At 42.2% G+C, this 103,355-nt stretch overlaps 5 protein-coding genes and 1 long non-coding RNA gene across 9 annotated transcripts in view; 1 reads left to right on the forward strand and 5 right to left on the reverse strand.

The window, feature by feature from the left end:
- Window positions 1–1,774, reverse strand: part of neb (nebulin) — a gene marked incomplete at its 5' end in the record, with an annotated part of 95,054 nt that extends 93,280 nt beyond the window's left edge. Inside the window, 3 exons of the mRNA XM_084023114.1 lie at window positions 193–300; window positions 397–504; window positions 1,718–1,774. Coding sequence (XP_083879240.1) covers window positions 193–300; window positions 397–504; window positions 1,718–1,774 — 273 coding nt within the window. The remainder of the gene's footprint in view (window positions 1–192; window positions 301–396; window positions 505–1,717) is intronic.
- A 3,913-nt stretch (window positions 1,775–5,687) lies between these two features.
- On the reverse strand, window positions 5,688–6,918 carry LOC311021786. The gene is made up of 3 exons (XR_014598042.1): window positions 6,865–6,918; window positions 6,103–6,203; window positions 5,688–5,784 (listed from the first exon to the last, which is right to left on the reverse strand). It is a non-coding gene; the product is annotated as an uncharacterized lncRNA (long non-coding RNA).
- Window positions 6,919–14,289: 7,371 nt separating this feature from the next.
- Window positions 14,290–26,003, reverse strand: arl5a (ADP-ribosylation factor-like 5A). The gene is made up of 6 exons (XM_084023500.1): window positions 25,652–26,003; window positions 19,122–19,182; window positions 18,826–18,973; window positions 16,869–16,952; window positions 15,659–15,810; window positions 14,290–14,917 (listed from the first exon to the last, which is right to left on the reverse strand). The coding sequence occupies exons 1-6, from the start codon at window positions 25,695–25,697 to the stop codon at window positions 14,869–14,871; spliced, it is 540 nt and encodes a 179-aa protein (XP_083879626.1). The 5' UTR covers window positions 25,698–26,003; the 3' UTR covers window positions 14,290–14,868.
- A 1,650-nt stretch (window positions 26,004–27,653) lies between these two features.
- On the reverse strand, window positions 27,654–63,134 carry cacnb4a (calcium channel, voltage-dependent, beta 4a subunit). Of its 4 annotated transcripts, none has more exons than XM_084022584.1 (14): window positions 62,847–63,134; window positions 59,784–59,867; window positions 41,292–41,411; window positions 40,864–40,986; window positions 40,172–40,299; window positions 39,015–39,091; window positions 38,840–38,859; window positions 36,445–36,525; window positions 34,249–34,307; window positions 34,060–34,169; window positions 33,784–33,935; window positions 32,893–32,988; window positions 32,620–32,796; window positions 27,654–29,582 (listed from the first exon to the last, which is right to left on the reverse strand). In XM_084022584.1, exons 1-14 carry the CDS (start codon window positions 62,907–62,909, stop codon window positions 29,319–29,321), a joined length of 1,554 nt encoding a protein of 517 aa, XP_083878710.1. In that variant the 5' UTR covers window positions 62,910–63,134; the 3' UTR covers window positions 27,654–29,318. The 4 variants fall into 4 exon arrangements, with proteins under 4 accessions (XP_083878710.1, XP_083878709.1, XP_083878712.1 ...); XM_084022583.1 differs by having other exon boundaries at window positions 39,015–39,094; window positions 62,847–63,133; XM_084022586.1 differs by lacking the exons at window positions 59,784–59,867; window positions 62,847–63,134 and adding an exon at window positions 52,292–52,606.
- A 1,292-nt stretch (window positions 63,135–64,426) lies between these two features.
- On the reverse strand, window positions 64,427–77,827 carry stam2 (signal transducing adaptor molecule (SH3 domain and ITAM motif) 2). The gene is made up of 14 exons (XM_084022587.1): window positions 77,663–77,827; window positions 75,693–75,777; window positions 75,397–75,472; window positions 74,545–74,640; window positions 74,070–74,216; window positions 72,388–72,454; window positions 71,915–72,113; window positions 71,534–71,628; window positions 71,358–71,440; window positions 71,186–71,273; window positions 71,026–71,080; window positions 69,422–69,569; window positions 67,205–67,362; window positions 64,427–66,730 (listed from the first exon to the last, which is right to left on the reverse strand). Exons 1-14 carry the CDS (start codon window positions 77,700–77,702, stop codon window positions 66,529–66,531), a joined length of 1,539 nt encoding a protein of 512 aa, XP_083878713.1. The 5' UTR covers window positions 77,703–77,827; the 3' UTR covers window positions 64,427–66,528.
- A 1,019-nt stretch (window positions 77,828–78,846) lies between these two features.
- On the forward strand, window positions 78,847–91,411 carry hacd2 (3-hydroxyacyl-CoA dehydratase 2). Its single transcript, XM_084023845.1, has 7 exons — window positions 78,847–79,033; window positions 81,618–81,735; window positions 83,260–83,278; window positions 86,030–86,118; window positions 86,559–86,680; window positions 89,321–89,499; window positions 90,764–91,411. Exons 1-7 carry the CDS (start codon window positions 78,909–78,911, stop codon window positions 90,844–90,846), a joined length of 735 nt encoding a protein of 244 aa, XP_083879971.1. The 5' UTR covers window positions 78,847–78,908; the 3' UTR covers window positions 90,847–91,411.
- The last annotated feature ends 11,944 nt before the right edge of the window (window positions 91,412–103,355 follow it).

The following is a 103,355-nucleotide window of genomic DNA, read 5'->3' on the forward strand; positions in this document are numbered from 1 at the left end:
ACATATATTCATAAAAAATACATAAAAATAATTTGTTCAGCATCTCCGCTCCACATTCATGTGTTGCTGGCCACAGAATAGTTGCCTTAAATGATTTTACTAATGGATTTAAATCAGCAATCTTCCATTCCAATCAGCTTCCAACCCTGAGCCCTGAAGCTCAGAGGACGTGAGTGGGGTTAAACGTGGTACCTCGCTGAGCTGCTCCTGAGCCTTCCTGATGCGGATCATTTCAGGGCTATCAGTGATGATGGCCGGAGGTGTCCCTCTGGACAGGTCATACGCTTGCCGGTACTTGATCTGTCAAGAAGACCAAATTGAGTTAAGTAAAGCTGCAACACAGTAAGTCATCTGATATTGAAATAACTATATCCATATCCACTATGTGGTTCTTACATGGCTGTACTGCTCCAGCATCTTCTGGCTGTGAGCCAGGTAAGGAGTCATGAACTTGGACGTATCCACCTTGACCTTCTTCCTGACTTTCCTGGTGGGCAAGCCAGACTGGAGGAGGACAGGAAACACAATTAAGTAGCCACCTAACACAAGGGCCTCGGCTCCTTGGTTACAGGAAGTAAAAGTTCCTCAAAGACAGGGAGAAGGACTCAGAGACATGTTTACTGTTTCAAGGTACATGTGTTAATTAAATGATGATCTGATCTTATCAAGTATGCCTACCTATGACTCTAATAACTCACCTTCAATGATAAGGCAAGATGTACAAACATATCAGCACAATATTCTACATGAAACTCATTAGGATGGTGCTTTTGTGCTGAGATAATGCTGGATGAAGTCTTACACCATGAGTAACGGGTTGCAACATACAGCCACATCTCCAGTATACTAAGAGCATCTTCCCTGCATGCAACGCCAGGATCAGCAACATGGACATGAGGAGGATTACACTTTTCTCATCTGTCAGGAAGCCAAGCCACAGGAAGCCTCAACAAGCCATTTATTCTCAGATATGGCAAGATTGGTGGTACTTTCTATGACGCCCATGTCTCTCATGCTTTATAAACATACCTATCATGCTTTCATTGTTTAATATAATATGTCGTATATACACCTCAAGGGTTCAGTAAGTTGTTAACAAAAGAAAAAGTGCAGGAAATAAATATTGAATGTTTATACATAGACTGGATGATTATCTACATCATTTAAATCATTATATAATTTATATTTAATCACTGTTATAATGCATAATAATGTGGCCGTATTATTACAATTAAGCAAGAACATACATTTTTACTGTGCTTTAAGCAAACAATGACCAGTATGCATTATGCATTATGAAAATATTATTCTTGCAAAAGTCAGTGATTAAAATATATTATTATACGTTTTATACTTGATGTTGTTTATTGTTATTCTAAAGAATTATGAATATTTAAAAGTAATATGATCATGTAGTGCTATAAGCCTATTATAATGTTATATTTATAGACTTGTATTTATATTAATTATGTAATTAAATACATTGATGTATGTTTATGTAATTATGTTTATAGAATTGGGTGTCATAGAAAATGTTACTAAAACATGAATTACTGAAAAAGAGTTCATGCGGACATGTAATGGACTTCTAGTAAGGTTTGGTATAAAAGGTAAGTGAGCAGACAGATTCTCCTCAGAGACATGCAGACAGGGAGCAGCGGGGAGGCGGGGGAGGGGTTCCTGTCTAACTGTTGTCCCTTGGGAGGAGGTGCGTTACCTGGAGGCTCTGAGAACTCTTGTGCTCAGTGACAGTCGTCGTTGTTATCTGCTCAACATATTACAAATAATAGGACTCTGTGGTTTCAAACAGCACAATATTTCTTATTGGATTGAGGGTGATTTTTCCACAGCTCTGGTGCTCCTGCACTTCCTGCCATAAACACTTCCTGTATGAGTCACTCTCCTCTGCATCACATTAGCAGCTTTTCTGTCAAAATGCCCTCAAATAGCCCATCAACTGCATAAAAGAGAAGAGCGTTGCCATCTCTGTCGTAACATCTGATAAACTGACTCCACTAACACAAAAGTAAGCTCCATAGAGGTGTATTCATATCCAGTAATTATTACAGCAGTCTAATGAAGCATTACCAGCCTGTTATTGGAGCCTGACTGCTCTTACTCTTTCATCACACTCACATGGCAATATATTCTTTCTGCTATCAGTTGCTACAGCACGCAGCGGTACACAACCTGTTTCATATAATCTCCATGTCTATCCACACAGACAGCGCTCATGGTTTAAAGGACTGGTTCACCCAAATGACAGAAACATGTTTATTTTCTCACTTACTTCTAGTAATATCTGGATATGCACATAGTTTAATGCACCTGTCCTCAAGTGTTCTACCTCTACTCTGACATAATGAAGTTGAATGAATTTGCTTTTCAAAAAATGTTCAACAGTGCTTGAATTTCTAGAAACAATGTCCTATACTCTGAATGCAAAGAAGTAGTCCCACATAAACCCTGTTGTCAGGTGTTTCTGTGGATTATCCAGAGTAACGACTACAGATGAAACTCCTAGGGCAATAATTAAACCTTTCTGCATGGCTAGACACATCTTGAGAGAAAGAAGTCTTTTCTGTTATTTGGAAGAAAAAAAACTTCCATTTAAGGGGCAAACGTTTCCCAGTCAAGCACCCTAAAGCTCAGACTACAGTAATGGACAGCATTACCTCACACAGCATACTTTACCCATGAATAGCCCGTCTAACTTACAGCCTGATTTACTGAGGAAGTATTTACAGTCACATAAGGCTGAACATTTTGAGACTGGTGGCCTTGGAAGCTAACCAATAATCCTGGAAATCGAATAGAAACCTAGAAATAACCAGAGCTGCAAGAAAGAACATCTCAATCATTTGTATCAATATTTGCAAGAGGCTTCAGTATCTGAATCTATCAGACAGGAGAGAACCATAGTTTTAGACCATAGTTTTAGACCAGATTACACATCCCTGCAAAGCAAAGAGAACCCCGTCTTTTTCCATCATCGCTGCAAAGCAAATGTCTAGCGCTGTGACGTTCACACGTTCCAGGCTATCGCAGTGTGATTTACAGCACAGAGAGAGAGAGAGGGGGAGCCTCCATTTCTCTCTCTGTGCTGCCAATGTGCCGTAGATGTCCACTTCTAAATCTGTCTGAATGCCAGACAGAGAACTCCACGCTCCACCCCTTAATGACCTGAAGAGTTAAAGGGGACCCACGGCCATTTTCAACATCCATACATGTCTAATACTGTCCAGAAACATTAGCGAACATGAACATCTCTCTCCCAAATCCAAATCAAACTGAAGCACAATTACAAGAGAATCCATCTTCTGTATGGTGACGTATTTCTGAGTGAAACGGGATCGGGAGGTGGGACATAACATTCTCTAGCTCTGACTGATTGATGTACGGATGTCATGATATTACTGGTTGGCATTGGTTGGTACTAGCTGATGTAACCATGTATCATATTTTGTTTTACAGGAAGAAAAAGATATAGCTATAAAAATACATAGATTTTTAAATTGCCAAATATTGTTAGGTGAACAATATGACTGGTGACGTGATCTAAAAGGGTTCAAAAGGCATTTTTTATTTCAGCTTCACTTTAAACTCTAAATTAAACTAATTAAAAAATAAACTACCCCAAGCAAAGTGAAGTCTTTTACTTGCACTTCAAATTAAATCTTATGGACATAAAAGTGCAATGTGTCATTGTATCAACGCTGTCTCCACTACCGCATTGCATTGTGGATATTGATGATGTGGGGTCGTCCAGTGTTTGCAGTCTTTCGCCGGAAATAGTATGCAATTCTTGTACTATTGGTTTTGGGGAAAAAATATCTCACGTAGTATTTAAGTGAATCAAAAATGGAGCAGCTCCGGACTCGGGACGGGACAACGTAGGATTTTATTGCACATCGGGATAAAAAACAATAATCAATCGTGGTGAATTTCCATTATTGAGATGATTCTAAATATCATCATAAGAGAACATTGTCTAGCTCACTATCGTGGTAGAGTAGTGTAAAATAGAGCCTGTTTAAAAAAATACACAATGCAAAAATGTATCTATCCTGTATTTTATATACGTATTATTAATGATCATCTAAATTAAGATTATTAGATTGTTCACTAAAAAATGTGGCTCATCTGTGACACAATAAAAATATTTGATTCTTAACAAAGTGAAGTGATTCCAGTGTGTTTTCCTGCCATTTTAAGAGTTCTAAGCAATTTTTGATGGTTAACGGGATAAAATCATCCCATGCCTACTCCAGACCTTCCCTGGTTTCTGGCTTTGAGAGAGAGGAGCTCATGTTCCCACATTGATTGAACTTTCCTAGAAATAACATATTGGAATTCTTAATTTAGGTGGTGTTTTGATTAATAAATTAGCTAATACGAAGAAACCACTCATCATGAAATCATAAATAGATCATAACAAAAAACGTGAAATGATTAGATAATAATAAGTCTAAATTCCAGAGAAGTTAGGTGTGTTTTCTCATATATGAGCTGAACAGCACTATGTTTCTCCCCATTCTGTGGATCAAATAAGAAGCCGTCTTACTATTAACTGAAAACAATGCAACCTTTCTCCAGTGTAGATGAAAGTGCTAGTGAAATCAGAGTGTATTGGTTTTGCAGACGAGTATCCATTTGTTCCGCCTCCCAAACGATTTACATCTTTGCAGTAAAAGATGGTAAATCTATATTGTAACAGTTGATATGTTATATGGGAGTTAAATGACAACTGCTTGCTTGCTTAAATTGTGGCAATCATTCATACTCCCCTATAAGATATCAGCAACATTAATTAAGAAGAAATACAAGGCAGACTTTAATCCTATTTCACCAGGAAATATGAGATTAATCTGTTAGCCTTCTGTTTTCACTCTTCCATTGGACACTGAGAGGGACACCTTCAGAAACACAATCATTCATACACAAAATGCAGCAGAAATACATCCTGGAAAAAAAAGGTTTGGTGACATAAACTGGAGACAAATATGACTGGAGATTGGTGGTGAACACAATTATATTATTGGTGAGAAATATGATAAAGAATGTATAGGTCATTTCAAACAAATGACAAATTGGTAACTTCCAGAAACTGACATGCCCCCAAATTCTATGTAATCTGATCTGGCACTATCTATGTAGCACAGGAAGGATAACATGGTGGTTCCTCAGCAGGTAAACATGCTGGGGGCAGCTGCTGGCCTGCTACGTGCTATGTGGTTGAATCCTGTGGAAATTAATGACATTATCTTCACGTGCATCTATGTAACGATTACGTCACAAGGATCCATTTATTATATACAGGATGGTATATAAACTATGTAAGACTGCCTGCCATCGTTAACAGACTACATCCCAGTAAAACATTCATTGTTCAGGTTTGATTTATAGGTGGCTGTTGAGGGTAATCCTGGACCATCAGAAAGTGTCCATCTGAAACAGGATCCACCAGCAGCCATGGACGACTGGTTCCATGAACTGCTGACTGGAGGGGAGGTCACTACCTTAACTATTCATAGGGTACTGGACATGAAGCCCTGAATGTAACCTCGATCTACTGAATTCATCTGTCTTTTCTTAAATTCTATTCAGAATGGAAACACCACAAACAATCTAGTTAAATTGTAAAGAAAAGCAATATGTGATTAAACAACAAGAAGTCCACTTACCTCGTCCAAGATCTCCTCCTCAAATTCCTCCTCCTCATATTCCTCATATTCCTCATACTCCTCCACAACTTCCGTCATTTTGGGACGGATTTGGGGGGTTCTGCGCAAAACACAGATGGTAGTTATTTATTCGTTAAACTAAAAATCTGAATGAACAAGGTTTGGCCTCCTAGAATATTTAATATGATAACTAATGTGGAAGCATGCATCATGACAGTAAACAGAGTTGACTTAAATATTCTATTCATTTCAGACAGCAGGTCCTGGAGATCAGACATCAAAGGACACCAGCGATATTTTAGGATGCTGCCAGTCATCCACCGTTGAACCCAATCACCGAATCAAAAAATAGAAATAATACACAGCAAACGCATGCGAGAAAATCCACAAAGATATTGAACCAATGAGCATGCCATACCAGCAAAAGAATCCCGCAGTATTTCCTGACAGTTAGGAAGCCTCACTTGCCATCCACTAGGGTCTCAAACTGATAGTCCAACTTTGTGACTTGTCTAAATCCTGAACAAAGTAATACAAATGTGTGAAACACCTCTCAGTCAGTAATTACACAGGGAGAATAGCAGATTAGGACGGTGAGACACTGAGTGCATTACAACCGTGAATGTGTGACGGCCACAACACAGCTCAGAGAAACGGTGCCTCCTGGCTGAAGCTTGGCGACAGCTGCCCAACAGGGCTTCAAGCTATTTGACATGTAAGCTAATGCCACAGCCTGATTGGTTGACTCTGTTTAGCAGACGTGGGGCAATGCCTTCTGAGGCTGCAGGTTAAATATAGGATGGCATACTAAGTACCTTTTTAGCACTTGATTGCCCACTCTTTAAATCAAAATATAATTTTCTGTAAATAACATGAGAAATAGATGAAACGTCGAGGATAAAATAGGCCGGCAGGTGTTGAGATTTCAGAAAATGGCTGCTGACATTTCAGATACATCCACAGTAAAGGTAGGCCTGGTCTGATCTTGCAGATCTGGATTGTTTGGTTATTCCTTCGATGTGCAGCAGAGCCTTCACACTCTTTCCTTCTATCAGCTGTCCCCTGGGATTCCAGCAGAGGATGGAAAGGATGCAAGTCCCAGCAGATGGAAAGCCATGCAAGGTGTAGAAAATATGTAACATTTTAGCTTCTTTTTTTTTCTCTCCTTTTCTTTGCTTACCAGTTAAAATAAAGTTTATGGTCTCCCAAGCCGCCAAAGCCTCCCCAGCTTCCCTCCAGAGAAACGATAGGCAACAGCACACAGCTGCGATTTCTACCCAGGTTATCATGTGGCCAACACAGCCAATCACAGGGCAGCGCTCTCAGGTTTCAACATCTAAATATACCTAAAAGATCCTTTCAGAAAAGAGCACCTGTTGAGACCAATGCATCAGCGCTACAGTTATGAGGAAGGCAGTGGGGCACTGAAAGCACAGGAAAACAAGGGTCAACCCTGTCTACAACAGTAGCACACTGTGTGAGAGGCTGTATTGACAAATGCAACAGTTCTTTGTAAAATGTTTCTGAAGATGGGCAACAATATGATTCACAGGTCTGCTGAAGGATCCAGCAGGGCTGAGAGCCAGATCTGCTGAGGTCATCTGTTAGCCGACCCTGAGCTGCCTCGGTCCCCTCCAGAATCAGGTCAACATTAAACTGTGGAGCTTTGAGACTGAGAAGAAGAAACAATGCATGCCAACATATATGTGCACTAAACATCAATAGCATCTATTCCAAATGAATGTATCTGTAAAAACATTAAGTCTGATAAATCAGCGATGCCCCTTAGATTACAGACAGAGCCTGAAAATGAATGAGTCACCCCGACATGTCTAGGACACGACACATTTAGACAAGCACTGACGTACTGTGCATTAAAGGTCCAGAGTATAGCAGAGGGATGGGACGAGATGGGATTTGATCCTTTCTGATCCTACCTGAAGGCCAGTTCTCCTGTCTCCTGCAAAATGAGGTTCCTGTACAACTATGCACTCTCAATTATGTCTCCAGGGAAACCTATTTCTCCCCAGACTGAACCAACGCAATTTGAAACGTGGTTAATGAACAAAACAAAACATCTATACGACTAGTTGTATGTATATGCAACAACACTATTGGGTTAGGTTTGACTTAAAATGACTATGAAATTGAAACAAACACTTGGTTATTTTGAGGCAACAAAAATATTTGGTTCAGATGGGCTGGAACAGTAGTCGCCAGGGTGGAAGCTCTGTGTTTTTTGACACGTCCACCATCCAAAACTGTGAACCAAAATAGATGCAGAGCTGGGCGATATGGCAAATATCTTCTATCCTGTTATAAATATTGATACCCATTTATATCATGATATAGCATGCTTTCGTTTGTAAGTCAGTAAGTAAATAAAACGTTTACATGAAATAATCATATAGAAAAGTCTATTTTGTATACTCCTGTGCCAATTAAATATTTGACAATTTAAATGAATATTTTTATTATCTTTATTTTATTGTGAACTTAAGGGCAAAATTAACAGGACAGGTTCACGTCTACACTGTTTATATGAATGCAACAAATACTGTGTTATCAGATTTAGACGATTTAACAGAGTTCGATCAGAAGTTTGAATTACTGTGTTTGTTATCAATTAAGACGATGTAATAAAGAAGCCCCGCTTATCTGATGGTTAACCATGGGACCTTATTTAAAAAAATGTGTATGGTAGTCAATGATCCTGAATTGTACCATGAATTACACACAGTTTGTCCTTTAAAACATAAGTGTTCAAGTCCAGAAAGTTTATGTACTTGTATGTAGGTTTATCATAGTATCATTTAGTTTAGAGAGAAAGCACTCAGTGAACGACATCTCTGGTCTCACACAACCTAAGTCACCAACACAGCCGTTAGCTAGTCTTGCTAGCTAACGGCTGTAAATGTACTACCAGTTCAATAGATGATTTGGTTTTATGTTTAAGTATCAGACTGTGAAAATACATAATTATAAAGAGGACATACCCAACAGTGCCATCTCTCTCTCTCTCTCTCTCTGTGTGTTGGGTACCAGGATGTAACGTTACTCGTTAGATTAGTGGCTGAGTTAGCTAGCTAGCAAGACAAGCTAACGTCTGTATGATGCACGTTGTGCAACACAAGAGATGTAGTTCACTGAGCAGTTTCACACTAAACTAAGTTATACTATGACTTGAATTGACAAACCTTGTAATTCAAAATGAATTCAATTCATGGTACAACTCCAGCGGGATCAAATAATTGGGGACACCTGCATCTATTAGGTATAACAATATCTCCACATTTGATTTCATCATGATGCAATTCCAAGGTGTTGAATTACCATATTGCCCAGCCCTACATGCACTCCTATAAACAAGTCATATTATAAACTGGAGAAATTCCATTCAACCGCCCACAGGACTCACAGGCTGATACCAGAATAAAAAAAAAACTATGAAGCTGACTACTACTGAAGTTAGACACAAAGTGCATATAAAAGTATCTGTGGTATAAAAATACATTGAGAACAATTTCTATTTAACATACACTATACTTTTGGGTTCAAATAGCAGCTATGGTTTAATTCAATTTATGAATAACCTGAAGAGGTAAGCATTATCAACAATGAAATATGTACCATGTATTTACATGTTCCTCTCTTCAGATGTACCTCTACCTCTTTGGTATGGCGTATCTGTGTGCCAGCAGCAGGGAGCTAACCAGGGACCAAGATGGACAGCAGCAGCTGGGTGTCTCTCTGGAGACTGGAGAGTAGTCGTGGCTCTCCATTCTGTGATGCCCTGGATGGCTGCTGTTGGGTCCACAGTAGCAACATCACTTCAACTTTCATCTCATCTCATCCAAAACTCAAAAAGCAGTTACGTTTTAAAGGGTGAATAGTTAAGGTTTATATTCAAATACCCAGATTTATAGAACCCTCCCCCTTGGAACAGTGTTAATTGAAAATTCAGGGTAGAAATCATTAACCAATAACTAATTTATACATTCTGGCAATACCCTTTGTTAGATCACCTTTGGATATTGATTTGTACCACGTTGAATTGGTAAGGGATCCTCTGATAGCAATCCTTGTGTGTGTGTGTGTGTGTGTGTGTGTGTGTGTGTGTGTGTGTGTGTGTGTGTGTGTGTGTGTGTGTGTGTGTGTGTGTGTGTGTGTATGTATGTATGTATATATATGTTGTGTTCTGTTCTCAATGGTCATCGGTCATTTTTTCCAATGACTCAGCATCATGTAGCCCCCTCCCTCATGTCCTTGGCATTGGGGTATCATTCCTTTGACTGCTAGAATCATTAGATACCCTATCTGAACTTTCGTATATATATGAAAGTATATATATATATATATATATATATATATATATACACACATACTTAAATATAAATATATTTAGATATAGTATTGTAACCCCTTGCAAAGTAAACTGTCAGTCAAGGTCAAAATACATTTTGTCGTAAAAGGGATACAAGCAAAGAACAAATGTAGAATACCTTTTTAAATAAAGGGTGAAATATTGAAGGATATCTCAAAACCACCTGGACACACAATCCCATTATATTACATTTAAAGTTCAGACAGGGTATCTAATGATTCTAGCAGTCAAAGGAATGACACCCCAATGCCAAGGACATGAGGGAGGGGGCTACATGATGCTGAGTCACTGGAAAAAATGACCGATGACCGATGAGAACAGAACACAACAGCTGCAGGATAGACAACCAAAACATAAACACTGCCTTGACTTGTCGAGCTTAACCCACCAACACTTTGGAAAACAATTCATTCTAGTGATGTAAGATGTCCTAAACGACCAATTAGTCAGTCAGAGTATGACTTTGCAGGAACAGGATATGTTGGGTGTTTTCTCGACGGACACAAACATCTGCACTGACCTTCTCTACCTCTATAAGAAGACAGTGATGTCGTGGGTCAGGAAATGCTGGTAACCAAGAGATGGCAGATCAAATTACCATATTTTTCTCACGCACTGTACTATTACACATCTATGTGGTTCTCTACTAAATTAGACCCACGTGTGCAAATAGTATCAACTCTCCAGTGACAACTTTGGGGTGATTATAGTGTCTGACTAACCTGCACAGCCAGATGGTTTGCTACCAGAAACATCTGAGAATCAGTCATGGGAAACTGATTGGAAAAGGGCAGGCACAAAAAGTATGTGGCAGCTGATTGGACAAACTCTGTCAATCAAATTCCTACTGGAGCAAGTCAGAATCAGTCAAAATATGTTATATTGTGAAAAGCCTCAAGGTGTCATTCTTTGCTCATCTTTCAATGAAAAAAAAAACAACTTTCCAACTTTCAGTTGTGATCAATCAGGTTTTTTGGATATGAACAAATATCCCCAACCTTCAAGGAGGAGGTTGAAGGAATGGGAAGCTGTTTTTACAACAAGTCCACCACCACTGGACAACTTTGAACAAAAACATATTTGGACACAAAGTATCTAAATAAGGCAAGCAGCTCCTGCCGTTCCACTTGTCCATGTTTTTACGTGATAAAAGACGTGTGAGGGAATCAACCCATCAAACAGAGCAGAGAACGGCGTTGACCTGGGATTCACCCGCACCTTGATGAGGATGTTACGGCGAGCTGCTTAAATGGACCAGATGATGCTTGTAAGAATAGAGAAGACAACCAACACTGAACTGGCGTGTGAACGGCAATATTCATTTTCATCAGCCAAGTACACAGCTCAGTAGGAATATTGCCTTTGTGGAATAATGCAAAAACTAGAATGTTCGGTGCATGTGGTCAATGTTAATTTGAACGAACAGTGGCCTCTCCGTCATCACACACACTTACAGCAAATGTTCCGGTGCTTTAAAGCTGCTTCTTGCAGTGAGAGTAATTACACAAACCCTGTTAATGCTCCTTATGACGTGTACTTGCCCAACGTATAAAGAGAACTGGATACAGCGTTGGAGGCTGCGCCCCGTTCATTCCCTTTGCTCATGAAGCAAAAAAAGTATGACATTCAGATAAAAGTACTTGGACTTTCTGGCGATCTTCTGCATCCATGGGGGTTGTAGAGAAAGTACACTAGTGATTCCTTTAGCCCCGCGTCCCAGCCTTCAGTCTGGCATCGGAGGAAGGAACTCTGGATTCAAGTATTTGTGTATTTTTACTTTTTGGACTTTAATGATTTAAATAAGGGCAATTCAACTCAATTGTTTGTACTGGGAAATGGATATAGTTCAAAAAGATCCAGGTCTCGTCCTGATGTAGGTCTATGGGAGAAGTGTTAATCCTAGCTGCTGCTGTGTCACTATGATCTCTCCCTCCTTCCTGCACCCTTTAACTCTCGCTGGTGGACGTAAAGTGCATTACCAGTGTGCGAGTCACCACAAATCCAGTATACTGCAAAATAAAGAGAGCTTGCCCTGAGGGGTATTCCACCAAACTCGCTAATTAAAGCGGCGCTTACCTGGTTAAGCCTGGTTAGAACTAATGCCAACTTCCACTTGCGGCTAAACCCGTTCCATTAACGCATTTCAGCCGCGCCTTGTTGAGGCTAATTCAAGCCAGGTTAACGTTGTCGTGTGTTACGCCGTACACAGGATATGAAGCCAGACCAGAACCGTGAATGTCGAATCATCGAGAAAATGGCAGAAAAGACCAAAGCAAAAATTATTGATGGAACTTTACGAGGAGTACAAACCCATCATAACCAATAAAGGGAATACTGTAGTGATAAATAAAAATCGCGAGGCTGCTTGGGCAAGAATTGCCGAGCGATTAAAAACGGAAGTACCGTTAAGAGTAACATGCTCTAATATAACACTGACTAAGATTTCTCCAACGTGACGATAGTGTAGAGGTAATGCGCCGGCTGTACATGCGGCCGCCCACGGTTCAATTCCCGAATATGGAACTTTGTGAAACTTCTTTCTTTGGCTGGAACTCTCTCTCTCTCTCTCTCTCTCTCTCTCTCTCTCTCTCTCTCTCATAGATAGGCCTAGTAAATGCATCTACATTGACCAACTCATTTATCTCAACAATTCAATGAACACATTCAATGAACCTATTAATGAACTCACCTGAAAGGAATTTATGTGGCTGAAAATTGCATGCAGCAATGCCTTTGTCATTGGGATCTATAACATGCTATTAATAATAACATCTTCATGGCTATCATGTTTTTGCAAGTTATATTTGGGTTCTGGGGAAATTGTATGACATATTTATCATAGTTAAGGTAAAATGTTGGTCTAATTAATTTATTAAAAAGACAATTATACAGGCAAAAAAAACAACAACAAAACACACATGAGATGTCCTCGCCGGGATGTGAGCCTGCGATGCCCACGTTCGAAGGCAGGAGCATCACCACTCACCCAGCTGGGGGCTTTAAGTTATGATATGGCCAGTCGTGTTAAAAAAAATAAACGATTTATTCATATTTTTTAATTGCAAGCATGTATTTTTAGACGCTTGATGAAAATATAGTCTGTTTGTACTTCATATATGTAATTTTGGTAATTTTTGGTCTTTCACGTGACGAAATCACGAGGACTAGGCTTGGCGGAACCTTCTGCTGGTACAGTTGTTTCCGAGAGACGGACTTCTCTGAAACCCCCGCTAAAGTAAGCCTGATGTTTAGCCTGCCCCGGGGCAGGCTAGTTTGGTCGGATAAACTCCCATGGTTACTTAGCGGAGAGTGCCTCAAGTCACGTTGATGGAACGCAACTCTCGCTAAAGGTAGCGAGGCTTATCGAAATTAGCCCGGCTTTGCGCTTAGCGAGTTTGATGGAATACCCCTCTGGTGGCATCATCAGCATTGTGTTGTTGTTGTTCGGCAACGGCTTGAACACATGACACATTCATTTATATGCAAGTCCCACACGTGAAGGAAGTGAGCATATTTGGAGCAGAGCAGACCCCGAGCAGCAACCTTACTGGCTAAGACTTAAAGTCATCTTAGTCGCTAACTGCTTAGGTGACCTGTCAAACACAAGGTAGCCCCGCCCTAAAGCATCTATTGCTTGTTATATGTGAATCTAAATGGACCATGATTTACTAAGTGAACATCATGCTGTATTGAAGATTTGAAACTAGAGATTGAGACATAAACTCATGTTTACAATGTTTACTGAAATAATAAATCAAGTGAGTAATAGGGTCATTTTCTCATAGACTTCCATGTAATCAGAGGAGTCGGCCTCTACTGGCCAGTAAAGAGAATACAAGTTAAAGGCACTCCAGCATTTGACTTCACTTCTCAGAAATAAAGGTTGCGGCCTGGTAAGTTCTCATTAACCTGAGCTTGGTTTTGACCGTCATACTGCTACGCTTTCTTCTTATCTTAACCACTCACTGTGTGCTGCGTGGTCTCCTCCTCTCTCCCTGAATCCCTCTGCTGTCTTAACTCTGGTGCTCTCCTCTACTTCTGTAGCTGCTCATGATGCTCATGCTGAAAAGCATCAGGGACAATGGGCTCATGTGACACACTTGGCCCCCTAAAGAACTAAAAAGAAGAATAAGTGACGTTACAAACAGGAAACTCAATATAGTTCACAATTACAGAAAGTAAATCACACAGAAAAATATGATCCTGAAAGGAATCCACCTGAACGGATAAAAACACTTTATTTCACTGATTATTCATAGAGACTGAAAGGAGAGGGTATATTGTGTTTTTACCCTCCTTTCTGCATGTTTCAGTCACCGTCAACTATCATCACTTGAACGTTCTGCTGCAGGCACCACGTTAAAAGAGAATACTGGACTGTACACACAGGGGAAGGGCAATAAAAACTGCCACAGCCAGTCTGGCAATACTGCAAGGCCACCGTGGGCTAGAGTCACACTCAGCTGGAGAATACGTCCATATACAGTTCCAAGTCACTTTGCTGACTTCTGTGTTTTGCTGAAAGGAAAACCGTGCACACATTTTCAGTTTAAATAATTTGAGTCTCTTTTGTTGTTCCAACATCTTTCTGAAAAGGTTTTTTCTGAATTCAAGACGTCTTTTGTAAAATAAATTATTACTGAAGAAATGTAACGTCCTGGCAGCGGTCTGCCCACGTCAGCATCACAGGAAAGAGGAAAGGGTCATCCATCAACAGACCTCAACCCCCAATCCTCATTTCATGGTCACGTCTGGAGGCAGAGAACCCAAAGAGCGAGGGCGCACTCTTGATCAGCGCCATCATCTCACGCGCAGCCGCGACATCATCCACTCGAGACCCTGACACAACCTGGAGATAGACGAGACATTGGGATGAGACGGACATTACCATGACAGCTCTGGATGGATACTGCATGAGAACAACACTTCTTCTACATTGGTGGGAGTTCACACAAGCTTCTATACAGCTGAAGAGCATGTGTCCACATAGCCAGCATCTTTTTCCAGTTGTTCCCAATGTGTAAAGCGTGTAAGCAGCCACCTAGAACTTCTGTGCTTTAATTGTCGTTAGGCATGGGACGATATGAAAATGTAATGTGACGATTATCCTAGCCAAAATAATTATGATTTGATAACTATCAAAACATGCTTCAAACTCAACAGTCCCTCCCCAGTGGGAGGAGCCTCTCCCTAGCAGTGGGAGGAGCCTCTCCCTAGCAGATCATTTCCCCGTGACGATGCATCGTGACCGGCTTTATCGGGCGGTCTTTGAAAGGTGTCTTGTGGGTCCGGCTGTGAGCTTTACAGCACCCCTCACCTTGCACTCACCGCCCTTAGTACTCACTTCACCCTCTCTCCCTCTCAGATAATTGCCCAAATACATAAACACAAAGGGGCAATGCTACTGTATCATACAATGTGGTTAAAGTGGTGATATTGTTGTCATAGAAACCTTTTTTAAAAAGCACTCAGAGCATATTTTTTTTATATGAAACGCTGGGAAAGGTCCTGCGGAGGCTTTTCTGCCAGAGAAGACGCTACATGGACACAGGCCCTGAGAACAAGAGTGAGTAGTGAATGCAGTTCTCACCCCTCCCCAGTGAGGGCGCAGCAGGCCTGGATGTGCCACTGGTGGTCTTTGACAGAGGTAAGCTGGAGGCTCTGGGAGATCTCAGCCACAGACATGCAACCTTTTACATCCTGCTTGTTGGCAAAGATCAACAGCCCCGCCTTTCTTAAATCCTGGAGGACAGATGACACATCAGAGGAGGAGTGGGTGAAGAAATGACACATTACATGGAAGAGTACAGAAAATCACATTTCAATGACATGAAAATCACTGCTTTGACTACAAACATTGAGGGTCATTCTCTCAGTTTGGGCAACACAATTGTTGCGTTATGCACCAGAATGAAGGTTCATGCTAACTAAAGGGAAAACAAGTACTATGATAAATAATAAATAATATATATAATTATATATTGTCATGGTCAAGTGGAATTCATTCATCCACCGGTGGATCCATAAATAGAGAGAATATTAAAGGTTCAACATCTTTGTTGAAAGGAAATTCATTCAACATAATAAAATGTGAACCTCACACTAGTAAACATTCACGTTAATAGGATAGCTATTAACGTCATTCAAAAAATGACTTATGTGTACTAAGATTCACTATGTATTTATTGAATTCTTGAGGAATTGTGATTGATAATTTTGAAGTTGGCTTAATGTTTGTTTCTCTATCTGTTCAGGTTGTTAATCCAATGAGAGGAGCCGTTTTGTCTGTTGCCTTTATGGTGTTTGACTTGCACTTTGCTTTTGCCAGTGCTAATGGGGATCCTAAGAACGAAAGAAAGGAAATGGATATTCACATAAATAATTAAAGAGTTGGACTTTAAGATGGAAAAAGCAGCACCGTTAGTGAATCAAAAGTCTGTTTTGCATGACATGAATCGACAGCCTTTTCTAACTATTTTGAAAAATAATTTGAGGAAGTCTCCCTAAACATATTGACACAGATGGTTTTTAGAGGTCTGTCAGTGACCTCACAATGCTTTGAAATTGCTTATCAAAATGCTGTTTGTTGTGCCAAGTGTTGGGAAGAGGTATTCAATTTTATTTGACGCATTTTGTGGCAACTTAGTGTAAGAAATTGGTTTTGACATTCCATGATTGTCAAACCCCAGGACCCCCAACATTTATAAAAGATGATTAACGGATTTAAAATGTCTTACAATGATAATAATATTAGTTATTTTATATGAGTTATTGTTATAATTGTTGTTCATTATACTCACTTCATGTGCTAGCATTCTGTAGAGTTCCTCTTTGGTCACTGAGATCCTTTCTCTGTCTGTGCTGTCGACCACCACAATGACAAACTACTCACAAGACATGGAGAGAAATAATGGAACGTTAATAAAATAATACTGGGTGTCATCTTGACCAGAGCACCATACGATGGCACTGCATTCATTCACACTGGGCAGCTTAATAATGGGAAGTCTGCAGATATTCTCTAGTATTTAAAAATGATAGTGGAAAAAAACTGACAGTATCTACAGCAGCCATTTCTTCTGACAGGAGGGATGTCAACAGTAAACCACACCGAGTACATATTTTACCAGTTCCGCATGGAGAACTAGGTTCTCTTTGAACATTTGTTCGGTATCTCACTATGGGACACACCCCTGCGCTTGTCCCCAGAAGCTATTTTTCACTACGCTAGTCTTGACTAGCAGACAGACGTGACATCCGCTTCCTGGAGGAGGGACTTCCTCCTCCTCATAAAAGCCAGGCGATACGTCATCTATTCAGTCTTAAACCTCTTCTCGCTGCCTGAAGCAAGCTCTCAGACAGCAGCTGTGGGGACAAGCACAGGGGGCGTGTCCCATAGTGAGATACCTCACTCATGTTTCAGAGAACGGGGGTTAATTTCTTAACCTAAAGTTCATTTACGTCTATATGTTTACTGTTCAGAGAGGGCACACCGCTGCCAGCCCTGTGAAGCCAAGCAACACAGCTGGACACGCACTCTGCAGTGCAAGCTGCACTCCCTGACACCAAGCCCGGTGTTCCCAAGAACAGCTGGACACGTAATGCACCCGGCCCCACAGAGCATTGTGTGTGTGCCCAACTTTGTTGCTCTCAGGGTGAATTAAAGAGCATGGCTTGAATATCAGCTGATTGGTGGCTGATCAGCTGATATTCATTACCTACACCTGTAACCTGATCAAAATGTGATAAAAGACATTTACAATGCAAAGATCAATGAGGCAATGGAGCATTGGAGTAAAAGGAATGCCTCTCTTGTACCTCACGTGAATTTACTGGGATTTTTGGCATAAAAATGAACTTGAAATGAAATTATTTACCAGTTCCCAAAACAGCGACGTGACCTGCGACATCGGCGATGAATTAACTAGCTGTTATTTTATTAGTTCTGTGTCTAAACTTTTTTGGAAATGTTGGAGAGCTTATTTAGGAGGACATTTGAGTTTTGATCAACTCAAAATCAGCAAAGATTACAATGTAGTGGAGAGCGCAAGGAATGTCTGACCAGAGCGCCTGCTGTCACTGTGGCCGTTGTTAAGGACCGTAGTGCAAATACGACCCAACATAGGAATCTCAAAACACTACCATTATACAGAGTGACAACCATTTAGTACTTCACACCTGAGAGTTTGTAAACATTTTTTAATAAACGTATATTAAAATAAACTAAGCAGGTCATGGTTATAAATGACCTGTTCCTGAATTATGTACATTTCAAAGGTTTCTTTTTCAATAGCTTGCTCATTGTGAATACATGTGTGTGCGTGTGTGTTTGTGGGGTGGGGAAATCTGGTGCTACCTCGCTGAGCTCTGCATTCTATATTTCCAGCTCATTTTCTCTATGTTGTTTGTTTCTGACTTCATAGCTTGAATTCAATTAAAGCAAGCAGCAACGATGTTGCCTTTCCTAGCTAGCTAGCTTACTTGTACATGCTAGCTCTCCTCTCTCTCCCTCTCACTGCAGCTTGTGCAGTTGATGTGGTTGATGTGTGATGTTTACATGCAGACTGACTTGTAGAACTCACACCCTGCAAGAACATGCTTACCCTTTTGCTTTACATAATATATATATATATATTTTTTTTTTCTTACCGTAGGAAAGTAAAAATGCAAATTAATCAATTAAATAGCCAAGCCCTATATCTATATCTATTTTTTAATAAAGTTCTCCATTTTTTATTAGCAGTGAGCCATCATTACCTCTGTGTTCGTGTAGTATGTATTCCATGACGACCTCAGGGACTCCTGGCCCCCAATGTCCCACATCAGGAAATGTGTGTTGTTCACCACAATCTCCTCCACGTTGCTCCCAATTGTAGGAGAGGTGTGCACCACCTCATTCATTGAACTATAACATACATAAGACACAAACTTAAAGTTGCAGGTGACATAAGCAACAATTATAAAATGACCTTTTTATACATACATACTGATGGATAAAATTGCGAGGAAATATATAAAGCAGCTTACTGATAGTGCTATGTTTGGATACTTACAACTGGTAAAGAATTGTGGTCTTGCCAGCATTGTCCAGGCCCACGATAATAACTTTGTGCTCTGAAATGCAATAAAAGACAATCAGAAAAAAAATTGAGCTTAAATCGCCATGGAAACACTCGGTATGAGACATAAGATATAACAGTAGATAGTTATGGTAGATCACATTAAAATACACTCATAAGTTGATTGCGATGAATTTGTATTATTGGGATAATCGTACCAATATTATATATAAATATTATATATATATAGATTTATAGATATTTATAGATTTATTTGTCCTTTACAACCTCCTTTAACTAAATGTAAAGTTATTCCATTATGTTTGAGTGCCATTTTAAGAGTTAAAGCATACATTTGATTTTTGTGTTGTCCGATGCAATAGATACACAGTCTCTCTCGCACATACAAAGAGGCTTTATCTGTGAAAACAGGATGTGACAACTACGATGAATTGCCATCTTGCTGTTGAGACATGAAAGTGAAAAGACAACAGGTGTCTTATAGTACGCTCAAGGGCTGGTTGCATTGCATTATATCCAAGTATCAACAGCACCAAAGGCTCTTTTCAACCCACAACTTAATTATGTTGCCATGTTTCAGATCATGTGGCAACACTGACTGGTTTGTTGTTACAAATGGGCAATCAAGAGAAACTAGAGCATGGCAGAAAGAGATCAAGCACACAGTCTACCTACACGTGTTTTTCAAAGTATGGCTTAAGAGAATCATATTCATGTTGAGTCAAAAAGCCAAGTAATCACATGACTAACACATGAACAAACAAATATTTTTATTGTGTCACACAATACATCTTTTTTTGAAAAACAATCAAATAATCTTAAATAACATGATCAGAAATAAATATGTATTAATGCACATATGCATGTATTGCATGCATGCAGTGTATTTTAGAACCAGGCTCTATTTTACACTCGTCTACCAGGATAGCGCACTAGGTATTCACAATGTGTTCAATGGAGATTCACCACAATCAATTTATTGTTTTCTTTTTTTAAAAAACAGATTCAAGATCGAATCTTACATCCCATCCCTTGGTGAGAATGGTAGTGAATACCAGCAGCGCTAACTCATTTTGGAGGCCATTGCTGTCCAAAACTAAGACATTGGAATTTCTTGCCAACAGACACCGGAAGTTACAAAGCTCCCTCACACATGGAGAAAGTTAAGTTTGCAATAGAATATAGCTATATGAATTATTAGAATAATTCATTATTCCATCACCAAAGCAAAATATCATCATGCATCTTTTCTATGCATGACAGCTGCCCTTCCGTCTGTTTTTTCCAGGTGTTGACCTTCTGCCTGATTCCATGAATGCAGCAGAACCAATATAGAGTAGGTCTGTGCATAATTATTATTACTATTATTATGAGCTGGTTAGAATTGTACAAAGCTATTGTAAAGAGAGCTTCATACGACACCATCGTTGACATGATCGTAGTATGTTTGAATGAGGAGGCGTAACACAAAACCACAGATGTCACCTTGAATCTGAATGATGGGATAGTTCCTAACAAATCACGCCTGTTGATTGAGGGAAAGTGTTTTCTTTTTTATTAAAACGTTCGATACTGCTGCTAAGCCTTCGAGCCAATGCATAAATAATCTATATTCTGTAGATTTCAGGACACTTCTTTTTTTTTTCACTCCAGGTTGAGAAGGTGGGGATGAATGGTGAAATGATTCAGAAAATATGCCCCAACATGTTTCTGCAGCGGATTGAAAATAAAAACGGTACATTTTATTTGTGGTTGTAGACTTTCTGTAATTTCACTGAGTTTTAAAGTATTCCATGACATGTAAGTAAATATATTTGTTGGCCACGAACTTTACAAAGCTCCTTTACCTTTCCTGAAAACACTTGAGGATTCAGAGAAATTGCAGAAAGTCAAGTGTGAACCTGTGAAATAGTATTTTCTTCTTGATGAGACATTACCATTTACAGTAAAAGGGAAGCACTTTTACAGGAGAAACTAAAACCTCACTAAAGCCGAGGAAGCGAAAGCAGCTGCAGAGAGAATAGTTGAAGTTAAAATGTGGGCCTTATCTATGCAACTGTACCATGTTGAACCTAAACAAAACAGCTGTGAGGACAAGTAGCACCGGTATTTCCGTAAAAAAAAAAAAAAAAAAAAAGCTTCAACAAACAGACGAGAGTGCATGTATAATCATAACACAGCTTTCTGCACTATCTGCAGTATTTGGAGGTCACAAGTCAAGTCTTGTGCAGATGGAAGAAGCAAAAAAACATGCAGGTGCAGCAATGCCACCTGCACACATTCTTACTATATGAACAGTAAAACGTTTAAATGCGGGCGCCACAGTTGCTGCTTGTTCTCCTGCAATTGAAAGTAAAAGCGCTTTGGTGATCGTGCATTTAAAGTTGTTGGACCCTGTGTGACCAACAGAGATATTTTAAACTAAATTATAAAAATGCAACATTTTAAAAACAGGATTAAGGACCATTTGAACACTGAATGTATGTGTCCTGATTAGGGCTGAACGATTTATCGTTTTCTGACCGAAATTGCGATTTCAGACAACGCGATCATGTGATCGCCAAAGCTGCGGTTTTTGCAGCGCTCCTGACTCACCCAGGATCTGTTGTCAACTATTTTACACATGCCGTCTCCCGACCATCCTGCCAAGCTCACCAATCAGACTACTCGTGAACAGGTCACGCTAACCAATCAGTATTAACCTGCTCCGTATTTGTTATTAGTCAGAAATTACTTCAACTGGACCAGAAGCGGAGTTAGGGGATTTAATCGCCAAGAAAAACAGCACGTCCGTCATTTGGGAGTATTTCGGGTTTGAGGCTGCAGACATGCACCAGAAACGGGTACTGTGCAAAACCTGTCGCGCTAAAGTTGCAACATCCAGCGGAAACACAACCAATATATACCGGTGATATGATCTCCCGCGAGAGGGTGCATTTCACGGCAGGGGCGCTGATTACGGCACAACACCGGCACTTGAAAAATCACCACAGACATTTGCATGACGCGTGCATGACGAAAAAGTCCGGTAAAAAGTCCGGTGACTATGATGATCAGGCCCACTGTAGCAAACAGACTACAATTACAGCATCTTTTGCCAGTGTAACTCAGCGGAAGACACCGGAAAGACGGATTTAAAAACCTCCTCCGCACGCTGGACAGATATACGATTCCCTCCCGCACCGACTTCTAACAGGTTGCCGTCCCACAGCTATACGCGGAGTGTAAAGAAAAAGTGGTAAGCCATAAATTAATGACCCACCTATTTTAATGTCTGACATATTTTTTAGAAGGGTCATTTTATTTCAATAACAGTTTTTGTATTTGATTTACAATTGAATTATTACAGTTAAGGATTTTTGCACATTTTAAGACAGTCAAAGATGGCTCTTTTAGTTCATTTGTAATAACTGCCTTTGGTCAAGGACTTTAAAGAATGAACATGCATGTTTCTTGTTAATAAATTCATTTGGAAGCAATTTTTAACTTTAGTCCTTGCATTAGAGTAATAGCATTCAATGTTTTAATGTTACTGTACATTGTGAATATTACACTGAAGCTTGATTTGAAGGAAATCGTGAATCAAATCGAAAACGCAATATCTGTCAGAAAAATCGCAATTAGATATTTTCCTAAAATCGTTCAGCCCTAGTCCTGATGCTGATTGGCGACTGATGTAATTTGCTGGTTTGTTGCAAGTCTGTGGTCTCTTTTAAGTAATGTTAAACTACTACTTTGCTACCAGTGCTTTGAAACCTTTTAACTTGTAGCCGTTGGGAATATGGATAACCACGTTTGTAGTCACATGCCCTCCTCCTCCTCACTGTGAATGAACTTCTGTTGTTCCACTGGGTTGAATCAATCAATTGGGGACGGGGAGCCATGGTAGGACTTCCTGGGACTTAGAAGTGCAGCTGGGGCTAGATCCAGGGGTTACAATAAAAGCCTTACAGGCTGCAGTGACATGATGGATGGAGCCGAGTTCAGGACGATGACTTAACAGAGGAAGGTGCTATTTGATGACTAACCAGAAAGACAGCAACGGCAAATAATTACAGCTTTTGCCGTTTATGTCAGAGAGCATTCAAAAGGGTGTCTGCCTGACATTTTTAAAAGGATATTCAATGTTGGGCAGGTCTGCAAATTAATAATTATTTCTAATTTAATTAATAATATATCAATAACTTTTTTGATTCATTGTTGGATTGTAAATGATGAAACATGTTTCCCATAGCCCAAAGCAGCATCTTTGACTGAATCAGGGATTGTATAAGATGTGCTCTCATCAAATTTTCTGTTGACTGACTAATCAAGTAGTTAACAGACCTTTCTGTCTGTACAACAATCTTGTCCACAGCTGACACCCAACATATGCTTGTCTCATGTGATCTACTTTTGAGTCATCACCAACTAAAACGGGATAGTGACATTTTTAGATATCCCTGTTTTAGAGAAGTGTGAATGGGCATCGGGTTGCCCGTATTGCTGACTGACAATGTGATGTGAACACAACAGTTATTTTGATTGAGTTAACTAAATGATTTATATCATTTTGATTTATTGTTGAATGATTATCGACTGTAACTAAAGAACCAGACATCACTGTTTCCGAGAGCCCAATGTGGCACCTTCTGCTCGTTTAGTCCAACCAACTGCCAAAAGACAGTCACTTTAAAATGGTATAAAACCGAGAAGAGCAGCAAGCCAAGGTTGCTTTTCTGTTGACTATTTTGTCTCAGGTATTTTGTTTTACAGTCACAGCACCTGAAGGACCCCAGGTGAAAAATAAATATACTTAAGAGTATTTCAAATATATTTACATTTTCAATAGTATATTGCAAGGAAATAAACTATTTGGAAATATATTGAAAGTTACATCATACTTAATTATTTTTGTCATAATAACACATTAAAGTAATTTGTCTATTGTACACTTTCTATAAATATATATAGTATGTGTTACGTGTTATGACTAAAGTATATTTATAACAACTTTGTTGTTGAATATATTTTGGTATATTTTTAAATATATGCTAAAAATGATTATTGCAACAATGCGCATGTTTTCAAATGTTTTCAAATGAATGAATGAATTGAACAAGTCAGAAGTTTAATTGAGTATAGGCTACTATTAGTACAACGATAAAATATTAATGGTATATCAAAATATATATCAGCAAGATACTCAATATATTTTATACACACGTACTAGGGGTGTATAGTTGGCGTATCGATTCAAGGACAATTTTTTTTGTGTAACGATTCGATTCGATTCAGTAACTTGTAACCAAAATTCTATATCCATGAAATAAACATGCAATAATGCGAGTGAGACGATCTGTATTCTTCTGAAAGGTGAAAAATAAACACCACAGAATTACTTATTTAACATATTTATTCTATAACAAAGTAGTCCTGCATAATAATTTACAATTAAACGCATTTATATCGATTATTGGTGAAGCCAAAACGATTCATTCTATTTATTTATTTTAGCAGATCGATTTAGTTGAATTGATAGGACTGACAATAGATACATCAATGAATCGTTACACCTCTAAAGTGTACATACACGTCCATATACTTAAGTGTACCAAGTATGCCTTTTCCATTTTAGCACATAAAAGTACACTAAATACACTTCAAATTGTGTTTTTCTACAATTTGATTTCAACTCAAATAAAACTAGTTGTTCAAAAATAGCAAAAATTAACACACTTGAAGTATACTGATGAGTTGTATGTCTGCACGTACACACAAGTATATTAAAATCTAATATAGGCCTACTTATATATAGTATATTTATTTTTCAACAGGGACACCAGCAATAGTCTCCACAGTATACATGATCGTATCTGCAGTCACGACCAACTAAACTGGGTAAATAATCAGTTACACCGTTGAGTGAAACGGATTGTGGGTTACCTGTATTGCTGACATCACACCGATGAGGTGACGTGATTACAGTGGCAGTGCAAAGTCAACGTGATTCACTGTGATGGCATTCATCGATCTTTATTGGCCCTGTCCAACCTGCTGATGTGGCTGCTTTGGCTCTGCTCTGTTGTAAAGCCACCGGTCCCGACACCGGGGCTGAACGCCGGTCACCGCGGCAGGACTCACGTTACACAGGTTTTGCAATGAGCGGATCCGTTTACAGGTTCGAGCTCGCTGTCAGTGATCGACACGGTCCCCCAAACCGCCGCTGCATCCCCCGAGAGCACAACAACGTGACGTTAAGTTAACGGAGCAACGGGGCGCAGAGTTCGTACAAAACGACATTGTTTGCCACACAGACGAATTACTCATGTCCATACAATGGTAAACGGTATAAACAAATGCATCGCGATACCCAATAAAGCTGTCATGTGAAGAAAGTGTTCCCCAGGCTGATATGAACGGAGCAGAGCTGTCTCTCAAAGCGGCCTTCTCTGGCCACCGAGCTCTCGTCTTCCACCATTTCATGTAAAAAAAATAAAAATAAAGCACAGCACAATTCTTACCTTGATGATTAAAAAGCCGCCATAGCTTCGTTAACAGTATTCCCATGGCTGACGGTGGGTTTTTTTGATGCCAGCTTGTAAGAATCCGCGGTAACTTAGCCAGCTGGCGTTGATGCTATTCGGTGCTATCAACTTTACCTTGCTAGCTAGCTATCTAGCTATCTACACAGACGAAGAGATGCCAATGCTTTTATATGAAACCGCCATACTTGTATGAAGTAATCGTAAGTGTGTCTCATCCGCAGGTTGTAAAATTGAGTGTTACAGTTAATGTGTTGCCGAAAACGGAAACCGCTGCGGCTAGCTGGATGGCATCAGCTGGTACTTGTGAAGTGCGCTGCGTTATTTAGCTTGCTAGCTGTCTTCTTCTTCTTCTTCTTCTTCTTCTTCTCTTTCCAGTAGCTGGAATCACTTAAATTGCATTACTGCCACCTACTGGATGTAATCGTCTTTGTTATCCTATTCTCTTACAAGCGTGTGAATACCTATATATATATGTGTGTGTGTGTGTGTGTGTGTGTGTGTGTGTGTGTGTATATATATATATATATATATACACACACACACACACACACACACACACACACACACATATATATATATATACACACACACACACACACACACACATATATATATATATATATATATATATATACAGTGGTGTAGTGGAGGGTATACGCAGGTATACGGGGTATACCCACTTCTTTTTCTGGTGGTTTACAGTATACCCACCTATCAGCCAGAAAGCCATTGGAATATATGGGAGAGTATACCCACTTCCTCCTCTGTAACCTACCCATCTACCTAGCAGTACACCCACCTCATCAACTACCACCACACCACTGTATATATACACACACACACACACACACACACACACATATATATATATATATATATATATACTCCATTGTTTGAATGCGTTGGTATATACCAACTATTCATCCATCCATCCACCATCCGTCTATCATTCGTCCATCCATATATTTATATTATATATATATATATATATATATATATATATATATATATATATATATATATATATATATGAATATTGATTAATTCTGCCTGATTTGACAGTTTGATCTGAATTCACAAGCTGATTGACAGCTGAGTTAGAGACTCTGCTCTTGCAAACGTCCATCCATCCATCCATCCATCCATCCATCCATCCATCCTTCCATCCATCCAACTTTTCATCCATCCAACATCCATCTATCCATCCACCCGTCAAACTATTCACCCATCCAACTACATCCATCCAACTATTCATCCATCCATCCATTCATCCACCCATCCAACTATTCATCCATCTATCATCCATCCATCCACCCACCCATATATTTATATTTTATATGTATATATGAATATTGGTTAATTCTGCCTGATTTGACAGTTTGATCTGAATTCACAAGCTGATTGACAGCTGAGTTAGAGACTCTGCTCTTGCAAACGCCTTGGAACGAGACTTTTGGAACCTGATTCTGTCACAGATTATCTGGAGGCTGATTAACCTGTACTCCTGTCATGATAGTGACAGTTGAGTATATCATTTCCTATCATTGCACCACGTTTGTTATTGCACTACGTTTGCACCATGTCTTGTTGTGTGTACCTTATATGCTCCTTGTTTCATTCACACAGCTTCCTGTACTGCACTCTATATAGATGGATGACAATGCATTCTCTCTGATCTTATTTCTCTATCTACTCGATTATTTTTGTATATCATATTATATCATATCATATCATAGTGAATGATTAGATTGAATTGAAAGGATACGTCCATTCATCTAATGAGTTGACCTGCAAAATGTCAGACATCCACTGGTTCCACCCTTTTAAATGGGAATATTTTTTGTTGGTCAGGAAAAAAAGTTAAATTAATAGATCTATCAAAAAAAATGAAATTACATTATATTGTTGGAGTGCTTGCCTCATTAAAAATACCCAGACATATTAAATAACAACAAAAACCTGTGCTATCCATAACAGCTTAAGGGCAGTTTATTTCATTACAATTGTAAAATGACAATGCACACAGATTTCTAATCAATGCATCATTCTCTCACAGGCAGTATTCAATTATGTTAAACTGTTGCTTCAGAGTTTTGAAACAACAACAATAAAAGCTACTGTATATGGCAGATAAGAACAGAAGTCTCGTTGTCGAGGTTCCTTTTCCAGAATCACTGAAGCACAATGACATCTCTGGCCTATGAACTGGAATCCTACTTGAGACGTTCAACACATATTTAATTACAACATACAAAAATTAAGGTAATGGTTTATTCATTCTGTATTAGCTGGCAGCATACAAGTTATTCATCTGATTTAGAGAAAAAAGAAACACAAGTAACTCCTGTACATTTCCATGAATGTAGCATTTCAAATACCATGTGATTTGTGCTGTTCACACTGTCATGAAAAACACAATCGCATATGAGCAAAATAATTGGATTTGATCTGTGCCACTTCAGCCTGTAGTGTGAAGTTCATTTCTCACTCATTAGGGATATTTAATGAAACTCAAACTGAATACGATGATATAGCTGGGGCCTGTTAAATTGCTACACAATGAAAATGTTTCATACTATGATGTAAAATGGAGGAAATACATCTTTTTTCTAACCGGTGCTGGAAGGTGTTTGCATGGCTCTGAAAGAAGCCTTGCAAACATGAAATAAATTAAGGTTTCTGTCGGTTATTTTGATTGTATTTACATATGGAAGCGCTCACTATAGAGGCTAAGTCCCGCCCCTTCCAGTAGACCACCATGGGACCTTATTTAATTCAAAGGGAAAACATTTGTTTCTCATCTGTGACTACTGTACATATTTCTTGACTGAAATAAGGTCCTGTAGGGAACACAGGAAGGGCCGTAACGTCTCTCACTCACTAAAATCCAATTCTATCCCAAATGATGTCTTGCCAAACACAGGTGACAGAAAACAGCAATGGATAAATGCACGGCATATGAAAAACATGCTAATGACTTCTAGTCCTGGAAGTGTTCCTTCCTTAGGTTAGGTTTACTCAAACAACTAAATCATAAAATCTCTTCACAATTCAACATAACACTCAAATCCCCATCACATGGGTGATAAACGCTACATCTGTCAGCACACTTCTAGGTCTAAATGACGTCCCTTTCCTGAGGTTTGGAGCATTAAAATGAATTTGGATCTGCACGATTTCGTTTAAATAATTCTGTCTTGATATGGTTAATGACAAAGAAAGACCAGCTACTGCATGAACCCCTAAGCTACACCGCTACACCACCCATGATACTTCAAAAACAAGTGTGTGAAACTCTTGACAGTGGCAAACAAAGTTTGAGGAGCGTTAAAGATGCATTACACTGTTCTTCTAGCTGCTCCTGGACGCGTGCAAACAGGTTGTGTGCTGATCATCACCGGCTTGAGGCAGGTAGTACTCACAGTCCGACCTGCACTACAGTACACTACAGCTGAGATGGCAGCCAGAAGAGCCTACCTCACACACCTGCTAGTGTATGTCACTCACAAGCCACATCTGGGCACATCGAGTCCAGCTGTGTTTGGCAGGAGCCAAAGGGAAAATGAGGTTCTACACATCGACGCAAGGTTGGTACAGTCCGAATGAGTGTAGCAGATCCGTGTTACAGCCACCTGGACTCAGTTCAGTGCCGCTGCCGTGAGTCCTGGCTGTAGCTTCCTGGGGATCCTCGGTTACGATGAGGCTTGTAAGAATCCTGGTATGGGTCCTGGTAGTCCTCCTCCACCAGAGGCGAGTGGTCCCGGCTGTGCTGTGAACCCGAGGACAGACGGTTGCGGTTTTTCCGCGCCCTCTCGTTATGGTAGTTCTCGTCAGCAGGCATCAGGCTGCGACGCTCGACGGGTGACAGATCCGTCGTTGTGTGGTTGCTGTTGCGGTTTCTTTGGGCCTGTTTGAGAGAGAGAACACTGATTCTGGCTCTGTTACACATTTGACACTTCAGCAGCACATACATTTGTACCAAACATCCTTATACAAACTCAATGCAAACTCAATGCAAAGATTTGCGGCGAAGCGGCACGAATGACACAACACAAATGATGAAAATATGCTTCATTCCAGCTGAGGGAGGATGGTGATCTGGATGGGGTTTGAGGGGATGAAGAACATGAATCCTCGCCGGTGGTTTTTGGTGTGGTGGGTATAGTGTCCTCTTCATGTTTTCTCCGACGACTCTTAAAAAGCTCACTTCAGGAGGGGGCTGAGCTGACTCTCCTTCTTCTTGTGTTATGTCTCCCTTCTGTTTTGATGCCTCTTGTCTCTTGTCCTTGGCAGAGGGAACAGATGGGTGACACAGGGAGAAAGATATGTCTCCCTTCTGTTTTGTTTCCTCTTGTCTCAAAGGCCGAAGACGTGTTGAAAGTGAACAGTTTTACTCCCGACTTATTAAGGCAAATCTCCCTTAAAAAGACGAGTTTCTTGGCGGGATCATATACCGGCTGTTCTCAACTTCAACTCTTCTTTTTCTTTGCCTCCCCTTCCTTTGTGGTTTCTTCACCAGCTTCTCTCTTGCGTGTTGTCGTTTTGTTTCCCCTTTTATGTGCCGCCACAAAGCTCCTCCACTTCAAGTCTCCACAAGGACTTCTTTTAGACGGTCTTGTTTCTATGGTTTCCAGTGTCGTCAGTCACTAGCGTGAAAGCACAAGGCATTAGCTTCAGGAATGGACCAATGAGCAAACACTGTGTGCAAGTAGTGTTCATGGGAGTTGCAGTGTCACATTTGAGAGGACTACAATTAAAAATATATCTGCAAAATTCAAGCTATGGCTAGTGAGGTGGACCACTGCTCGGAGTTTTTCACAGAAGAAGAAAAGAGAAGTAGCAGAAACTTGCAAGCAGGTAAGAGGAGGCAAACAAGAGTAAGTGTAGAGCTTTTTTTTTTAGCATTTTTTATGGGAACATTGCTATTTTCTTGGCTCACCATCAGAAACCACTGCTGCGGATTCAAGACCATCAATCAGGAAACTGCGAATATTTTACAACTACATTTTACATAAAAGGTTTGACTATTGCTTTCACAAAGCCAAGAAAATCTGACTGTGGCAATAATTCATGAATCTCAGTTTAGATTGATTTCAAGTCATTATTTAACTTCAAAAAAGGTCACACCAAGTTTTAAAAGCTGTTTTTTTTACTATGAACCGAGATATCATTTTATTCTGTTGCCCCAAACTTTAAACTCAAATGTAAACTGCGAGCCAGTATTAACTTTTCACGTACATCTTTAAAATGGCTGCTTTTTTTCAGATGGATTAAGCAAAAGAATCAAGGGCCCAGTTCCAATGCCCCCCTCAGGCCTTACACCTTGAAGCCTCCTGGTAAAGGGTGTGAGAGGCTGTGAAGGCTTGGAATGGTGTAAATCAGAATGGGGCCGCACGTTACGGTGACATATCCTGTTACTTGGATGACACAAAAACCTGTTCTATACAATTGTGGTTTCCATGTTGTGCTTTTACTGCCAGACGTGAAAGTCTTCTAGGCTCTCGCCTTACGAGACGAGAGGTTATTGCCAAATTTGACTCTAAATCGACCGCCATCTATCTACTAAGTGAACATCATGCTGGATTGAAGACTTGAAACTAGAGATTGAGACCATAACCTCATGTTTACAGTGTTTACTGAGATAACAAATCAAGCTAATTTTCTCATAGACTTCTATACAATCAGACTTCTTTTTACAAACAGAGGAGTCGCCCCCTGATGGCCAGTAGAGAGAATGCAAGTTTAAGGCATTTCAGCATTGACTTCATTAAGAAGTGGACATTGCTGCCTGGTTTATCATCAGAACAAGATTAATTGTGGGTGAATCCCTCAGGCAAAGTCTGTAGGAATGCAGGCTGTGCATTCCTGCTATTTTATGTTCTTCGTCTATTATTTCTCCATTAATTCAGCCAACAACTTTTTTCTCAGAAGAGGAGAAATTACAGCATCTCTGCCGAGTCATCATAAGTGAAGTTACCTAACTAACTAGCCAGCTAGCAAATAATGGAACATTTATTGAGTTACCAAAGAGACCAAAGTTAACAATTACCCCTCTTTTATCAACAAATCACAAGGTCCCAACACTACGACGGCGTATTAGGGCCACTGTAAGGGGGAAAAAACGGAGCGACTTTAAAACTAGCAAATTTGCTAGTTTATTACGCTGCTAACAACCGGCATTTATGCTAGCTAACTAGCTAACTTGGCTAAGCTAGCGGTAGCTTTCACTTGTTGTCATAGCAACGGCAAACATCCGGGTCAAGCTACGTGTTTACTTCCTCTATGACCTACCGCTAGCTTAGGCAAACCACCTGCTCAATAAACACAAATAAGATGACAATTTGGCCCATATAAAATTAACCAACAATAACGATCAACAGCCATCACCCTAAGGACCTTAGTAAAGCGTTGTCACACGTTGGGATGGATTAATTAGAAAGATAAAAGTAATTAATAAACTAGCAAATTTGCCACTTTAAAACTGGCAAATTTGCGACTTTTAATCTCAGAATATTGCCCACCTCTCTCGGTTCCATTTTTTTTTTTTTTTCAACAGTGGCCCTAATACGCCGTCGTACAACACAACCCAAATGTATTCATTTATTTCATTTTTTTCGGGTAAGCTAAAATCTAAAGCTAAAAAAGTGATTCACATTAATTAAATTTTGGTTTAAAGTTGGATTTACAGTGCAACAGAGCTAAGCATAATTTTAAAACTGGATTTACTAATTTTAAACAATTTGCTAACCTGTGATTAGAACTAATCTTCGATTAAATAAAATTAAATAAATCCTTGTTGGTGCAACCCAGCTTCAACTTAATTATATATTTTCCTCTATGCAGAAGGTTGATTCTTTTTGAGTTAGATTTTAGCCTGGCTGAATTTTTCAGGTAAGCTCAGAAACACACTGATAAACAATCACAGATTTCAGACTTCAGTTGACCTGAATGGCGGCCGGGTACGGGGAGAGAGCGGTGGAGCCCAGATTGCGTCCCAGCAGGGGGTTGAGTGGCGTGCTAAGTGAAGTGTGTGTAGCACGCCAGTATGCCTCCAGGTACTCCGCTAGGTGTTCACACGCATCTTCCAGCTGGTTCTCATCCAGAATAATATCAAACATCTCCTGAGGTGGGAAAGGAAGACAGGAATGTGTAAGTGGTGAAACAGCAGGCAGCTGCTGCTTGTTGTACAAGTGGAGGAATGTTGGAGGTTCACTCACAGAAGGGCACTGTGCTAGTTTCTCTGCTGCCACAAGCTGCACATTCAAATGTTTGCTTTGAGATTTCCCTCTTGATTTGATCAGCCGCTGGAGGACCTGTAGCAAGGAGACATTTCCAATTATGGAATAAACATCTACAAAGGGTTGACAGTCCTGCTCTGTGCTTGCTGCAGTGTTGATCCTCGAAAGATATATGTATCATTAAAGTCGCCATGACATGAAAAATGCCTTCTTAACCCTTTTAGACCCCCAGTTTCATTGTGAATATCTCTATCATATGCAAAGACAATTACAAAAAAATTTATATAGAATTATAGTTGATATGAAAATACAATCATCGTTTCTTCTTGCAAAACAAAATCTGATGTCAATTTAGTACAAACCAATTTCAACCAACAATATAATGACAATCGAACTGCAACTTTTATGTGAGTTTCAGTGCGGAAAGAGACTCCCTCCCCACATTTTAAAGTAGGCTTCAGACTTTCCTCTTTGATAATGCTTTTACTTCGGGCTGGCTCAGGCTTGCCTGGGACCAGCCTTAGTTAAGCTGCTATGACCCTAAATGCAGGGAGTCTTTGTGCTTTCTCACCTTATGGGTTTTCATGGATCGGGGTTTCACCTAGACCGTGGTTGTGCCTGCTGTTGTGGCCCTGTTTGACACCCACAGCTACTATTATTACTACTCCTCATATTTTTAAATTATTTGTGATTTGGGCTGTATAAATAAATTGAATTGAATTCGCCACAGTCCTGTGTAGCTCCAGGGGTCCAATCAAATGGAAAGGATTTGATTTAAATCCCTCTTAAATCCTCAGTGCAGCAGTAAAAGCTGCTTTAACTTCATTAGCAAATTTAGTTTAATGGATAGCTATCTAGTGCCAGTCTTACCTTAGGTGAGGACACTTTAACGTGGACGATAATGGGTGCTAATGAGGTCTTGATGAGCTGTGCTGGATGGTTAATAGTGTCTGCATCCAACACTACCAGCTGCAGAGACCTGGCCAGCTCAAAGATCCTTTCTATTTCACTCTGGACCTCCGCTACAAGAAGACATCAACAACATGTAGCAGAACGACCATGAACCAGAAGGAACAGTAGGGAATGATAAGACATCCTCCACACCTACAGGACATGCACATCATTGAGTGGAACAGTTAGCTTTACCCAGGCTGGAGCGGGTGTTGGATCTCTCAATGATGGCCCTCTTACTGGGGTTGTTTAGTACTGACCTCTTGGCCAATGATATGTCAGCCGTTACCCTGGTGATGGATATCCTGAAACGGCACCAAACACTTGCGTCACACAGAGCAAACCATCAGGAGGAGGGTGCACTGTACGCTTTGACTGACTCACCTCCCGTCAAACCTGTGCTTGAGGAAGTCAAACAGTGCCTTCTGCATCATATCTGTCACCTGCAGGGAGGAATCATGGAGAAGGTCATGAGATAAGAAAGGAAGAGGGAGAAGAAGATTATGAGGTAATTAGAGACATTGTGTCAGGCTACAAGCAGGAGAGGCTTCAACATCCTCACATATCGACTGAATTGCTGTGAAGCAGCAAACAAGTGGAAGTGGAGCCATGCCTGTGCAGAATCCATCACCAGTGATCACCGCACAATCCACACCGGTGTGACTTAATCCGACTTTCTCTGACATCATGTGCACGTGGGCAAAGATATCCTCACAAGATGGAGACGGCTGCAGTTCTTAGAGCTGCTCTCCATCACAGAATGAAGGGGGGTCGACACAGCCTTGAGATCGACATTTTGGAAAGTTGCATCCAGTGAAGGAAGTGACCATATTTGGACTGTGGAGGAGTGACAGGTGGATCTGACAAACACCAGAAGCAGAGCAGCACCCGTACTGGATCTGGATCCATCTGGATTCTGGTGTGAAGCTGCTAACAAAGTTAGCTTCGTTATTCAAGGTCAACTTAACAGCTAGCTAAGTGTTAAAGCCATCTAAGCAGCTAACTGCATTGGTAGCATGGTAGCAACCTGTCAATAACAAAGTAGCCCCGCCCTAAAGGACCCCCTGCTTTATGGTTTCCCCTCCACCCCTGCAGCTCCTTTTCATGTTGGCTCTGACATATTCAATGTCATTTCTGTGGCCATTGATGCCGGCTCTGTTCTGTACATTATGAGGGTCTTTGCTTCTGTTGCACATGGATGGCAGGGAGGTCCCAGAACAAAGCCACACCGCCAATATAAATGTATTGCAATGTTTTACTGCAAATGGACAATAAAGTTTTATATTTACAAAGTGAACTACTGAATCATGTAAATCAGCAAACAAGTGAAAGTGGACTTATTATTCAGGCTGCTGCCTAGTCTGTGAATTACACACTTGGCCGAAGATTCGTCTACAGCATGCAGCGTTCCTTCTGGCTCTTTCCGCAGAGCGAACAACATCAAACAAAGTGAGTAAGAATGAGAACGACCAACGCAAAGGTAATGAAGCTTCTCCTGACAAGTCTGACCACCCAACAACAGCACGAGTTGAAAATGTGTCTTTCCATCTTACAGAAACATTAAATGCCATTCAGAAACTCATCTCATCCCAAATCCAAATCATTCCTTAGAGCAGTAACCGTTATTCTCTGTTTCTAATTTCACACCATGCTCCACTTTTTCAGAATGATGCAATTTACCCAGAAGGTTGTAACCATGGCAATGCTAAAATGGGTGACGACATGACAACTCTGGCTCCCACCTCCTTTGTTGTTTGCCCCAAGGGTCACTTATAATCAATGAGCAGTTTCCGTTTTAATGCATCTCAGGGAATGTTGACTTGAGAAGGAACTATTTCTTCTTCAGCCTTTATTTGACTAGAAAGGCCTCATCAGCATACAGCATTTCTGCTGTCATCGAGGCCTACTACTGATACTGCATCTCGTTTTTGAAGATGGATTCTAGTGTCAATAGGATTGATGGATGTCTTGGTTCTCTCTTCTAGTTGTACTCATCTCATGAAAGAGTAGAACTGTCTGTTGTAGTGAACATAGCACTCGTGGATTCTCCACTGCTGTTGTTGTGTTGTGTGGACAGTAATTATCAGTGGAAAGTCAAATAAAACTGGCTTCTAGTTAAATGATTAAAGCCAGTTGTTTGTCTTTGCTTACATCATCAAAACTGGATCAAACTGACTCAAATTGGTGAGGCATTCACCTGACAAATCATGAAACACTGCTCTCCCCAGCATTAAAATTTCATAAGCTGCTTTTAATAAAACAAAGTATTGGTCCTAGTGGTCATGGCAGTGTTTCCCATACATAGACCAATGTGTGGCGCCACAGAATCCACACCGAGCGCCACCATTTTGATTCACGGTGAAACACGGTTTTGAAATATAAATCGTTCCGTTCATTCATCTCCACATAGCACTCTTTCTCCCCGTCAATCTTATTCACACACAGGCTTGTGTGGCGTGAAAGGAAAAGGTTGATCTGTTATGCAGCCCTGATCAGGTGATTGGGACAATGAGGAGCTTGTTCTCACATGAAGAGGTTCCAGTTGTGCTCAAGAGGCTCATTCAGATGATTCTTCCTTACCTCGTAACCTTTGAGGGACGGTCCCACCAGGACAACCGGCCTCATGGAGGGAACCACGTCATAGGGAGGGATGTGCTCAGTCTGGGGGGGCACACACAGGCTACAGTCAAGGGTTGTGTCTGAAATCACTCTCTAGTCACTATACTGAGTTCTCCATGTTGTAGTTCTGTCTGAATGTATGGTGAGAATTATTAACCCTGTATAGTGGACTCAAAGTATCCCACAATTCATCTTGATAAGTAGTGAACACTACAATTCATGTTTATTGCTTTGGTAAAAATACACTTTTTGGCTCCACATTGGGCTGCACGGTGGTGTAGTGGGTAGCACTGTCGCCTCACAGCAAGAGGGTTCCGGATTCGATTCCCTGGCCGCCCCGGACTCCTTCTGTGTGGAGTTTGCATGTTCTCCCCGTGTAAGCGTGGGTTCTCTCCGGGTTCTCCGGCTTCCTCCCACAGTCCAAAGACATGCAGGATGGGGATAGGTTCATTGATGACTCTAAATTGCCCGTAGGTGTGAATGTGAGTGTGAATGGTTGTCTCTACATGTTGGCCCTGTGATAGACTGGCGTCCTGTCCAGGGTGTACCCTGCCTTCGCCCAATGATTGCTGGGATCGGCTCCAGCCCCCCCGCGACCCTGAATACAGGATAAGCGGTAGACAATGGATGGATGGATGGGCTCCACATTGGCAAAAGCAGCATACTGCTCCTTTCATTCTGACTTTTCTCAATACAAGCCTGTGAGCTACTGTATACGCAGCATCGCTGTTTACCAGAAGAACTTCAATTACAACAAATTAACTCACAATATGTATTAATTCGACAAAAATACGTCAGTATTTATTATGGATGGTCCATTAGCCACTGTTGTTCTGACACACATTTTAATTGTGCAACAGCAGTGAATTAATGGAGCAAAAACAATTAAATAAGCAATGTTTTATTAGTCAAAATAATAAAATCTCAAAATATAGTCCCCTCTGTAGTCCTCTACATGGTCTTCTACATAGTCCTTTACATGGTCCTCTACATAGTCCTCTACATGGTCTTCTACATAGTCCTTTACATGGTCCTCTACATAGTCCTCTACATGGTCCTCTACATGGTCTTCTACATAGTCCTTTACATGGTCCTCTACATGGTCCTTAGTCTTCTACATAGTCCTCTACATGGTCCGCTACATGGTCTTCTACATAGTCCTCTACATGGTCCTCTACATGGTCTTCTATATAGTCCTTTACATGGTCCTCTACATAGTCCTCTACATGGTCCTCTACATGGTCTTCTACATAGTCCTCTACATGGTCCGCTACATGGTCTTCTACATAGTCCTCTACATAGTCCTCTACATGGTCTTCTGCATAGTCCTCTACATGGTCCTCTACATAGTCCTCTACATGGTCCTCTACATAGTCCTCTACATGGTCCTCTACATGGTCTTCTACATAGTCCTCTACATGGTCCGCTACATGGTCTTCTACATAGTCCTCTACATAGTCCTCTACATGGTCTTCTGCATAGTCCTCTACATGGTCCTCTACATAGTCCTCTACGTGGTCTTCTACATAGTCCTCTACATGGTCCTCTACATAGTCCTCTAAATGGTCCTCTACATAGTCCTCTACATGGTGCTCTACATATTCCTCCACATGATCTTCTACATAGTCCTCTAAATGGTCCTCTACATAGTCCTCTACATGGTCCTCTACATAGTCCTCTACATGGTCTTCTACATAGTCCTCTACATGGTCCTCTACATAGTCCTCTACATATTCCTCTACATGGACCTCTACATGGTCCTCTACATGGTCATCTACATGGTCTTCTACATAGTCCTCTACATAGTCCTCTACATGGTCCTCTACATGGTCTTCTACATAGTCCTCTACATGGTCCTCTACACGGTCCTCTACATAGTCCTCTACATGGTCCTCGTTTCAATGCTTCATTATCAATGGATTTCATCTTCAGACCATTGCAGTCATTCAGGTAAATGCAGAGGATATTAGATTCATCATTGAAGTTGGACTCTACATTCACTGTTGCCCCAAAATTGGAATATTTCGTTTTCAGACATAATCACTTTTGACAAGGTCCATGGATTACATTATGTGTCGCAATTACCCAGGTGAAATTAATTCATGCATAACATTTGTTTGGTGCTATAAATTACATGATATTTGCAAATTATTCCAACTTCATGGGCTACCCTGTATAATATGAAGACCACAAATGTTTACAAAAACTATGTTTACCATAAAGGTGAATCATTTTTTTTTTGGAAAGTTACTTAAATTCTTTAATACATGTATTTTGTATTAGTCATTTTAGCTCTTATTATTATTATTCTTTAACTATAAAATAAGTAAATAAATGTGTAAATGGGCCCACTCACCACTTTCTGTTTCTGCTTTCCTGAAAAAGAAAGGAGAGGTCAGATTATAGTCATATCAAACATTGTAAAGCATCACAATATCACAGGAGCTGAAGGAAAACTGACATTCGGACCCAAATGCAGTCAAGACAACCAACTCCCTGTGAACCTGAAGGCGGGGGCTCGAGGGACCAACCTGCAGAGTTGGGGTTTGGCTTGAATGTGCCCGACACCATTTCTCCCAGACTGGAGGAGGAATTCCCGCTGGATTTACTGCTATGATGACGGCAACGAACAGAAAGAGACATTTGTTAGTGTGAAAAGCAACAAAATGAGTAACACCACTGATGGCTGGGAGACAGGTGACCAGACTGACTTCAGGCTATTCTTCATAACTAGTGTAAGACAGAAAACGATGCTCAGCAGTGTATTTTATTTCTGTGATGTAAATAATATAGAATAAAACTACAATGTTGAGGGAGCCTTGAACTACAATTCATTTAAAAAAGACAAAGAAGAAATTAAAAATTACATTATTTCTTCAAGGCTTCTCCTTCTGTGCTCGTATCAAGTCCAGTGGATTCCCAACTGAACAGTAGCATAACTTGTTTATGGAGTTTGTGTCTAGAGTGCATGGAGATATTAAACCCACCTGGAATAAAATACGGAAGCTTAATTAGGAACATGAGGTTGGTGTGCACGTAAGCCTCTTGTGGCTGAAATGAGTATTACAACAACAAACCAAAAGAAAATCAGGTCTGGCAAAAAATGTTGATGCAACTTTTCACAGATGAAAAATAAACCTTTTCCCCTTTTCACCAATTTTCTTTTCTCACTTGCCTCTCTGGGGACTCTCTGGGAATAAGACTCTTTTTGTGTCAGCAGTGTATCTGAGGAAAGATGTGGCCACTCAGCAGCTCTGATGGTGGCTGAAACACATCCAACCCTAACCCTACAAAATGACCTTCCCATAAAGCTTTAGTTTGAAACAAGTGGTTCACAAAGAAAACAAACAAAAAAAGGCTACAAAATAGTTATGTTAAAGTAAACAACATTATGGTTTGGCTTCAAATTAATACGAAAATTGAAACTAAAGAAAAAGGCAACAAAAGTACTTTGTTAACACAGGACACTAGGAGCAGTCTCCTGGGTGAAAGTCCTGTGTATGGTGGGAAAGTATATATTAGGAGATGAGGCTGTCCCATCTGATGGAAGCTTCTGGGTCGGCCACGATCCAGGTACACTAAGGATCGAATCCATCCAAATGACTTCAGCTTTGAACTGTACAGTGTCTCTGCTCAACACATCCCCAAACCACATGTCTGAATCCTCCGCTTCTCCTCCTCTTCTCACCCATGGAAGCGTCCTCTCTTCTGTTCCTGCTGTACTCGGATGTTTTCCAGCTTCAGGGGACTCGGGATGAAGCCGATGTCACAGCCTTCCTTCACCAGACGGCCGATCCACCAGTCATTGTTGTACTTCTGGAGATTGGACGGATAGAAAACACAGAAGCTCATGTTACTCTGGTCATTTATGAATGAAATGGAGAAGCCTGGATTTATTATTCTCTCATTAAAGATATGTGATCAAAATTATAGATTAATGATCACATCCTGGTGTCATCTTCTTGGGTTTTGTTTATTTCCTGTTTTATTTTTTCTATTTTAAGTATCCAGTTACAGTTAGGTGTAAAATTAAATGAGTAGGTTGTCCTCCAATTGAGGTTGTGGTAGTGACCTGTCAATCACAAGGTAGCCCCGCCCTAAAGCATCTATTTGACTATAAATGACCTTCATTTACTAAATGAACATCATGCTGGATTGAAGAAGACTAGATTGAGACCATGAACTCATGTTTACAATGTTTACTGAGATAATACATCATGTGAGAAGTAGGATCATTTTCTCATAGATTTCAATACAATCAGACTTCTTTTTGCAACCAGAGGAGTCGCCCCCTGATGGCCAGTGGAGAGAAAGCAGGTTTAAGCATGAATATTAGATGCTCATGTGATTTAAAAAACAAAATGTAGTGGATAGCTGCACCTCTTTGATGTGGAGGAAGTCCTTGGCATCAAAGGAGATAGCAGTGCCGGCCACAGGAACATCCTCATCCAGAGCACCACAGTAGCTGACGTTGGTCCTCACTGCAAACGCCACGGATTTAGTCTGTAAGAGCAGGGAGAAAGAGTAAGAAATTAGAGACTTGTGTTGCACCTAGAAAGCTGCTACTTTCATACCGCGTCTTCTTTCCTCCCATGCAGGAACCCGTTTGACTAGTTTGCAGTTTTAGTTCCTTTAGTTTTCCCTTTACTTTGTTTAGATGCTCCTCACACATTATATCCACACCTGACTGGCCTCCACGCTCCAAGTGTTTTCTACCTCTAGCTCTTGAAAACGTCCGTCATGGCCTTACTAGCCTGTGCGATACGCAGTATCGTGTTGTGGTATAAATATTCCCCCGTGAAACTGACCTTTGCCCTCTCGAGCTGGACCGTGGCCTGCTGCTCCCTCTCCTGCCGGCCGCCCTCCTTCTCCTCCTCCAGGGACACATCCGAATCAGACGGTCGGCTTGTGTAGGAATCAGCTGAGCCCTGGAGAACAGCAGCAACACAGAGCGTGGATGAAGCACCAGGAAGATAAAACGTACCTCATACTAATGAAACAGTCACAACTTCCTTAGTTCATGTCCTAGTGTAAAAACGAACCCATTTAAATGCAAAATGTAGATAGATGCTGTTTCTTAAAACCACAAAGACTGAGCTAATGAATGAGTGGGGGGAGGTACTGTGTCACATGACGGGCACATGATCGTCTCCGTACAGGATCAAAAGCTGACAGATTAAAGGCGGTAAACCGACCAGGAGCGAAGGACCACCTCAGGAAGCCTCATTGTGTTGTAACCACGGTGATCTGACTATATATGAATGGAAATGAGGGGTACCCCCTGTTGTCTGCTATCTCACAGAAAACCCCACTAAACCTTGAATGATGAGGAAACATTAGTTATCACAACACCTATATTCTTAGGAAGAGAGCGTCTGACTGCTGGTTTTACTTCATCTTCTCGTGTAAATATAGAATGAGAGTGGGGATCACCAGAAACAATATTATCACAATACTCATGATATGATTTTATTGCAATTTTGCAACATTTTGCACACTTTTTTGAACATTTTGCAAGATGCAATATCGTATAGTATTACTATTAGTATTACTGCAGGTGAATAGTGCAACAAAAATGTACAAATAAAAATCACTACGAAACTACGACGGTGGCAAGTTTGCTACTTTATAAAGTCGCAAATTTGTGACTTTTTTTCTCTGAATATTACCCACCTCTCTATATTATGTGTACTCTATGAATATGTGTGTATTCCTCTGGGACTTGCTGGGTGACTTGACCCCCCCTCCCCCACCAGTCCCATACCATCACTATCAGTGGAGGCTGCTGGGTGAGACCAGCAGTGAAACCGCCTGCTCACTTATTCAAGGCAGAGAGAGAGAGAGAGAGAGAGAGAGAGAGACGGAGAGAGAGCAAGATTATAAATGACAAGCTGATGAAAATGTGCAAACATGAAGATCAACGACGGACGCCCAGAGACGTTGTGAGTAGAGTTTTTAGGTCCTCAGCCAGCTGCAGCATCACATGCAGTGAGCCTGCGCTGAGCGTTGGAGGAAGACTTCACATCCACAGCAGGCGCACATGAGCCTCACATTGTTTTCTACTAAACCTTTTCTATGTTCTTCTTGTACTATATCTTTTAGCTTTATAGATTTTTTTGTCATTTTCCCCAATTTTAATTAATGCATGTTAACATACACAAAACTAAAGGAAATAAGAAATAAAAAAATCAAATCCAACAGGTGGCTCGGGCATCTGTATCGGATGCCCCCTGGACGCCTCCCTCGGGAGGTGTTCCAGGCATGCCCCACCGGGAGGAGACCCAGGACACGCTGGAGTGACTATGTCACCCGGCTGGCCTGGGAACGCCTTGGGGTCCTCCCGGAGGAGCTAGGGGAAGTGTCCGGGGAGAGGGAAGTCTGGGCGTCCCTGCTCAGGCAGCTGCCCCCGCGACCCGGTCCCGGATAAAGCGGAAGAAAATGGATGGATGGATGGATGGAACAGGGAAATGCATTGCCTGTTGGCATTTTGTTTTTTGAGACTAGAGATTGAGACCATAAACTCATGTTTAGAATGTTTAGGGAGATAATAAATCAAGTGAGAAGTAGGACCATTTTCTCATTGACATCAATACAATCTTCTTTTCCTTACAAGACTTCTTGTTGCAACCAGAGGAGTCGCCCCCTGATGGCCATTAGAAAGATTGTTGTCTGCCAGCACCAACAGTCATCCCCAGAATACAGTAGCCTTACATCGCTACATATTGATTTTGGGGTATTTATTCACACATCTTAGAAACACAGCAGCAAGGTGAATGTATCAGCCTAATGTTTTCCGCTCCAGAATTAAATGAAAAGTACTTTACACACCTGAGTAGGAGCCTGCGAGTGGATCCCTGGCTAATGGACGTGAACTATAAATCCATGAATCATCAAAGATGGCTAAATCTCCTGAAGCACCACAGTTTTAAACTGATTTATAGCTTGCTCTCTACACACAGTGATGATGCATGTGTAAACAAGGCCATCGTGGCTCTGAGGACTTCACCTTTGGCGGCCCGCTGGCTGTTTGTGCTCCCATGTGGGAGATCTGGCTTCAGGCCCAATGTACAACTGCACCATGTAATAAAGTATCTGTGGGTTATACAGTATATGGAGTGGAGTGGCTGCAATGTTTGGGACATTTTTATTTTGCTTTCATTTATCAAAAATAATGTTGGAGATATGCACTGATGATTGTCTTCATTTAGTGTTGGCTGCTCACTCTCTTAAAGTGATGAAAGTAGCAGCGCAGAGCCAAAAGTTCAACTTTGTTGACCCCAAACTGACAACCAATGGATTGTTGATAGGTGTTTCTGAGTGTATATCATAGATAGCATCATCTTCATCAAAGCAAGTAAATATGATAGAAAATAGAGAAAAGCAAGTCATGTATTTGAGAAGCTGAAAACACAATTTCTTTATACATAAAACTTGCTTTGGCGATTGTTTTTCCAAAACGGTTATTATTATTCTGATAATTAGTTGACTAATCATTGCAGCTGTAATGGTTTATATCTATCTACTATGTGTTCTGGTCCAGTTAGTTGTTATTCTCCATCTCTGTGATGGAATGAGATGCTGCCGCCATGTAACACAGAAGCTGTACTTCACGCTACACTACAGCTGAGTAATCACCACATTAGCATGAACACTGGATGTGTGGCCCACAGGCGAGGAACAGCAAGCTGAGAGCAGCGACTTTCTGGGGTCCACCAGCTAATTACTGCTCATCACTGCTTTCTATTACAGGTAGAGGCAGCGCACGGTGGACATGCCTGCAGGCTGCAGCCTCCACACATTCCTCTTGTCACCAGCATTAAAGAGGAACTATTAGGCTATTTTGCTTCTTCCCTTTCCTTAAGTGTGTTTATAGTTTTTGTTCATGTAAAGGTTCTCCAGAGTATCATGTCTAAAGTCCATGTCTAAATGGAGCTCCTCTGCCGCACAGAAAGCTACTTTTCAGAACACTGGTTATGAAAAGTGAAGCCAACGCGGATGTGCCTTAAACTTGCATTCTCTCTACTGGCCATCAGGGGGCAATGAGTCATGATCATGAGTTCATGGTCGCAATCTCTAGTTCAAGTCTTCTTCAACACATCATGTACATTTAGAGTAAAATAGACCAGAAAGCAGGGGATGCTTTAGGGCGGGGCTACCTTGTGATTGACAGGTCACTACCAAAGCAGTTAGCTACCAAGATGACTTTAACACTTGAAGCTTCGAATCGGAGTCCACAAACCAACTGGTCACCATGACGACTTCTCCTACATGGAGTCTCCATGTTGATGAAGACGTGTGCAAACCTAAATGTTCTTTGGACTTCTAGAAGAAGAAGAGCTGAAGAACAAGTGGCTAAAATTCATTTCATCACTATTCCTCAGCAGAACAACTCCTGTTCTCTGGTTATGGTGGGGGGGATGTCTGTCATCCACACTAAGCCAATGGGCCAGATGACCAATTAGAGTAGACTGCGCTTTTTGGGAGGGAGGGGCAGGAGGTCAAACCGAGCGTTTCATGGATAGGTTGAGAAGCAGCACAGCCTGATGGGAACTTGAACAAAGCATATAAACATGTTCTAATGGGAACCTGAAATACAAGTAGGAACCAGAAAGGAGCAGAATAAGTCCTCTTTAACTGAGAGGAGAGGTTGAATGATGAGAGGGAGTATGGCTGACCTGAGATCAGGATGAATTATGATTCAGTCGCTAGAACAGAGCCCAACTTGATCTAATGGAAAGTTTTAGGCCAGGGGTCTCAAACTCAACTAACCTGTGGGCCGCTGGAGGTAGAGTCTGGGTGAGGCTGGGCCACATCAAATATTCCACAAAGAAGGGGGACCAATGTTAGTGGGTGCGGCTTATATTCAGGTGCGCTCAATAGTTCGGAAATTACGGTACAAGTGACCAACGTTGCTAATTTGTGTTGTTGTCATGAACCTGAGCTATGGTAGCCCACAAGTGTTAAAAATAGGGCCGGGACTCGATTAAAAAAATGTATCTAATTAATTAGAGGCTTTGTAATTAATCGAAATTCATTGCATTTTAATTATTTTCATATAAATAATTGACCTGAGAACAGTGACAAGTAATTTTTTTCAAATGGATTTTTAGTATACCATTGAATAATGACTGAATACATAAGCTTAAGCAACAAAATATTGTTTATTTTTGTTCAACCAAGTCCAACAGACCAGTGCAATTTTTGCCATTAAGGTAGCAATAGCATATTTAGAAATAGTACATTTCAGAAATTCAGGTAGCCTATAGGTAGGTAGACCTTCTGTAAACTATAACACTTTGGTTTTTTTTTAAGTAAAACACAATACTTTCAAGTACATTCAGAACATTGGAAACCCTGACTATTAGAAAACATCTCTTTGTTGGCGAGGGTTAACCCTCCGACGCTAGCTACCACGCTAGCTACCACGCTAGCTACCACGCTAGCGTCCACGCTAGCTGCTATATGTTTTGCATTGAGGTGATACTTGAGGCTCGATGTGCTGCGGTGATATGCAAATTCCTTGTTGCATAGCTTGCACACAACCATGCTCTTATCGACGCTTCCATCCGTGTGGTAGGGGGGCCGCAAAATATCGTTCCGGGGGCCGCGAGTTTGCGACCCCTGATTTAGGCTTTCCATTTTACGCCACACCATAACCGTGAAACAGATGCAGTTTGGCAATAAATGACTTGGTTAGGTTTAAGAAAAATATCAAACTTAAAAATCAGTACATAAAACATGTCACAAACTCCACTAAAGTAATGTCATAATAACTCACCACTTTGGGGCACGCACAACAAGTCTCCTGACTGACTACTGAACTACATTTTTGTCTGGAGAAAGGAAGGAAGCTGCTTTGTATCTTGCTGGTAAGTCAGAAACTAATTGTAGGGTGGCGGAGCCGGGGCAATGCAAGTTTCGACCAGCGCAGCCTTGCGCACGGTCAGTTTGGCTAATCTTGGCATCTTTGACACCTCTCACAAACCGTCTGTCTTCCTTGGCTAGAAAGCAAACATCGATGTCCTCAAAGGTGTGTCTCCTGTCCTTCAGATGCAGATGGAGTGCTGTGTCGTGACCTGATCTGGGTCCTGACCTGAGCTGGGTCCTGACCTGATCTGGGTCCGGAGCTGATCTGGGTCCGGAGCTGATCTGGGTCCTGACCTGATCTGGGTCCCAAGCTGATCTGGGTCCTGACCTGATCTGGGTCCCGAGCTGATCTGGGTCCTGACCTGGTCTGGGTCCAGGCCTGAGGAACTGGCTCTCCTCTGCGGTGCCTTTCACTTATGCAGCGGTTGTTTCGTTTCCCTTACAGGTCTGCTCATTCATCACTGCATTGGACTGCATTCACCACGTTGTCCAGATGGATTCTGGGTATTTTGTCCTTGGGGTGGACAGGTGTTTGCCTCAGGGTGTTGTCGGGCTTGAAGTGCACAGGGATGTGATGTTTGTTGAATATCCTCCTGAGTTTCTCAGACACACCAGCAATGTATGGAATGACAATGTTGATGTGTTCTTCTCTCACGTTTTTTGGGGTTATTTTCACTATTTTATGACAATGAATTGATCATTAAATATAATAATAACATAAGTTGTTGCAGCAGCTGTAAAAACTCTCTCTCTCTCTCTCTCTCTCTCTCTTTCACACACACACACACACACACACACACACACACACAGAGAACGTGCTAAAGCTCATGGGAGCAGGAAACATGCTTACAAAGGGTTGCTTGACATCAGGACTAAGGACATGATTTATTGCTTTACATTTTGCCCTGTTCATCATTTTTTTCTCCTGCGACAGCACCTTCTTCTTCTTCTTCTTCTTCTTCTTCGTGTTGTTTTTGTTCTTCTTCCACAACCATCTCATCCAATAACCATTCTCAGCCTCTCTCACAGCACAACAGGTGTTTTGGATCAAATGCAGAGAAAGAAATGATTTAATCTGCTTGTAACCAAATGGCAGCATTTATTGTAAAAAAAAGAAGAAGCATTGTTCAGTCTACGATGGCTTCAGTGAGAACATATTATAATTGCATATCAATAATTGAATGTAAAAGAATGGCAGAAGGTGCAGCAGAGGATTTGTAGCGCAGTAAATCAAGCTGCCACGCCGGACGTAGAGGATTAATGCCTTTGTCCACGGCTTCCAAGCGCCTCTGCTAATGATGCATTCAGAGCCATGGGACTCGCTGCTTGATACAAATAACGGTTGTTTACGGCCTCATTACAGATGAAATCTCTGACTGGAAGACTGGAGGGGAAGGAAATAAAAGCACCACACCACTGGCGACGATAGACGAGCAGCTGCTTTATGTTTCACTGTTTTTCACATGAATGGTGAATAAAAATGGCCGTCACAGGAGTCTGGGGCTCTCAAAGCTATTGAATTGGATCCAAGAAAAACACCATCAGTAACACAGTGGTAGAAATAGACTCAGCTTCATAAAAGTATGGCGACCACTGTTCCATCACTTCCCCAACCATCAAAGAGGAAGTGGCACAACAGACCGGAAAGATCCAAAGGCGTCCGGCCATTCAGCTCATGGACCATATGTTAACAGTGTAAACTCTAGTGTGTTCGGAACATGTGAGTACATGTGCAGAAAATGAAAAAGTTGTCGAGCTCACTATCATGGTAGAGAAGTGAAAAATATTAATATGTTATCTATTTTTCTCTCAATATGTTCATTAAAAATAGATCTGTCTGAGATGCAATACAAATCCTTCTTTCTTAACAAAATGTATGGTGAAACCAGTATATTTTAGTGCAGTTTCAAGAGTTTCAAGCATATTTTACAGGGATTATCAGGGTAATATTAATTGAATTATTTTTGCCAGGATTATGACATTTTCATATCCTCCAATGCCTGTCATTCCCCATTTCTCCCTCATTTTATTTAATTTCTTTTGGTATAATGATATTAGTTTCACTTATTTTCTGGCAGTCTTGCCCATGTGTTAACACTGTTTTGTATTTTAGTGAGATAAACACTGATTTTAATCAACTCACTTCTTTCAGTTATAATGGTTTCAGCAAAGATCTCTTTTTTATTGGGTGAAATTAGGTAGAAAGTTAGGTAGTGGGCTGAGAACGAAGGTTGTTGCTGTTAGCGCCACCACCTGGCCATTTATAAATCACACTCAACACCAAAAACACACCAGAGTAGTGGTGGAGTGCCACCTCGCCACATCCATGGAAAGCTGCAGGGGCCAATCCGAGCTCAGCCCAACGTGGACGTATTGATTCTGTGGCCAAACTGGAAGTGGAGGATAGTTTTAACGCTTGGAGTCATGTGACATGTTGAAATACAGTACAAAGAACTCATTCCTGCCTGAAAACAGTATTGATCTTTTAGGAATATATAATATTGCTAGTACAAAATAAATGTTGTTGTTGTCAATGTGGAGGCAAAAGGTGCATTTTACGAATTAATAAATTAAGAATATGATATTGGCATTAAATATAGGGTCGCCCCTATAAAGATCATCTGCAAATTGTCTTTTATGGCGCCAAACAAATGTTATGCATGAATTAATTTTCACCTGGGTAACTGTGACGCATGAATCATTGCTCCTGGTCAAAAGTGATGACTGATGCATTTACATAGGAATAAACAGAGGACTGTGTCTGAAAACAGAATATGAATGGGCAACAGTGTATGATTTTCATGGACTGTCTCAATCTCTGCTCTCGTCCATCTGTCATCTTTGCTTCAGACAGAACTAGGGATTTCAGACACAACCCTTGACTGTAGTCTGTGATGATGTCACTCAGCTCAACAGGAAGTAATCAGAGCACGAGGCACTTTGGGGCATTCCCTAAAATACTATCATGTGAACAGACACGAGCAACAAGTCTGTCAACTCTCCTGACTAACACACACACACACACACACACACACACACACACACACACACACACACACACACACTCAGACACTGACAATGAGTTGTTTGTGAGGTTATTATCTTAGAGTGTCAAGTGGTCTTCAGTCCATCATGCAACACTCGAGTCTTATCTGTTCAGACGCCAGAGCTCCGTCTGTCCCATCTCCACCCATCACTTCTGGGCTAAAAGGCTAAAAGCTTTCTTCACGATATCCACCGTCTACAAGCACCGTCGGGGTCTCAAGTACTCAGATTACCTTGTCTGGTAACGTAACACGTTCATTTGCAATTCAAGCAAGCAGTTATTTGGTTACGTTTCCAAATAAGAAATCAGTTCCCAGACCTTCTCAGTGAAATGTTGGCTGAAGGATGAGGATGTGTCCGCTGTGAAGCACCTGCACTTACCTTTCACAATAAAAACCAAGCAGTTGTTGGCCATCAGGGGGCGACTCCTCTCTGATTGTATGGAAGTCTATGAGAAAACAACCCTACTTCTTCGGTACAACAGAGATGGTGAGAGTAAGTTTAGACTCACAGACTTCCTCCGGCAACCTTACAGTACGATCAATAGTCTTATTACAGCTGTTATAGAAGTGGCTCATACATTAAACTGAGTACGTTGCTCCTGTAAGCTAGCGGAGGGGAAGTTCAAATGGAAATATTCAGCAATAACAACCTAACTTTCTTATTCTAATATTGTCAAATCAATGATTGGTGAAATATATCAGATCATTTGAACAACGCGTACAACATCTTTTGTTGTTTTTCCAACTGGCTCTACAAATGAGAGGCTTTGACAAGACAATCCCAGATCTACAATGACCATCTGGTGACCATCTCAGAAGACGTCACTATGTGTCCCAGAGTCGTCCAACACTAAACTCACAGGAAAGAAACAATGCGTCCGTCTCCCTGCTGTTGCCTTACAAGACCCTGGACAAAGACCTCCTCTCAAAGATCCAGACCACCAGATGAACGAGAACGAGTGCTGATAGGAGACCACAAGGACTCTAGGAGTCCAGGAAGTTCCTCTGGACAGGACTGGACTCAAACAGGTCTGGACTCAAACAGATCTGGACTCAAACACCACTAGACTCAAACAGGACTGGACTCAAACACCACTAGACTCAAACAGGACTGGACTCAAACAGGTCTGGACTCAAACAGATCTGGACTCAAACACCACTAGACTCAAACAGGACTGGACTCAAACAGGACTAGACTCAAACATCACTAGACTCAAACAGGATGGACTCAAACAGGTCTGGACTCAAACAGGACTGGACTCAAACATCACTAGACTCAAACAGGATGGACTCAAACAGGACTGGACTCAAACAGGACTGGACTCACTGCTTCAAAACTAGATATATGATACATTATAGCTGCAGTTAAGCTGACAGAGAATCAGTCTGAGGAAGAGGTCCACAGTCTCCGTGGACCTCGTTGGTGAGCAACAGTAAGGGGACGTGATTCCAACAGCTGAAACAACAGGAAACAGACGGTATTTCTGGATTATGCTGCAACATCAGGGAGAGTCATTTTGTCCACAGAATGAAACTCTCCTGATGATAAAAAGATGAACAGCTGCTTTACACTATCTGCTTCAGAGCATATGTGTTTGTGTACACCGATCAGCCATAACAGTATGACCACCTGCCTAATATTGTGTCGGCCCCCCTTTAACCACCAGAACAGCCCTGACCGTCGAGGCCTGGACTCCTCTGGACCTCTGAAGGTCTGCTGTGGTATCTGACACCAAGAGGTCAGCAGCAGATCCTGTAAGTCCTGTACGTTGGGAGGTGGGCGTCGACGCCAAATCTTTTTTTATGATTTTCTTCAGTCACTCTTGTTTTACCAAACACACATTTTTAAAATTATGGTTGTTGAAATGGCATCACATTTGGTGAAGAGGGCATTGTGACTTGTTTAGGACTCCAAACTCAAAGTTTGGGACGTGACTCGGGACTTTGAAAGCAACGACTTGGTCTCAGGCCTGGCAGGTTCCAACATCTTTCATCCCAAAGCCGTTAAAGCTGTTAAAGCAGTTAAAGCTGTTAAAGCAGCAGATGAAATGTTTTGGATTGAAGTAATCTGTCCACATACTTCTGGCCACGTTTCCTCCCTTAGATAAGAGGAACCTGGTTTAGATGCCCACCGGGGACAGATCCAGGCTCAGTGGGACCCCCTCCAGCAGCAGCTCTTACATTTATTGCCTTTGTGAGCATTTCTCCACCACATTTCTATCCCATCAATAATAATGTCAACCTCTATGGATCAAAGGCTGCAGGTGAGAATCTCCACTCAGTGACCAATCTCCCACAAACCCATGCACCCGCGTCCTGTGGAAGGCGTCGCAGTACGCATCATCAGTACGCATCATCAGTACGCATCATCAGTACGATACAGATGTGTGATCGTGCTGCAAAACCTCGGCGATGTGAAGAGGGAGAGTCACGCAAATACTCACGAAGCTCTCACCCAGCAGCTCGCTATATCAACACTTCATTTATCGCCTGTGTCATGTGCAATAATGGGGTTATATTTTTTACTGTAAACTTATTTATTCGTATCTTTGCTGTTCTTTATTCTACTTGTTCTGTTTTCCCCTGATGCTCCCTTTGCTGCTGTAATATTTCACGTTTCCCCGCCGTGTGACTGATGAAGGTTGATCTTATCTTATCTGTGCACGCTGGCCATTCATCCCCACAGACGCTGATCAGACCTGCAGACCCGGCAGCAGGAAGACAGTTGGATTGAAGAGCCCTAAAATACACACACACCCTTCCCCCAGCCTCCCCCAACTCCCCCGAGAAGCGTGCACGCTCAGTCCACTCAGGTCTCCTTCTGTGGGTGTTCACCAGGGCATCAACGAGCCACGACACAAACAAAGCATGGTTCACCGGAGCGTCACACTCACCGCCTCCGAGTCTTCAAATCCATGCAGGTACAAGTTATCGTACATGGAGTCCAGAAGAAGAAGGAAAGCAGCGGTGAATGATCAACCTGGTCCAGAGAGGATGGGTGATGAGGACAGACGTGTCTTCCTCCACATGAAGCGACCGAGCCCGATGAGGAGGCAGGAGGGTGCAGCCCTGCGTTTCCCTGAGCTGGATGGTATTGCCCCCGAGTCAGCGACTGTTGCTTCCCATTATTGTAAGGCAGCTGGTCGTCCCCAGAGGCACAGCGGACCTGGCATTTCATCTGCCTCCCGAGCTCCGATCACACAAGCCGATCCCTTCCTCCAGCACTGGCTGGGTGACGGGGGAGGGATGCAGCGTGCCGATTGGCTGGTGAGCGTGTGTGTGTGTGTGTGTGTGTGTGTGTGTGTGTATGTGTGTGTGTGTGTGTGTGTGTGTGTGTGCAATACAAGACAGGGAATAAAGTCAATAAAGATGAAAATCATAAGGATGACACGTTATGGAAAAAAGATGATAAAAAGAACAAAGAAGGACGGCGTCTGAGGTGTAGCTCTGAACGTCTTTCCAAGCTGTTTGTTGGATCAACGTGTGTCAGCTCATCAGTCGGTGGAGAGAGGAATGGAGCTCCATGAGGGTTTGGTTTTTGTGGCCCGTTGAATTCTCTGTGCTTTTTAGAGATGACTGAATGGAACCAGTTGACTAATCTGGTTATTTGCTCCGTACACACTGTCTTTGTTGTCCTCTTGTATCTTGTGTTGTTTGTTGTTGTTTTGTCTTGCAATAAAGAAAACAATGTAATAGAAAAAGAAAACAGGTCAACAGACGAGAACAAAGGAGAAACAGCAGAACTGTATTCATTATCATTATTAGTTTTGGATGGTCCATAACAAACTGGGTGATGATACTAAAACCATATAAATGTCATCATAGAGAGGAATTGACAGAATAATAGAGGAATGGTCAGGCTGGTGATTTTTTTTAAAGAAATAGTTCAAACATTTTTATAGAATAGTTTTTCCTAAGAGCTGGGTTAATGTTATGTCCAGTATATGTGTGCATATGTTTGTATATATGAGCATGCATTTCATTGTTTAGCCCTCCATGTAAATGTATTAGTATATGTATAATGTATTAGTATTATACTACTATTTGAACAGGTAAAACAGGAGTCCATCGTCCTTGTTTAATCAATCAACCAATACATTATATTAAATGCACATTTATGTTGTATTATCTGAGTGAACGCTGCAGGAGCATATTTTTATTGTCAGCTTCTTTGAGAAAGTAGAGCAACAGCGACCTCTCCTGGTAAGCCACGTTACTGCAGATGCACCTGCTCCCATCATCAACCTGCCAGTTTAATAAGATCATCATATGTCTGGAGCGTCCAGTGAGAACCTCGTATCTCTAAAAGAAAACAGACTTTTCTCAACACATGTTGAATGTTTGTTATAATCCTCCAGTTTATAACAAACATCAACACATATGGAGATATGTGGTTTTCACCAGACGGGGGGTATGGACAACCTGAACCATGAGAGCTGGGCCAGTCCCGCCATGTGGTTCACCAATGAAAGGCTGCTGAGCTGAGCCATGTGACCTACATAGAGGGATTACCAGCGCCTCCTTATCACGTAGCAGGCTGCGAGCTGAACATTTCAGTGAAAGGGACGTCTGCGTTTCTTGTATTGGGGTTTAGAAATGAAATTTAATTTCTGGGAGGAAGCCATCATAATCTTTGTCATGCCAAAATGAGACTTTCTCCACATCTGCATTCATACTTGAGTTCAGACAGAAGGGAATTACACTTGGTGACCCAGGATGTCAGACTTTTTAAGGAGGCGCTGATGAGGTCGTTAGTTCACGGCTGCTTTCCTGCTCCGACCAAACGGGAAAACCTTCCACAGCCACAGCACAATCATGACTAACGTTCTACCTGCAATCTGCACGAGCAAAGCTCACGAGAACGTGTGTGTGTGTGTGTGTGTGTGTGTGTGTGTGTGTGTGTGTGTACAGTATCCTGCAGTTCAGATCAAAACTCATTTTCTTGTTACCTTGATGATTTGTGCTGCGTTTTAAACAGTGTGTCAGTAACTGAGATCGTCGTGGTTACGTGTTCTGTGTTCATGTCAACAACAGTTCGATTTCAATAAATCCTTCCCCACCTGCCTCTTCTTCTGCTTCGGAGCACACTGATTTCATTTCATCCAATTCCCACACACTGAACACCATCTGCCAGCTGTTCTCACCCTGTTTGTAGCTGTAGCTGCGACCAGTAGAGCCCTGTAACATGAATATATAACCCACGGAATCCATTCAGAGGTGGGGATGGATGGTCGGGTCTGAAAACACTTTCACCCTGAGACTGCAGCTCATGTGCATGCAGAGTCAACGTTGCCTCGCCTGCACACTTAAGTAACGATGCTTCCGTCGTTATATCAAACAAACGTTTACTTATTTGTTGTTCCATAACCTCCATAGTTTCCTTAACACAAACATTGACTTCCTGTGTCTTACGTACATGGTTTTGTTGCCTCAACACCACAGGGTGATGCACAGGCGCACTGATTGCTCATGTTGCTGGACAGTTGTAGGAAAACAACACAATAATGTTTCATCATCGTACCAACGAAGTATATAGAAGATGGATGCCTCTGCTGTCGCCAGTAGAAATGTTGGTAAAACTCAAACCCTCCCAGAGGTTTCTTCCAGCCTCAGATCGTGCTCCACTAGTTACAGTCTGCTGCTGACCTTATTCCACACACTGATTCATTGCAATTTGCTGGCACATAAATTCCTGAAAACGCACAGCCACCAGCTCTGGAGCAGGACATATGACGTAGACGTTGTGTGCATGCAAACATGTATATGAGCTCTGAACAAATACGGAGGTCAGAGAAAGTGGAACGAAGAGCCAAACGTCTTCTGGGCCACTTCAATGCTGCAGCTCCGGATTATTCCTGAGAGCAAACACAGCCCAGCGCTGGCATCGTCTTATCGTGGAGCTCAGAGGGAGTCCTGGAAGCCGCTCAGGCATCAGAGGAACATCTGTCCATCTGAGAGGATGGAGATGTTCGCCACACCATCGAGGAGAAATATACTTTGCATATCATGTGGTGTCTCACCAAACACACCTCCTCCAATAGATTCTGTCCTGTTCCTATGAAGTCAACACTATATGACAATCTTTTCATCATTTTCTCACCTTTAACTGGACTGACCCGTATGAGGACATCCCACAGACTGATGCTGATCCTCCCTTAACGAACTCTCTCCACTGACAGGGAAATGAGCCAATCAGCGTTGTGATGGTGATTCTACAGTCTCTGTATCCGTGCTCTTCTCGCTGGTTAAGACGTGGGCGCAAATATTTGAGTCACAATGTGATGACATCGCCGTGTGGTTGTTTGCTATCTGATCAAATCTGATCAAAACACAACCCACACAGTTCCTGGCCCCGTTTCAGAAAGCAGGTTTAGTGGAACTCGGAGTTTGTTACCGTGGTAACTGACTCCTTACATGCTCGCTGGCAGATTTAGTTGTTTTTTGCCATCAGATTAAAATATTGAACAGGATCACCCTCGGCTCCCAATCAGACTGTATATAAGAGGTGAATGTTTTTTATGAGTTGCTATAGTGAGATGTCTAAATGTCGTGGTGTCAAGCCGAGGTTTTGTCTTGTGAACTTCCTGTTTTATTTTGAAAGTCTAACTCCCCTCTCATTTCAGGTCACTTGTCCTTCCTCATGTGTCTGACGTCATCCCTGATTCCTGATTGTTTCCACCGGTTCCCCTCTCCCTCATGTGTTAAATAGTCTGTGTCTTCGTTTGTCCTGGGCCAGTGCGTCACAGCCTTGCCTTGATTGAGTATTGATATTCATGTTTGATTTTTTGTTCTGTTATCCTTGTGCCTCAAGTGAATTTTGATAGTGACAAGACAAAACCTCACCGCGGCGTGACACATGGAGAATAACTTCCTCTCCTTTCATGTGAGCACTTCTCGGTGAAAAGGAGGAGGAGGTGCAGCTTCCTGCTCATCAACCTTCTGGGCTTGACCCCTGTTGTTGAACGGTGGCGGTTACTATGGATACACGAGGGAATCAAAGAGAGCCCACCTGATGACGATCACACCGGTGATGACACCAATCACAGCGTGGGTGTTGAAGAAATCTGTAAGCATCTAATACATTTCTCTGTCCTACTTCTTCTTCTTCTTCTTCTTTTTTCTTTTTCTTCTTCTTCTTCTTCTTCTTCTATCTTTTTGGTTTCTTCTCATGTTTTCTTTGTTGTTCCATTGTTGTGTATTTCTGTCCATTCTATCTCGTCTTCCCTCCTTCCTGTGAGCCACATAATGACTGTGCTGCCTTCATGCAGTGGCTATTCAATAATTAACAGCAGCAGGTTGATGAACATACAGGTGGTGTGTAATTAAAGCCCAAAGCCATCAGCAACTGTAAAGGACTGAAGCATTCAGGAGAATCCAACATCATCTGCTCTGTGTTAAACCACCTAGACACTTCGTTGAGTGTGTCTAGAGAATGTGTGAATACTGTGAACTAATGAGAACAACATTCATTTCATTTTCATCTATATCATGATTTACGACAAATATTGTTTTAAAAGGTCCTGATTTCGATTTTAAAAAGGTGTTGACGATGGAGCTTTAATTAAATACCGTTTTGATCATATCTTTGCATATCTTTGAGATCAATTCCACAGATGATCAGCTCATGAACTGAATCATATACAGTGTTGGATGGTGAAAGTAGATTTAGTCTTTGTGCTCTGTGATTGTATCATAGACTATATGTGAGAAGTGGACGGAGTCATCGGGACGTCAGACATTGGTTGCAACCAGTGAAGGAAGTGACCATATTTGGACAGTGGAGGAGCAACGGGCGGATCTGACAAACACAAGCGCACAAATGCAAAGTTAGCCTCATAATTGAAGTTCAACTTTAAGTGTTAAAGTCATCTTAGTAGCTAACTATACTGGTAGCGGCCTGTCAATCACCAGGTAGCCCCGCCCCCTAAAGCATCCCCTGCTTTCTGGTCTGTTGGACTCTAAATGGACCATAATGTACTAAATGAACATCATGCTGGATTGAGACCATAAACTCATGTTTACAATGTTTACTGAGATAAAACATCAAGAGAGAAGTAGGACCATTTTCTCATAGACTTCTAAACAGTCAGACTTCTTTTGTTACCAGAGGAGTCGCCCCCTGGTGGCCAGCAGAGAGAAAGCAAGTGTAAGGCACTTCATCTTGGCTTCACTTCACTTCAGAACCGGAGGTTGCCGGCTGCTCACACATGTGCTTTTTGTTACCTTGCTCACATGAAAAAGCCTCTAAAGACCAGTTCTGTTGTCTCTGAAGCACCTCTGTACTCATCATTATACGCTTCATGATGTGGTAGACTGGCCGTTACACAGCCGACTCCACCTGTTTGTGTACTGTTTGTGTACAGGGCCATGCTGGGGAAACTCCCCTCATATATATGGATTCTGCTGATGCAGACCTCACCAGGGGCCAAAGGTTTGCAATGAGCTTCTCCTACATTGCTCCCTGGACTCGAGGCATTTAATAGGGGTGCTAATTAGCCCACCCTTGTTAACCAATCGGTTAAACCCAGCAGGATTAGTGCATTGCATGGTGGGTGCTGTGGTTGAATCATCATTATCACCAACTGCAAAACATGCGACTGCATCCGCAGTTGACTGGTCTTGGAGAGGTAGCAACCATGATGTTGATGTTAGTTTCCCCAACATCCATTCCTTTAGCTGCTAGGTTGCCAGCTGTGTGTCTGCCTGGCATAGCGTTGGTCTGTCAGGGTTTCCATCACTGCAGGGCTGTGTCACGTTAGCGAGTGTGTGGTTGGGAGAGAGAGAGAGAGAGAGAGAGAGAGAGAGCGTGTGGTGGTGAGTATGTAGTTAGTAGAGTATGTAAACAACATGCTTTAATGCTCTAAAACACTTTATTTTCCCATCAGGCTGTGCTGCAGCAGCTCTTCTCAGCCCCTTTCTGAAACACCCTGTTTGACCTCCTGCCCCTCCCTCCCAAAAAGCCCAGTCTTCTGTGATTGGTCAACTTCTTAGTTTGTAAGAAATGACCCGCCCCCTTACCATAACCAGATAACAGGAGTTGTTCTGCTGATGAATAGTGATGAAATGAAGTTTAGCCACTTGTTCTTCAGCTCCTCTTCCTCTAGAAGTCCTTATGAAGGACATTTAGGTTTGTCTTCTCAACATGAGACTCCACACTCAGCTCCTCTCTGACTAGCTTTGTTAGAGGGCGGAACAAACCAGCGGCTAGACAGATATCATGTTAATGTCGTTCTTGGTGACATCGCTGTATAGATGAAAAGGTGGTTGGACTCTCTTTGGACGTGAACTTTAGGACATTTGACATAAACAACAAACTATAAACACACTAAAGGAAAGAGAAGCAGCAGGAAAGCATCATAGGTCCTCTTTAAACTGTCACTGGTGTGCCGTTTTGGACAGGTCGCCCTTAAAAACAGAGATTTACATCTCAAGGAAGTTACTGGTTAGATAAAGGTAAAGCAGGTCAGGTATGAGAAATGAAAAGGACTGGGAGGGATCCAATGATCAAATGTCCTTGTGCTGCTGAGTGGCCCTCTGCAGGCTCCGTTCCCTTGGTAACTTGTTAGCAGGAAGGCAAAGTCCAGACTGCCTCCCCTCTGTATTCTGAAGGGCCCTGCTTCACCACGACCTCATTAATCATACACCGGTGGATGGACGCCTCCGATGCAGCCGAGCAGCTGAGGGTCCAGGCTGAGACACATCGAGGTCATCCATTCCCAAAAAACCACAGCTGAGGACGGAAGCCCCGGTGTTGTTCACTTTTCACTCAAATACAGTTTTCGAAAGTGAAGGTAAATGCTGCTGGACTGAACTGAGGTCAGTAGTGATGGTGCACCGGAGCCACAAGGAGATATGAAGAGGACGTTTCTTCAAATAACAAACGTGTTCAACATTCATTGGCTGGGCTATTAAAAACAGGATTGGTGATATATTGAAGGATAATCCTCCATCGAGAGTTTATGTTGAAATACTCAAGAAGAAAGTGTGCTCACGGTCATCGAGGTCGGATCGCACGAGGATGCCACTCACATAAATATGAGAAATAAATACTCAAGATCTGCTCAGCCAGAGCTGCTTCCACTCAACCGGCAACTTAAGCCAGAGCAAGTCACCTTGTTCCCTAAATCACAAGGTTAATCAGATGCATGCTGGGAGGACGTGTGCTGTAAGCTCCCACCAACCAGGTTCAACCAATAACATCATGACATCCACCCATCCAACTATAAGTCATGTTTAAACAGTTAACATGCTGACACTTTAACATCCTGTGTGGTTCTAACAGTTTGGACTGCAAAGGGTAGCATAGTTATTCATCATGGAACAAAGGACCAATCCCATGAAGCCCATGTTATGGTTGTGAGCATGCTGATGAGCAGTGTGTCCTACCTGTCTGAGGATGAAGCTGGTGGAGGTGGTGCTGCCGTCGGACCTCTTCAGCCGGCTGCGTCTGGAGTAGGTCCCTCTGTTAGCCTGGGGAGGAAACAGTCAGATGTACGCGTTCTGTTATTATTATTATTCCCATTATGATTGTATCCTCCCTATATGATCCTTCTCTACCTGAAGGTCACCTTTCCTCCAGCAAACCCCCATTATAACCAGCATGTAAGCCCGCGGGAGGCGACGGCACTCTGGCTCTGCATGGACGTTGCACTCTGCGTGACCCATTTTCACACCATTGTTGTCGTGCTGGAGGAATAAATGAGGGAACACTTCATTGGAGATGCAGCTGTGATTAATGACTGGAGGGGAGACATCGTGTTCTCCTGTGGCATCGGAGAGCATCTCAGGTACTTCCAGAAAAACCCCAGAATGCTGCTGACTCGGAACTGCATCTATTTATTTTTTATTTACATTCATCTAGAGATGCAAACAACAAAATCAATGAATTTGTGGTTTCAGCTCTACAATCATCAGCATCCATTATATTACTTATCTGTTCTTCCCTTTCTGTCTGTGTCCTCTTGCAATCATCACACAGATGCCGTCGATTCAATGTCATTGTAATGTTTGCAGCCAAGCAGAATCCAGCTTCTTACCATATACATTATTGAACATCATCTACTTGACTTGCACTACACATTAACATGGACTTTCATTGATTGAACATCATTTATTCAATACATATTCAAGTTAGAGAGAGTTCAGCCTCTGTTCAGTTATTTATTCTATCTTATGTTATTAGTGCTTGTATTAAATGTTGTTTCTTGCCTATGTTTGTTTCATGATTAATGTCACGTTGCTGCCATAAAGCTGGGATTTCCCTTTGGGATTGGCATCTTCTTCTCCTCTATCTAGGACTGGGTTGAAATGAGTAATCAATTAACCAATAAGTCGATGAAAAGAAAATGAATCGGCAACTGTTTGATAATAAAGTCATCCGGTTCCGTGATGAAAATGCCAGCCATGATGCTTCCAGCGTTGATGTGACAGTAAATTAAATACTTTGGGGTTTTGGACTGACGTTGTCAGGCTCTTTTATACATTTTACAGTATTCAATTCAGTTTAATGTAGACAATAAGTGTGAAAATCATGTATGAAAGTAATTGATGTTTGCAGTCTTATACAATGATGTACTGTACATTTTGTGAGATGTCATCACAGCATATATCCCTTTAATGTCACCTGTCTAGAAGCAGAGAGGTTTGTCTGCATGCTGTCTACTGATTCATAGAGGTCCACACTGCTCAGGTCAGTACCAACAATTCAATACAGAGCTAAAAATCTATTTCAGCCGCGGTGACTTGAACCTCCTCGTGCATCACGAGTGGAGTTCCATCAGAAAATGATGAATAATTAATAGTAATTAGAAAAGCCATTCTCATTTCCTTTTGAATAAATCAAATTCTCACCACAGCACTGAAGGACTTGTGCCTGTGTTTGATGAATGACACATCGGGGGCTCATTAGGAACGATGAAAGATGTAGCTTCAGTTTAACAGAGAACAAAATGATGAGTTTTAGTGCGTCTGTGGGGATGGGTAGTCTATGGAAGCCCATTCCTGCCGCCGTGAAGGAAAAAAACGATGCTCTAAGTCATTATAATTAGAAACTATCTAAACATAATGACTAAGCATCTCATAATAAAATTAATAGTATCTCAAAATAATATGTTAAGTGTGCTTTTCATGGTACTCAAAGTTTCGGTGCTCGGTCCTGATGGGAGGGAGAGGAGGTTAGCGTCAGAGGAACGGAGGCTACAGGGAGGAGGTGGAGGAGCAGGGCTATGACTTAGGACGGGCTGGTTGTGGAGGGCTTTGTGGTTGTGGAGGAGTCTGAAGTGGAACAGGAAGCCAGTGGAGGTTCTGGAGGACCGGGCTTATATGGTCATGTGGTCATGGGAGCGAGGGCGGCTTTGTTCTGAATGTTTGGATGATGTGCCGTACAAAATGATGTTGCAGTGGTCCAGTGTGGAGGTGATGTAAGCCTGGATCAGGGTTTCTGCGGCAGGCAAAAAGAGTGATGGATGGAGACGGGCGATGTCCTTCAGGTGGAAAAAAGGCGGTTTTGGTGATTTGTGGTTTTCAAAGGAGACGTTGCTGTCAAAGAGACTCAAAGGTAGTGGAAGTGTGGGGAGAGAGACAGAGTGGAGTTGTGGGTGAAGTTGTGGGTGCACTGGTGAGGGATTTGGGACAAATGATGATCATGTCGGTTCTGTCAGTTAAGTTGGTGGTTGCAGATTTGATGTCAGTGAGGCAGTTGGTGAGGCTGAAATGAGTGACAGTGGTGATGGCTTTAGTGGAGATGTAGAGCTGGACATCATCGGCGTAGCAGTGAAAAACGGCAACCATGATGATGTATGAGGAAACCGAGGGGGAGAATGTAGAGGATGAACAGAAGAGGACCAACCACTGAACCCTGGGGGACGCCTTGAGACAGAGGAGTTGCAGAGGAGGAGCAGTTGTCTAAGCTATTGAACTGATGTCTGTTGGTGAGATATGATCTTAAAAATCATATCTCAAAATTATGAGTTAGCATCCTAAAATAATTACGTAATACATCAAACATAATGAGTAAATATCTCAAAAATAATAAGTTGGTATCAAAAGAATGATTTAGTATCTCAAAATAATGACTCAGTAACTCTAAATAATGAGCTCTCAACAAACTCATAATAATGACACACTATCTCAAAACAATGACCTCGTATCTAAAAATAATGACTTAGTTACTCAAAATAATGAGATACTAAGTCATCATTTTTACATAGCTTTGTTATTATTATTATTATTATTATTATTATTATTATTATGTGATTTTGTCAAATCTACCGTATTTGCAATGTTGCTGTTTTAGTAGGAGTATAGGTAGGCCTATTGATCTCCTATAACACTGTTTGTCCTATCAATAATAGTAGCCTATTTGTGTGACATATAGTGTGTGTGATCTGCTGTAATAAATCATTACAAACTAATATGAAGAGGCGCCTCGGTGGTGTTGTTTCCTCCTACCTGGAACACGGGCTTCTGCGTCCCTTCTCCTATCCCGTGTCGGGTGTAGATGTGCCGGGACATCTCAGCCAGTTCGTCGGTCCAGGGCGGAGGCTGCCGCTCGGTGCCGCTCCACTGGAACTGCTGCTGCTCCGGTGGGGGACAGTGCACCGCCGGCTCCAGCTTGGCTCCGGTTCCGCTTCACGACTATGCAGGAGAAACAGATGCGTCCCGGTCTGCAGCGGCAGCAGGTCTACAGAAGTCCTTGCAACGGTGAGCGGCGCAGCGGAGTACGGATGCTAACCCTCCCCCTCTACTCTCATCCCACTGGGCTTCACTGCTGCTGCGTTCACGGACAGCGCGGACATTCCAGCACCTTGAGAGACGCTCGGACGACCAATCAGCCCATTACAACATATTATGTACCACCGGTTACATTGAGCCAGGAACAATCCATGTGCAATAATCCTGTAACAATAAGCGTTCACTGTAACTGTAAATTATAGGTCAATATCTTAAACATGGAAATGATAATGAAACAGTGTATATAATGTTATATTCAGGGCAACCTGGGCCGGTTCATTATTGTCTTACTGTTTGAAAAATGTATTTTATATACTTCCTTATAGATAGATGTTAATGTTTGACCTTGTCCAGCTTTAGTGACCTTCAAAATCCGATTTCTTTGTCACACTTGCTCCCATTTTAGAATATAAATATATACAGATAAAGTAGAAACTTCTTGTTTTAAACTGTGTGTCCATTTCTATGTAAGTACGTTGAGAACCCAAACTAACAATTAATTCTAGGTCTTCACATAGTTCGATGATGAAGCTGATTCTGATTGGATTTGTAGGAGCTGGAATTTACGAGGAACGAGTGAAGGCAGCGGTGTCACTCAGCATGACCTGGCATTTGAGTTCAGACAAAGTCATTCTCTTTATTGTTGTAAAAATGAAAACTGCCAGTTCAAATACTGTAAATCACAACAAAACCCTTAGAACCACAACATAAATGGTGTGAATATTAATGTGTTTGATCCAAACATTTTCCTGGAGACGCCTGGTAACTTCATATTAATAGAACACATGTATTTGCACAACTGCAGCCGAACACCAACACTTATGATTTATTGCTTTGCTCCTCACTTAAAATTAAAACAGGCCAGTTTTTTCTCTGCAAATAAAGTAGGACAAACAACAGATGATGAAATTCTCCTCACCAGGCAGCGACAGCTCCACCAGCTGGGCTCTTTTCAATCTCAAGTTATCCTGGAGACCAGCCTGCATGTGGCCTTGGACATTTCATTAAAGAGAACATTTTTGTCCTGCACTTCGCCATCACAATAACAGGCATTTAATGCATCTTCTTGGAAAAGTAGAGAAAACTCTAGAATGAAAAAAGGCCAAGTTCAATGAATCAATCAGCCCTGAATAATGATGACATTATTAGCACGTTCATCACATGCAGCTGGTGAAGTGTGCACGGAACAGGAGAGTCTAATTGGGTGCAGTCACTATTTTAATCATCTTACTTGTATAAATGTAATTACTGCAAAGGCATCCAAAGGGACATGCAAGTAAAAAAAGACAACCCTCCACACAGGTCAATTTCTTTTTTATTTCAAAGAATATTATAAGTTTGCTCTGTTAAAAAAAGCAGTTTTAAACTCCTGGATAAAGGGACTTTTTCCTGGAATATTTTAAATATACAGAATTATACATATCCAGCGGATTCTGAGACTGTAGTTACTCGCTGAAGTTGTCGTTCTTTGATTTCTACAGAAAAAACAAGGCATCCAGTGGTAAATAAATGTTTACAAAGCTAAGGTGCAATGTCACCGACGAAAGCAGGTATTTTACATCTAATATACAATGCCTTTAATATGAGGCGCGTAAAGGAAATACAGACAGTTGTGACTACGGAGCTTCTGCAACTTTAAATCCCAAAACTGAATAAAAACCAACAGTAGGTTTAAATCTCTCACTTTTCTTCTTCATCTTAACACCTAACAGTTTCTGAACCTTTTGAAGATTTTGTTCTTACAATAAGAGTGAAGCAAAAGTAATAATTACACATTCTCCAGCCATGTAAATAATACATGTATAATGTGTCATATATATCTCAAAGTACAGACGACGTCATTGACAAGTTTGAAATTTAAGTACAGAGACAAGAAGCATCTCAGTATCGTGCCAAGCATAAAACATGTTCTCCTAACAGGTAAATGGAAGATGAGCGCAGGAGAGAACTGATGAAGAATCATGAACAGATGCAGCATTTCACCAAATTAATAAACACACAAAGAGATCCAACTAACTATTAATCAGTATCACCCTAAAATCTGATGGAAATCACTGTCATTGTACTATGAAGAACCTATTAAGCCCTCAAACGTATAGAGACGCGTAAAAAAACACACAGGAAACGTCTCAAATATCCCAACGCAACCACAGAACGCATTACAAGGCAGTGAGTTGAAGAGGAAAGTATGGTTTGAACCATTTACACAAATATAACTGTTAACATACATATTCGAGAGTTGAAAATATAGTTTGCATTCCGTTCAAAACTGAAGTGATGGATGCTGGTGAGGAGGCAATGAAACGGAGCTCCTGCACATTTTGTCCTGAAGCGGCTGCAACGTGTCCCACAGATTTAATAAGAGCCGACTTTGCAGAAACATGAGCCCTCGCAGCAATCCAGAGTGTTTCGATCATCATTCAGTGCAAGCTGCACTAAAAGGACGAGAATAAACGGGGCCTGCCTACAGACTTAAAAACAAGATGAGTATTAAAAACTAAAAGGGAAACATTTGAGGCCACGTTCACATGAATGCAGATACATTTGAAAATGCAACTTAGGTTCCATCCACTCTAGTTAGCACGAGCATGCATGCCAGCTCACTACCGACGGTGTTTTCACGTCAGCATCCGAAAGATCAGATGTGCCTCAGTTTCAAGGTTGACGTCTCACTTGCGTTTTACATGCAGAGCTGATATTTTAGACTGTTTTATTACAACTTGTGCGAGTGATTACATCGATATAATGTCAAACTTGGCTCAGGCAGCCAATCAAATCAAGCAACAGCTACTTAAACACTTCCTTCCTGTCTTGATGCCGGTAGATGTGGCAGGAAGGGACAATGAAAGGTAGAAATTAGACATCTGAGTTATAAACAAGGCAGAAAAAGAAGCACTTCCTTCTCATTTACCTCCATTAGTGTGGGTGTGGTATGAGCCTACGTCAGCGCCTCAGAAGAGGACGTGGAGCGTGAATTCTTTGAAAGGGGGTCAATCAGAAGTAGCAATGTTTGGGAGGAGCAACGTGAGACTTGTGACGTGGTCCTGTACTGGTGGCTGGCAAACCTCTTCTTCTTCTACTTCTTCTTCTGTGTTGATGTTTGTGAAGACCAGCGTTCACTGTCAGCCGGGAGAACGCAGGAGAGGCCTCCCGACGCCATGTTTACCTCACATACAGCAGCCGAGGACACACACGCACGCACGCACGCAGACACACACACACACGCACGCATGCACGCACACACACACGCACGCTGACGCACATGCACAGACACACACACGCACGCCCACACACACATGCCCACACGCCCACACACACACCCACACACACACACGCCCACGCCCACACACACACACAGCAGAGTGAAAGTCTGGAGCAGGTTTTCCTCTCAGGTCAGAGTTCAGAGCAGCGGCTGCTGATAATAAGCTGCTTGCTGCTGCTGCTGCTGAGGAGGAGGAGCCTGGTGAGGAGGAGCAGAGACGGGATAGGACACGGGAGGCATGCTGGAGGCGTGATAGGTCGACATGTCCATGGCCACGCCCGCCTGGTGAGGGTAAGGAGCTCCAGCAACTTGGTTCATGTACTGAGCGTTCATTCCACTGCTGCGTGAAGATACAAACAAGAATACTGAGTCCAAGCATGCAACAGTCATCATCTTTTATTTGCATCTAGCAAAGTACATCCTCTTATGCTCCGTTAACTGGTGTCTCACTTCCTGTGTCTAGTCTGCCAGAAAAGAAGAAGAAACGATGTTGTGTTTTGTTGAGTTGCATCTCAGTGAACTTAAAGAGTAACTCAACCTGATTGGCTGGTGATGGGATGTGCTTTCCTACACTTTAACAAGAATGTGTTTGAGACATTAAAGGTTGAGTACGTGATTCTATTCAGAGACACGGTCTCTTATGTTACTTGAAATCCTCATAAAATACCGATAGTAGTGAATACATTAAATGCTCTGACATTTGAAAAACGGTCATACCTAGTAGCTTGTTAATCAAAGATCTGAGACATGGAGGCACCTTTATCAGTCACATGACATGACACCTCTCACAGCCCAACGGATCCTGTTGTCTTACCTCATGTATGGAGGCTGAGCTGCCTGGCTGCTGGGTGGGGTGGAGAGGTTGGGGGGCATTGAATGCAGCTGGCCGGGCTGATCGCTGGGCAGACTGTACGGGGGAACCTGTGGCATCCCTGGAGGCAGGTAGGGGGCGCCGGCTGGGCCCACGTAGCCCTGAGGAGACCAGAGGGAGAGGAGTAGGTCGGCTTTCATGAGGACTGAGAGCATTTTTAATATGACAATTCTTCAGCATTAAAGATGTAGAAAGAGGAGGACTGCTCTCCCTCTTAGTCCATTAGGGCCCTCTTCTGAGGGCCAGCGTCTCTTATCAGTTATTCCTGATGTGCGTATGTGACCGCCTTGAAAATAGCGCTGCAACCAAAATGGCTCTATTTGAGCGTGCATCACGGCTTGTTGTGGCCGTGTCGGTCAGATACTTTGATAGCAAAGACACCAAAGCCCATTTATAGGAGCAGATGGGCCGGTGATCGTTGCATCCTCGGGTTCACATGGTGGAGAAAACAATGTCCGACAAACAGATGGTAGCATAATAAAAAGCAAAGGGGCAATGCTAGGCATCATACAACAGTAGTTAGAGCGGTGATATATTGTCTAGATGTTGTTGTCATTGAAACATTAAAAAAAGAGCTGGGATGAAGTCTCCCCAGAGGCCTGCAGCCGCTGTGGTCGAATCCAACTAAGATTGCTTTATTTGAAGAGTCATTTCATTTGCTGCTTCATGCTGAATGACTTCTTTCCAAGACACTAAAAACTATTTAAACAACAAAAAAACTATACATACAAACCAACTAAAAACACATACAAAATTATCTTTAATTCAACTTGAATAGAAACTATGCTAAAATGTATCTGACTTAACATCAGATGTGAGTTTCTGAGGAATCCAGAGAGATGATTTTTCATATCCTCAGTAAGTGTCTGGCTGCTGGGGGGGCGATCCAGATTGTGTGATATAAAAACATCAACAAACTCGCTGTCGGATGAATAAAGTGCAGATTATTACAGTAAGTCAGGTTGTGTTGTTGTGAAAAGTAGCAGGATTTAACTTCTCCAATGAAAAACTAAATCCTTGTCACTGCAAAAAAAAAAGGGGAAAACAAAAACGAAGGGGAAAAAATAGAGCAGCGCTTCGGTGTGGGCGGTGAGGTGGACATTTTTCTAAATCTCTGAGGAGAGACAATGACATCAATCATTAGAGAGAAAACCGCCACTGCCAAGAAAAGCCAGGCTGCCTCCAACCCTCCGGGGAGGAGAAAGGCCTGAGTGGATGTCAGATCCAGTATAAGAAGCTGCTTTGCTGGCCAAATATAACACACGCGTGTAGGATGTGAGAAATAATCATGTGGCTGCTCTGAATGAGGCTCCTCTGCATAGTGCTCTGTTCTCCATGAAATATTAAATACATCAAGAGATCAATAGAGAGCTGGTGGATTAACACACAGCTTGTCAAAACAGGGAACATTTCTCCAGTTGTTAGTGTTGGGAACTGTGAAACAACCTCCGACTGAACCCGCCATTCAATCATGTTGACTTTGCTTTCCTGGACTCGTCACGCATCACAAGACAGAGCAATGATGACTCGCTACAGCGACGGGGATCCTAACTGGTTTGATCTGCAGTCCAAGCGTGCATTCATTCACTCTATAAAGAAATCATTCATTCACCACCATTATGTGACACGCTGTATAATTAGATTCAGTTAACGTAGAATAATGACATCATCTGCATTTAGCTTGGTTCCCTTGAAGCCTCACTTCCAGTCTGCAGCTCTGTCTGCGGCTGAGAACGTGGAGGCTGCGTTGTCTTAGCTATCGGTAGCTCTGCCCAGCTAGCGTTAGAAGGTGGAACATGCTTGTGTATGGTTACACCCCTGCTACTTACAAATCTTACCAGCTGTTTTACTTTTGCTAGTTTCTCATCTCTGAGGAAAAACAACCACTTACATAAAACTAGGAAATAATATGGAGGTCAAAGCATTGAAATATTTCCCACATAATAATAATAATAATAATAATAATAATAATAATAATAATAAACCCCTTGTCTTGTTTGGAAACTCTCAACAGAGGAACCAGTGGTCACTGGGAGTCTAAATGTCTAAAAACCAATAATTAAGACCCAGGTACTTTTCTCTTAAGCTACATGATAAAGATGAAATGATGGAAGTGAGATTTTGGGCAGCACAGAGGAGGACGTTGGTGCATGACCTGACCTGCATGGCTACAGCGGAGGAAGCTGGAGCATACGGCGCCTGCATCTTGGAGTAGGACGAGTAGAAGGGGACCTCGTTCATCAGCTTGTTGTAAAGCTCCAGGGCCTCCAGAACCTTCACATTCAGCTCCGACAACTCAGAGTGTTTCCTGCAACAAAGACAGACATCTGTTGGATATTTGTCTACTAGACCTGTCCAAGCAGCTTACAGGTTAGCTGCGTCCCAATCCAGAGGCCGCTGCATTTGAAGACCGACTGTGTCAAAGACTGTGTCAAAGCAGCAAAGCAGTCCCATTTCAACTGCTTCCAATGCAGCTGAGGAATGCAGCCGTCTTTCCCCGGATTCAGAGGATCCAACTGATGGATCCTTCCCTTCCTTCCAATCTTTCCCACGATTCATTGTGTGCCGGTGACGATTGGATTTTAATCAACAGGAGATGCGGAAAAATACATTCTAACCTGAAAAATATCATTAACAACAGCCCCGGTGGTGAAGCATGCACCCCCATAATATACAATTTAAAAATTTTATCTCTGGCTCCATTTGAAATCAGTTAACGTTAGTTACCTCTTCTATGCTTTTTTTTTGTCAACCGCAGCTAGTTACTAGGTGACAAGAGTGGCATGGGTGACGTAGACCGTGAAAGCCGTGTCCTCCAAAGGATGTGGCTACTGGATTGTGACTCAACTATTGGCTTACGACGTCTTGGCAGCCATCTTTATAGTTGTGTTTTCATGATACCGAAATTGTGACGTTGATACGATACCCGGCTTAAAAATCGATACCTATACTTGAAAGGATACCATAAATGAAAAAATGTACATGTGTGCAGTAATCTGATATCTATACTTGAGTTTATGCAATATCCTTGGCTTCAGGTTTTCAACCAGAAATCACATTAAACAGCGTTTAATAAGACTCAGTCTTTCGTGCTGCAGCACCCCTCTCCACCTGAGAGACATTCAAAACAAAAACACACAAAATGATAATAAATTCAGATGAAGCTCCGTAAGAAGTTGATGGGTGGAAGCTGCTAAAATGAGGAAGACACCACAGTAACTGTAGAAAGCTCTGGTTGAGACTGCTTTTCCTTTCTGTCCACTTCATGTTACTGAAAAATAAGTAAAATAAGTCGTTTTGTCACATGCTCGTTGGTGGATTACGTGTTTGATGAATTACAGGAGAGGCTTGGGCAGATTCAGGTAGTGAGTCTAATTTTATCAGAACATTTGGTTGAGAATTAGAGCCGCGTTGTTATTTTTTAATGGAGTTCTGCTGATAGAGACACCAGCTCAGAGCAGGACTGTGCAGGCGGAGAGCAGTATGTGTCCTTTTTTAATATTCTTTTAACTTCATTTGTTGACTCCATCCTTCTAGTTAGCTCTGCTCGCCAAATCCTGGACCTGGACTTTTTGTTTTGACTGCAGCAAAGTTCAAACCGATCCATTCAGTCCTCTAGCAGAGCTGCTAACACATCGCCTATAACCTATTACCTCATAGGAACGACTCTCATTAAAACACTGACATCATTAAAGTACCACTGCTACTACCACAACACTACTTGGAATAATAATTCTGATCAAAGACGTCTGATAACACAGTACCTGTCAATCTCCTGTAGCCTCTCATCAATCATGGGGTTCATCTGTTCACATGCACCTGATCAGATATGTACAATTAGTTAGGGAAGCAGACACACAGTAAAAAACAACAGTGTTGCTCCGACTGTCTGCAGCAGGTTTACACCAGCGCTTCGGTAAATACCCTCCAGCTGGATCAGCTCTGACGGGTCAGGAGTTGGATCTGCAGGATCTGCATTCTGCAGCAGTGCCAGTGTTCTGTCCATCTTCCCCTGCAGAGAGAAGAGAGCAGGTTTGTTCTGGGGCTTCCACTGAGAGCTGATAGTAAACGTGTGTGTACTGAGGAAACGTAGTACCTCGTCAATGAAGACGGGTTCAGGTTCAACTTTGGTTTCCAGGCTGGTCTCTTCAGGACTGGCTGCCTTTTCCACAAAAGCCTCTGTGGAGCGAAAGGTTGAGGTCTATTAGCAGAGCATAGAGGCTGGTAAAATGGTAGGCCAGTGTTCACTTCACATTCACTAGACGGACCAACCTGTCTCTGGCTCAGCATTCAGATTGGTTGTGACAAAGTTGGAAGGGAACAGACCCATTCCCCTGTGGTTCTCTCCTTTCCACCAGTTTGGATCGCTTTGAACAAAATCAGGAAATAGGAAAAACATGTATTGAGTGAGCCATGCTGAGTGGGTTGAGAGCAGTCAGAGACATCTCAATATTAAAATGCTGGCTTTCATTCAAAATAATAACGGCTGCTGAATGAGTAATTTGTGTAAAATAATGTGACTGTTTTTGTGGAAAACAAAAGCATAATTCAATACTTTATATTTTACAACGCGTTTGCTTTATGATGATCAATGAGTGGAAATCTGAATCTATGTGCTAGAAATATTATATTTTATATGACATCAAAAATTACCTGTCATCCAAAACCAGAATCAATTCCCCAGCTTTGAAGGTCAGCTCGTTATCTTCAGCCGCTTCAAAATCGTAGAGCGCCCGCACCTTCCGGGCCTCCTGCCCTCCGCTACCGTTGGTGTAGTTTGGGGGGTCAGAGGTCGCGGTCAGGGGCCGTGTCTCCACCTGCTGCTTCTGCTCCTGCAGGGACATCTCAATGGCTGGAGAGGTGGAGGTTTGGTGGGAAGAACACAACAGCAGAGGATTTACCTTCTCTTTTACTTACAGAATACAAACAGTGCTCTGCTTAAATGTGAGATGGAAATAACCATCTATGCAACACAAGTGTATTTAGTGGTTCTAATAATGAATATAATAAGAGGCTCAATCATACAGTACAAAATATGTATGTGTTGTAGAAAACGTTGCTAAGATGAAGCTGACTACTGATGATAAAAGGTACGTGTAGAGCTAAATGATGGCGCATCACTTCACCTTTGGCCAGGTTGTCATCATCCACTGCTTTGCTCAAAGGAGGTGAGCTGGCCTTTGAGTTGGACCCCTGTGGTCAACACAAAGATAAGGTCAGCTTTTTTACATGCAGGAGGGTTGTGGTGCACTACAGACTAGCAATGAAAAAACGGATTTCCTGACTGTAATGCCTCCTGCAGCTCATGTCGGGTACTGCACGTTGGCTCAGAAACCCTCCTACAGCTGTCTCAGTAGGTTTGGTCTAAGGTGACCTACGGCAGAGCTCTCACATGGCAATGAGGGCAAAGTGGACAAAACAGAGTTCCACATACAGTATAGTATAAGTCATTTACTGAGGATTCATTGATTTACCTTGCCGTTAGGGGAACTGAATCAGTCATCCATGCTCTTTTCAAAGCCACAGTAGAGCAGCTACTCCTGTGTTCTGAGTGGTTAAATTACTCCTTTTGTTTAAGGAGTCTGGTGGCTTTGAAGAGAGCATAGATAACAGAAAGATGTCTGACAGTAAGATGGAAATATTCTTAATATAGCATTCACTTGAACTGACTGTTTATGTGTCTAAAATGTGTCTACAGCAGTTCATAGCTCTGTGCTGGTCCGTCTGTCTCTACTGGAGAAGAACCTCATACAACCAACCAACTACTAAACATCACAACCATCCCTTTAAAGTCAATGATAGCTAAAAAGTAAACACTAGGAAGTCACACTACCTGCCGCTGTTTGCTCATCAGCTGATAGAGATTAACTGGCATACCTTGCCACCTGCTTTCCATTACAACAGGTTGCCCGGCCCTTCCCACAACATAATACGCACACAGCAAAATGGACCAGCATCATACCATAAGAGACCATTCATCACATAAAGAAGCAAGGCATTAAAATAACAGCAACAAAAAATGTCCTATGATTCATTTGTAGATCAACTGCTTTACGACACCCTGAGAGCAAAGTCCACTTCAAACCTTGACACATAGACCAGGTTGTTACATCACAAATATCAGAAACCAGATGTCTCTGGCACACACTAGAATTATGGGGAATATGTGAGGAGGAAATTCCACTGTAAGCACCAGCCTCACAAACACAGACAGACATGTGACGCACCAGCCAACCAAAACCTTCACGCTGGCCACACGCTGGTCTGCAACCGGCCAGGACCAGCAGCATCCACACACACTTAGTCTGTTGTTGTGGTTTACGGGCTGACACTGTTATTAGGGGGGAGAAAACCAGCAAAGGGCAGGAGCGTGAAAGAGGACCGCTAACACACTACATCTGCTGAATGACGTGTGCACATGTGACCAAAAAGAAGGCAGGCTTCTTGCTTTCATGTGAATATTTTATTTTATTGTCTTTCTAATGTCTTTTTACCTTATCTTACCAACTCTACCGATCGTTTCTCTTGCTCTGTGATATGTGTGTATATGTATGTGTATGGACTCATATGTGCCTTGTTTTGCTCTGTCAAAAGCACTTTGTAAGCTGTTATTATTATTAAATAGTAGTAGTTATTCCTTGCTGGTGTCACAGTGGAAGTGTTTTGTAAACTAATATAATTAATTCAGTGTTTTGCATTTTGTATTATTATAGTATTTTTCTCTTATAAACTGGGGGGAAAGGACACGTTTGCACCTTGCATGGTGTTTGTTGTCAAACTCATCACACTTTGTATGATGTAGCGTTACCTGTGAGGACGCATTGGGGAAGCTGATGCCCTCCTCTTTCAGAGACTTGATGGTGGCACTGATCAGGCTGAGTTGTGGATCCTTCTGGAAGTCTTCTGCCCACTCTACCATCAGAGCCTTAAGCTTCTCGCACACCTTAGGGTGGGCCTACAGAGGACGTGCAGACAAACAGCCATGTTAGTTACTTTGTTAGGTTTCCTCTTTACTATCCGGATATCTTCGCTTGTGGGTGGAGATTGAAGAAGGAGATGGAGAAGGAGCGGGGCGATAGGAAAAATAAATAAAGAAGAAGAAGAAGAAGAAATAATTAAATAAAATGAAATGAAATAAAAACTGCAAGACACAGCTGTGTTTGCCCTCTCCTGTGTTTAAATACCAGGAGGAGCCAGAAGGAGTACATGTGTGAGAATGACACTGGTCAAGAGACGACAAATATGACTATTAAAAAGGAATAGTGAGGGAAAAGTTCACATACTCGGCTCAGCACACCCCGTACTTCACTGGCGAACTCTCTTGAGCAGATTTCCAAGTGGAATATTTTGCCGCAGTTTGACACACAAGCACCAAGCAACTGCAAGAGAAGAAGTTGAAAATGTAAAAGTGAGATTAGACAGCTGGTATATGTTGTATTATCTAATGTACTGTAAATCTCATCTTAGTTTTGTCTTGCTTTTGTTTGGCTTTCTCTGTCAAAGGTGCTATATGAACAAATTATTCAAACAACACATGAATAGCAGGCGCAGCTCAGTAATTAGCTGGCTTTAATGAGAATAAGGATTAAATTATGTGGAAGGGTGAGCACAGATATCTAAATATAGAGCAGGCCATGTGACAACATTGGCTCATGATGACTCAGACAAAGAGACAGGGCTCATGTCTCATCCTACCAGTCAGAAGTCTCCCACCTTCCAGTATGATTTTCACACTGGGAACAGCAGACCCATTACAGCTCAACTGCAGTTAAACTCATTGCTCACCGTTGAATGGGACAGACCAGTGTGACCCTCCCCATATCTATCTGGTTTTTGATGTCCAAAGACAATTGTGTATCTTTTGGTTTTAAATTATTATTTTTGTACACAAACATGTGAACACAACGTCCGAGCCTAACAAAGTGACATTAGATCGTTGTTATCTTGATTCATTCCTAACTGCTGCTTTTGTGAAGCATTTCGAGGTAAATTTGATTTAAAATGTCATTATTTTGGACTTAGCGATGAAATGAAACATACCAAGTTAACAACTCAATGATACAGCATGTTGGCTTCAGTTTTTGTTTAGCTTTGGAAGGATTCATTCTCAATCAATCCCAGTTAACTCAACTCACATTGAGGGCCTGCATGGAAACATGAGGCACTTTGTGGTTTACTCTCTTCATAATGGATCTCAAGCTGTCCTTTGGTCTGAAACACAAGAGAGAGGAAAACAATTCAGTGCCAGTGTCTTTAAACTGTGTGTGATGTACCTGTGCAGGTCCTGATGGTATCAGGTTTAAAATATTTCATAATTCATCGTGTCATACACATGTCAAGAACTTAAATAAGGAGCTATTTGAACCACAGTACTGCTCAAATGCTAATGAGCTCTTTTGATTGAAAGAGAAAATGTCCTTTTCCAGCTTACCCATTAGGTGTGGTTCCAATCTTATCGCAGATGTCCATGATGATTCCCCAGTCATCTGTTGTGTTGGTTTCATTGGTTGACTTCTCTGGAAACATGGCAAACAGAAATACAGTGAGACAATACCTTCGCTGACATCACGGTCAATAACAAACCCCCGAATGCCATATGAGAACTGGTTAATGTTAGCCTGTCATTCTCAAGTTAAAAGAAGCTCTGTAAGAGTTGTGTTGTGTGATTCACCAGTGTGCCATTTAGTCCAGATGGTAATTCACCTCAGTCATTTTAAAGAGGACATATTCTGCCCCATTTCTGGTTCATACTTGTATTTCTGGTTGCCATTAGAACAAGTGTACAAGCCTTAATGCTCAGAAAACACTTAATGTTTCCATCCTGGCTGTGCTCCTCATCCTCTCTTTTTTTTCACTGCACAACAAAATATATAACACAATAAAGGAAAGGGAAGCATCTCTTTAAACTACCTGTGATCAGTTTAGTTGGTGACAAGCTAAAAAAAATCACACTCATTAAATGGCAGAGCTGTGGTTAAAAAGTGTCTCTTTTCCTCTTAAACATCATGTTTAATTATGTAATATTTTATATTTTTTATATTTTAAGTGTTTACATTTGATGGTAGTGGAGGTGGTATGTTGTCTGCTCTGTGATATGAAAACAGGAAATCACTCAAATGTACATTTCTACTATAGTAACTTCTGTGGTGACACTCATCACCTTGCCTAGAACAGTCAGAGAGCCACTGATGTGTGATAGCGCTCTATTGTCTGCTCATACAAGCACTGCAGTGTAACAGGGACAGATATGGGTGATGACCCTGGACGTTTGCATGAAATTTAACATAACACGACTATGAGAGAAGGCGTATGACCACATTATAATCAAATTTACTCAAAGTAGCAAAGAGTCTGAGCTGGAGAGTCCAAATAAAACATTAAAGCCCAAACATTTTTATTTGTGGCAGGACTAATGATTATATTTAGCATCCATTCATCTTCTGATTGTTTTCTTAATGCATAATTACATCAATCAAATAAAAGAAATGTCCATCATAAATACTCTTTAAAGAGCCAACCCTTAAAATATTCACTCTCACAACTATAACATCAGATGAAGAAAAGCTGTTATTCCTCACAAGAACTAGAGAATAATAATAAGCACATTCTTTTACTTTACAATAATAACAATAATTAATTTATTATCAAGACAGCTGCAGATTAATTTTCCGTTAATCAAAAAGGTTTCATTTTGCTTTTAAGATTAGATTAATAGTTTATGTGAAAAGCAAAACTATCAAAAACAAACACTTTCTAAGAGAGGATAGTTGTCCTAAACTGGAAAGCCCCTCATCATCCAAGAGAAACATCTTTGCATTGAATATGAGAAACAGAAAAACAGTAAACACAATTCACACAAACCCGACGCTGTATATGAGGAGTGGATTTTAAACGGATTATCGTCGTGTATTGGACTGTTCAGGGAGCCTGCGATGGGCATGTCTCCCTATATTGTAGAGACCAACCTAGTCGCCTAATGGAAGTCAACACATAACAACAAATGGAGCCGTGGATTTAAATAATGGGTAATTGTTGCCCTAGTGTCACAGTTACATAATCACATAAATAAGTCATCGACCTATTATGACAAATGTGCCCGGATATAACTGACGTTAGCCAGTCACGGTTTATATGAATCAGACTAAAAGTTAGTGACCAAGCAGTCGCTAATCCTCATAAACTGGTCGATAAAGGAAATGGAGGTTATTGCCAACCAGCCAGTTGCACACTAACAGCGTGTCCGTGACTTGTGGATGTTGTAAATGTAAAACTGCCCTAAGTAAATAAACTTACAACGCTCCAGCGAACTAAAAGGAGTCCGGCTAAGCTAACGTTAGCTTCGAGTGTTGTTACGTTAGCTCAAACACAGTGAAAACACCAAAGAAACGGCGCTTCACTTACCGACATCTTGGTCAAAAGGATTTTGGGAAAACAAAGGCATGATGACGATTTAGAAAAAGCCAGACTAGTTGACGAAAGAAGAGTATATGTGTGTGAGCTCCAGACTAAACCTAAACAAATATCTCTTCCTTGTCCATTAGCGTTAAACTCGCACCAGTTGCTCTTCCGGAAACTTGGCTGCCTTGAATAATGCCTGAACAGTATTTTTAGACGCCGGAGTGCAGCTGGTAAATATAATTTTATTAATGCGCCTAGTGCGTTCATTTTGTATTTAATTAAGTAAATGAAAGTACAGCAGGTTGACATTGATTCCTAAAAATTACTAGAAATACTTGGCACTTGATTTGACATCTCTGTTCACACTGAGGAGACTAGTGAAACACTGACATCTAGTGGGGGAAAGAGGAACGTGTCCAGTTTGGGTAGAAGGTCAGTGATAAGGTGTTAAATCAGTAAAAATGAAATATTGGAAGTAATGTTGTACCAACAGAGAACTGTATGATGCCTGTGTAATTTGTTTTAGTTTCGTTTTTCTTGCTGCTCGACCTTTTCTATTTCCATCTCATCTCATCGTCACCGTTTAGGGGACCCCAAATTTCCCCATCAGCCAACTATGACTAATAAATTAGTCAAAACATAACGTATCAAACCGATAACAAAGTAATATGAAACTAAATAATAATAGAATACATAAAATAATTTAAAGAACATAAAAATGCACATAATATACTATGTCAAAACTTGACAGAAAATATAATTGATCCATTTGACATTAATTTTGTTCGCTTTAGGTAATAGAGGATCATGTAAAACAAAACAAAAACGAAATAAACAAATCCGTTTATAGCAGATTTGTAATCTGGGACGCGCAAATAGGGGGCGCGCCTATCAAAGAGCGTCTCTTACATCCGGACCTGACAAAGAGTACAACTTTAGCTCAAGATAATAGATTTCTATTTGTCCTACAACAGTCTGCGGGGACCCAAGGGATATAGCAGCCAGATATAGTTCGAGCAAAAATAATTGGTCTAAACAAACAAAATAAAAAATATAGTCACACATTGAAAGGACAAATTATAAGGGGATATATGGGTGAGGGCGCCTCCAAGCGAAGGCGGAAGTATGCAAGACTTAATTCTCTCGCTTCAGGGTGACACTTCCGGGCTTGGCCCCCTGTTCGTTTCCTGACTCGGTGAACCTGACAGTAGCCGTCGTCCGGGACCAACTACCGTTGAGGGTTGCAGTCATGTCGGCAGCTGCTCCGGGTACCAGCAAGGCGGCCCACAGCGATGTGGCCGCGAAGAAGAAGAGGGGACCCGGTGCCCTGGCCACGGCCTACCTGGTCATTTACAACGTTGTTATGACAGCGGGGTAAGTAGCGTGATTCCTCGTGCTAATGCTGCTCTGGTTCAGTGTGTGCGAGCGTGTATGTGTGTACGTGTGTATGCGCGCGCGTGTGCGCGAGTCAGTATGAGTGAGTGCTGTTGAGCAAGACGGCACTAAATAATGGGAGCATGATTTCCCTGTGGTAATATTACACCGCTATTTTTGGATTATGAATCTGCTAATTGTAGGTAGTTATTAACGCAGCCGTGCTAGCATGCTGTATGGTGGAATAACTTCCCAACGGCTCATGGAGATTAACGCTAGACAACCACCTGGCTGCGTGAACGCTCACGTTAATAGTGAGTGACGGGTCGCAGCAGCGGACAATACATGACATGAAGACAGATGGTTTATTGTCTGCAGACAGTTGGGCTGTATTTACAGCAGACAGTGAGCCATTTTATCTTGCATTGCCATGCTAGTGCTTACAGGGCAACGATTGAACTTGAGTTGTAGTCACAGAAGTTAAAAAATGAACCAAACGATACAGCATCATAAAGGGCTGAGAGAGCATCTTGTGCATTTTCACTTTTTCAACATTTGTATATACATACATATGTATATATGGGTTGCAGTTTTCCTAAAATGTTTTTGATGGAAGACAGTTTTATAGCTGTAGAAAGGTATCATACGTATACTTGTATGTTGAGTAAGAAAAGAGTGATTGGATTTTGTTTTTTACCCTTTGACTCGAGTTCACATCATTATGATTCTGGTGCCGTCACGTTAATCACTATAAATGATCACTGTACTAGATCTAAAGTACTGTAATTGCTCTGCATAGGTCATTAAAACTAAGAAAACAGTAGTAGATCCAACTGTGCAGCAGAGATTATTCACATAATTCAACGTCCGCTAAAACAAATTTACTATTGGAATTTTCTGAATGTGTTTCAAATGATCTGAGTTGGATTTGCATGAAACGTTTTCTAACCTGGATAACGGGCTGTAAATTTACAAAGTAATTATCTTGAACCCTTAAATGAGAGATCTCTCAGTATGCCTTTATTACACTGACTTTTAGACTGTTGCACAACTGAATGGTGGGCGTTGTTTGCTCTCTGTTCCAACCAGTTAGGTCACATTGCCAGCGCCGCGGTATTGATGGCCACACAGGGCCTGCTTTGTGTCACCCACATGTTTGGGTGTCGTACATGCACGCCAAACACGGTACTGTCTGCATTCAGATGCTGCACAGCAGCCCAGCACAAGTGGGGAGTTTCTGCCCAACTGGTCCTGGTGTTGATATTCATCAGGTCTGAACTGGTCCTGGTGTTGATATTGATCAGGTCTGAACTGGTCCTGGTGTTGATATTGATCAGGTCTGAACTGGTCCTGGTGTGATATTCATCAGGTCTGAACTGGTCCTGGTGTGATATTCATCAGGTCTGAACTGGTCCTGGTGTGATATTCATCAGGTCTGAACTGGTCCTGGTGTGATATTCATCAGGTCTGAACTGGTCCTGGTGTGATATTCATCAGGTCTGAACTGGTCCTGGTGTTGATATTGATCAGGTCTGAACTGGTCCTGGTGTGATATTCATCAGGTCTGAACTGGTCCTGGTGTGATATTCATCAGGCTTCCTGCAGCAACACTCTGACAGCTAGTGCCTCCACATGCACTGCAGCTGACCTCTGACCTCCACGTCGAGGGGGACAAGCTCATTCTGAATGATGTAATGCATTACATCACAATATTGTTATATTTTTACTAGATTAGATTGAATGTAATGGGAAAAAAACTGTTCTCCACCCATATAAACTTTAGACGTAGTTTTATATATTATAACACTTAAAATAAATATTAATAATGGCAAGTTTTTTTTATACATATAACACATTTCAGCCACAATGCAATTCAAAGGACTTTACATAAAACCAAATAGTGCAAAAGAAACCCATAATAAAAAGTTATTAAGATTTCAAGAAAACAGAAAATAAAAAGGAGCTAAAATGGAATAAGACAACTATAAAACACAAGAATAAAAGTTACAATGCAGTGTCGGATATGATTTGATAAACGGCAGCAAACTGAGAAATTGTCTTTTTAAAGGTGTGATTTGCAGTCGACCTTCTGGGAGTTTGTTCCAGATATATGGTTCACAGAAATGATGTACTTGACCAATATTGGATAATTAAACATATGTCCATGTTTGTTTATATGTCAGCATATATGAAAAAATAAGTTGCCTTGCAGACAGTTATGTTCAAGGGCTGCATTTTCATACATGTCTGACCTTCATTCTTCTTTCTACAGGTTTAATACAGTATCTGTTTGTTTGTATTTTCTTTAACTATCATCTTTGGTAATAAAGTTTCTCGTTGAACTGTAAAATATCCTGCCAGATACATATATTATGTAAACAAATACATTTATTGTATATTGAAATCAGTTTTCTTAAATTATAAAAAATAAAGGAAGAAATCCAGTATCCGATGCTCAAAAATCCTTGTATTTTTTCCAGTGGTGAATGGTAATTTGTACTCAATATTAATGATATCGAAGCTCTTACTATATTGTTTCAGACTAGATGTTTTCAGTACTGTGACTCTTTGTTCTGCTCTCCAGGTGGCTGGTGATCGCGGTGGGTCTGGTCCGGGCTTACCTGGCCAGAGGGAGCTACCATGGGCTGTACTACTCCATAGAGAAGCCTCTCAAGTTCTTTCAGACCGGAGCTCTTCTGGAGGTGAGACCAACACAAAGGGCTGGCCACTACATTTCATTAAATGTTGCAATACAACATCCAATTTATATATGCAGATATTAGGGAAGCAACAATTAGCTTTGTTTTTAGCTCTCAACTAACCCTTTTAGTATTTGAATGATTTCAAAGCACTATTAGGATCACAGATGCATCTATTGGACGAGAAGAACATGAGTGAAGGATTTGTGGAGAATCACTATGAGGATTTTGGTCTCTTCATGATTAAATTAATCAGCAACTATTTGGTTTACTACAGTATTACTCCCAGTTTCAACTACTACAAAAATCATCAAGTCAACAAGAGCTGTCTGAGTCCGGCTGCGTCGCTGAGTGTTTTTCTGATCTGAAGGTTCTAGCAGAGTGAAATGAGCTGGAAGTATGAAGTCGCAGCCTCAGTGAGAGCTGGTGGAATTCTCCAGATGCTTCCTATCTGACCCCTTCAGCATGAGCAACACTGGAGCATCCTTTACCACAGCAGAGGAGGGAACGCCTCCCACAATTCTTTGTAGCAGCAACATTTAACGGCCATAATATCAACCGTTGCTGTTTTATAGAACAGTGTGGATACATTGCGGTAGAAAATTGACCTTGCTCTGTAATAGTTGCTTTCTGCGTGAAAGTTCTCATGAAAAAAAGTTTGGATAAAAATGTATGTGTGAGTTAATTCCACAAAGTGAGGCACATGTGTAAAAGCCGTTAGGAGGCGTGATTCTGTGTCCGACAGGCATTTTTACTTGAATTATAGCACCATTCTCTGTGTTCTACATAAAGCTGGTAAATAAACCGTCTGCCGTGTGAGTGCAGGTGGATTCTCTGAGCACCACAGTTTTGTTTTCCTTTCTAAGTTCTGCTCCACATCTTTCTTTCACCTCATGACGTTTTCCGTCAAGGAGAAGTCTGTTTTCTCTGTTGTGCTGCAGCGTTGGATGTGGAGTGGTGGTCTGTTATCTGGTGTATACGGTGTTCGCTATGTCCACTGTAACATAGCAGCATGTAGGCTACACTATGTTAAAGGCACAGAACCACTGAAGATTTGACAATGACTTTGTGTAACATTTCAAGCAAAAATAGTGGCCCAGAATGTTTGCTCTAAATGAAGTCCACTACTGAATAAGGTAAAAGCCAGCTGTCCAGGTTGTGTTGCTCATTCACACTCATACAAACACAGAGAGCCGTGTGTTTGATGCAGAGGCCGAGCAGCATGAGGTGTTGCACTGATCCTGTCCAGACTCACTGGGATCACCGAGAGCACACCGAGTTTAGTTTAGCGTCTTCATCCGCGGAACAACGTGTGTGCACTGAACTCTACCGCCACTCAGTGGGCTTATCTCCACAATGGGCAAGCACACTATGGCAGTGTTTGTGTTGATGTAGAGAAATGAGTTAATTAGTAATCACATGTTTATAGGCATACACACAGGAAATATAACATAATAATAAATCATCTAAGCAGTGGTCCTGACTTCCAGAAGCATACTGAGTAATGTTTTTCTCTTCCCTTCACAGATCCTGCACTGTGCTGTAGGTGAGTGTCTTCAACCTTCACTGCTCTCTGTTAGACTTCAGTCTTCCAGGTCACTTCAGATACAGTAACCCAAACACCTTTACTAGCCTGGCCCTGTATCTCTCACTGCACATTTAATTTAACTTCTCGAGTTGTACCAAAGTATAATAAATGGATCTTGTAGATGGAACACAAGAGAACAATGGAGATGAGTGTTAAATATGAAGGAATTCACATTCCATTGAATGTTATTTATACAGCCCAATATCACACATCACCCTCAGAGGGCTTTAAAATCTGTGTAAACCTTCCTCAGTGGTCAAATATAATGTGTGTCATTTTCTCCAATCATAATAAGCTACAATAATTCAGCTTGGGCCAGTTGAAGGCACGCTGCCACAGTACACACCATCAGGATGGCACCACCTCCGCCATATTTTGTGCAGGAAAAACCCTGAAAATGTCCCCGTGTGAATCTGAACTTTAATCAATGATGGTCAAAGTCCTTTTCAGATATCAGAGAGAGTTTTTATTGGACGAATCTCATTTTGGAGACACTTTACCTTCATCTTAAATCAAATTCACTTGTGTGAATGATGTTGCTTTCAAATCCCACAGGGCATACATTTAATTTACCACAATGTCTCCAATAAAGCTCTAATCATTTTTGTCGCTGGCTTTTGGGACCACTGCCAGCCGATTCCCTGGTTTGCTAGATTTAAATTCCCAGGTTCTCTGAAGCGCTCCAGATGTGTTTGCAGATCTCTCCACTCATTGTGACAAGTCCGATAGCAGCGGCTTGTATCTTCGATTCTTTTTTTGTTGATTGCGTTTGTATCTCAGATGTAAATATGTACAGAAAGAGAAGCCTTTCATCGCTGAAGTGTTTGCCAAAGAGAGAGGCTGTTGGCTCTCGTGGTGTTAGTGTGTGATCAGAGCCCCCAGGTCACAGTCCAGTCCCTTCATTATCCAGCATGAATGGAGGATTATCTGGACTCCACTCAGAGCACACACACACACACGCACACACACACACACACACACACGCACACGCGCACAAACACACACACATGCACACACACACACACACACACGCACACACACACATACGCACACACACACACACACGCACACACACACATACGCACACACACACACACATGCACACACACATGCACACACGCAAGCACACACACGCACACAAACGCACACACACACGCACACACACACGCACAAACGCACACACACGCACACACACACACACACACACACACACATTAATATCTTGTCCACTGTAGTCAGAAGCAAAGTATTTCCTGTTTTGTGGACGTAACTTTTTTTTTTAATTATTTTAATATTTAAATTTAATTTCTAACCCTGACTACAGCCAAGCACCTGATCATAAAATGATGAAAAAATGAAGCTCATAAAGGGGAAGGAACAACAACAAAAATGAAATAGAAAACCCAACATTTTCTTATTTATACTGTATCCATATAGTTGGATCCGTACAGTGAGTACAGCTTATTGATAATTGTTAGGTTATTAATGTCAGACCACGTCTTCTGCTGGAAAACCAGATAAACAATCAGAGAAGACGTCCAGATGATCCATCTTCTTGCTTGCATGTGACAACGCTACTATAGAACTGTCACTGTCTGGCTCCGCCCAACAAGTACGTCTTCGCTGTTTACAAACTTACAAACGGTCTGTACATTACAACATTAATAATTGGTAAAGTCATTCATTTTTCCTCTATCAACCTCATTTAAATGACACTGTAACTACACATCACTTACACAGACATTATTTCAGGAACGTTTCACTATATTTAGGATTCTTTTAGTATGTTTGGCTACAGACCCAAACAGACCCGTGGGCAGAATGGGGCATTACTGATATTCAAACCAGGGTTGCAAATAACTGAACTTGGAATATCAGTTGATATGTTATTGTTTTTCCAATTAATCTATTGTATTGTTGTTGTTTTTTAATTTATTGTTTTGTAAAGTATAAACTGTACAAAACACTAAATCTTTAGTTCAAAGTAGAGGTTTGTCAAAACAAAAAGTCCAAAAATGTAAACCTTTAAAGCAGAGAAAAAGCAGCAAATCCTCATATTTGAGAAGCTGGAGTCAAAGGATGTCTGGAGGTTTTTTTTTCATTAGATCATAAATCAGTATGTTTGGCTTTTCTCAATCTCACTTGGTGACTAAATGCCTTGTATAGACTATGATCTTTCATTGTTTACACTTTGATACACATGCATGTCATGTTGTACATTCCTCTATGAAGGAGAGCCAGTTTAACGTCATGGAGTGACAGCAGCAGGAAGGGAATGCTGCGTTTTTTGCAGTTTATGTAAACTTTGAAATTCAATAAAAAGAAGTAAAGAAAATGAGTCCTTGAAGACGGTGAGAGCCAGTGAAATCATTCAGTATATTCTCATCCACATATGTGTTCAGTGTGGCCGGTGACTACCAGTACTCCTGCATACATCAGGCCTCTTGTGCTGTGTTCACACCAAACCAGAAGTGAATATTTTGTTTGTGCCATTGCAAACAAATTCAATGCAAAGGCGTGAAGAGATGCAAATTTGAGGCGTGAATCAGGTGAACATGTGTATCCACGCTGAAATAATTCAACTCAAGCAGGGCCTGAATGTGAATGTCACTAAAGCCTGTCGTCCTGTCGTCACTGGATCAGAAACAGAGGAAACAAACGTTGTGTCCTGTGTCTGTCTTATATAAGTCCGTGTGTTTTGTCTCCCAGGAATCGTACCGTCCTCTGTGGTCCTGACTGGTTTCCAGGTCATGTCCCGGGTCTTCCTCACCTGGGCCGTCACACACAGCGTCAGGGAGGTACGGGGACTTCTGCTTTCTAACGTGCACACATCAATCAGGCTTGGGATATGTCAAAGGTTGCATTCCTGTTGAACAGTGATGATGTACCGTTTGCCCTGTTGCTAGATCGGAGAGGAGTACATGTGTAAGTAACGTCAGACGGTCTCGCAGGAATGAATCCTACTTTTAGTGTCGTGAATAACAGATGTATCGGCTTTGTGTGTCTACTGCACTGACATTTTTCTCAAATTGGTCTCTTCCCCTTCTGTGTGTGGAAACTATGTGATTGGAAGTTAACATCATATTTGCATTGGTTTTCCCCTAATGTCTGAGGATGGTGTGCTCTGAGCATCTGAAACAAACAGCATGTTTCTGCGATGAGAAGTCTGGATGAGCTGCTGCAGCATGATGTAAGCCGTGTGACCCCCGTCCTCATCCTGTGTGTGTTAATGCTGCAGGTGCAGAGTGAGGACAGCGTGCTGCTGTTCGTCACAGCCTGGACCGTCACAGAGATCATCCGCTACTCTTTCTACACCTTCAGCCTCCTCAATCACCTGCCATACCTCATCAAATGGGCAAGGTAGGACACCCGACCTGACACGCTTACTGTCATTTCTAGGGCCCGGCCGGGTTATCGCCTATTTATCCTGCCGTTATAAGCCTACAGCAGATGTGTTCTACCGTGCTGTCCAGATGCAAGACATTAATTTTTAATATAGAATGTGCTGCTAGACTAATTCAGAACATGGTGTCATTGTCAGGTGGCAACCTCCTGTTCTAAAAAGTGAACCCTGAGGTGCTTCAAACTTGAATTATTTCTACTGGCCATCAGGGGGCGGCGACTCTGAGAAAATGACTCTACTTCTCACTTGATTTATGATCTCGGTAAACATTATAAACATGAGTTTATGGTCTCAATCTCTAGTTTCAAGTAACATAAAGCAGGGGATGCTTCAGGGCGGGGCTTCCTTGTGATTGACAGGTTGCTATCATGCTACCAATGCAGGTAGCTACTAAGATGACTTTGACACTTCATAATAATAATAATAATTCCATCCCGACTCGGACCCTGTACCTTCACTGTGATTGAGAAGCCCTCCGGACAACTTAGCATGAGCATGTCAGTAGATATCTGTCTTTGACATAATGTCACTGTGACCTCTTCACATTCTGCTCAAAATGTTGGTTCATTTGTTGTTTGGAACTAAAATTCTTCACCGATATTTCACCAAAAACTGTGTAGAAAATCTCTCTGTGTCCAACATCCAAATGTACATCCCTTATCTGCCCCCTGGGATTCATCCTGTGCACCCTCAACCAAGGCAACAGTTGTTAAGTGCCTCCCTCCACGCGACCTTTGTTGCTAGGCAGCAAATGAGACATTGGTATTTGATTTTCAGTTTGAGTTGCACCCTGAGAGGCAGAAAAAAGGCAGTGCATCCGTGGAAAATCCAGTGAAGGATCAGAGAAAACAGCCGCTGGGTTCGGAAGAGACTGAACATTTTATTCTCTTTGATTTTCATTCTATCTGCAGAAGAAAAGCCGCTCAGTGAATTTCTCATGTGTAATTGGGATCTTTCTCTTCTAAGGGCCTGATGCTTCAATAGTTCTGTGATTAAAAATGAAGAAGTGTACGGAGGCCTTTTTAGTTGATGTTTATTTTATAGTTTGGGATGTAATAATGTATATCATGGTGTGTGATTTGTGTCAGCTGTTTGCTCCACCTTCAGCTGCATTACAATTTGGGGGTTTTGTTTGTGGTTTTGGGATTTAATACTGTGAGTGCAGCCTCTTAATTATTACTTTAAAGTGTCTCCGTTAGCAGTCGGAACAGGCACGACGTCTTCACATGCATGCATAGTTTGGTGTCTTTTCTTTTATGGACAGCGTTGACATGCACACTTATATTCCACTAAAATGAGAATATTGTACATGTAAACAGCATATTCTGTTTGGATGTTCAGATTTCTGAATCGCCACCTTAGTGTGGGAGGGAGGGATGAGGGATTTGTGTGACCCTGGGGGCTGTATTGTCAGGGGCAAGAGCTGGTCTCCCAAGGCAAAGCGGTCCCAGTGGAGGGCCAGACTAAGAGCGATTCAGGGAACCTTGTTGAAACAGCCTGTAAAGGGCTGCGTTAATTCACCTGGATTAGGGAGACCGTGGGCCCTTCCTGGAGCTAGTCCAGTGAGCGTCGTGTGGCCGCTGCCCTGTGGCTCCACCACCCGCAGGTACAGGCATCAGGGTCGGATGCTATGCAACCTGGGCGACGAGCAAGGGCGGGACCTGGACGTGCCGATCCCTGGCCAGACTCTAGGGACGTGGACTATCACCTCTTTGTTGGGGAAGGAGCTGGAGCCGGTGTGCAAGGTGGAGCCGTCCCAACTAGATGTGGTTGAGATCGCCTCCATGCGTGGTACTGGTTCTGGAACCAAGCTCCTGGAGAGGGGCTGGACTCATAAGGCCCGGCTCAGCAACAAGATGTCGGCGTTTTCCCCAGAGCATCCCCAGTTGTGTGTTCATATACTCCACACAGCAGCTCCGCGTACCTTCTTGAGTCTCTAGGTTTCATCCTATACTATAGTTGTGCTGGGGACTACAGCGTTCATGTGGCAACGATGGAACAGCCTGGCTGATTGGGAGGAAGAGCCTGCCTGGTGAACCGTGTACGAGCACAGGGAGGTCAGTGTACTTGGTACCAGAACACCCGAGGCCAAAGGTCAATGTCGGGTAAAGAGAGGAGCAGAGCTGTCAAGTGATCGACCACCTGCTATTGGTTTCATGTACAAGGATACAAATTGCTCATTTGTCTTGTGTTGCTCATCATGAAAACAATGTCAATGGGAAGTTAATCATCATTTTCTTGGCAGACATGAATTAAACGCATCCATGTAGCGATGCGACGGCGTTGAGTTGGTTTATTAAAAGCAAGTTATGTCCAAACCATGCATTTTTAGACCACTTTTATCCATCGTTTGGTGTTCTTCACCCAAGTTTCCCTGACAAGCGAGTGTTTGTTTTAGTGGGAAGCAGATGTTTACGTTCAAGTTTTTAACGAGCCAATCTTTGACATTTCCAGCTGGACTGGTTGACATGCAGTACGTTGGTGCTGCAGTGAACCAGTAAAGGGCCAGTCCCCATTATCTACAGTGTTGTGCTGGGCCTCCTACCCCTAATGGTGCAGACAGTGAATAATGAAGAGGTGTTATTTCTCTGCTGCAGGTACACCTTTTTCTTTGTGCTGTATCCCATGGGAGTGACTGGAGAGCTGCTCACTATCTACGCAGCGCTGCCGTTCGTGCAGAAGACGGGCCTGTATTCTGTCACTCTGCCCAACAAGTACAACTTCTCCTTCGACTACTACACCTTCCTCATCCTCGTCATGATCTCCTACATCCCCCGTAAGTCAACAAGCTGGCGTTACTTATCTTGCGGTGAGATTAAAGCAGGCACACAGGTGCATTCGGTAAGAATTCATATCAAATCTCAAATATACAGAAGTTCACTGCCTCTACCAGAGACAGGAAAGAATAGATATGTATCCAAACATCATGACAAGAAGCAGTATATTGTGCAGGCGTACCTAATAAAGTGGTCACTGAGTGATGCTGTTCAAGGCTGAAAGAAACATCTAATTACGATTATTTTGACTGATATGATTTGGGATCTGAGAGGGAATCCTGATGTAAACATCGTTCTTCTCATTTTCATTGAAAAACTTTCAAAGATCATTTACGAGGACCCATTATGCTTTTCTGCTTCTTGTTTTTAATTTTGTCTGATATATGGTTTTTCCTCCAAATTGTCCAAAAAGAGTTCCTCTCCAAAACACATTTAGATCCTGAATTGATTCAAACGACTCGATTAAAATCTCGCCTTTTCTTCAGTAATGTGATGATGTCACCAAGTAACACATTAGCATAATAACTGTCCAGCCGCTAGTTTGTCCCATGAGCATGGAGTCCCATGTTATATGGTGATATAGACATGTAGAGGAAGAATAATCTGGTTATGGTGAGGAGGCGGGACATTTCTGACCAACCACAACACAGTGAGCAGACTGGGCTCTTCGGGAGGGAGGAGCAAGAGAGGCTGAGAAGGGCTGCTGCAGCACAGCCTGATGGGAAAATAAATGAAAGCATGTAAACATGTTCTAGTAGGAAGCAGAAAAGGAGTTTTGTTACAAGAAAAAGATGAGAAAACAGAACCAGTGTATCATTCCTGCAGGTCATTCTTTGAATAGCTTCAGGAGGAATGTAAACGGCAGCTGCTGGGTCGTGGAGGAGCCTTAGGTCCTAGCTGGGCTAGGACCTAAGGCTCTTCTGTCCAGTGGAGGATGATGGTTTCGGGGTCCGCTGCTCTAAGACCAAGCATCACACTTCCTTTACCGATAATGAGCTGGTCAAATGATCAAATGTGATCCTGTTAGAAACATGATCATGGTGTGGTTTTTGTGGTGATCTTTACCAAACGAAGCTGTTTTCATAAATCAGTGGGATATGTTGTGTAGGCCAGGACGTCTGTGCAAACACTTCAGTCACTGTTTGAAAGTTGCAGTCGGTCGTATTACGATTTGGATGAAATTGGGGTTTAATTGTGCAGCCGTGATGCCGTTGTTGTTCATACAGCGCTGACATACTGGTCTCCCTCTGCCCCCCTTCCCAGTCTTCCCCCAGCTTTACTTCCACATGATCCGACAGAGGAAGAAGGTGCTGGGTCCCGTAGAGGACTACAGCAAGGTGGAGTGAGCCCGGCAGCGATCACCCACATCTGATGAAGAGAAAAGAAACCAAAACAACTCACAGAAATCACGTCTGCTTCAAGAAGTCTGTTTTCAAACTGGCAGGAGATTTCAATTAACAAGCAACTTTTATTTTATTTGTCCGGGTTGAATAGATGCTCACGAATCATGAACAAACGTTCTTTTTTTGTTGTCTTTATTTGTGAACAAGCTGCAGTTACTTGGGTCGGGTCAGGGAGCGGGCAGCGCGACACAAACCCGTTGAGCTGCCGCGTGAGAGCCGAGCAGAAGTCGGTCACCGAACCGAACCATGCACTGATAGAAGGCTTTTAAATGTCACTATAGAAATAGATTTTTCACCTCCCCGTGGATGAACCCTTTTAAGAAGCGGCGCTGCTTTTACTGCGACGTAGAAAGAATAATGTGAAGTCTAGTGCTGAACCTAGCTTGTCGGTTTGTTGGTGCAAACTGTGGTCCAGATTTGTCATTTTTCTTTTTGTCTTTTTTTCATTTATTTCAGTTCGAAGTTTAATTACATTCCTAATTTAGTTGAATAAACCTTTTCCATCCTGTGCTTGCATGGTTTTCTGTCTGTTCCACTCGTTGGTTTGGTGTTTGGATGTGGTTTTGACTTCAGTCTCCGTTCTCAGCAGTCAGACAAGCGTTCCAGTGATTCCTCATCCTCGATGTTTAGTTGGTTTATACTAATATATAAATATTTATATTAATAACCTGAAGTAGCCAGTGTGTTTGCCCATCACTCATCCATACCTCATCATGTCAATTCATTTTCTTTTCTTTTTTTGTCTGTTCAACTACATTTTTAGCTCCAATAAAGTGTGCTTTATAACTCATCTAAATTAGAAGAAGCACACTTTCATTCGAGCTTTATTAAGCTCTCTAATTCCTTACAGATGTCAGTGTGTCTTAAAAATGCAATCCCGTCTCCTGGTGGGAGCCCCGTGTTTGTTGGTTTAAAAATAGTTTGTGATGCATCAAGAGCAAACATATTCCACAATAAAACACGTTTCCTGTGAAATTGTAATTCAACGCAGCTTCGTTGTCTGGGATGGAATTTATAGGAGAGCAGACTATAAAATATTAAAACACTTTTATTCCAAAAGAACAATGTGACTTCATGACTCAAGAAGTTATGACGGAACGAGAAGAGAATCTAGCACAACGTACAGTAGCAGCTTGTTTTCTGATGAAATGAGCCAAACAAAACGGCATGGGATGTTCAGCTTTATGGACTTTTACTTTGAAATATAGAGTGGTGAATTGATTTAGATCTATATCAGATGAAATATTAATCCCGTCGGTGGGGGAAGTGGTGCTTTAGTAGGAAGCCGACTGACTTGGTACTGACTTGAATTAGTGAGCTGGTAGTCATGCCTTTTCAATGAGGGAATCTAATAACGAGCAGTACAAAGAGACAACTGTGAATCAAACCAGTTCAACCTCTCCATGTTTTGTTTGTAAAGGTCGTATTTGATGCGTAAAGTTTGTTGGTTGTTCTGTAATCCTGATGCATATTTATCTCTATATTTAGTTGCAGCTGTTCTGTCAGAGAACCTCTTTTAGTTGAAACTTAAACTCCTCTCTTGCTCAGAGTTCGTTCCACTGCAGCAAGATGACGCGTTCAACCCGTTGAGGTCGGCAAGAACAAGATTTCCACTTATCTTTGGAAGAGCAACTTTTCATCCCACTGCATTGGTTGTAATCTGCAATCTCACCACTAGATGCCACTAAATCTTTCACACTGCTCCTTTAAATAGCCTCTTCACCAAAATGACAACATGTTTTCATGTTTACATAGTTTTGTCCCTGAGGTGCCTGCCTCTGCCCTGCACGCTACAAAACTACATAGATTTGCCCCTTTAAGGTATCAAATCTACTTTTTAGTGTGAAACATCACAGTTTGGCTTAAAACGACCTTGACATTGAAAGAAAACAGAAATGCAACAAAACTACGTCATTTGAATGGGACGTTAACAGCAGTCCCCTGGGTGAAAGTCCTGTGTTTTTGACCCGACCACCCAGACCTCCCTACGTGGACTTCCACGGACTTGTTTGAAACTGATTTGTGATACATCAAGAGCCAACGAATGGTAGCCTGGTCTCCTAAAAATGATGAAACTGCATTATGAATTATGTTTCCAGGAAAAAGTATTTTGTTGTTTGCCCTTAAAGTATCCCAAATTAGTTTCAAACGAGTCGGTTGAAGTCCATGTAGGGAGGAGGTCTGGCTAGTGGACGGGTCAAACACAGGACTTTCACCCAGGAGACCGATGAAGACAGTTACTGGCCCATGTGAACCAGGTCATTGTGTTGCCTAAACATACCCAAGTGTTTTTGTTGTGCTTTGGTTTTGTTTTGATTTAATTTCAAGGTAATTTTAACTCAATTGTGACATTTTACATACAAGTAGTTTTGTTTAGTTTTATTTGTTAACATCGTGTTTCAAAGTGTTCTGTGACAGTTTGGTCTTGAAGAAGAAAATGTGTTTTTTTTCCTGTTAACATAACAGAGAGGAATGGGAATGTAATTTTTTGGGAGACTGTATGGTTCAGCCCTCGTCCCACAAATGATCCCGCGGTCAAACTTGTGCGAGTAAGTCGTTTTGCATTTGGTGTGAACAAACCTTTTATATGGTTCTAGTAGAGGCAAGTCTATTTGTAAATTGGGCGAACCGACCCTTTAATGTCTCTCAAGCCTCGTCACTCATGTCATGTGTTCTTTAAAATGTGTTTCTCTTCTAAGTGTCACCATCACTGCTGTCACGGCCATGAACCCGTCTTGCGTTCCTTTCCTCCGTAGCAAAGTGAGCGGCCGAGCATGAGCAAACGTCTGGCAGGAGCAGAAGTGCAGCTCGCTGTAAAACTGCATGGAAGAGGAAATCTGATGCCTGGAATGATGATGCTGATGTGTGTTACAACTAAGAACAAAATCCAAAAGCATGGCTTATGTTACTCCAGAACTGGTTCTACTTAATAAAGTTTTGATACAAATGTTTTGCATGGGGCCAGCAGACTTTGTACAGGTATGAATGACTATATATTTACAATAAACCTGTGATATGGGAAGTATACTATTTTTCCTTATAACTGACGTGCACTGATAGATGATGGTGAGTCATAGTGCAGTAAATTAAATTCTCTCGTTCACCACGTTCTGTTCTGAAGGCTTCACCAGCTCATTAGCCAAACTGCTACACATTCACTCTCTAATGAAATTGGATGCATGTAGCACGTCAGAATGTGCACTTCTCATAATGGCCTTTCATCTGCGTGCTGCTGTTTGCAGATCTTATCACGGCTGCAAACGTCTTTATGCAGTTTGTATGAGCAGGCTCAGGTGCATTCAGGAGCAGCTGAAGAGCCACGAAGAGAACAAGAAGAGAAACAATCCCAAAGCAAAATGTTAACATGTTATGGTTAATTGTATGTATTTCTGATGGAAAATCAGTACAATACTAAACGTAAATGTTGCTATTTGATGATTGTGGGTCAAAATTTTGATTTAAAATGTGGAGATGAAACAAAGTGATTAAATGAAAGACGATCACACAGACATAAAGAAAACACGTACATAAATTGTTTGTTATACAGGACAATGATGCTAAAATCAGTGACCATATATAATCCAGAGAGCTATATTAAAGAATATTTAATAAAAGGTATGAAAGAGGTTTTCCCTATAGTTTTGGGAAAGGGAGACAGAAGGGTCAAAAGCAGCAGAGGTTGAGATATCGTGACTTTTGGGTCAGGCAACAAAATAATTAATAATTCAATTTTTCCCACAAAATGCAACTTAATTGTGACATATTGGGTCAGCAACCTCTGGTTCTGAAAGTCCAGCCTACATGTAGCCTAATACATGTTGGTCTATGAAGGATATGTTCCTCATAATTCAACTTAAATGTCTAAATTGAAAATTAAAATTAATTTTGTCTATTTAGCTTTTTCAATTACCTTTTTTTCTCTTTCTAATTTAATTTGTGGCCTGATTATTCCTTGTAGTATAGTAAAATTATAATATTTTTATAATGTTCTAATTAGACTTCCAATTTGAATTAAGACCAAAATATAGTCCATAAGTGCCCAGTGGGAAATCTCAAATTGGCCTTCAAATCAGAATCTGCTGATCACAGAATACATCAACTAAATTATAAATCTGAGCCGTCATTCCATTCAGCTTGGACATATTTCAGTCAGTCACTCAAACTCTGCCTCAAACACAATTCAAACACGATCTCTAAGACACGTTATTGTGAGTTTATAGCATATTTACCACATGATGCACGTAGCAGCTTGTATCTGTGAATGTGTGTTTTCTTTGAACAACTCTGCAGCTTTTCTTATGATGCAATAAAGCTAAACTGATCGGAGCTGCGTCCTCACCTCGTCTCGCCTCGTGGCCGAGCAGATCCTCACTGTGTTCTGCTGCACATTCAGCTAATCAGCTACTAAATCACACATGTGCATATCTAGAAGGCCGCTGCTGTTTTAGACATCACTGAACCATTCATGTGGTTGTGATGGTGTTCGTAGAGCTTTGCCAACACTTATGTGTCATATAAACACATTAAATGACTGTGATTCAGAGCGCTGAAATGTTTTCTATAACTTATTAAATATGTGCTCATTTGCACATTTCCAGGAATCTGAACATTGGATGAAACCAGGTTCAAAATTCAGGTCAAATGTTTTTACAGGGGTATTTGGAATATTTGTATCACTCATGAATCAGAAAATACTGCCATCATGTTTTAGTAATAAAATGGTAAAGCTATGAATGACATAACAAACCCCTCTGTACAAACCTTCAGAATATAGACAGGAAGTGTAACGTTTGGTGGATCTTACCTGTTAACCCTCTAACCTGCTAACCCTCTAACCTGCCCCTCCTCTAACCTGTCCCCCTCTAACCTGCTAACCCTCTAACCTGCCCCTCCTCTAACCTGCCCCCTCTCTAACCTGGTAACCCTCTAACCTGCCCCTCCTCTAACCTGCCCCTCCTCTAACCTGCCCCCCTCTAACCTGCCCCCCTCTAACCTGCCCCCCTCTAACCTGCCCCCTCTAACCTGGTAACCCTCTAACCTGCCCCCCTCTAACCTGCCCCCTCTCTAACATGGTAACCCTCTAACCTGCCCCTCCTCTAACCTGCCCCCCTCTAACCTGCCCCCTCTCTAACATGGTAACCCTCTAACCTGCCCCTCCTCTAACCTGCCCCCCTCTAACCTGCCCTCCCCTAACCTGGTAACCCTCTAACCTGCCCCCCTCTAACCTGCCCCCTCTCTAACATGGTAACCCTCTAACCTGCCCCTCCTCTAACCTGCCCTCCCCTAACCTGCCCCTCCTCTAACCTGCCCCTCCTCTAACCTGCCCTCCCCTAACCTGCCCCCCTCTAACCTGGTAACCCTCTAACCTGCCCCCCTCTAACCTGCCCCTCCTCTAACCTGGTAACCCTCTAACCTGCCCCCCTCTAACCTGGTAACCCTCTAACCTGCCCCCCTCTAACCTGGTAACCCTCTAACCTGCCCCCCTCTAACCTGCCCCTCCTCTAACCTGGTAACCCTCTAACCTGGTAACCCTCTAACCTGCCCCCCTCTAACCTGGTAACCCTTTAACCTGCCCCCCTCTAACCTGCCCCCCTCTAACCTGTCCCCCTCTAACCTGCCCCCCTCTAACCTGTCCCCCTCTAACCTGTCCCCCTCTAACCTGCCCCCCTCTAACCTGCCCCCCTCTAACCTGTCCCCCTCTAACCTGTCCCCCTCTAACCTGCCCCCCTCTAACCTGCCCCTCCTCTAACCTGGTAACCCTCTAACCTGTCCCCCTCTAACCTGCCCCTCCTCTAACCTGGTAACCCTCTAACCTGTCCCCCTCTAACCTGGTAACCCTCTAACCTGCCCCTCCTCTAACCTGGTAACCCTCTAACCTGCCCCCCTCTAACCTGTCCCCCTCTAACCTGGTAACCCTCTAACCTGCCCCCCTCTAACCTGTCCCCCTCTAACCTGTCCCCCTCTAACCTGCCCCCCTCTAACCTGCCCCTCCTCTAACCTGGTAACCCTCTAACCTGTCCCCCTCTAACCTGCCCCCCTCTAACCTGTCCCCCTCTAACCTGCCCCTCCTCTAACCTGCCCCCCTCTAACCTGTCCCCCTCTAACCTGCCCCTCCTCTAACCTGCCCCCCTCTAACCTGTCCCCCTCTAACCTGCCCCCCCCCCCCCCTCTAACCTGCCCCCTCTCATCACCCTGCTGCTCTCCCTAGACTTTCCTCCTCTGCTCTAGCTGCAACCTCAGTCCTTGGCTCCTCATCTCAATCCATCCTAGTAAAACAGTATCCCTGTGTGTCTGCATCTGGGTCCACCTGTCTTCTAGCCCCGTCCCAGTACCGTCTGGGTCCACCTGTCTTCTAGCCCTGTCCCAGTACCGTCTGGGTCCACCTGTCTTCTAGCCCTGTCCCAGTACCGTCTGGGTCCACCTGTCTTCTAGCCCCGTCCCAGTACCGTCTGGGTCCACCTGTCTTCTAGCCCTGTCCCAGTACCGTCTGGGTCCACCTGTCTTCTAGCCCCGTCCCAGTACCGTCTGGGTCCACCTGTCTTCTAGCCCTGTCCCAGTACCGTCTGGGTCCACCTGTCTTATAGCCCCGTCCCAGTACCGTCTGGGTCCACCTGTCTTATAGCCCCGTCCCAGTACCGTCTGGGTCCACCTGTCTTCTAGCCCCATCCCAGTACCGTCTGGGTCCACCTGTCTTATAGCCCCGTCCCAGTACCATCTGGGTCCGTCTGTCTTATAGCCCCGTCCCAGTACCATCTGGGTCCACCTGTCTCAGAGCCCCGTCCCAGTACCGTCTGGGTCCACCTGTCTCAGAGCCCCGTCCCAGTACCATCCGGGTCCACCTGTCAGCCCTGTCCCAGTACCGTCTGGCCAGTTGGTATTGAATGAGCGTCTGCTAAATGCCCTAAAGTTAAATGTCCCGTATTCTCCCTTTTGTGTGTTTATTTAAGTATATCCCAACCAATATGGCAAAAACATGGCTGGGAGACTTTTACAAAAAGAATAAAGAATATCCTCCGGCTTTCAATCTACGAGTTACAGATACAGTATTTATTCACCATATGACCCTCTAAAAAAAGCTTTATGCTACAAGAGGCTGTGCCCTCAAGCTTCCACATCAAGGATGGCTGCTGCCTTCATAAGGAACTTTTTCTTATATTCAGCAGCAAATGACCTCAGGCCGACTGATCCTTATAGGATCACATGAACTCCTACAGAAGAACAGGCGATGAAGACTTATTCCTGTGTTCACCCTGCAGACGATCTCAGAGGTCGACAGCTTGACTCCAGTCAGGGCCCTTTGTAAGACAAAGATCTATGTTCATGGCCTGACCATCTCTCCGACCAGAACAAGACCAAAAAAGAAAGTGGCCTCAGCTGAAAATTAAGCATAAGAATATTGCACAAATATGTAGACTAAGGCATATGATTTTAATCATATTTCACATATTAAACAGTAAATATAAGCAGCTATTTCAATGAAGAAATTTCCTTTTTCAGAAAACTCTCATTTGCAAAAAAAGCTAAAGAGCTCTGCAAAGAATCTGCATTATGAAATGTCGAAAAATGTCGGAGAATATTGTTTAGATATGTGATTGGTAGGAAAAACGGTAATTTCCTTCTAAGTCATCAAAATCCTCTCCCGACGTAAAGCTGTTAGAATCACTTTTATTTCCGTATCGATTAGGTTGACGAGGAAAGGACGGCAATTTTTTCAGAGTTGGTTCAGATTCCGGAAAAAGGCGTTGACATGTAGGAGACACTCAGAATATGTTGAAGCAAACCTGCCAGCGAGCAGGTTAGGTTCACAGAGTCAGTTACTATGGTAACTGACCTAAAGGTTGAGTTACCTCTCTTTCTGGAACGGAAAACTCAGAGTATCCCTCTTCTCAGGGTTAACAAACTCAGAGTTTCAGAAAAACCTACTTTCACCTTCACTTCCTCACATTGTTCATGTTCTCGCCACTTTACTCACCACACCTGCTCCTCATCACCACTCAGTCACCCAGTATGTGCACACCTGCTCACTCAACACTTCCTGCCAGATTGTCTCAGTATTTCATATCAAGCCTTCGGTCACTTCCTGGCTCATGTCCCTGGCTAAAGAGACATGGCCAACATATGAATCGGTCCACAGGGAAGATATTGGGGCAGAGTCTGGCCACATGTTTGACCTCTGCTTCTGACCAGCCATGTGAGTTTCCACATTCATCCAGCATCGTCCTCCTCATCGGCCCTATGACTGCTCTACTGACCGCCTTCCCAGAGCCACCAACCCTCAGGGGGGAGGGAACTTCCTGTCTGCCCCTGAAAGGAAGGCGATGTTCACATTCAGACCCGACAAGGAGCATTATTGGTTCATCTTCATCTCCTGCAGGTTCTTCTTTGTGGGGGAAAGGAAGAGACTCTCGGCCCTGCAGCGACTACTGCAGATGAACATCAGGTACCCACTCCCTCTAATCTCCTCAGCTTTCCAGCTATCCTATTGGCTGTGATTGAACTCTGCTCTGGGGTCGAATAGTCAAAAATGAGGTCCCAACGGCTTTTCCTTGACCTCGGGGTGAAACGTCATGGGGTTAAGGAAAGGCGATAGGAGAACTCAAAGGATTTAGGAAAAGATGGCCGCGGTGCTCAGAGAATCCGACCGGACTTTCACTAAGCTACGTCATTATAACGCGGCCACTGATGATTGACAGCTGATGATCCGGTGATTGACGTGCGTCTGCGCTGGAGAAACTACAATAATGGACTACAAAAAGCACATCGTCCACTTCTCCACATGTTGGTTTTATAAGCAGCTGGTTCACTGACCGGCTTCAGGTCCAGCAGCTCCTCCTTCCTGTTTGACCGTTGTTTTATTTACTTTTCATTTGTGGTTTTAGTTTAGTTTTTGTCAAGTTTGTAACATGATTGAAATAAATAAAAAATACCATTCAATTATTATCACTGTTCATACACATTTATCATCACTATTCCAATGACTATATGTCTGCATGGAAGTCATTGTTAAATATGTAAATGCACATATCGTTTGTTTTCATGAACGGCCGAGGTGTGCGGCACTTTAAATGTTGCTCTCGCAAAGAATTGTGGGTCGGCTTAATCTCCTTTCCTTTGCATTTAGAAAATTAAACGGCTCTCATCATGGCGGCCACTTGTTTACTTCCGGGTCACTTCTTCAGTTAGGAACCTTCCTAAGAGAAGAAGACTATTCCATGGCAGCCTGGTTTCACTCACTCCGTTCATGGACTCCAGCATCACTTCCTCCCATTGTTGAGTTTCTCAGCACACCTGCTCCTCACCACCGGTATACTCACTCACCACGTCCTGCCAGACTGCCTCACTACTCGATGTTGAGCTTTCCAGCCTTCCTCCCCGTGCAGCCCTCCTGTGTATGGCCGTTGCCCGTCCTTGTTTCTGTGACTGCCTGTGCCCTGTAAGGCTTTCTGCCTGTTACCCTTGCTGACTGCCTTCCATCCTCTGCCTGCATTCAACCCGAGCCTGTATTTGAACTGTGGGTTTTTGCCTGATTCCTGCATGCAAACCTGTTTCTGGTCCAGTCATCACAGTGGTCATTTTGTGTGTTTGTGTTCATTAGATGACTTAAAGCAGGACGAGTCTATGTGGAGTTATAAGATGAAGTAAGATACATTTCTCTTGTTTGTAGGAGCTGTTTAGTTTTTCTTACTAACTTCTCCATGTTGCATAACATTACGTCACAGCTTCGCTCCAAAACAAACTACACTGAACAAGTCTCTTTACTCCCAGTGAGAATGAGTTTTATCAAAGTCACAGTGGTGAGAAAAGAGACACAAAGTGTATCTGAAAAAAAAAGGTTTTAATATTTCATGTTTCAATGTTTTGGGGACTACAGATACATTTACTAAATCTGATGCAGGCATCTTTTTATTTTTTGTATAATGAATGTAATGTTGCACCTTGACAAATAAAGTTAACATAAATGAATACATAAATAAACTAATGTACCATACAGTGGTGGAAGAAGTACTCGGTTCTCTACATTAGGAAAATACAGTGTAAAATACTCTGTTACAAGTAAAAGTCCTGTATTCAAAATATAACTCAAGTAAAAGCCTCTGCACATAGATGCATATTTTTCATGTGATTAATTTGCACATATTATTTTTCAAACCGGTGTCTGTTGGAAGTGTTCACAAACAAACGTGACTTTCCTTAAATTGAATTTTGAACCAGCGTATCTCAGACATATGGCGGGCCGTTGCTCTGGGTCGATGGCTCTCTAAAATGACTCCAGCCCCTTCAGGCTTTGGGCCAGCTGTCGCACCAGCTCTTCAAACTGTCCACCGGACATCCTGAAGTAGGTTCTGAAGTGGCCCTGGTCCAGTTTAAGCTCCTGGACCAAGAGCGGATCTCTACAAGTTCTCCTCTCTATTTAATGATGGATGTACCCAGTATTTAGTTAGTTTCCCTTTTGATTACGTAAAAGCAGCACCAGGTCATCGTCATGGTTAATCCAGTGTTTACCTCGGACCAGCTTGGGAATGATGGGACTGATGGGAATGATGGGAATGATGGGAATGATGGGACTGGACACGCAGCACAATTACTTTGTGGGTCTTTGATTCCCCGACATATAAATGAAGCAGCGTCAACTCTGTCAGAGGGTTTAATACAAGTCACAGTGAGCCAACAAGGGAACTTCAGTCTACAGCCCCCCCCCCCCCCCCCCCCCCCCCCGGCCCTAATATGCTGTTGTAAAAACCAATCATGTCACCATCACCCAGGACCCACTGCACCAGGAGGAACCCAGGACCCACTGCACCAGGAGGAACCCAGGACCCACTACACCAGGAGGAACCCAGGACCCACTACACCAGGAGGAACCCAGGACCCACTACACCAGAAGGAACCCAGGACCCACTACACCAAGAGGAACCCAGGACCCACTACACCAGGAGGAACCCAGGACCCACTACACCAGAAGGAACCCAGGACCCACTGCACCAGGAGGAACCAAGGACCCACTACACCAGGAGGAACCCAGGGCCCACTACACCAGGAGGAACCCAGGACCCACTACACCAGGAGGAACCCAGGACCCACTACACCAGGAGGAACCCAGGGCCCACTACACCAGGAGGAACCCAGGACCCACTACACCAGGAGGAACCCAGGGCCCACTACACCAGGAAAAGGGGAGAACCGCAGCTTCAGATGAGAGTTTAGGCAGGACTCTTGTTTCACAAAGGCAGTCCCACTAAAAGGGTTTTCCCAGTTTGTTGTGGAAGAACTTGACTGGTCTGCACCGAGCCCTGACCTCAACCCCATCTTACGCCTTCAAGGGGTACTGAACCGCCGACCATGGACCAGTCCTCATCCTCATCCAACATCAGTGTTGCGTGTGAGCGCTGGGAATGGCTGTTTTATCCTTCTCATGTTGCTGCGGTCTGTTGGGTCTTCTATAGTCTCTTGTTTGTTTGAAGCATGTGATGCAAGACTAATTTGAGTGTGAACAGACAATAACGTTTTTATCTTTTTTATCTTAAATCTCTGCAACACCTTCAACAGTTACGCGTGGTATTTGCGTCTCCACATTGTGTAAATAGTCAAATAATTGTATGTTAGCTGTCAAATAAATATGAAAAGTGCATTAACTACATCTGAAATGAACTAACTTTACTCTCCACCACTGAATATTCTCCTGAGAGGGTGGGGAAACGAGGAAAGAGTTCTCTGAATTAACCTGATTCTTCACATAATTTGCGGTGCATTATTCTTCTTCTTATTCAACAATAAATGTGTTAGGTCTGTGTGTGTGATGGAGAGAGAGAGTAAATAGAAAGAGAAGAAGAGAAGAAGAGAAGAAGCAAACAAGCAGTCATGAGACAAGCAGAGAAAACAAGTTGCACAACTCGATTCAAGATAAATTTGTATCTGATTTTTATCTGAGTCTCCTTTTTATTTGACTGGGACAGCGCTGAATGGAAGCTCCTGTTCTCTGCCATAACAGAGTTTCACCCTCATGAAATCCAAAAGGGGGCAAAGGGAATTCAGCTGGAGGTGAGCCGGTCCCAGCAAACACATGAGGCTCCTTGTCACATGCCTCCAATTTACATTCATTAGCACACAATGTGAAGTTAAACGGGACAAATGCCCTCTCCTCGTATGGAAATGCTCCCTGACTGTGACGCTGAGGAGCGACCACGTGCTTCCTTTCTATGTGAGTGTGATATGTGGTTGTCCTGACCAGAGGTAAAGACATACCACCACTGTTCATTCCCCTAATGAATCCATTAGTCCTTAAATGTATGAAATCAAAATCATTTGTGGTGCCCCTTCTTGATATTTCTAAGAAACCCACTACAATACATGTTTTATTGAATTTATATTATTTAAATCAATTTATTAATTGTTTTTATTAATTGAATAATAGTATTACTTTAAAAAAAAACACTTAACTAATTAATTTTCCT

Source organism: Eutrigla gurnardus (assembly GCF_963514095.1).
Source record: "Eutrigla gurnardus genome assembly, chromosome: 12".
NCBI classification, from domain to species: Eukaryota; Metazoa; Chordata; class Actinopteri; order Perciformes; family Triglidae; genus Eutrigla; species Eutrigla gurnardus.

Excerpts from the sequence above, each read along its gene's own strand:
- hacd2 (XM_084023845.1), top strand. The coding sequence starts at position 78,909 with ATGTCGGCAGCTGCTCCGGGTACCAGCAAGGCGGCCCACAGCGATGTG. Across the intron at positions 86,119-86,558 it reads TCACACACAGCGTCAGGGAG|GTGCAGAGTGAGGACAGCGT; the intron begins GTACGGGGACTT and ends TTAATGCTGCAG. Across the intron at positions 89,500-90,763 it reads CATGATCTCCTACATCCCCC|TCTTCCCCCAGCTTTACTTC; the intron begins GTAAGTCAACAA and ends CCCCCTTCCCAG.
- cacnb4a (XM_084022583.1), bottom strand. The coding sequence starts at position 62,909 with ATGTCCCGGCACATCTACACCCGACACGGGATAGGAGAAGGGACGCAG. Across the intron at positions 38,860-39,014 it reads GCCAAACCCCAACTCTGCAG|GAAAGCAGAAACAGAAAGTG; the intron begins GTTGGTCCCTCG and ends TTTCTTTTTCAG. Across the intron at positions 32,797-32,892 it reads AACTAGCACAGTGCCCTTCT|GAGATGTTTGATATTATTCT; the intron begins GTGAGTGAACCT and ends TTCCCACCTCAG.
- stam2 (XM_084022587.1), bottom strand. The coding sequence starts at position 77,702 with ATGCCTTTGTTTTCCCAAAATCCTTTTGACCAAGATGTCG. Across the intron at positions 72,114-72,387 it reads TGATGACAACCTGGCCAAAG|CCATTGAGATGTCCCTGCAG; the intron begins GTGAAGTGATGC and ends CCACCTCTCCAG. Across the intron at positions 71,274-71,357 it reads AACCCGTCTTCATTGACGAG|GGGAAGATGGACAGAACACT; the intron begins GTACTACGTTTC and ends TTCTCTCTGCAG.
- arl5a (XM_084023500.1), bottom strand. The coding sequence starts at position 25,697 with ATGGGAATACTGTTAACGAAGCTATGGCGGCTTTTTAATCATCAAG. Across the intron at positions 19,183-25,651 it reads GCGGCTTTTTAATCATCAAG|AGCACAAAGTTATTATCGTG; the intron begins GTAAGAATTGTG and ends ATTGCATTTCAG. Across the intron at positions 16,953-18,825 it reads CATACTACACGAACACAGAG|TTTGTCATTGTGGTGGTCGA; the intron begins GTAATGATGGCT and ends TCTTGTGAGTAG.